The 141,207-nt window shown below is 52.8% G+C and overlaps 2 protein-coding genes, 1 long non-coding RNA gene and 1 other non-coding gene across 6 annotated transcripts in view; 3 read left to right on the plus strand and 1 right to left on the minus strand.

Moving 5' to 3' along the window:
* The window catches only part of Glrx5 (glutaredoxin 5), a 10,300-nt gene extending 9,307 nt beyond the window's left edge, over positions 1-993 (minus strand). The window contains exon 1 of the mRNA XM_026411769.2: positions 661-993. Within this exon, the coding sequence (XP_026267554.2) occupies positions 661-949 (289 nt within the window). The 5' untranslated portion in view covers positions 950-993. The remainder of the gene's footprint in view (positions 1-660) is intronic.
* A 124-nt stretch (positions 994-1,117) lies between these two features.
* On the plus strand, positions 1,118-3,197 carry LOC113198910 (uncharacterized). The gene is made up of 3 exons (XR_003302906.2): positions 1,118-1,487; positions 1,659-1,890; positions 2,833-3,197. It is a non-coding gene; the product is annotated as an uncharacterized LOC113198910 (long non-coding RNA).
* LOC113198921 (small Cajal body-specific RNA 13) lies at positions 2,204-2,476 on the plus strand. The gene has a single exon (XR_003302907.2).
* A 14,420-nt stretch (positions 3,198-17,617) lies between the features above and the next one.
* Positions 17,618-103,223, plus strand: Syne3 (spectrin repeat containing nuclear envelope family member 3). 3 transcript variants are annotated; one of them, XM_026411775.2, is made up of 18 exons: positions 17,618-17,693; positions 53,666-53,823; positions 59,129-59,301; positions 60,557-60,866; positions 67,080-67,241; positions 68,150-68,500; positions 70,590-70,723; positions 72,285-72,459; positions 76,199-76,381; positions 77,513-77,656; positions 78,509-78,643; positions 81,042-81,203; positions 81,328-81,500; positions 81,959-82,088; positions 83,446-83,607; positions 86,554-86,703; positions 87,304-87,342; positions 99,040-103,223. In XM_026411775.2, exons 2-18 carry the CDS (start codon positions 53,680-53,682, stop codon positions 99,241-99,243), a joined length of 2,931 nt encoding a protein of 976 aa, XP_026267560.2. In that variant the 5' UTR covers positions 17,618-17,693; positions 53,666-53,679; the 3' UTR covers positions 99,244-103,223. The 3 variants fall into 3 exon arrangements, with proteins under 3 accessions (XP_026267560.2, XP_026267558.2, XP_077655798.1); XM_026411773.2 differs by lacking the exon at positions 87,304-87,342; XM_077799672.1 differs by lacking the exons at positions 67,080-67,241; positions 68,150-68,500.
* The last annotated feature ends 37,984 nt before the right edge of the window (positions 103,224-141,207 follow it).

Here is a 141,207-nt window from a genome sequence, read left to right on the forward strand (position 1 = left end):
AGTTAGTTTGGAGTGCAGAAGCCCAGACTGTAATGCTAGCCCTCTCCTTGTAGCAACCACAGAGGATGGTCGCTGACACCCTGAGCCTTGAACCATGAAAGGCCAGCCTCTGACCCCACTAACCTCAGACAAGGGCAATGTGGCCCTCTTCCCCCGTGAACAGTACCAGTCCCTATCCGCAAGGCAGACCAAAGGCTTCCAAGCCCCTCAAAGTGTTCCTTAAAGCGCCTACCTCCTAGAGGACACTCGTTATGAGCTCCCCTCTTTGCCCCACTTCCCCAGTCCTATAGGGCGGGGAGTCTGCCAGAGACTGCTCGCCTGGAAGTGCCCAATCCCCTCAAAGTGAGCATGGGCTCCTAGGACTTACACCACTGTCCAAACTGGCAACAGCCCCAGAGCCCCAGACCCTCAAGATCTGCGCGAGTCAATTACACCCTTACCTAACTCTCTATCCAGGACAGTACTCCGCGCCCTAACGCCGGTAGAAACTGCAGAGACCCAGCCCAGCGGTGGCGCGATCGAGACCCCGCCCCGCACGATGGCACCTCGCCCTCGCCCCGCTGCCCTCGGGCTCTCAGGCGCCGAGGCCCAGCATGACCCTCCGACCCGCGCGCTCCGAAGCCTCCGCGGGTCACCCGACCCCGCGGCCGCGGGCCTGACCTTGTCGGAGCTCGGGGTCGTCCAGCACGTTATAGGCCGCGTAGTCGCGGACGCCGTGCAGCCGCAGGATCTGCACCACGGCGTTGCTGAAGCCGCACTGGGGCTGCTCCGGCGTCCCCTTGAGGAAGACCACCACCTTGTCTTTCTTCACCATCGTGTCCAGCTGCTCCGCCCGGCCGCCGCCGCCCGAGCCTGCCTCCCGCACGCCGGTTACCCGGAGGCCGCCGCCGCCCGCGGCCCGCCCCCAGCGGAGTAGAGCCGCCGCCACCCGGCCCAGGGACGCGCTCATCCCCTCCCGCCCTCCGGAGCCCTCTACGGCGCCCGAACCTCAGCGGCCACTGAGTCTTCTCTAGGCCCGCGGCGGCCCGGCCCGCCCCCCAGAGGCCCTCATTGGACGGGATCCTAACTGCTCTTCACGATTGGACAATACCAGCCCGCGCAGGTGGGTGGTGGGCCTTACGTCGGCACCTCGCCGCATTCCTATTGGCTATCGGCAATAGCTTTTCCAGTTGATTGGACAGAGTGGATGCCCATCAGAGTCACGCTGAGGGACCACGGGAAACAAAACTGGGGGAAAGCGACTTTCTTCCGGAAAGTCGCCAAGGGGGCCAGCAGGGATGCCCAGGGATGGCGGGGAAAGGTGCTGGGCGGGGTTTCGTCTGTTCTGCGGAACGCCGGGAAGGGGTCACTTCTAGACGAAGGTTTCCGGTTCCGAAGTCGGCGGCCCGGGGTTGCCATGGCGACGCGGCGGGCAGTCGATCCGGCTCTGGCCGAATCCCGAGAGTCGGAAGCACTAGGGCAGGGGGGCCCTCGCTTCTCCAGCCCCGGTGAGCCTCGCGGGCCCCCGAGGAGCCGACACGACGGGGAGCTGGGCGGGGCCCGGGCCTCAGGCCTGCGGGTTCCCTCCCTGGCCCCGCCGCGCACGTGGGCAGCGGCCCAGGCCCCGCCCGGCGCGCGATTTTTTCTCTGGAACAACTTTTGCTTTAAAAATGTGTCAGGTGCTGTCGCCTGCGCGGTCGCTGGACTTCTGGCCTCGCCGGTCCTCCAGCCCAGCTGAGTCAGCGCTCATGCCTGGGCTGGGCAAGGGTTGCTGAATGGAGAACTCAAACAAGGAGGAGCTGCCAGGCGCCCGCGGCCCGGCGCTCGGAAGCTCCCGCCGGCGATCACGTGCACCTGCGAGTTCAAGACCAGGCTGGGCGGCCTAGCGTGACCCGGTCCGGAAAAGAAAAAGTAAGTAGGAGTAATAAATGAATGGGTTCCTCCCACAGCCATCTCCCCAGCAGCTTCCTCGTGCTTGACGCGGTGCCAACATCGACTGTCCCAGGACGCCCGGTGTCCGAAGCTTGTAGTTAGCACGAGAAATGAGAAGCGGAAATAAAGCCATGTCGGGGTACCCAGGAGAGAAAAGTCTTCCTCAGGCCACTGTGCATACGTGTCATTGCTTGGCCTGTGTTTACTAACCAGAACAAGGGCTGGAACGTGGTAGGTGCCCTTACTGGTAAAAGCATGAATCCAAAGAGCAGGACTGGGTGGAATGCTGTATGGTCTGCAGTCTTGGGACCGCGCTGGGTTGGTGGTACCCCAGAGCACACCAGACTTGCAGAAAAATCATACTCCGGAGGAAGCTGAGGCATGCCTGCTCCAGAGCCAGCGGTTCCATGTGCAATTTTCCTCTGACAGTTCCTGAATACTGTTGCCACGGTGATAATGACCTCCATGTCATTATCTATCCACCAACAGTAAGAGAAGCTTTGCAGTCGAGATATTGTTTGGCAGACAGAGTGGTTTCTGTTGGACACTAAGTACTGCTACAAATTATTTTTTTTTAACCTTTGAGTTATTTTTCAAATAATGCTGGAGGTAGTTTGTTTATTTTGGGGGAATGCTCAAGTCTAAAACCGGAAAATCAGCACATGTCAGCTTGTGAGTCTTCGAGATAATCATTCAGCATGAAACTTACTAATAAACTTAGGACACTACCGGGAAGTGCTCTTTATTGTCATCTTATAACCCCCTCGATATTATTGATGCTTGCTAATTTTCTAATGTGGGATCCAAAATTAGAATCTTTGTTTTGGGCTGAGTTGTAGTTCATGCTTGACCCTGGGTTCAATCCCCAGCACTGAAAAAAAGAAAAGAAAAGAAAAGAAATAATTTTTCTTTGTTTTACAGATCCATTAATTCCGGATAAGTCAGAGGAAGGAGCATCATGGGAAGAAATATATAGAAAATGCTGTTAACGCTGAGTTGACTGTTGTTTCAAAGTCAGAAGGTGTCCTTAACAATACAGAATGTATTAATTTCCTTCCAAAATCAACTTTTATTCATGTATATATTGGAGTAAGTTTCTTACTTAAAAAAATTTGACAATTTGTTCCTGAAAACCTACATTGTTTTTTATTTAAACTGTCTTAATTCTGTTTTTGTATTGACTAAGAGAGGGAGAAGAATTCACAAACTGTGTTCTGAGGATCTGAGACAGAGTAGTAATGGGAACATATATGTAGACCACACACACTCTGTGTTTTCATATATTTATATATTTTTATATAAACATTATTCTATCCCTAAACTAGTGTGTAATGTTGTCTTCTGAAGAACATTTGTCCTTTTTAGTTGTCAGATGTTACTAAGTTGAGAATGCAGCTATCATTAAAAATTAAAAGTAATCCTTGAGCAGGAAGAGTATAAAGTCTATGTTTTTCAAAATTATAGTGGAGCTGTAGTGTCTTGTAGATAGAAACACATGCCAAAGATCTATGGGTGTTCTTTCAAGGAGCTGAGACGGGTGCCTTTGATAGAGTGACCAAGGGCAAGAAAGCAATTTAAATCTCTAAACAACAACAACAAAAAAATTGAAACAGTATATCTAAATTTAAGTCCTTAAGGGTTTCAGGATATGGCTCAGTGGAAGAACACTTTCTTAGCATGTGCAAGTTTTATGGTTAGCTTCACAAAAGGCAATAATAAAGATACATTGAAACTTTTAGTAAAACACAACCTAAAATACAGTGAAGTATGGCATCTGTTAGCTGGTTCTGTTTGTGACTTAATTCCCTTGGAGTATTAGCACCAAAAACCAAAAAGAACATTTAAACTTTTATACATGATTCACTATTTTGATTTTGAGATTTTTCTTTAGAAATTTTATAACAAAAACTTGTTAGAAATTTGCTGTTGTGTTGTTGAGCGTTTTGAACAAGTAAGTCACCTGTGTCTGCCAGTTTGTGTTCTCTCCCTGTGGGTTTAGTTTGTTTTGTGAAACCAGGGCCTCATCCATGCTCGGCAAGCTGTCACCCAGATCCTAAGGTTCTCATGAATTTCCAAATTTCCCCACACCCAATGGGCATTAATGAGCAGTGAGGAGAATCCTAGGATTAAACCCCAAGTTCCCCACACCTTGTAAACATGCTGACTCTGACACTCCAAAAATGTTTCTCCCTATCCTTTCAAACAGATATGGCTGCATATATGTGGTGAATATCCTCATTTGCATCCGCCTTTCCAAAAGCAGCTTCACCACTGAAACAATAGTGGAAACCTGTAGCCCCTTTTTCTTTCCCAGCCCTTGATGAAGAGCTAGAGTTGGGGTTGCTGAGCTTGCAAGGTGACTGGGTGACAGGTGACATGTTGTCGGAACATTTAGCAGGTAGCTCTTCCCCTTCCCTTGCTCTGGGAGCCAGTGCTGTGTTCTTGATTCCTCAACAATGACCAGCTTTTAGAGGAGAAGGAGGTGAGTTTCATAAGAAAATGGGACACAGAAGTGCTCTCCTAGCTGGCCAGACCTTTCTGCCAGAATCCTTCTAAGAGAAAAGTGGCTGCTTGGGTTACACAAGGGGTGGAGCCACCGCACATTCCTGAGCTAAAATAGCATTTACGACCCAGAGTTTGTGGTTCTGAGCTGGAACCTGAAACCTTTCTGTGGAGCTATTATCCAGTAATTTTAGAACCTCACGTGCTGCATCCCTGGAATTCACTTGATTCCCTGAACCAAACATATATATGTGAGACTCGCAAAGCCAGACTGCCCAGAGAATTTTTCTAATTCCCACTGCAGATCTAGAGATGCCTTTTGGTTTTGACTACATCCATCTGACAAGGCAGCTGGTTCATAAATACTCTCTGGCCATGGGAATGGACTCCAATTTACTAATCCCTGTTGCCCACACTCTGGGGACCCAGCCTACAGCCAGGAAGGCAGGCTTCATTAGGGCCAGCTTCCACGGTGGCTCACAGGTCCTACTCACCCCACTTCTTATGCCCTCTAAGGAGAGAAGATGTGCCGCAGATGGGCTTAGATCAGTGCTGAAGAAATGGGGCGCATTTAGAAAATCCTGAGTGCCATAGTAGGACCTAATCCTGCCCTGGGATTTGGAGTGTGGGATGTGGCGCTGGGTTCCAATCCTGAACATCATTAAATACTAAGAAGTTCTGATTTTCCTCGGATTTTTCAACACCTCCCATTTCACCTTCCTGGATTTTTGAAAAAATGTACTTATGACATCTGTTGAAGATTATACATATTCCAAGATTTCTTTATCTAAGGCAGCAGAGTTTTAAGGCCTCTATTGCACTGTGTTCCTAAATGCTTCCCTCAACTTGATATTATTTTGTGTATGTGTTCTAATTTTTAAAACAGCTTTTGTGTACATTAATCCACTTGAACCTTACATCAAACCTAGGATAATGATTCTTAGGCGTTTTAGTCTCTAGATTCTATTCTTTTTTTAATATGTATTTATAACGTCTTGTTGATAGATTCTGCCACTGTGCTCCTCTGTACATTTTGTTTTCACATGCAATCTCCCCACCCCCATACTGTGGATTGAACTCAAGCCTGCACTACCACTGAGCTGCACTGTCGGCCTTTTTTATTTGAGACACCCTTGCCAAGTTGCTGAGGCTGACCTTGAACTTGCTATCCCCCCGCCTCAGCCTCCTGGGTAGCTGTGATTCCAGATGTATGCCACCAACCTGGCTACATGGAATTTGCATTTTTGTGCTGAATCAGAATCACCAGCAAGTCCTACAGAAAACTGACTATGTGATTGATATATATATATATATATATATATATATATATATATATATATATGCATATATATGTACTGGATGATTTGTGCTTTGTAAAATTACAGTGATGATAATTTCAGTGCAGTTAATAAAGCTAACCCTTAATTCTCCACCTCTGAAAGTAGTGTTCCCTTTTTCTTACCAAGGACCAAACTACTTGCTCTTGCCCTTTGCCAACACGCATCTGTTGGTGGTGGTTCTACTGAGAACCTTGTTTTATTCCAAGGGAAAGAGCTCAAATCAGACCTTCTGTAAGGTTGTATTAAGAATTAAATGGGAAGCATAACACTCCTTAGGCCTTTTAATTAAATGTGATGAAAGAACCGGCTTTTCCTCCCTTCCTGTGGAAGGAGCAGTGCTAATGCTTTGCATTATGTGCTTCTTTTTTTTTTTTTTTCCTTTTTTTTTTTTTTTTTTTTTTTTTTTTTTACCAGCAGATAGTTCTGTGACTCATATTCCAAAGATTTCTGACAAGGTGCCTAGACCACAGTAGGAGAAGCCGTTGTGCTGGGAAGATGAGTCTGTCAGCAGAAGCCTTCAAGGCCTCCGTAACCACCGAGCCTTGAGCCCCGGGAGTGCTCATGAAGTTTGTTTTCTTTTGATCATTGCAGTGTATTGCCCAGGTCTTAAACACTCTTCATAATGAGTTGGAATTTCATTTTGTACTTCCACCTTTGAGCCTTAATAGTTTCATGACTTTAAAATTAAGTCTTCTGATAATCTGTGATGTGTGTCTTCTTCAACAATTCATACCCTTTCTTTGGAGGTATTGGTGATGGAACCCAGGCTCTACCGTGGAACTACATCACCAGTCCTTTGTGTTTGTGTGTGTGTGTGTGTGTGTGTGTGTGTGTTGAGTCAGGATCTCACTAGTTGGTGAAGTTGGGCTCAAACTTGGGATTCTCATGACTCAGCCTCCTGAGTAGCAGGAATTACAGGTGTGCACCACTGTACCCAGCAAATATTATAATATATATATATATATATACATATATATATATATATGTATATATATATATATTAGTAAGATATCAAGTTATAGTCAGCCAGAACTTGAAGAGTTTTAATTAAAGATAATTATAAACCAATCACTTTCTATTTTTTAAAAAAACTGGGCAAAGGGAGCTGTTTTTTGCATAGGCTTCATGCAAACCTGGGCAGCCAAGGTGATTTTACATTAAAAGCCTCGAGCAGCAGGTGCCCCGTTGGCCCACCTCTGTGGAAGTCCTGGAATCTGGCATCTATGTAGCAGCTTTACAGAGGCAGCTCTAAGTGTGTGCAAGTCCAACTGTGGTGTCCCCATCAGTTCACCTCTACATACCACGCAACTGCAGCCCTATGATAAGTCCCACGAAGTCTGGGCACGGGGCAATAATATCTTCTCACTTGAAGAAATTTTTGTTTGTATTAAAAATTACCCATGTCGTCAAGTTTTTTAAGAAACTTGTATTTTTTAACTAGTCTCTGCTTTACCCTGCAAGGCAGGTAGGGGGCACTACTCCCTCATCCTTAGGAAGCAGGAGCAGCCACTGGCCACTAGGGTTGTCCCTGTCATTGAATACAAGTTGAAATTCACCCATTTGCTGATTCTAGGAAGAGTCACTCTCACCCCAGGCTTGTTCTCACATCATAAATGGATAGATAATTTTCTGAGTTTCTCATACTGTAGCTATAGCAGATTACAAGCAGAAATTTTTAAAAGGCTGTCACTAAAAGCAGAAGGAAGCAAAGACTACCAGGCCAACAGGAGATTTTCAAAATAACTAGCAGACATCCTAGGACTTTTAAAAGCAGCATTCTAGGGCTGGGCTATAGCCTGGTGATAAAGCACTTCCCTAGCACGCATGAGGCTCTGGGTTTGACCCCCCCATACTGGAAGGGGAAAAACAAGCATTCTATGTCTGAAGGGTCAAACAACCTTCTCATCCACTGTTCCTTTTGCATTAGAGCCCAGTATGCTTTCAAGTTTACATATAAAAGGAAATTATGTTCCACATGTTCTGGATAAGAGGCCCAGGAAATGTGCAATATATGTAGGATTGCCAACAGAAATCACACGTGGGCTGGGTGAGGTGGAGCACACTTGTAATCCAGTGACAGGAGGCTGAGGCAGAAGATTGCAAGTTCGAGGCCAGCCTCAGGAACTTAGCAAGAATCTATGTCAAATAAAAATACAAAAATAAAAGAAGAGGCGATATGGCTCAGTAGAAGAGCACCCTGGGCTCAATCCCTAGTACCAAATACATATATATACACACACATACATATATACATACATATGTGTATATAAATGTATGTGTGTGTATATATATATGTGTGTGTGTGTGTGTGTGTGTGTGTATGAATAATATATGCACTGTATCATTTAGGTGGTAAGAGACTGAATGATATTGGCATGAAGTTGAGTTTTTCTGATTATGAACCAAACATCTGGTTCCATGAGAGCTCAGCTCACACTGGGCCTGGGGAAGATGGTACCCATAAAGTTGCACTTTGAGTGTTACACTGTTCACGCCAGGAAGCACAGAGACACGAAAGAATATGACCACTTCACTGGGCCTACTGCTTGGTCCTACTTCACTGATGTTGGGTACCAAGATTCCTTAAGGGAGTATATGTGTCATAGTTTTATTTATTTATTATGCCCTGCCCACTAGACTACTAGAAGTCTAGAAGTCCACTTCTAGACTTGCAGGATTCATTTTTGCAACCCCTGCTTCAGCATTTTCTCTGGCACCCTCAATCCACAATTCTTGAATGAAGAACATGGGACAAGGACAGCAATACAGGACAGTGTCTCAGCAAGTCCCAAGTTGCATGAAACTCATACATCTTTGGGAGATATCTTCTAAGATCTTCTATTGCTGGAAATTAAAGATAATACTGAACCCTACATATGCTATTCTTTCCTATATATACAGACATATGATAAAGTTTAATTTATAAGTTAGCCATAATAAGAGATTAATAAAAATAATGAAATAGAACGATTATAATAATATACTGTAATAAAAGTTATGTGAATGCAGACTCTCAAAATATCTTACTGTACTCTTACCTTTTCACTTAAAGGAAACACTTTACCACTTCTCTTCAATGTATCTGAACTGCCAGTGTCACTCTTGTGCTTTGAGGCCATTATGAAGTCAGATGAAGGTGAACTGAACATAAGCATTGAGATACCACAGCAGAAGCTCTGATAACTGAGAAGGCTATTAAGTGACTAATGGACAAGTAGCATATACAGCGTGGACACACTGGAAATGAGGATTCACTTTCCAGGCAGGTCAGAGTGCAGTGGCATGAGATCTCAACACATGGCTAAGATTGGAGTTCAACTTAAAATTTATGAATTTATTTCTGGAAATTCCCATGTAATCATTTTGGAACTTGGTTGACTATAGGTGACTAAAACTATGGAAAACAAAAATGCTGATCTAGTGTGTTGACCCCAGATGACATGGAATGAGAAGAAATGCATGGGTTGGTAGCTCAGTAATAGAGTATATGCTTAGCATGTACAAGATCCTGGGTTCAAACCCCTGCACCAAAAAATAAATATATAAATAAAGAAGCAGCTCCATGAGTGCTACCATGCTAGCCAGAGTGGAATGAGAAAACTCCAAATCCCCAGGACCTCACAGACTTGTGGGGGCAGATCCAAGATCACTGGGATGGAAAGGAGGTACAGGGGCAGGCTCTGAGTACAGCCAGTCAGTGCCTCAGGAGCTGGACACAACTCAGGAGAGTGGGTGGCACTTGGACTGAGTCTTGGAAGTGGGTAGAGCTTCCCTGTAGAGGGGAGCGTGTTCCAGGAAGAGGAAGCAATCAGGAAAAGGAGGCAGAGGCCGCAGTGTACTCCACGGGAGCACTAAGTGGTTCCTTTAGAAAGAGGTGAGCTCAGATGGTGAGGGCCTCGGGATCTCTTCTTTTGGGTGAGAGAAGCCCAGAAAGCCTGGGGGCTGCGGAGCTGGGAGACCAGCTGGCAGGAGTGTTAAGGTGACTGGAGGTGGCTGAACCCATAGAGGAAGGCCAGCCGGGAGGCTTGTAAAACTGAACCATCCAGGTCTTGGTGGTAGAGAAGGCGCCAGTGCTAACAGAGCTGACCTCCGAAGGCAGGATTGACAGTGTTTGGCTGATTGTGGGGAGAGGGACAGGTATCTGCTCAGTCCCTGGTGACTCTCCTTGCAGAGGAGGGAAAGCTGAGCATGGTGAAAGTAAGATCTCAGGTTGCTTCTGGACACGCCCACTCATGGTCCCAGGGACATCTAAGCCCTCTGGTTATCTCTGAAAAATGGAGATGATTCTGAAGATTGCCTCTACTGGTGGGATCTATTGATAAGAGAGATTTGGGTGGGAAAGAAGAGATACAAGGAGACAGAAGAAGCCCAGGGGCATATGCAGATGGGGAAGGACAGGTCACCAACTCTGACAAGGAGCCAGGCAGAGGAACAGGAGGAGGAAGTGCTTTGTGGAAAGAGGGAGTGACATCAGAGCCACAGATGGGCCAGGTGGGGACACCCAGGCAGCCTGGATCTGGCCATGAGGCACACAGGGCTGTGGGCTATAGCAGTTGGATGTGTCCTGACCTCAGGCCCCTTCACTGAGGGACTCTGGGATTTAAAGGGGTTGGCCAGAGAATTTGCCAAGTGTCTTCTGACCGAGTTGTGTCTGGCTGTGGGCCCTCGTGTTCACCATTGTTTAGTTTGCAAACTGAGCTGAGTTAGCCCAGTCATTTTACCCAAGACTGCTCAGTGACAAACAAGCCAACATTCCCAGTCGACTGATGACATTGCCTTGAGTGCCATAGCTCTGGACCTGGACTCAAGGACATGGTGCTGGCAGAGACCTTGGCAGTGCCCCGGGACACCAGAAGGAGATTGCCCAGCTCTCTTCTGACTAGTTGTGGGGGTGCTTCTGTCTGCTGAATATAGGTAGTTGGGGATCCAGGACGTGCCTTTAGTAACACTTGCTCTTTTGCTCTGTACACCAACTCTACAACCACAAAGAGGAAATTTCAGATTAATGTTCTTTAAAATCTTGGGCCAGGGCTGTGGCTATTGCATTTGGGGGATTTTCGGTGACCCATTTGGAAAGCATTTCTCTACATGTTAATTGTCAGCCATCTTTAGCAAAATTCGAAGGCTTTATGGAATCAGGCTGCAGCAGTGACACTCTGCCTTCTCTCTTAGGAAAGTGTCCTGGCCCACCAACAATTGTCGTCAAGAGCAACAGGTTTCATACAGACACCTGGCCCAGTGTGGCATTTACAAGCCCCTGCGGCTTGGCTTAATGGGCAAGCTGGGCCGCAGTGTAGGAGCAGAACACCGCGTGCTTGTCTGGGGACGGTGGGGGTGGCACAACGCCTGCATGGCTCCTACCACCCCTTCATGCCTGCCAGGTCTGGCTCAGAAGCCTCCCCCAGCTTCCTGGGCGCCTGCCTATCACAGCTTCTAGGATTATCACATGCTCAGAACAGCCACGCCCATCAGAAGCCAGGAGAGACAGCGTCAGCAACTTTCAAAAACAAGTCTCCAGGGAACAAGGTAATGCAAGAGTCCCCTTTCTCTGCAGGGGACGTCCTCTCACTGAGCCTCACCCTGAGCTGGTCTCTTCGTGGAGTTTTGGCAGCACACGTGGGCACAGATCTCCAAGGCTGTTGGTATCCTATGTGACTCTCGGGGCGGCTCCCACAGGGGAGGCAGAGAACTGGCTCCCCTCTATGGACTGGGGCAAGGTGGCTCAGAGCCACTCTGCTGCCTGGGGATCAAGCCAAGAGACTTTGAGGAAAGGTGCTTTTGGCTCTGCCAACCACTCCAGGATGCAAACACCGACATTTTGATTTCAGAACAAAAACTGACCAGCAAACCAGCTTCAGGGCCGGCCGTTGTTTAAACCAGAGGGTGAGGTGCCAAGGGCCAGCAGCCCCCAATACTAACTGTAGAGAAGTCGCAGTCCTGTGTGTTTAGCAACCAAGAAAGAGCTGAGCGTGGAGGCGACTCCCCGGGATGCTGTGATTCTGAGAATTCAAAACCACACTCTTCTCTGAAACGGGCTTAGAGCCCAGTGGGTTCTGTGCCAACAGCTGCCAACGCTGTTTCCTGGCTGCATGTGCAGATAATCAGCATGATAGAGGCTGCAGTCCCTGGCGAGCACGCGCACACACACCCAGACTGGTGCTCTCCCTCTGGCAACTGATACCTCACACAGAGACTACCCTCCAATCGCCAAAACTGGTGCTGCTTCTGAGCAAAGTTACTTTAACTTCTCATCCATGACCTTGACCTGAAACAAACTGATTAACATTTTGGGTACAACAGAGTTTTATGTGAACATAGAGCCTAAGAAACAGACTGGAATTTAGTCACAACCAGAATATAATCCTCCCCTATTGCTATCAGATGGACAGAATTGGAGTGTACTTCAAATGAGTCATGTGATCACTGTGTGAGCTTGGGCAAGTGATCACTTTCTCTATTCTTTGGTTGATAATAGTAGCTACCAGGAAGGGCAGTAATGAAGACTAAATGTGTAAAGTCTTAAAACAGTGCCGGTATGGCAAGCCTTTTATGTTATAGCTTATTATTCTCCATCATTCAAAAGTAGCTCACAACCCATTGTCTCCAGATGGCCTTCCCCAAATACTCAAGTCTTCGATGTTCTACTGTCTCTGGATCCTTCTATAAGATGACTCTGTACTATGCAGTCTAGCAATGCAATACAATGCTGTTATGTCAATGTTCTCTGTGTCTGAATGTAGCGTCCCCAAGGACCCTAAATCCCCGATGGCAGGAACCATGCAATTTACTTTGGTTGGATTTGCACAACAAACAGCCTAGTCCCGGGCAGTTACTGACACTCAAACATCCTTAGAGTGTGTCCTCCTAAGAATATGTAGAGAAAGTCAGGTGGTGTGGGATTGCGCATGGGGATAACTAATAACCTAATGTGAGAAGACTGTGTACAAAATGCTCACAGCAGCTTTAAACAGAATATCCCCAAACTGGAAACCAGGACGTCCTTCAATGAGGCAATGGTTGCAGAAGTTGTGCAAAACCCTCACCTGGGAACTGGACTCAGCAAGCAAGAGGGGTGACCTCTCGGCACAGCCAGCACCTGGATGGACTCAGAGAACCAGACCAAGTGAAAAGAGCAAATCCCCAAAGGTCACGTTCCATATGATTCCATATACGTAACAGTCTTTAAATGACCAAATTATGGAAATGAAAACACACTAGTGTTGGCCCAGGATTAAGGAGGGGCTAGGCACAGGGGCTCCCGTGGTGGTGGACGAAGCTTGTGCCTTCATGGTTCGAGGGTCAGTTTCCTAATATGACATTGGAACACGACTCTGCCATGAGGGAAACTGTGTCACTTCTTGTAACCAAATGTGAATTTATAATTATCTCAAAATAAAACCTTTAATTTAAAACACACACCCTTAAAATAGTCCCCACAGACGCAGCAGGAGTGGAGAGGGTTGCCCACTGATGGGAGAGGCATAGTCAGCCTCTTCTAGAAGGATTTCATTTTTTTCAGAAAAAAAGTTTATCAATTGTACTATAACACTCTTGTTTCTATTGGTACTTATCCCTTGGAGCATGCTGATAGAATGTTTAGTTCTGTTAAATGACATTTAACATCTAATACAGTCAAGTTTCTTTTCTGGTATAGTGACACATGCCTGTAATCCCAGCAACTTGGGAGGCTGAGGCAGGAGAATCACAAGTTTGAGGCCAGACTGGACAACTTAGAGAGACTGTGTCTCAGAATAAAAACTAAAAAGGGCTGGGGACTGGCTTGGTGGTAGAGTGCCCCTGGGTTCAATATCACTACCACAAAAGAGAAAAAAGAAAAGAAACGAAAAGATAAAGAAAGGGAATTCTCATATTTTTTAAATTGGATGAACAACTTAGAGATGGTCTTTTCCATATCTCTCATTTCACAGATTCGGAAACTCAGAAGTGACCTGAGATGACACAGCTCATTAACTGCACTAATAAGGGCTAGAAGCCAGACATCCTACAATCCAGCCCAGGCTTCCTATGTCATGTTTTTATTTTATAATAGCAGCACAGCTCCGTGTAGCTGCAGGAACATCCCCAGCTGCTCCAGCCCCCATGCTTGGCGGTGCTGAGATCACTCCTCACTCCCCGCAGGGGTGCCCCCCTCCATCGCCCATGGGAAAGACAACCAGGGGGTGGATCTTCCCCTGAGAAGCAGCAGGCAGGAGCCCAGTGGGAAGGGACAGACTGACATTAGAGAGCTGGCAAACTGGAAAGAAAGAAAAGAAGGATCTGAGACCAGAGCTGAGAGAGGACCCTTTCCACACCCAGGAGGACTTCTCTGATGGGTGCCCCAGAAATGAGCATCCCAATATGGGCTCTCCACCGGTGTTTAGCTAAGAGCCAGTATTTAATCTACCTAGAACAGGAAGTTGGAAGAGAGATGGGATCACCAATGTCCTGAATACCAGTTGCCATCTGGGACCCTGACGCACTGTGCCCCTCCTGCCTGCCCTCTGGCCTTGGTTGACCCATCCATGCCATGAGGGGGTTTATAAAAGTAGCACAATCCCCGTAGCTAGAGGTACATCCATAGTTGCTCCAGCTCCAAAGCTTGGTGCTGAGACCACTCCTCACCCCTGGGTTTTCTCACTAATTTAGAAAACCCAGTCCAGCTCTTCTCCCAATCTTTCTGCGGAGACTGAACACATACACAACTAAAAACCACACTTACAAAAAGAGAACTGTACTGAGTGCTGGTGAATCCGGGTAATCAACTGCCAGGGTGACACAGGCCAGATACTCCCCCAGCTTATTAAACGGGTCCAGCTGCCCTGCAAGTGGTGGAGATGTGAGCTGCGCAGCCGCGAAAACCTCACTTTTTGTACATTGCACAAACAGCCCCCTCTGCCAAGTGAGTCAGAATTTCCGAAAGGCATAATTTTAACGTGCTTCTTGTGGTTCCCTCTCCAGGCTGCCTCTGAAAGGGAGGCCTAGGGCGGGCGGGGTTTCCTGTGCTCAATTCCAGAGATGACAGAGGGGCTCTCCCCCAGGGCCTTTGCCAGAATTTTCTTTCCAAATAGGTTTCTATTTTCACTCCTTCCTGCAGCGGCAGTAAATGCTGAAGATGAAGAATGCATCGCAGCCTCCTAGCCGCCACATCCCTCTGCTCTTGTGTTGCTTACTCAATTTTTGTTCCTTCTATATGATTCACTTTAAAATGGAAAAAAAAATCCACCACTGAATAAAAAATAAGATCATGGGCTGGGGGTGAAGCTCAATGGTAGAAACACGTGCTTAGCATGCTTAGGTCCAGGGTTCCATCCTCAGCACCACAAAAATGATAATAATTGAGCCACAGCAGGTACGATGGCACATTAATTCCAGTGATATGGGAGGCTGAGGTAGGAGGATTGCAAGTTTGGGGCTAATCTTGGCAATTTAAAGAGATCCTGTCTCGAAATAAAAAGTTAAAAAAGGTCTGGAGGTGTGGCTCAGAGGTAGAGCACCCCTGGATTCAATCTCCAGGAGTTGGGGGGGGGGGAGGGAAGAAAGCAAGCCCAGTTTTCAATGTTTATATCAGGCTTATGAAAAGCAACAGGAGAGGGTCCTGAAAAACATCCAGCCCTGCAAAGATTACATCAACTCCAACAACAATCACACCACTGACATCTGCAGAGTATTTTGTAGTTTGTAAAATATTTTATCACATATATATATTTTTTCACCTCTGAAATAGTACTGCTATCCCCTCTAACAGATAATAAACCCAGTGATCCAAGAGGTTACACGGCTCATCAAGATTCACTCAATTAAGCAACAGCAAAAGCTGGGCCTGAAATCTGAGTCTCCCCACTGCTCTGAATCGGGTGCTCCGTGTCACCTTAGCTGTGAAAGGGACTGTTGGCACTGTGTACCCTGCCACTCTGTCTGGGACACTGCACTTTTGCACGTTGACTTCCCTGGGAATAGTAATCTATGTCTCATTCCTCTCTGAATCCCCAGAGACTGGCACAGAGTCAACCCCAGGAAACACCTGAAGATAGACTAAATGGCTGTATGCAGAGACTGTAGTGATCAGACCTGCCCAGAACCATGATGCCACAGCGCCCACGAGGCAGGTGCTCACATACCAGACACAAAACCATACCAGATAGGTTCTTGTTTTAGATCCTTTTTACAGAAGAGGAAACCAAGGATGAGTAATCAGCCAACATTGCAAATTGGAGCAATTTGGTACAGACTCTGAGCTCTTAACTCCCTCCTGCACCAAACCATCTGGCACTGCAGGACAATAACTTCCCTAGTGGATTCTCCACCCTCCAGAGGAATTGGCAGGGCCAGCTCTGTCCTTGTGCAAGTCACCTGACCTCTACGTGCCTTAAGATAAAACCAATTAAACTTTGCCTAACTACCTGGAGGATCTTTGCAGGGGTTTAACAAGGAGATGCATTCAAAGCCCTCTCTATTTTTATTAGTACATTATAATGATAGGTAATAGTAGAATCTGTTGTTACATATCTGAACATACACACTACATTAAAAGCTTTCCAACTAGCAAAGAGCATTATCCAAATGCAAGGATTGCAAGACTCGCTCATTACTGCCCACGCCTTCAGTAGGTTGTGGTAACCGCAGGGCCTGGGCCATCACCTCTGATGGAGTCAGAGTAATAATGGAACCAGTCGGACACAGAACAGGAGAGGCCCTTTGTTCGTATCTTCACCTGATGCTTAAAATAATTATGGCTTAATAAGTGGGATCTGGCTCCAGGTACACCTGACGCCCTGCGTTCCAGTTCAGGCTGGGTCCACCGAGGTGTTAAAACCGGGTTTTGGCTAATTCCTCTTACCTCTCCATTAATCCAGAAAAGACACATGCTTCATCACTATCCGGGCCTGTCTGACAATTTAATCTCGTAGAATGCTAACTTTTACATTGATTTATTCTGCCAGCGCTGCTTAAAGCAAAACAAACACCTCCTGGAAGCATTGGACTTGGGCCAGTCAACTCCTCCGGCCTCCTCCTCATCTCTGGAGTGGGCCAGCCGCAGACTGACACTCTCATCCCGTCCAGAGGAGGCGGGACCCATTTGCAAATCTGTGATTTCTTGGCAGAAGATGAGGGCTGGAGTCCCCCGTCTGTTCAAAAAGCGGTTGGCTGGGCGGGAGCGTCGGGGACAGCCGCGGAGGCGGGGCGGTGCGGGGGGCCAAGCCCGGGGCCAAACTCCTGTGGAGCGGATCGGATGCCCAGTTGAGGGACCCAGTCGCTAGAGCCGGGAAAAGGCTGGAGGCCGCGTCTGCCCGCCGAGCTGGGGCGGGCGGAGGAGGGGACGAGGGAGAAGGCAGGCTCCTTCTTGACCTCGGATCTGGGGGAGGTTCGCACTGTGGGTGGGATTCACCTTCCTGCGGCTCGGGACTGCGGGGTGGGATGAGGGGCGTTGCCCCCTCCCGCGTCAGACTGGAGGACGGTGTCACTTCCTCCTTGAATTTCGCGCCTCTGGGCAGGATGCCCCTGACCGTCCCCCGGGCTGGGCTCAGTGACAGCCAAACCTGCCGCCCCCCGAATTCCTCCCCAGGCCTGGCCGCGCCGGGAACCCCCTCCCCAGGACCCACTTTCCCCGGGAAGGCGGCCCCGCCCCACACCCTAGAACGAGCCCCGGCCGGGGGCAGGGGGGACCCGGGACCTGGGCGCCACTCCAGGTCCACGTGGGCAGTGTTCCCCGCCCTGGGTCTGCGACCGGGAGCGGCGGGCTGGCCGGCTGGGCTGGGCGCAGAGTGCGCGCCGCGCTGGGAGTGTCCCCTGGGCTCGCGGGTGGCGGGTCCCGGCGGGCGGGGCGGTCGCGGTGTCCGGGCCCCGCCCCGCCCCGCCCCGCCCCGGAGCCGCCCGGGACGCAGGCTGCAGGGAGGAGGTGGCCCAGCTGCCCGTCGCGCCGCTCCTGCTCGCTCCAGCCCGGTAAGTGGCGCGGGGCCGGGAGGCCGGGCGGGGAGGGTCGGGCTCAGCCCCCAGCCCGTCCCTGGCGCGGCTCCAGGGATCGCGTCGCCCAAGTCCGGGACCCGGGGAGGCGCGCCGGCGCGGGGGCGGAGGCCCGGGTGACAGCTGCGGGCGGGCGGGGTTTCGAGTTTAAACCGTGCGGTCCCCGGCCGGCGCCGAAATCCCCTCTCTCCCTCTCCACTCCTGGGTTCGGCCCCCAGAAGCCCTGACGCCCCGGGCCGCGCGTCCCCAGGGCCCGGCGCCTCCTCGTGTCTCCCCTCTGCCACTCCTAGGGCCAGCGGACCTGTCACCGCGGCTCGGGCGGCGCGTCCCTGGCATTGGCAGTAAACACGAGCTGGGATACCCGCTTCTGGCGACCTCGAGCTCGCGGGGTAGAGCTGAAAGCCAAGGGGGCGGTGCGGAGGGGAAGTCCCACCCGCGGGCTGGTTTTCCTTCACACACCTCTGTGCTGTGAAGCCTGAGGCAAGTGGCTCAGCCTTCCTGAGCCTCCTTCCCATCTCTCTAAAGGAAGGGTAGCAAGGCCAAAGATGGCTTGCAGGACTTGAGTGAGCTTCAGGTGGCTGTTGATTTCCCTTGGGGCCCTCAGATCTGGACCCCTGACGAATGGATATGGCCTGGTCGTCAACCCAGAGCAGCGTTCTTGGTGGTCCACCGGAAGCCAGGGGCATCCAGTTTGGGGTGGGTGATAATGACTATTGTCCTGAAGCTGTGACCTAAGGCAGGCCTGGGACCCTTTCCCAGATCCTTGGTGTCTTCTTTCAACTCTGTAAAGTTAAGGTCCTTTTAGAAATGGGGAGTCTCCTTTAGCTGAGGGCTGCTATATGTTGAGGGGGCATGTCCCATCCCACCTGAGTGAGGTGGCGGGGATAGTGACTTGAGCTTGGCTGACAGCCTCCTTCATCCACCAAGAGGAAACAGGCCCAGAGAAGGAGAGTGATTTACTGGAAGCCACACAGCCTGGGATAGGACCTGGCTGTCTTGAAAGGCTGGGCCTTGCCTCCTGCACAGCTGGGGCAGCCAAGAGCTCACAGGGGTGAGGAGCGAGCAGGGAGTCAGGAGGGGTGCATCTGTGCCATCAGGCTGTTTTGCTCGTTTCCTGTTAACTGTGGCCTAGCGGGACACTCCAGCACATGTGGGCTTGCGCATTCCTCAGGCAGGACACTGGGCCTGCCGACAGTCACAGCTGTGCCAGGCCTGCTGGCCTCAGCCCTTGTTTTCTACCAGAGAGGCCCCTCTGGGGGTGGCGGATCAGGCAGTGGGCCGGGAGCCTTATTTCTGGAACTCATGCCTTGCTGGGCATCCAGAGGGTTGGCTGGTGGCACTGAAGGGGGCCGTGAGAATCCAGGCTCGGGGTCTGCCTCTGGGACCGGCTGGCACCTGGCGCTGCAGGGAGCCCCAGGGTGTGTTGGCGTTTCCTCTGTCTCCATGAGAACTAGCCTCCAGCCTGACCGCTCTCCCTGTCTCAGGCAGCTGTGGACCTGGACATGCCTGGGGCCACCTTTGCTTTATGATGCAGAAACCTGGGGCTGGGGTAGCAGGGGGATCCTGGCTGCTCTGCGAGGCCCAGCATGACATCTGAAGGACCCCAGGAGCCTGGGAGCCCAGAGGGCAGTCAGGGCTGTGTTTCCAGCTGCTGGGAATGAGACAGCCCAGTCAGATTATCAGGGCCAGTCCTGCCTTGACCATTTCCCAGCTAGGTGACCTTGGAACACTGTTCCAACTTTCAGAGCTCAGTGTCCTCCCCCATACAGCACAGCCTAGAGCCTACGTCGGGGTGGCCAGGCAGACCCAGCACAGGCAACGGCTGTCCCAGGGAGGGTGATGGGCTCTGGTCAGGGTATCTGGGCTCCCCTCTGCTCTGATGCATTTCTCCTTGTCTGTTAAATGGGGGTGGTCCTGGGTCCCCTCCCTCAGGGTCCTCCAACACTGAAAGCTGGTCTCCAAAGGAAGAGAGACTGGAGAGGGGACTCCAGAGGGATTTGGATGTGTCTGTGGGTCTCAGGAAGCATTTCTCATCCCCCATGTCCTGTGATCCTGGAAGTAGACCAGGCTGCCACCCCTGGTCCATTGTTAGAGAATCTTCAGTGGCACCGTGCGGCGGGGCCAGGATTTGAACTCAGGGCCTTTGACTTGATACTCTTCATCCTATCACGAGCCTCTCTTAGATAATGTGAAGACATTGTTGAATGTGAATCACTGGGACAGTAGGTACTAACTAGGCAGGACCCCAAGTCATTGCTGGAAAAAAGGGGAAATGAATTCTGAACATTTCCCCCCACCTGAAACATCTGTAAGCTTTTGGGGAACCAAGACAGGATGTCAGGAGGAAAAGATAGACGTCAGGAAAGTACGGTGGCCCACACCTCTGATGGCACACTCAGGAGGCTGAGGCAGGAGGATGGCAAGTTTGAGGGCAGCCTGGGCAACGTAGAGAGACCCCGTCAAAATAAATAAATAAATAAAAATAAAGAGGACTGGGGACATAACTCATTAGTAGGGACAATCACCAGAACACAACTACAGCAAAAGTCTGGGGGGTGTCTCCCAGCCTCCCACTTTCCCACCCCAAGGAACCTCAGCCTCTGGACTCAGTGATGACGCCTGCGACTGAGCAGCCTGGTAGCAGATGGAGACAAGTCCTTGCTGTTGTCCTCTCTAAAGTAGTGACAACACACTCTGAGGATTGCTAAGAGGATGATAAGACAACAGGCAGCAGAGTGCCTTGCATGGTGGGGCAGACCCAGAATAGAAGCTATGGCTTCTGGTACAACCAACCCTCCCACGGTAATGGTAACAGCCTGGATCACACCATGCCTGATTTCCTGGCTGTGGCTTCGGCATAGAGAACCCTTTAAGGCTTTGAAAGTCCCAGCAGAGATTGAAAACCTGGCCATACCCATGGCACTGAGTTGTCTGGATGACTATCAAGCACGCTCTGCAAGAGCAGCTCTCTCAAGAAGACATGTAAGTAAAGAAGTCTGTAAGCTCTGCTTGTAGATTCCTTTGGTGAGTTTTTTTTTTCATTACCAGGTTGAACTCAAGGGTGCTTACCCACTGAGCCACATCCCCAGCCCTTTTTTTGAATTTTATTCAGAGACAGGGTCTCACTGAGTTGCTTAGGGCTCACTAAGTTGCTGGGACTGGCTTTGAACTCTCGATCCTCCTGCCTCAGCGTCCTCACGAGCTGCTGGAATTACAGGTGTGAGCCACCACACCCGGCTCTTTGGTGGTATTTCTGTTCATGTGCGTTCCACAAGCGTGTAGTCACATCACACACATGCCCTCTGTACCTCTCCTGTGACTCATCATAATGAGAAGTAAGGGATGACAAAAAGCAAAAGCGAGATTACCTTAAATAAAAGTCAAATATCACTAGGGGGTGAGGGAAGGAATGAGAGGATTGGGAAGGTGGTGGCTGTGACCAGGGAAGTCACTTTTGTATCATTTGTTAAGTGCATATATCATTCCTACAGAGATTCTGTTTTACAAATGTAAGCAGTTTATAAATGCAAAAGGTGAGGGAATGTTAATGTAAAATCAGCGTGTCTGTCCTGGTGAAGGATAGGGATACCTGTGGCGAGCTCAGTGAGATCTGTTCTTGTCTAGTGCAGGATTCATCGGGGTTATTGTTAAGTAGTTCTGGGCTTCGTCAATCACAATCAGGAGATGCACATACACATTCCATTATGCATCTCAAATGTCACATAAAACATGTAAAATTGAAAGATAATATGGGGCATTTTCAAAAATTCTCATAGAAAATCAAGCTCGTTCATTATACTCAAATGTTAATCTGGCTGGATTTTGAAAATACACACCTATGTGTTGGGTGACACGTGTTCCCTTCATCGGGAGCATCATCTCCCCATTAAGAAGCCATTCAAGAGGATGACACCCACAGCCCATGACCTCCGATCATCAACAGGATGTTTTTTAAAGTCCTGGCCTAATGATTTATTCTTCTGAATCATAAAACACTGTAATGTTTGAGCTGGGAGGAGCCCCAGGTCACATGGACCAGGCTGCTGGTTTAACAACCAAGAGTAGTGTTCTAGCCAAGGTCAACAGGGGCATATCAGTAGGGAGGACAGTTCCCTCTGGTTGGCCACACCTGTGGATGACTCTCATGTAGACACCACCTACCACACCAGTGTGATTCCTGGGTCACAAGCCTCCTCCCAAGGGCAGGCAGAGAGAGATGTGTGGCATACCTGAGGTTAAACTGATTGCATCTTTTTTTTTTTGGTACTGGCATTGAACCCCGAGCGGCATCCCCAGCTTTTTAATTTAATTTAATTTTTTATTTTGAGACCCAGTCTCATAAGTTGTTGAGGGCCTCCCTAAATTGCTGAGGCTGGCTTCAAACTTGCTATCCTTCTGTCTGAGACTTCGAAGCTGCTGGGATTATAGGTGTGCACCACCAGGCTTGGTTAATTTCATCATTTTAATTTTAAAAAATCAGAGAAGAGTTACAGGGTGCGTGCAATGTTTTTTTTTTATTTTGAGACAGGGTCTCACTAAGTTGCTTAGGACCTCCCTAAGTTGCAGAGGCTGGCTTTGAACTTGCCATCCTCTTTCCTAAGTCTCCTGAGTCACTGGGATTACAGGCGCGTTCCACCTGTAATCAAAGGTAAGGGTGAGGTAGCTTTTGGAGACTTGGAAACAAATCTTTAATTTATGAGCCCAGAGTGATGGTGTGTGGGTGTTCAAGGACAGGTTGAGTATCCCATATCCAAAATGCTTGGGACCAGAAGTGTTTTGGATTTGGGTTTTTTTTCAGATTGGGGAGTAAGATGCATGCAGTAGTGAGGTAGTTGAGGACGGGACCTGAGCCTAAACAGGAAAGTCACTGTGTTTCCTAGACACCTAGTACACGGAGGCTGCAGGTAATTCTATGCAAACGCTTTCTGTGTGTCCGTCCTGGCTGCAACCATCACAGAGGGTCAGGTGTGGAATTTTTCATTTGTAGCATAGCATCAGTGCTCATAAAATTTTGGATTTTGGAAGATTACAGATTTTCAGATTAGGCATGCTCAGCCTGCATCTAAAGGTGGACACTGCAGTGGAGAGTGACAATGGCCTTTAGAGAGACCTTGTCTGAGCCTACACCACTACAGTCTCTGCAGCAGACCTGACCCATGGGGTGTCTTGCCAGTGCCTCAGGGTGCAGACAAGACCCTGTGACCCCCAGGCCAGTGCTCTTCCCCTTATACCTTCCCCTGGTCCCTTTTGTAAGTGTTGATGTGACATCCTGGCTGGTGCTGAAAGTGGAGGCTGGTTTTGGCTCAGGCCACTTGGTCATCGCCAAGCCCAGGGTGGCCGGACTCTAATGAAGCTGAGAGTTTTAGTTGAGATGTGGAAAGGGCTGAGCCCCTCCCAAGTGACACTTGCTGCAGTAACGCAGCAGCCTGACTCACTGGGTGGACTCTTTCCTGATGGGAGGAGAGGCACCTGACCTTCACCTGGGCCGGTCTCAAGTTCCTGCTCTAGAGATTGGAAGGCTGAAGTTAGGTCTCCAAGGCTCCTTCAGATCCAGCTATTTTCTCACTTTATAGCCCGGAAGTAGGTGCTGGTTACCTGAGTCTGGCCCCTGCCATCTGTCCACCCACCCCAGGAGGGGCCAGATTATGTGGGCAATTCTGAATATCTTCCTTGCTCTGAAGATGCGTTCTCAAGTCCCCGGGCTACCTCTGGGTCCCCTGAAGCCCCAACCTCATCCCAACCTTTCTCACCTCAGCCTGTGCACAAGTGCGTGTCTCCACCAATGTCCTTCCCTCGCTGCTCCCCACCAACACTGGGCCGGACGGCGCCTCCCCCTAGAAGCTGCCACAGGATTGGCAGTTTTCTGTTTTTGGTTCCTGTTTTGCACTTTGCCGTGGTCATTAACCAACGGTTTTCAAGTCTGATTCCCCGCTAGCCTGTGTCCGCCCATTTGTCCTCACAGCCCAGTCGAAAGCGGTTAGGACGACTATTAACATTGAATCATCAGACTTTCCCCTTTAACTGGGACCTGAAAAACTCTGGGGAGCAGATGCTCTCAGCTCCATAGGAGGAGGCCGACCCCAGACAGGCTCAGGACACAGAGGAAGAAAGCGAGCCCTGGAGTCAAGACCCGTCATCTCCCTGTGTGGTCCTTGTCAGGGACCAGTCCTCCTGGGGAGCTTGCTGGCTTCCTGGGCTCTGGGGGCTGGCCCTGTCCCCTGAACCTGTCCTGCACTCACTCATCTTCCCGGAGCTCGGCCCCCGCAGCCGTCCTCTCTGCCTGCGGAGGGCCTCCCTTGGGCCCTGTGGCTGCTCCCCTCTCCCTTGAGATCTGAGCGCACTGTCCTGCCGGAGAGGGACCTTTCTGCCCACACAGTGGCACGTGTCCCACCCTTGTGGATGCTGTCACGTCTCCCCGGGTTTCTGGTGTTTCATTTGTTGGTTGTTGTTTTGTGCCCCTAGCACTTGCCACTATTGGAAATTATGCAAGTTACTGATTTGCAGTTGAGCTTGTCATTTATCTCCTCTACTACAACACCATGCCTTAGGGCAGGGACTTGGTCTGTCCCAACCCCAGCCAGTGCAGCTACTCAACCATTCAGTCGTCCCTCCAGGGATTGGTTCTAGGAACACACCCCCCCCCCCCCAGCCACACACACCCTCATGGATACGCAATCCATGCTTCTCAAATCCCTAATGTCAAATATGATGTCATGTGACCTACACACATCTGCCTGTATACTTTAAATCACTGTCTGACTATTTATAATACCCAATACAATAAAGTGCTATGTAAATAGTGTTAGAACATATTGTTTAAAGAATAATGATTTTTTTTAGAAGTCTGTACGTACTCAGGACAGATGCAGTATTTCCCCCCTGAATGTTTTCTGTGTGCATCTGATTGAACCCGTGGAGGCAGAACCTGGGGGTGTGTGAGGGGGAAGGGCGCCCACTGTGTTTACAAATTGAATGAGGGAGGGGATGGGCTGGTGCATCCAAGATTCCTCCCCAGTCCCACAACAGCTCCAGGGGTGATTCTCTGGCATTGATCCTGGAGCCCAGTGCCCTCAGGGAGCCGTGCAGCTGGGCGTTGAGTTGGGCAGGTGGCCCCCAGGCCCCTTGGCTGCCTGTGCCAGGGCAGAGCTGGCGAGCAGACCTAGGACTCAGCCTCCCTCATGGCTCTACATTGCCAGGCCCTGCCTCCAAGGAAACCCTCTCTGTATGGCCCTGTCGCTGGGGCCTGGGAATGCCAGAGCCAGGGCCCCTGGGCACCCCGCCCTGTCTCCTCTGCCACACCCTCTTCTCCCAGGGGACTCCATCTAACTGCACAGCAACGGTGACCACAGGCTGGCGGTTATAGGTGGCACGCGGACCAGCGGGGCTTGCCAGGGTAAACCACCCCTCCTCCAGCCCTGGGCGGCCAGCGGGCCTGGCTCACAGAATTCACCTATTTATCTGTTTGTGAGTTTTGAATTCAGTTTTGCTCAGAAGTAATTTTAGAAAATGGCGTTTTTGAAAGATCCGTCTTGTGGTTTCTCCCGTCCCTGCTTTCCTGTTGGTTAATCGCCGAGAGACGGGGGTCCAGGCCAGGCACTCGGGCACGGCTCTGCTCCTCTGAGGAGGTGAGGGGATGGCCCGTGAGTTCCGGTGTTTGTCCCCTACAGGAAGCAGAGGGTTAGTCATGCTGCCCATCGCTGGAGCCAGATTTGGTTTGGGAGCCAGAAAGGCACGTGTTTGGGCTGGGATCTGGCCCTTCCGCCCTGTAACCCACATGTCCTGGCCAGTGGCATTCCTTCAGTGGGCTGATGCTGGCCAAGATGGACGCAGGTGAGGAAGACGCTAGGAACAGGTCCCTGCCCTGTGGGAGGAGTCTGGGGTGAGGGGTGCTTTAAACAGTCCCCTCAGAGTTGCCAATGGCCTGGACAGCACTCAGAGGGTTGGCAGGGCATCAGGAAAGATCCTTTAACATTTTTCATTTTTGAGATGTGCTCGGACTATATTACCCATAGGCTCAAGTGATCCTCCTGCCTCGCTCTCTCGAATAGCTGTGTCTATAGGTGCATGCCACGGTCCCCAGCCTGGAAAGACCTTTAACTCTGCGCAAGGACACAGTTCTGCAGGCCCCAACTCCCCTCTCTGTGGAGTGGGGGAGGGTTGGGTTCCACCTGTCACTGTGGGGTCTGTTGGGCGTGCTGTGGACTGTACCACCCTGGAGGCTCGGCTTGGCCAGGCTGTCAGGGGACCCAGCAGAGCAAGGCATCGCTTGCCCCACCCCCTTCCCAGGCGAAGGCCAGCTAGACTTTGTACTTTGTCTATTTCCTTCTGCTTCCGGGCCTCAGGTGCAGTCAGACAGACCTGGGCAGGGAACCTGGTTCCACAGTGTGATCCTGGCTGTCACATATCCTCCCTGGACCTGGCTAACTACCTGTCAGCAGGCTGGCCACACCAAATGAGATAACAGGTCTGAAATCCCCAGTGGCGCCTCTCAGGACACTCCCCTGGGTGCTCCTGAGCTCTGGAGGTGACTGTGGGTAATCTGGGTCACTTGGAGGGTACCCAGCACTTCTTCCTGCTCCTGCCCCAGCGCCTGCAGCCAGTTGGATCTGGAGCAGCTGCTGCTGAATCAGCCCTGGATTCGGGTGCTCTTGGCCTCCAGGCTGGTGCCCTGGCAGGTCAGGGGGGCACGATGGGCAGGAGTTGACCCAGCCAAGCGCTTACCCATGTGGACAGACAGCACCCCCTGAGGGGTACACGTGTGGACCACATACCACTCTCTCTTGTTGCTTCCCAGGGCACCAGCCACCCCCAAAAGACCAAAGCAACTTTTTCTTTTATAAATTAACTTTGGTGGCCGTGGTGGTCGGGGGACAATGTCAGCATACTCGGAACTGCTGTCGAATTCCCAGCCCTGAGCTTCACGGTCCTCCTCCATACTGTGTAGGGCTTAGGTCTGGCCAGGATTCTGACAGTGTGGGACCGGGGCCAATAATGACTGATAAGATGAATTTGGTGGCATGAACTCAGGGCACAGAATGACAAAATGACTGTCACCCTCTTTATATCTCCCTGCTCCTTTTACCTTTTTCTTTTGATCCCTCTGATTGTAGGATGTTCTCATAATCACCTGGGCTCGCCCAGGGACCAATTGAGTTGGAAATCTTGGGCAGTGCGGCCACTTACCTCTATCTATTAAAAGCTCCCCAGGGGATTCAGGTGCACAGGGATAGTTGAGAACCACGGGATCCGGCCTAGGAGGATGTCTCAGTGAGGCGCCAACCTGTTTTTAACAATCAGAACTTTTGCCCATCTCTGGCTCTGTACAAAAGAGCAGGCCTTGGGTACAAACCTGTAATGGTATCCAGATACAGTCAAATAAGCATTGCTTATATTCTTATGGATTTCTTATGATGCTCTATATACAGCAATTGATCCTGGCCCTGGTTTTCTATTAAAGGTAGAGTATTTTTTTTAATCTCCTTTAAAAATAAATTTAGATGGGTCTAATTTTAAAAACTAATCAGAAAAAAATTGTGGCCAAAATCATGACCATGATAGACAAGTGGCCCAAACTTGACGGAGCTAGATGACATCTAAAGGCTTTCAGGTGCAACACCCTGACCGATCAGAGGGACACTGCCCTTGGGCTTCCTGCCTCTTAGGATCACCAAATGCCCCAGGAGTGTCAGCCCCGGCAGAGAGCCCTGGGGAGCAGGGGGTGTGGCTGGGGCACAACAAAGGTCCCCCTCTGGGTCTACTCTGCTGGGGCTGGCCGCAGGAACAGCACAGCTGGATGCTCCCGGACTTGGGCTGCATCTGCCCCCTGCTCCGCTTTGCATGGACCACAGGCAGCCCGAAGGCTCCTGTCCATCTCTCAGGTTCCTTCCTGGAGACCACTTGCTGTGTAAGCCTGTGGACATCAGTGTCCATGGGTATCCAGCTCCATCATCAGAACAGGGGTGAAGGGTCATGAAGGGCAGTGAGAAGCTCCAAGTCTTAGGGAAGGCCCAGCCCTGCTGGCCCCCAACCTGGACTTCTCAGATGGGGAAGCACCTAACCTCTCCACAAGGGAACCACACAGCTCAGTGGGGACAGCCCTTGCCTGGCCCCCTTCTCACTTTTCCTGCCATGTCTGGTGGTATCCACCACTGGAGGGTCAGGGTCACTGGCCTCTCTGTTGTGAATGACTGTGGGCTCCTGCTGCCTCTTGACCCATGTGGGGATTTACACTGCAGCCCAGGAGGGTGGAAGCTGATCCTTGGGTCCAGGATGGAGGGCACAGGAGGGTGCACCCAGCAGAAGAGCCCTGACAGTGTGGGGACCTTGATGATAAATGCCCCCAGCGGCTGTAAGAAGGGGACATTCCCTGGTGAGGACGCGACTCTCAGCGTTGGGAAACGTGGCCTCTCCATCTGCTCTGAAGCAATCAGGCATTGCGCCAGGGTTTGCTGAGGAAAGCAGTGTAGAATCTTCTAGGATCCAGGCCTCGAGGAGGGTCGTGCTGGTGGGGGGCTGAGGGAGAGGAGGCTCCCCAAGCTGATAAGGAGCTCGGGCCTCTGGAGTTTCTAGGGCAGGGGATGGCAAGCTGCTTCTGGGAAGGGCCAGAGAGGAAAGATTTTTGCGTTTCTCCTGCAAGGACGCAGCCACGTGGTGTGTGAATGGGAGTGCCCCTGCTGTGTTCCAGGAAAACTTCCTTTATGGGCACCGGGAGCTGAATTTCATATGACTTTTAGGTGTCTCCTTCTGATTTTGTTCAGCATTTAAAAAAAAAATGTAAAAATGAATCTTGGCTCAAGACAGTGGGCAGCGGTCTGCAGCTCCCAGTTCCAAGCGCCCTCTCTGCAGTGGAGAAGGGCCTCGCAGGTCTGAACTGAACACTGTACTAATAATTTCAGTTATTAAAAATGTAGTGCGGTAGCAGATCTCCACTTTGTGTCTGCTGATGAAAGCCGAACCTACTCTTAATTCACCAGTTGTTCATGGTTAAGAGCAGGGGAGTCTTGTCATGTACCGGCTGCGGAACCCTGGGCAGATGGCTTAGCCTCTCTGAGCATCAGTTCTTTAAAGAGGCCATAGTAAGACCTGCGGTGGCAGTGACGTGCTCCCTGTAGGACTCAGCGCAGCCCAGACACATGGCCTGCTCCCGGGGAGGGCTCGCTCTTGCTCCCTCACCTCTGCACAGAGTTCAAGAGCAGTGTGCAAAAGTGGACGCCCCAAACTGTGTGCAGTAGAGGAGACACTTTAAAAAGAAGGCCCAGGAGGGCCGAGGAGCCTAAGGTCACAGCTGGTGATATGTGGCAGCGCCAGGTACCTGGTTTGCAAGACCCAGCTCTCTCCACACCACGCCCTTGCAGGGACCTGCCCGAGGAGACATCTGCTTTCCCTGGAAGCTTGCTGACGGGATGGCTTTAATCTTTAGCAACTCTTCTCCTGGCAGTCCTTGAGGGCCGCTGCACACTCTTGGGAAGAGCAGCGTGGTTTAGGGGCCTCACAGACCTCCAGCAGCTGGGGTTGGCGCCAGGTTGGGGGTTTCTGTGGACCTCTTTGAGGGAAGCGTCTGCCCTAAGTTGAGCTCTAGTTTAGAGCCCAGTCTGGAAACATGGGTCTGGGGGGGGGGGTCAGTTTTTGTGAATCTCTGCAAGGCCAGTAGGGAAGGTTCCAGAAGGTTCTGGAAGGCAGGATTCTGGGCTAGTGCTTTGAAGGAGGAATCCTCAGGGTCTTATGATACAAATACAGGAGGAAAGCTGCTGAGCAGGGTCAGACCTTGATTTTCCTTTCTGTGAAATGGAGGTGGGAATGTCCTCGTTAGTTGCTTTTTTGGCACCTACAGTGGGCCTCAGTCTGAATGCACAAAGGAAAGCTGGGAAGAAGCTGTCCTTGGATTGTGGAAGCCTCCGGAGATAAGGCTCAGAGGACAGAGACAAAGCGTGGCTGGTCAGAGGCCGAGGCACCTGCCCCTGGGAGCTGGGGGGCAGATGGCCTGAGCGTTTCCTCCGCTTGGCCTCCTCTGAAGACTGCTGCTTAGAGCAGGGGGCACTCGGTCCCGTTCAACCTGGGCAGGTCTCCGTGGTTCCCCAGGAAGAGGCGGCCTGACGCTGGGGAGCTCCGAGCTAGAACCATGAGTGGCTGAGAGCCTGGGGTGGGAGGAGCATCGGGCATCTTGGGAGGGGACGTGAAGGTGTCCCTGGGTTGCCCAGGGTAGAGGGACTTCCTGGGGCTCAGGACTTTGGGGACGAAGACCTGAATAGTATTGAACAGGCCAGGACCAGTGGGTGACCCCAAGGTCAGTGAGGGTGGGGTGAGGTCAGGGGGCATGGCGAGAGGGCCTGGGCTGAGCCTCAGTGCTCCCTCAGACTGGCCCGCCCGCCCCTTGCTCCCAGGACCCCTCTGTGTCACCAAGGCAGAAGCCACCCTTGTCCTGGGTCAACCCCTGCCTGCCCTGGCCACAGAGTGTTCAGTGAGTACTGTTAGTGAGTGAGGCGGAGGATCGCCCCTTCTCTTCCTCCTCACTGGGGGCAAGTGACTCTGGTGCCAATACATCTGCCCTCTGCAAGCCTGTCCCTCCCATGGGCACGCCCTCCTCTCCTGGGCCACCTCCTCCACTTCCGGGCTGGAGGCCCCACCCGCCCCCTCTTGGCCACCCCTCCCCACACACAGCCCCTCCCTCGTCCCTCTGCACCGGCCTCCCTGGCCCCTGCCTGGGCTCCTCCAGCCTTGCTCGCCCGGGCACCTGACCCCTGCGGGAAGGGCCTCGGCTTTTCATATTTGCTCTGTGGGGCACCTGGAGGCCTTTCTGTAAAGGGGTCTTGAAGGAACAAAGGGAGTCGGACGCCTAGAGCAGAGATTCCCTCTCTCCTCCTGTCATCTGTCCCTCCCTGAAGGCTCCTGTGTGACACACGGTTCTAGGCAGTGGGCGGGAGTGATGGATAAGACGGCAACAGTTGTGGCTCTGAGGGACAAGAATCGTCCCTAACAAGCAAGTAAACAGGCCGTGTCAGAAGGTCCTGGGTGCCCTGAAGACACAGGGGAGGAGGCCAGCAGTCAGGCCCCTGCCAACCCCTGGCGGGCGGGTGGGGGCCGAGCCTCTGGCTCCTTGGAGGGGAGGTGACTCAGGCTCGGCACATGCGGTGCCCTTTTCTGGAGGCTGAAAGAATGCACCCTCCCCTGGGTGGTGGCAGTCCTACTGCTTAGCGTGGTCCACTTGGGGACGTTGGCATTTGCCTTGTGTGCAAAGCCTCTGGGCCTTGGGTCCCTTCAAGGAAACCATCAAAGCCAGCATTGTCTGTGAGGAGGGCGGTTTTAGGAAGCCAGATGGGCTTGGTGCCTGGTGTGGGAAGCCACATGTGTGCGTGTGTGATACCGTGTGCACGCCTGTGTGTGTCACGCACCAGGAGTGCTGACTGTCCCTCTACTGCAGCTGGGTGGGAAGCACCCAAAGCCTGTGACAGGGGCTTCGGGGAGCACCCAGGGGACAGGCCTCAGGCTCCCTGGGGGCTGGTGTGCAGTGGTTGGCAGACAGAGGACTGGGGATAACTGGGCTTGGTCAGCTCCCAGGCGCTGGCCCCAGCAGTGGGCGCTGTCCTCAGGGCTGACGGGGAGCTCAGCCCCAGACGCAGGCCCCTCCAGGAGCGAGGGGGCAGCCCCCCACAGAGCCAGCAGGGCCACTGCAGTCTGCACCCCGAAGCAAGCTGCTCCTGAGGGACCCGTCTGCCCCGCACCTGCTGCCTGGCATGGTGCTGAGGCCTGGGGTTCAGAGGGCACCCCCAAGCCTCCAGGGGAGCCACCCCCTGTGGATCACCCCTTCAAACAGACAAATGAAAGTCAGCCCCCAGGCGGGCGCCCCCAGCTTCACACAGACACATCGTAAACCTGGCGTCTGGAAGCCCTGGCAGGAGCAGGCATGTGCTAATTATAATCTGCCCAGCCTGTTAACGATCGTCCTTGAACTCTCCCAGGTGAAAGCTTCCAGGAGAAGGTCTCTGGGTGCTTAGGAGGGTCTCAGCTATCGGGTCGGCAATAGTGATCCACATACAGGCTCTCCTAGGTGATCCACATACAGGCTCTCCTAGGTGATCCACATACAGGCTCTCCTAGGTGATCCACATACAGGCTCTCCTAGGTGACCCGCAGTGAGCCACATACAGGCTCTCCTAGGTGGCTCAGGGGATATCACCTTGCAGCCCCAGCAAAACTGGAACAATTTCAAACCTCTTGGGCTCTGCTGAGGAGCTACTGGGGAGACTAAGGCAGCAGGGGTACTTGCTGTGTGACCTTGGCCAGGTTACACTGTGAACCTAAGTTCTATTTAACAGTGGATGGGAGAACAGGAGGATGTGTGGCAGCACCTACACGGTGCCCAGGGCCTGCTAGGTATTTAGCAATGACAGTTCCCAGGTCTCTGCCCCCCACCCTAGAAGTCCTGGAAGGCTTCCCGGGGGCACAGATCCAGAGCCGCTGGGCGGATGTAGCAGGCAGGCAAAGGCAGAGAGACGGCCCAAGAAACGAGGGGAGAAAGGAGAAACGGAGCCAGGTGACCCTGCTGCCAGCAGAGGGGCGGGGAGTGGGGACTCAGGAGGAGGGGGGAGTGGGGACACAGGAGGGGGGGGAGTGGGGACTCAGGAGGAGGGGGGAGTGGGGACACAGGAGGGGGGGGAGTGGGGACTCAGGAGGGGGGGAGTGGGGACACAGGAGTGGGGGGGAGTGGGGACACAGGAGTGGGGGGGAGTGGGGACTCAGGAGGAGGGGGGAGTGGGGACACAGGAGGGGGGGAGTGGGGACACAGGTGGAGGGGGAGTGGGGACACAGGAGTGGGGGGGAGTGGGGACACAGGAGTGGGGGGGAGTGGGGACTCAGGAGGGGGGGAGTGGGGACACAGGAGTGGGGGGGAGTGGGGACACAGGAGTGGGGGGAGTGGGGACACAGGAGTGGGGGGGAGTGGGGACTCAGGAGGGGGGGAGTGGGGACACAGGTGGAGGGGGAGTGGGGACACAGGAGTGGGGGGGAGTGGGGACTCAGGAGGCGGGGAGTGGGGACAGAGGTGGAGGGGGAGTGGGGACACAGGAGTGGGGGGGAGTGGGGACACAGGAGTGGGGGGAGTGGGGACACAGGTGGAGGGGCAGTGGGGACACAGGAGTGGGGGGAGTGGGGACACAGGTGGAGGCGGGGACTTGTCTGCTGAGCATCTTGGGCTTTCTGGGGCAGGGCTGTGAGCCCTGGAGGGCCCTTGACCCCGAGTCCACAGACTCCTCTCTCCTGAGAGAACACGCTGTCCCTCTGCCTCCTGTCAAACGGGGAGCTTTCCTGAGAAAGGAATCCAAGGCCATCATGCTTCCAGGGGATGTGCCTCCCAGGCTGGGATGGCCCTTCTTACATAAGTCCAGGTGTCTCTGGTTCACTATGTAAACTGCTCCTGAAGATTGCAGAGGAAATGAAGAGTGTGGGCTTTCTAGTCCACTGTGCTGCTGCTGCTCCCTTTGACGCTTGAGGAAACTGAGGAACAGAGAAGCCCCAACCAGTTTCAGACTGCCCCTACTTCAATATCTGCATATTTTCTGTGTAGCAGTATGTGAATGTTAGACTCATTACTCCTTGTAATTTATTCTGAGTCTAATAGAAGTAGGAAATCTTTTATTACTAGAATGTTACTTTAAAGGTCTTTCATTAAAAAAAAAAAACAAAACTTTTACTCCCACCTTAAGGAAACTGAACATTTAAAACTGCACTGATAATGAAGCAGCAGACAGCCCATTCACCTCCATTTTTTTTTTTTTTTGACATTTTTACATTATTTTCACCACAAAGCTTGGCAACACTGGCCCGTCAGCCACATGCTGCCTGTTTCTGTAAATCCAGTTCTGTTGGCACAGGGCCACGCTCATTTGTGTCTCATCCATGGCTGTTTTCACACCGCGGTGACAAGTTTGAAGAGCTGTGACGGAGACCATGCGGCTGTATTGACTGCCTCTTTCCAGGAAGAGCTCGCTGTCGCTGCCGCCTGGGCTTGTACCCCAGGTTTCCTCTGCAGCCCCAGCTTCGTTCCAGGGGCGGATCCAGGTCTCCCTGCACATGGCCCAGAACATTCCATGGAACGGATGTCACAGACCTTCCTGAGCCGTCTTTGCTTACCCTCAGTGGGACGATCATAGTGGGAGACTCAGTTACGTCCTCAGCACTCACTCGGCTGGGCTGGGACTATGGGGAGAGCACTTGCATAGCATGTGTGAGGCTTTGGGTTCCATCCCCAGCACTGCAACAAACAAAATCAAGACTTATCACCCATCCAGTGTTCAGAGCAATGAGAAATTTGTACTACTTTTTTTTTTTTTTTTTTTGTACTGGGAATTGAGCCCAGGGATGCTCTCCCATGGAGCCACATCCCCAGCCCTTTTTGTTTTTATCTTGAGACAGGGCCTCACTAAGTTGCCCAGGCTAGCCTCTAACTTGCCATCCTTCTGCCTCAGCCTCCAGAGTTGCTGGAATCACAGGTGGGCACCACCGTGGCCAGCAGAAGTTTGTACTGTGATTATCCCTGTTTTGCAGATGAGGAGGTCAAGTTGGAGGAGGCAAATGTGCGAAGGCTGTGGAGCTTCTCAGCCACAGGTCAGGTCTGAATGGAGTCAGCCTGTCTCCTGAGCGCCCGCTCAGTACAGCTCTTAGGAGGAGTCCCAGGAAACCCAGGCTTTGTGCAGCCTGATTGGGGTCGGGCTCCGGCAGTGACTCACCAGGAGCGAGCCCCACCCTCCCTCCCACCCAGCCAGCATCTCCCAGATTGGGCCTCCTCTGGTCTTCCACAGCCAGGCCCCTCCTGCCAGGGGATCACACATTTTGTTTCTTTGTTTAAAATGTCCCTGAAAAGAAGGCCAACCATTCATGCAAAAGAGCAAGCGCAGAGACCAAAGAACCAATGGCTCCTGATCAGAAAAATGCCACCGGGTGTCAGAACCCAGTAGAAATGGGGCGAGTTCAGCTGGGGCTCTGCTGTGTGTGTGTGTGTGTGGGGGGGGGGGTGGTCCAGGGCTAAACAACTGAGAAATTTGAAAAAAAAAAAAAAAAAAAAAAAACAGCAAAGATGCACTAGTTGTCCAGCAGGAAGGGAAGGTTAAAGTCGGTGCCATCTGCTCCAGGGGCATTCAGGACGTTTGCAGTGACTATTGGCCCATTGTCCCAGCAGGCAGGTAAAAATCCAGGTCCACAGAGACTTTTGGAAAAGGTATTTGTGAACTGGCAGATCCCCGCTGGGGTAGTCCAGGGATAGGGAGGAGCAGATGTGGGGCACACTCAAGAAGGTCCTCTTTCCAGAAGGCAAGGACGGAGCTGTCGGTCCCCGAGAGCGCAGGCGTGGTCAGGGCAGGCGCGGTCAGGTGAAGGTGCCGTCAGGTGCCGGTTCTCTTTGCTCATCTGTGATCTTTGGCGCTGACCACAGCCTAGAGTAGGTGTTGGGAGGTGCTTTGTCATCAGGTGATTCCGTGTGTCCCAAGCTCTGCAGGCCCATCTGGGACAGTGAGAGCCAGCAGCTCCTGAACCCCAGGCCCAGGCCCTGTGGCTGGGCTGGGCGTCCTTGCCTGGACAGCTCTGCCTGATTCACTTTAGGTCATACCCCGGCGACGTCTATGGGGAGTGGGCGCCCAGCAGGCTGGTCAGCGGCAGCCCTGGCCGCGCATGGCTCCTGGGGTGGACGCCTCAGGGGCCCAGCAGTGGGGTTCAGCCTCCACCCTGCTTGGCTCTGTCGTCAGCTGGGCGTGTGATGGGAAGTCCGTCCTGACTCAAAAAGGAACCCCCTGATGGCCTCCTGACTCACTTCCTCTGTTGGTGAGCTTCTCCTTCTGGCGGGGGCACCAGAGCCAGGCAGGCCTGGGCTGTTCCCAGCTCCGGGTCTTGGTAGCTGTCTGACCTGAGCAGGAGAAACGGCCACTCCGAGCCTCAGTTTCTCCATCTAGAAGGTGGCACGGCCCCCCTGCCCTGGAAGTTGATGGGGCCTTCAATACAGAAACAAACCCAGGGCCATCACTGGGTGGGCCTCGCCCAGGGGACTCCTGGCTGTCCTAACTGGCATTTGGTGACATTTTATCCAACCCTCAGGAGCCTCTTTGGCATCCGAGATGACTTTGACACTCATCCGGGACCTTCACAGGGGCACAGATGAGCTTGGAGGAGGGGCGTTGGCTGCTCAGGGGCGTGGCCCAGGTTTACTAGAGAGGGGTTCCGAGGACCGACGTCAGGTGCAGGGTGCAGGTGCGGTGGGCGGAGGGACGGCTCCCTGCAGCTCCCCAGCCGTGGGCAAGTCCAGTCCCTTCTGGAGAAGATGCTTCTGCTGGAACTCTTGGCCTTTTATTGAAGAGCAGTTTTAAGTAAAAAGCCTGCCTTAGGGTCTACCGACCCCCAAGGCGTTTTCTAGCAGGCGACCTCAGGTGCCACGTGGCAAGGACCCTGCGGGACCGACACTGTCTCCAGATAGAAGGTCTTGTGTGGCCTCAACTGCTCTGAGACCTGCCACCCTGGATGCCACTCCCTTGCTCAGAGCCACCCATCCTGGCTCCTTACTGCACTAAGTAAAACCCACACACTCCTTGGAATCCTTGTCACCTGGGCGCCAGACCCCTCCCCGGCATGGCTCTCTGATGCCTCTCTTTGCTAACGATTCCACCCCCTCCTCAGCCTGCACTTTCCCACCTCCAGCTCTGCTCCTACCCCTCTACCTGCTCGGTACACCTGTCCCCACTTCTCTTCCCTCTGGCTAAGCCAGGTGTTCCCTCCTGGGTGAGCCCCTCCCTGGGTGCTTGGTCCTCCAGAGCTCCTGGTGCATCTCTCCATGTAACACCATTTGGAACCTGTGGTCATGGAGACCATGGGCTGTGCACCTGTGGGCCTGCGTGACCCCGCACCCCATGCATCTGGGTGTGGGAGCCAAGTGATCTTGGATTTGACCCCACATCTCCCAACTACTAGCTCCGAGACTTTGCGTAGGCCCTGGATCTTCTCTCAGCCTCGGTGACCCCATCTGTAAAATAGGGATGAATGTTAAGACCTGTCACTCAAGCACAAAAACACATTTTTACTATGAACTCATCAGATGCTGCTGGACTGAGTGGCTTCTCATAATAGATGGTTTTGTGGCTTTCGGGAATTCCAAGCACAGTGACGTCCCCTTGGGCTGAGAGCCCTGGCACTGGAGGCTGTGAATAAGGGCCTTACCTGCTTCCTTTCTCCTGAGCCTGCCAGGGGCCAGCAGGCTTCGGGTGACCAGGCTGCCCCAGAGGTGTCCTGCTCAGGCCAGTGCTCTGCCTGCCCTCCTGCTGCATCTCCTGAGGGAGGCACTTCTGCTTTCCATGGGTTCCATTGTTGGAGTTTAAAGTTTCAGGTTGGGGATGAGGGTGCGGCTCAGAGCAGGTGTTTATCATGCAGGAGGCCTGGGTTGCATCCCTGGCACCATAAAGAAAAACAATCCTGTCATTTCTGTAATTCCCATAAGAACAGTTTAGACCCAGGGAATGGCATCGGGCTCCTGAGGCGACCTGGGTCAGCAGCAAGCAGCCTCAGAATCTGACAGTCCCAGGTCCAAATCCCAGCTCTGCCTCTCGGGCAATTACAGTGAGCAAAGGTTTTCTCTACCTTTCAGAGCCCTAGGTTCTTTATCTCTGAAACAGAGGTTAGCAACTTTCAGAGTTGCAGAGAGCCCGAGGGGGAGGGCCATCTTGGAGGACACCTATCACACAAAGCTGTGACTTCTCTCCCTGTTTACCAACACTGTTGTTACCGTCTTTGTGATCACAGCCAGGCTAGTAGATAGGCAGCAGCCTCTCATTCCCTTTCCCTCATGGCTCATGGTTTGGACTCCTCTTCTGGGACTTCTGTTTTCCCGTGTACTTATTCGCCACTTGTAGAATCATCTTATTTCAAGAAATGTCTGCTCAGATCCTTTGCCTATTTTATAAATGGATCATCCATCTTTTTATTATTGAATTGTGAGTGTTCTTTGAATATTTAGATACAAGTCCTCTGTCCGTTACATAGCTTACAAAAGTTTTCTCCCACCATCTTCCCTTATTTAATGGTGGCCTTTGAAGCACAAAAGATTTTAATTCTGATGGTGTCCAATTTCTCTATTTTTTCTTTTTGCTGGTGATTTTGGCGTCACGTCTAAGAAATAACTGTTGACTCCAAGGCCACGAGTCTATGCCTCTGTTCTCTTCTAGAGTTTTATAGTTTGGGCTCTAACATCTGGACCTTTGACCTACCAAGTTAACTCTGCACTTGGCGGGAGGTAGGGGTCCAACTTCAAGCTTTCCTCGTGGATATCTGGTTGTCCCAGCATTGTCTGTCAAAAAGAATATCCTTTCCTCATTTAATTGGTTTGATGCCCTTGTTGAGAATTGCCTATAAATATGAGGGTTGACCCTTTCTTTATCTGTGGGTTTTTTGAAGAAATGGAATACTCCCCTTCAGAAGCGCAGGATGTCTTTATACAAAGATAAGTCCTGGCCATTAGCTCTGTGGCTGAGCTGCTGGAAGATCCTGGGTGAGTCTGTTTCCTTCACTAAATCTCAGTCTCTCTGTCTAAAACACAGCACAGCTAGGTAAGAGGGTTTCTGAGCATTGGCTCAGTTGTGACATGAGGGCACTTGGGAAGGTTTGCACGGATCCTTTCTTTCCTCTGCTCCTTGGAGTGTCTCGCCATCCCATGAGGCCCACCCCTGCAGCCTGTCCTAAATCAGGGGGCAGTTCCAGCAATATTATTGCTGTGCACATTCATTTAGTAAGCCACGCTGCTCTCCCGCTCGGTGCCAACTTGGATCCAGGCCTGAGTGTCCAGTGGAAGACAGACTTATCAGCAAGTAATCCTGAGTGGAGTGGACATGCTGGCTGGCCCTTGGTACTGTAGGCAGCAGGTATGGGCAATGGATGGCAACACATGACTTTGCTGATAGAGCCCAGGCCTGGTCCACAGGGTGAACATTTGCTTTAGATCATATCTGAAGGGTGGAGCTGTGGACCATGTGCCACCATGCTCTGCACCTGCCCCCCAGCAGCAGCCACTATTACCCTACTCACACTTTGGGCTCTAACCAGTACAACACACCAAGTAGGTACTGAGCACGGGTCTACATGTACAGTATCCTGGTTAGGGAGTAAACTCTGGAGCTAGAATTCTTGAGTTCCAATCCTGGCTCTGCATGCTCCTGAGAAGGTTATTTAACATCTTTGTGTTTTGTTCTCTTATTTATACCATGGGTATGTATTTATGCTTGTTGGAATATTTGTTTCTAAAGCTTGATAAAGTGCTTTATTAAATGGCATGGCACAGCTCTTACAGGTTGAAATTGTAGCTTGAAAAAAAATGCATTCACTCCAACATGTTGTGTCCAATCCACAATTGGTTCTTATAGCCCACGGCCAAGACACGTTGTAACATGGTAACATGGTACAATTAGCCTCTTGATTGTTCGAGCAGAAGATAATTAAAGCCCTTTACACTTGGAGTGATCAGGGCTGCTCAGAAGCCTGGATTTCCCTTATTTACAATGATTCTGTTCAAATAAGTCTGGAAGTGAAACCGTTGTGGCCCTTCCTTTCACCACACCCTCTGCACTAAAGCTCACCCAATCTCAGAGGCATGGAAGTCAGGTGGCGACAACTGCTCCTGTTTTAGCAATAAGGAGACTGTAGTCATGGAGTTGGTGGGTGGCAGAGCCCTCACTGGAACCCATGTCTCCTAAACCCACTTCTCGGCCGGCTCCACCTCATGCTGATGTCCACTCTTGCCCTTAGAGCTTGCCTTTCTCAGGTTTCACTGAACCAGCAACATGAGTATATTTCAAGAACTGATGCTGGCAGAGGGAGGCACATCCTGGTTCCATGCTTTTTTCTTTCTTTCACTTTTCTTTTTCCTCTTATGTGGGGTGGGGTGGAGGGTGGTTACTGGGGATTGAACCCAGAGGTGCTTTTCCACTGAGCCACATCCCCAGTCCTTTTTAATATTTTATTTTGAGACAGGGTCTCAGTGGGTTGCTTAGGATCTTGCTAAGGTGTTAAGGCTGGCTTTGAACTCCTGTCTCAGCCTCCCAAAACAACTGGGATTATAGGAGTGTGCCACCATACTGAGCAGCTCTCTTCTTTAATTAAAAAAAAGAGAGGGGAAAAAACCCTGAACATCTTTTGAATACATAATAAGTACCAACAGGGATAGGTGCTCTTATTTGCATTTTCCAGATTTATCTCTCCATTAACAGTATTTGTATGCACCAGCTGTATGTCAGTATCTGTCCCCAGTATTGGAATTAAAATAGGCAAGGGCTCAGGTGCTGTTTATTCTGAAGCGAGAGCAAGCTGAGTTCAGAGCAGCTGGACTGTGGTCGATTCCTATAAATCAAAGGTGGTTGATCTTCAACGCTGATGCTAGGAGGTTCCAGGGCTGATGCACATGCTGTGCAGGAATCCAGGTCCAGTTTGGGACCTTCAGGAGGATACAAAGGGGCCCCAGGGTGGTGGAATAGAGGCCCCACGGAAGTGCTCTGTGGGAGGTGAGAGAGCCTGTGCACATTTGGTGAGTCTATTTTTCTGCTTTTACATCCCCCTGGCTGTTGGTTCTAGGTGCCTGGTTTTGTCCCAGGAGTCACCCGTTCAAGGAGCTGGCTGGCAGCACCCTTGGAATTGGAGCAGGTTGCTCTTGGCTGAGTGTCTCCGGGTCACTCAGCTCCTCACGCCCTCAGCCTCTGCCAGCTGGCCCGGTGCTGAGCACACTAGGGAGCTCTACAGGGAGAGAGTCCTGGGCGGTGCTTGGTACAGAGTCACCGCCTAGCAAGGGCATCCTGGACTACAAGTGCAGAATCAACAAGACGTTTTGCCATCTGTGCTGTGAGTGAAAGCCACCACGTGCTATCACTACACACCAGTTAGAAGAGCGGAGATTAAAAAGATTAACCATGTGAAGTGCAGGCCGGGGTGTGCGGGAACCGGAGCTCTCACAGACGCTGGTGGGAATACCAAGCCTCGCAGCTCCTGGGAGCACAGTTTGGCAGTTTCATAAAACAGTGACCAGGTGCCATTCTGTGATCCGGCACTCATTGGCATTTATATACCACGGAAACAAAGTCTTCTATCCACGCCTGGGTGCTATCGCAGCCTCCTGTGACAGCCAATGCTGGCCACCAGTGGGCCAAGGAATGACCAACCCGTGGAAGGGCCTGCTCTAGAATATAGCTTAGCAATAAAAAGGAAGGAATCATCGATATAGGCAGCAGGAGGTGGGGGGGGGATGGATCTCCTAGTGGTCATGGTGAAAGGGAGAAGCCAGACCTCTCAAAAAAAAAAAAATATATATATATTTATATAAAAGGGTTCCTGCTGTATCTCGCCATTCCATTTGTGCACTAAACTCTAGAAAAATGGAGCTAATCAATAGTGACAGTGAAGAGTTCCGTGCCTGCCTGGGACGGGCTGTCGGTAGGACCAAGGAATTATAAAGAGGATTGAGAACTCAAGGATGGGTTCATTGTCTGGATGGGCTGGTAGCTTCGTAAGTGACTTGTCTGTTTCAAAACTTACCAAATTGTTCATTTTAACTATGAGAAGTTTCTTGCTTGTCAGTGATGCCTCCCACAAAGGTGTTAAAAGAAAAATCTCCAGCCAGCCATCTGTAAGATGAATCCCACCTGCTCCTTCAGGGGCCTCCCCTCTGTGCCGCAGACAGGAGCAGCAAGATACAAACAACACCAGGAGGGTGGGTTCCTGTCCCTGCTCTCCCTCTGCCACCTGAGCCTCAGTCCTCTCACTGAGCAGTGGGACCACTCCCAGGGCTGCTGGAGGTCAAAGGACACGGGGCCCCTGGAGACCCAAGCAGGGGAGAGGTCCTACCTGCCAGGGGCGAGGAAGCTGCCCCTGAGTGGCCCTGGGCTGGATGTCTAAAGCAGAACAGGGACGGCCTGGGAGCAGGAGGTGCGGAGGGGCCGGCCTGGCCGCAGCAAGGACTTCCCAGGCAGAAGTAGCTGGGAGGGGCAATGCCCAGACCCAAAGGTTCTAGAAACATGGCCTGCAGGGACCAGGAGCACCCTGGCAAGTTAGAGTGAGGTGGGAGCCCCTTCTGTGAGGGTCTGCTCTAGAGATATGAGTTCTAGGGGAAGTCTTAAAAATTTTGTATAAGAAAAACAAAATATCGTGCACCCTGCATCGAGCCCCTGCTTTCTGCTGTGTCTGTTGTCGAGTTGGTGACAACTGTGCTGTGCTGCCCATTTTCCTCTAAAGGGCCTGTCCGTGTGTGACCTGGGTTTGAGGCAGCGGGAGGCACGCAATGAGGCGTCAGTGGTCACTGTGGTGACAGTCCAGCGAGCAGGCACTGGTTTCTGTGGGAGATGCTTGGGGAGGCGGGGCCAGCCGGCCAGGCAGGTCTGGTGGGGGCAGGAATGTTCCCTCTGCAGGGGAGACTGTGTCTGAGGACAGGAGGAGCTGGGGGACAGGGTCAGACCTGGTTGGCACACACCTCTGACTCCCAAGGCCAACAAGATCAGGGAGGGGGCTGGAGAGGGTAGCATGGGGGATGTGGGTCAGTGCCACGCCCCAGAGATGCTGGCAGGGTGAAGACAAATATAGGGACTTGGAGTGAGTTCCTGCTGGCTCCACCCCACTGGGACAGATCTCAGAGAGGGCTGTGGCATGGGTTGGGCCTCGCCCCAGGCCAGTGGAGAGCTGTCCTCAGCCCAGGGCTTTGGAGAGTCCATCTCCAGGGGCTTGGGACTGCAGGTGATGGGTTCCTGCTGAGGCAGGGGCTGGGCAGGGCTCCTCCTGGGCTCTCTTGCCCTGTTCCCCACACTGAGAGGATGCCCATTCCTGCCCCCTCCCCCGGCCCCTGGTCCCATATGAACATGGCTGGTGCTGGGTGGGGTGGGAAAAGTCCCAGTCCTTCCTGTGGACTCAGAGAAGGCCCTGAGCTCCATGGGGAGGCAGGGCCCAGAGAGGAGGGGGCCAAGGGAGGAAGGGGAGACAGCCTGGTGGGAGCAGAGGAAACAAATACCTGTGTTCTGTCTGGCATTCCCGGAGGCCCAGGGACAGGGGGGCCACCCTCAGGTCTATTCATCAAACACCAGCACAGGCAGCTGCTCTGGAAATGAAGCCCCTGGTGGGTGGGGACAAGCAAGGGAGGCCCCTGCCTTTTCGATTTCTAATTTTGGCCCGTGTTGACCCAAGCCTGATCATGGGGCCAAATCCCCCCACCAACAAATTTACACAGACAGATCCCCTTCATAGCTGGAGTAAGTTCCATCCTCAGTGACCTTAGACATCCTCTAAACTGGTGGCTCAGAAACATTATCTAGAAACTAGTTAGAAACGAAAACTCCCGGGTCCCACCCTCCACGACTTAGAAACTGGGGTGGGGCCAGCAATCTGCTTTAAGAAGCCCTCCAGGTGAGGGGTGGGTGTGTGCAGAAGTGCTGGCCCCCATCAGTCCTCAAAGGGGTGTTGTGTGTGTGTGTGTTACGACACTTAGTAAGAAATCCATTACAACACTTGATGACACACATCCATTCTACATGTCGCACTTTGGATCAAGATCCCCGAATTAATTTCACAACCCACGGAGAGGTCATGACCCCAGTGTGAAAAAACTGCAGCTTCGCAATAATGCCCGGGGCCAGACTGGCGGCACTGATGGGCCTGCCCACATCAGCCTGGGACGGGGCACTCAGCATCCCAGCCAGCCTCAGACAGTCCCTGACACCCTGCCCGCGCTGTGGGCCTCAGCTGAAGACCAGTCCCCTACCTCCGGCCCTCTGACCCGCTCTGCTCACCCACTCCACCAGCAGCTCCTGGGACCCAGCAGGTCCTGAGAGGGGGCTGTGATCTCCCGCAGCCTCTGATTGGCTGCCCTCCTGGAGCCTGAGCCAATCACAACTGGCCCGGAAAAGCTAAGGCTCCACCCTTTGGAGCCACTGCCCCGCCCCTGGGAAGCCCCTAGGGAGGACTGTGTGGACCCACCGCCTGCTCTTGGGTCCTCCCTAGGTTGCTGTCCTGCCACTGTGCACTGGGCCACTTAAGTTTTGACTGCAGGCTGCCAAGGCCAGTGTTTCCCAGGGAGAAATCCTGGCACCCTCCAGCAGCGCCTGTTGATGGAGAGCTTGGGAGTTAATTTAGGAGCTGTGTGAGGTGCTGTTTTATTGCTGGCCTATCTGGGTTAGGAGGTGGGCCAGCGAGCCGCTGGTTTCCGTGCCAAACACCATTTATCTAGGATGGCGGGCTGATTTAAAGTCACTCTCAGCGCTCTTGCCTTGGAAGCAGTTGCTGGCTTGTGCTCTTGTGACTGGGACTGTAAAGTGGACCTCACAACCCCCCACAAAGTGGAGTTTGTTGTATGACCTTTGCAGTCGTGCCTCAGTATCCACCAGGGCTTGGTTCCAGAACCCCCCACAAATACCCAAATCTGCAAACGCTCAAGTCTGTTACATAAAACGGCACAGTATTTGCATAGGACCTACAGACACCCTCCTATACACTGTCATCTCTGGATTACTTATGACAATATAATGTAAATAGTTGTTAAACTGTATTTCTTAGGAAATAATGACAAGAAAAAGAAGTCTGTACAAGTTTAATAAAAATGCAAGTTTAAAAAAAACAATATATATATATATATATATATATATATATATATATATATATATATATATACACACACACACACACACCAGAAATTGAACCCAGGGTGCTTAACCACTAAGCTCATCCCCAGCTCTTTTTATTTTTTGAGACAGGGTCTCATTAAGTTGCCTAGGGCCTCGTGAAGTTGCTGAGGCTGGCTTTGAACTTGGGTCCTTCTACCTCAGCCTCCCAAGCTGCTGGGATTACAGGTGTGCGTACGCCAATACAGCCTGCCCCAAAATGTTTTTGATCTGTGGTTTGGCCGGCCGTGTAGCCAATGGTCAGAAGGAGGTTGAAGCCCCTGGAGCCTGTGTGGCTTCCATGCAGTCCCTGTCCAAGCCTCTGTGTGGCTACCTCTGCGGTGGGATAAAACCCGGAATGGTTCCCAAATCTAGATTCAGCTGCCTTGGAGAGCCGGAAGAATATATAGAAGATAGCATACAGTGTCTGGTCTGAGGCTGGTTTGTCCTCCATGGGAGCCCCCTGACCCTCCTTTGTACACACTTTGCTCTCAGTACCACCTTCTGTCCAGCCAGTGCAGGAGTGGCTCACGGAGGCCCATCTGTTGGTGTCCTGGGCTGTGGCCTCCCCGCAGCATCCTCTGCGATCTCTGGGCGGATTGCTTTCCTGGAGTCCGTTGGAATACGCTTGGCAATTGAACCCAGCTTCGTCTCAGTTCCTGAAATTCCATCTGAGTATAGGAGGGCAGTGGGAAGGAGGGTGGAAGGGTGGGAACTCCATGTGACAGGGCAGGACTGAGTCACAGCGCTGGTGAGTCACAGCCCATTGGGACTCTGGGTGGGTTTTTGGTTGGCGGCCCCTGGCTGGGTTCACCCGGCGGGAACCCCAGGCTGAACACTCACAGGGCCGCTGCAGAGCCTAGTTGTCTAGAGCCACATCCCAGTACTTCCTAGGTTCCAGAACAAAATGTCAGAAGGTTGCTGGGTTGGCACAGGGCAGGCATGGCCAGGCGGTAAGACGGATGCTGCCTGGCAGCGGGGGCTCAACTATTTGTCTTCCACTCTAGCTCCTCCGATCCCCGAGGGTCCCTTTCTGAACTTGGATCTTGCTGAAGGCCTGCAGAGGCTGTCTGCCTGGGGCTCCCTGCACTGTGTGGCAGCTCTCAGTGGGTTCTGGGGTACAGACAGGGCGGGTAGGCTGTGTACACCGTGGGGTTGAAGAACAAAAGCTTTGGACTTTAGCTGTCCTGGGTTCAAGCCCCGCTCTGCATCACTGTTACTCAGGGCAGTGTCCTCAGTATCGCTGAATCTCAGTTTTCTTAGCCACAAAGTAGGGAGAATAGTAAACGTCTCACTATCCTTTGTGGGTTAAATAAGTTAATAGCTATACATTTTTTTATCAGGCAAACATGGACCATTATGATTATCTATCACCCTGGATCATCCCCTTTGGGACAGGCTATTGATTTCTGTGAGTCTTAGTTTCTTTCTTTGTAAAATGGGATTAGTAATGCTAACCGTGGGACTGTCACTGGGAACCTGGCTTTGCCCCTTTCTTGTAAGGCAGCGGGTATGGTGTCATGGTTTAAGGGTGCCCCCTGTTGGGATTTGGCTGGGTCCTGAGCAGGGTGCTTGGAACCCTGGATCATCAAATAGAAGTGGTGTCACGGTGTTAGCCAACTCCTGGAGACTTTTCAGGAGTCTGAGGGACGGAGGCAGGGGCTGTCCTGACTTGGTCCTTATGTGTGTCAGTACCTCATAGTGGCACTGCAGAGCCATAGAGGGGCTTCCCCCTGCACCTCCGCCTCCTAGGGCCTGGGAAGAAAGGGAAGGCGAGGAGAAGCTCTAACCACTGACCTGGTTCCAGTGGCCATCCATGATGCTGAGCTGGCGGGAGGCCAGTGCCAGGCCTTTCTATCAGTGCCAAATGCCCGGTCTTTCCTGCTAGGTTGGTCCTCTGCAGGCCACATTGCAACTTGACCATTTGTTCTTGGGCCTGGGACAAGGGCAAAGGGTCTAGTGTCCTTCTGTGGTCTCTGATGGGCAGGCTCTAGCCTGGGAGCTCATATCCATTCCTCCCTGTCCCCTGCTCTACCCACAGTCAGAAGTGCACCCTGCAGGCTGTGTAGCACAGCTCCTGGTGCTGGCTTCAGGCTGAGCCCGAGCTAACGCCACAGGGCCCAGGCAAGGACAAGGCTGGGGCTTCCTCCCACAGCCTCGCCATCCTGGGTGGGGCCTCCTGTTCTGCGCTCGGTGGCCCCCGACCCAGGATCCCTTTACCTCTGGTAGCTCCTTGGTTCCTTCCCCTGCGTGCCATTCCCCTGGTTTGTAGCAGGACTCAGTGGGTCACTCCGCCTCTCTGGACCCCAGCTGATCCAGGGCTGCTGTCCTCCTGGGCGATTGTGCCTGGTGCCCCGCTGGCGGGTGGAGCTGGGCCTCACCTTGGAGGCAGGATGATCCGTGATTCAAACTGGGGCTTTGGAACCAGCAGAAGGAGGCTCCAGTCTTAGTGCTGCCTTGAATGGCTCTGCCTGCAGGCCTCTCGTCCCTGTACTGTCCCGAGCTGCTGTCTACAGCAGGAGCTCTCCTGGCCTGCCCAGCTGCCCCCTCCGTCTGAGAGGAAGATGATCTGCTACCCTGTGTGGGGCGGAGGAAGCTCTATCAAGGCCCCTGCTACGAGGCCAAGTTGGAGGATGGAGGGACCAACCTCACCAACGGGGTGTGGGGGACCCTGGGGGCTTTACAAGCTCCTGAAGTAATGCAGCCACTTGGTTATTCCACCAACAGAGGCCCCCTCCCCCTGGCCGTAGTTCATGGTTGGTTGCTGTCTGGAGTCTGCGTCTGGTTGCACGCCCCCTCTGTCAACCTCACACTTCTCTGTGACAGCTCAGCCTCCTCAGTCAGCCTTCCCTGTGGCTCTCATTAAGGTTCCCTTTTTGAGGACTTTGGCTCAGGCCTGGCGCTCAGGTTCTAGAAGCTTCCTGACCTCTCCCACAATGCACCCTCGCAGCCTTCTGGACAGGCTGTCTCCAGCTGTGCCCAGGGCCTTGGCCACCTTCCTACGGGCTGCTCCGCCTTCCCAGCCAACGGCTCTGGCCCAGGTTTTGAGTCCTTGCTCTGTTTCTAGTCTGCCCTGTCACCTGCCCCCACCTGGGACTTCTACCTCAAGAAAAAAAGAGAAAAAAAAAATACTCCTCTTCTGGATGCCATTTGTGATGGCCACATGGCCACTGAGACCCAAGGCTGTTCCCTCTCTAGCTGTCTCCTCCACGGGCTGCACTTACCTGGACCACAGTGGTCAGTGTCCTCCTGGAGGCCCCCTTGCTGCCCGACAGACAGCTGAGAGACACACCCAGAGCCCACCCCTTGCTGCCCCTTTCTGGAGACCTTCCCCCTCCAGGGGCCTAGAAATAGAAGCAGCTTATTTATTCATTTTTACCCCAAGCACTTTTTCTTGCTGAAATACTGCTTAGAAATGCTTACAAAATGCATAGTTCTTTTTTTTTTTTAACTATTTGGGTTTCTTATTAAGTGCAACAAAATTAATCCTAGATGGATTATAATACTCAACATTAAAAAATAATTCCACAAAATGATCAACATAATGTGGGAACAAATATATCCACACACGAATGTGATCGAGTGTGACCTGTTAAACATTTCTTTATGCAATAAAACAAGGTAAGGAAATATTTGTCCGATATGTCAAGAACTGAAACCTATGCGAAAATCTTGAATGGCCTGTTACAAGACTGTTTAAAGGGCATCTACAGATGCACAAAAAAAAGAGTAGTCAGAAACTAGAGGGAAAAGATTCTACATGATTTTGAAAAAATTCTACAAATGTAACTTGTTTAAAACAGATTTGGAATCAACCAGATTCTTCCAAGGCATTACTGATCAGTTGGACGTCTTCTTTTTAACTAGCTCGCAGTAGCTGCCTGTCGGGGGGCACAGCCGCTGCTTCAGTACAGGGAGCCTTGGATCCGAGGTCGCGGTCCCCTGGGGTAACCAGCACCTCCCTGTCCCTGTCCTTTCCTTCGGTTCGAGCTCCCCTCCCTGAGTTCTTCATGGCTGCTGTGAACCGGGTCCCTTTGAAAATGCCATCTCCTTAACCAACTTAGAGATGGGAGTCCCCCTCCCCACAGAGAGACAGGGTCGTGCTCCGTGGCCTCCCCTTGTCCTGGCCCTGCACTGTTCCCAGGCTCAGCCAGCCCCGTGTGTCCATCCCCGTGAACCCTGGCCATCGCCTGAAGCTGTTGTCCCCATACCAAGACTCTTGCTGGTTCCCATTGCCCTGAGGGTCAAGTCCAGCTCCTGGACGCAGCTGCTGAGAGGCTCTGACCTGGCCCTCACACCCCCATCCCGGCTTTCGCCATCGCCCCCCACCCCAGGGAGGTGCAAGCCCCTCTCCTTTGCCTCACAGGCAGCACCCCGCCCCTCAGCTGCTTCCTGAGCCCCCAGGAGCCCCCTCTTTGTGGTCCCCAGGCCTGTCTCCCAAGGCCCACATCAGCCTGTGCTCTAACCACCTGACCACACGTCCCTGTCCCTTAGTGAACAGGTGGTCCTGGGAGGCCACACACCTGTGTCTGCACTCGCAGCCCCTGGCACGCTGTGTGGCTGCAGTCCACTAGTCTAGCGGTCCGCGGGCCCCTTGCTGTCCTAGAGCCCCCTGGTTGAGGGCTGCTGTCTGAGGAGGGAGACCCTCTACCCAACAACTCGTGGTGTTCAGGGAGGAAGGAGCAGCGTCGGCCTGTGGAGGGTGCGCTGGGAGCCGCCCACGGGGTGGTTTCATGGATCACAGTAGGTGTTACTCATTCTCCAGGTGGGGAGATGGATACCCAGAGGGGTCGAGTGGCTAGATGTCCTGCAGCCAGTGAACCATGAGGCCTGGGCCGCGGACCATCCGGTCCTTCCACCTGTGAGGCCTGCCCTCCCCCAGGACCCCATGCCGCCAGCTTGGGGGAGCAGTGGTGTCCTGCAGTCGTGGGTTGGCACCTTGGGCCATCTGCACAGGAGTTGGCAGCTACAGCCCACGGTCCCAGCCCAGCTGGCGGCCGGCTCTTGTCCACTCAGCAGGCCAAGGATGGCTCTCACGTTTTTTCACGGAGCCAGGGAACCAATATGCAGCAGAGCATGCGTGAGGCCCACACAGCCATCCACAGCCACAGATGCCATGGAAGTGTGTCCCCTGCCTGGAAAATGTCCCCTGGCCATTTCTACCTTGGATGTGATTCAAGGAGTGCCCAGGGGCTGCGAGTAGTGGGAGCTGTGGGAGGCAGGCTTTCCTCAGCCACTTTGAGGGGTGCAGTGAGGCAGAAGCAGTTCTCTGGACTGGCTGAGGAGGGTCTCGTGAGCAGACAAAGGGAGCAAAGGACCAAACCAACTGACAGTCTGAGGGTAGTGGTTGGTCTCCAGGCCTGGTGCGTGGCTGGGCTTGTCCTAGCTCACAGGGGCCTCGGTCACAACCTCAGAGATCCCTCAGGGACTCCTGGTCCATTTCTTTGTTGCTATAACAGAGTACCTGAGACCAGCAGATTTATGAAGAATAGAGGTTTATTTGGGCTGACAGTTGTGGAGGCTGAAAGTCCAAGAACATGGCAGCAGTGAGGACCTCGTGCTGCTTTGATTCATGGTGGGAAACAAAAGGGCAAGCAGGTGTGTGCAGAAGAGAAACGCAAGAGGCAGCTTCGCCGTGTACCACCCACTCCCATGGTAACTAGCCTCGCCCCAGAGATCGAGAACTCACTCCCAAGAGAAGCAGAGTGCCGCAGCAGGGGGTTAGTCCCTCGTAACAACCTGATCACCCCACCACCACCCTTAGAGTGGGAATCAATGCCAACATGAATTTCCCTGGGGACAAGTCACATCCACACCTTAGCACAGTTCGACACTCACCGCCTACAGATGGGGACCCTGAGACCCAGAGGGACAGGTGCTTGCTCAGGGAACTCTCCAGACTCCAAATCCAAAGCCCCCTGCTTGCCCCATCTCAGCCCTTCCTGGGCATCGAGCAGGACCCTGCTCCCCCCACCCCAGCCATATCATTGAGGACAGAGGGTCATCGAGGGCAGGGGTCTCCGTGGGGTCAGGGAGGAGGACATGAGATGGAGCAGGGCCAGTGCCAGGCTGGCTGTGGGCTGGTGGGGGCAGTGGAAGACCAGGTGGCTCAGATGCCGGTAGCCCAGCCGCAGCGGGCTGTGTTGGACGCTCCTAGGGCTGTCCCCGGGGAGGGCAGGAGGAGGCCAGGAGTGCGCTTGGGTTCACTGAGGTCTGCCCTCCGCCCTCCGTCAGAGGATGTGCTGGTGGCCCCCACCAGGCACGGGGCTCTTCAGGGCCTCCCCCCTTGGTTTCCTCACAGGCCTCCACCCAGAGGCCTCTATCGCTGACCTTGGCTTCCACAAATGACCAGTGCAGGGGGCTCCCTGGTGAGCCTCCAGGGGTCCTAGTGTGGGGAGCGTCTATCCAGATGGGCTTTCGTGGAGCTGTTTGTCCATACATCCTAGCACAGTTGCTCCTCTCCATTGGTGATGGGGAGCTGAGAGCGGGACTCCTGGGTGGGGTGGGGTGGGGTGGAGCTTGCCTGGCACGCAGGAGGCCTTGGGTTCCAACCCCAGCAACAACAACAACCAACAAAAGACCCTCCCCTGGCTAGAATCTAGGGACCCGTGTACCTGGACAGGAGCCAACAACCTCCTGCCACACCCAACTGACGATGTTCCTCCGGCTGCAGGAGGCAGAGCCAAGCCGCGCCCCTGGGAGTCACAGTGCCTGGAACTGGGCACATGTATTTTTAGGTTGCATTGTGGTTGCTGCAGGGATCTCCAAGTGTCATTTGTGCTCAATGCTACTGCACAGTTATAGAGGCCCTTGGTTAGATCTTGTGCTTAGTGCATCCAGAAAGGGGTGCCGCTGTGCGTGCATCTCACGGATTTGATTTTTAATATTTCGTGACTAGGTTTTGATACAATTGGTTCTCTAATTCTTTGTCTTTTATTTTTGGCATTTAAAACCGTTTTTTTTTTCTGAGGAGGAAAGGTCAGGAGCGTCCTTACCCGCCTTGTGGCTCTTCCACCTACAGCCACCTGAGACTCCCTTGCAGCTGGGATGGGTCATGCCTATTTGTGGCCGTGGTCCCGGCCTCTGGTGCGGCTGGGAGCTGTCACATTTCCAGTGTTGAACTGAGCTGAAACAAAATGGCTTGGCGGACGCGCCCAAGAGGCCCGGGTCTCCCAGCACCGCCTGCAGCTCCCCAGCCCAGTGCTGGTTCTGTCCGAGGCTCAACAGAGGCCAGCATCAGGCCCCTGTGCCCCATTTGATGCACCCGCTGTGTCCACACTACCGAGCACACGGGCCCTGGGCACTTCCAGCGGGGAGTCACCCAACCCCTTGAGATGATTAGAGGCGCTCCCCCACCCTGGGAGCCCAGAGATGCCTTTCTGTCCCTGGCTTTATAAAAACCAAAAGCGAACCTTTGGAAGCCAGGCAAGACGCACCTAGACCACGCACGGTTTGGGACCATGAGTGGTCCGCACTGTCTGAAGTGCTTTTCAAAAGAAGCAAAGCCTGGGCGTGGCGCTGGGCGCGCTAAATTGTTTGAAAAAAAAAAATCAAATCCAGAGGCTCTGGAAGAAAAACAAAAACAACACACGGGGGCGGCCGGGCCCTGAGTCACCGCCCAGCTCCCAGGGCGCAGCCCCCTGCAGCCCGCCCCGCCCCGCCCCCGCACCCCTCCCGGCTGCCTCTGTCCTCCAAGGTCCTCCTTGAAGCTCTCCGCCCTCGCAGCCGGGGCTGGCGCCCAGCAAGGGCTGGTTGAGCAACCCACCCCCTCAGAGGAGAAGGCCACGGCACTCCGCGTGACCACGGCCCTTCTGGAAAATCCACCCAGGGCCTGAGAGGGAGAGTGAGGGAAAGTACTTCCAGCAGAGAAGTGGCCCAACCACGCGGCCTCTGAGGCCACAGTGCCGTTCCCATGCCAGGGGAGAAACGCCTGAGACGGCAAGGGCCAGGCCTGGGGTGGTGGGGCCACCTCTGCCCCTGTTCCGGCTCCCATTCAGTCACAGGGACCCTCTGACACTGAGAGGTCCCCATGTTTTCCTTTGGGAAGAAGTGGTTGCTGATCCTCGCCCCCCAAAGCACACACACACTTTCTTTCTTTCTCTCTTAATCCTGGGGACTGAGCCCAGGGGCGCTTTACCACTGACCTACATCCCCTGCCCTTTTTCTTTTTGGTTTTGAGACAGGGTCTCCCTAAGTTGCTGAGGCTGGCCTCAACCTTGCAATCCTCCTGCCTCAACCTCCCAAGTCACTGGAATTATAGGTGTGTGCCGTTGCACCCAGTTAATGTTTCATTTTGCCTTAGAAGGTGTAGAGTTGTAACTACCAACTATTTAACCTTGCCTCATGTTCTGGTATGGTGACACCCTGTACATTCTCCTCTGCAAGTTCACTGTGAGCATAGGTTTGGGTGGTTACATAATATTGTCAAGTACAGATAAACCACCATGTAATGAACTCATCCTCAATCACTGGGCACGGGCTGTTCCTAGCTCTGTCCTGCCTTGCCATGGTAGATAATGGCGCGGTGAGGGTTTTGCTGTGTTATACTCGATGCCCATTCTGTGTTTCTCTGTCTAACAACCTTGGGCTCACTCTGTGCAAGGCATCATGGGAGGCTGGAGGGTAAGCCGGGCATAATCCCTACAATGCAGATATAAATAGCTTTTATCCAAAGCAGGTTAGAGGAACCGTCAACAGATAACCAAGACCGCCATGTCGGAGAAGAGTTTGGGGCTTCCCAGGGTTTTAGGAAATCCCTGTGAGAAAACCCGAGACTTTGCCTCTGCAGCTCAGGCAAGGCCAGGAGAGTCAGTCCCACAAGGGGGTAGTTTGGATGGGTGGCCTGGGCCAGCGGGCAGGTGCCACCTAAGGCAGAGGAGCTCGCTGCCAGGTGTGCCAACAGAGGGCGGGGTGGAAATCAGTGACGGCGGGGGACCCTGGTGGGTGAGAAGTAGGGACAACACACAGCCCACGGACTGTCCCCAGCCTGGGCTGTTCATGGAGGGGGGGAGCCTTGTGGCTCCGAGGCCGAGGGCTCTTTGACTTAATCAAGATCTGGGCTCAGGCGTCTAGATGGCGAGCTTCAGGACCCCCTCTTGGAGGGTCCCCGCCCTGGAGCCATAGGAGAGAGCCGCTGGAGCCAGAGCTGGCCGAGAGGGCAGTGGGGGCCGAGGGCCAGTGGGGCTTTGCCAGCCCGGACCCTGCGGCCCCAGCACCTGCTTCACGGGCTGGCCCCGTGGGGGCTCTGGGGTGCCGGTGGCAGGACGCGGCCCCTGTACCTTCCTGACCTCCTCTGTCCTTCCTCAGCCCCCGAAGGTGCCATGACTCAGCAGCCCCGGGAGGGCTTTGACCGCAGCGCGGAGGACGCGGAGGCCTGGATGGCGGCCGTGCAGGAGCAGCTGCAGGTCAACGACGACACCCGTGGGCCCCGCGCCGCCCTGGAGGCCAGGCTGCAGGAGACCGAGGTACGTGGAGTGCTGCCCAGGGGCTCTGCGGCCTTGGCGTGTCCCTCCCCGTGGACCAGGCTTCCCGCCTGTTAGGTGGCAGGGGAGGCCAGCCTGTGCTGTCACGCTCTGGCCCGCGTTGTCACGCTCTGGCCTGTGCTGTCACGCTCTGGCCCGTGCTGTCACGCTCTGGCCTGTGCTGTCACGCTCTGGTCTGTGCTGTCACGCTCTGGCCTGTGCTGTCACACTCTGGCCCGTGCTGTCACGCTCTGGCCCGTGCTGTCACGCTCTGGCCTGCGTGACATTGGGACACAATGCAGACTCTGGCCGGGGTCTGGCGCAGGGCTGAGGGTCTATTTCTGACGAGTCCCATGGTAGACGTTGCTGCTGCTCTTTGGGCACATGTTGGTAGTAAGGGACTGGAGCCTGTCCTCTTTTCCTGTGGTCCTAGCTGTGCAGCTAGGTGGACCCCACTCCGCTGGCCCTTGCCTCTTCCCAGCCTCTGTGAGGAGGGTCTGGGTTGGCCAGGTCTGCCTTCAGCAGGATGGGGGAGGGGGGGCTCTGTCCAGTGACAGAGACGATGACCTGATCTCTCCAGAGCTGGGCTCTGTCCACCACCACTGGGGCACAGCAGGGCCTTGGTCCACAGAGAACTAAGCAGAAGTGTTGGTGCCAGTGCCTGACCTGGCATCCTGGTGCCCTGGTCTGAGGATGGGCTACCCAAGGGACAAGAGCAAAGAACATGAAACCAAGATTCAGTGACTGGAATTGTAATTTCTATGATGATGTTAGACTGCTGTGTGGCGTCTGCAAAGTCCCTATCCCTCTCTGGGCCTCAGTTTTCCTTTCTGTAAGTGAAGTAGTTGACTTAAACACCTCTGGGGTCATGTCATTTGGAAATATCATAATTCTAATTTACCACCGAGCCACACCCTCAGCCCTATTTTGTATTCTAGTTAGAATCAGGGTCTCACTGAGTTGCTTAGCACCTCGCTTTTGCTGAGCCTGGCTTTGAACTTGTGATCCTCCTGCCTCAGTCTCCCAAGTAGCTGGGATTATAGGCATGAGCCAATGCACTTGGCCTAACATTTTTTTGTTTGTTTTTGTTTTTCTTTTGCTGTTGGTACTGGAGAGGAAAACCAGAGGCCCACTACCACTAAGCTACACCCTCAGCCCTATTTAAACTTTTTCTATTTTGAGACAGGTTCTCACTAATTTGCCCAGGCTGGCCTCTAACTTGCAATCCTCCTGCCTGGGCCTTCTGAGGCACTGGGATTCCAAGTAGCTGCTGCTGCGCCCGGACAGTTGTTCTGATTAAGGGGAGGGCCTGCCTTTTCCTGTGGCAAAACCCTGCACCTCCCACTTAGCTTTGGCAATCCCCACCCCCATCCTGTGGGTTTCCTTCTGGGCTCCCTCTTATTCTGTGCATTTGTTGCAAATACCTCATTTGCAACATTTGTCGCCCTTTTTGGATGAGGACAGTAAAGGTGAAGAATTTGCATCACCTTTCAGAGTCCAGGTCTGGCTTAGGCGGCAGAGGGAGGAGCCACCTTCTGCATCCTGCAACTGGGGGCCCAGTCTCCAAGCGCCTCTGGAGAGCCCTTCCACTTGGTCTCGCGCTCTCTGTTCTCATCATCATTCAGGGGAGAGCCCCGCCCCTTTCTGCCCTCCCTGGCTTGGGGCGTGGAGGTGGCTGAGACACACCCTATTGTCCAGAGTTCGCTGCCTAAGGGGAATGGTACCAAACATCAGGGCACAGCCCGTGTGGGGATCCTCCCGAAGTCGGGTCCCATGATGTACTCTCCTCCTCTGCAACCTCCCGTGGCTCCCCATTGCCCAGCAAAGACCAAACAATCTTCCCCTGGGATCCAAAGCCTCCCCTGCCACACGACCCTGCTCACCCACCTCAGCTGCCTCCCGTAGCTCCTGGGGGTCCTTTGCTGGCGGTGCCCTTTGGCTTGGTCTGAGTGGGCAGTGAAGTGAGTGCTCCTGTCCCTGAGTCTTTCCTGGCCAATCTCCCTCTCCTGCCTCCCGACCTCTGTGAGCACCAGGGCCCTGCACGTGGGTCCCCATCCTCTGGCCCTTGGTAGCTGTGTGGCCAGGAGGAGTCCTGGGGAAAGAGCAGGGGAGAGCTGGCCTTGTGCTGCCAGAGGCTGCAGGGTATGAAGACTCCTCGCAGGGCGTGCGGGACCTGGCTGGGGGGGCCGAGGCTGCCCAGCAGGAGCAAGGCCTGGCCCCAGCCCTGCGCTGCAGGAGGAAACGCCCTCTGTCCCTGGTGCCTGGGGGCTGAGGCCTGGGTTCTGGGCCTGCACCTTGGGCTCCAGCTCCTACCCTGGCTGGCACCCGGGAAGTGTCCGAGCTCTAGGAGCTTTGTCCTGCTCCTGGGGAAAGTGACAGTCCCTGCCTTACAGGAGGGAAGGAGCGTGAAGGCCAAGGACAAAGGCCTCTCTGGATGCCCAGTGGAGGCAGCTGGCTCCAGGCCTTGCCCTCATGCTGTTCACTTCCCGCCCAGCCTTGCCAAGCTGGTCCTGGGGCTCCCAACTCCCCTCCCAGTGTCCCCCAGTCTTGTCCTCTTCCTTCCTGGCTCCCAGCCCTCCAGATCCTGCTGGACACAGGACTCCTGGCCTTGACTCCCTCTCTGGCTTCTAGGCCCCTTTCTGGTCAGGAATATTCCAGCATTTCCTAGGACTCAGCTTTCAAAAGCCAAATGCACCCATCCCTAAATATATCTTGCTCAGACCCCCTCTAGTCATCTACCTGTCTTTAAGACTTGGCAGCCGTGCTGCCTCCTCCAGGAAGCCCTCGGGGATTTCCCAGGCCTCTCCTTGAGCTTCCTCATGGTTCTTTTTCACAGTCACTTGAGCTCTTGTTTGCACCTGGAAGTGCCGGCTTCATCTTGTTCACGCGGGACCCCACTGTCCAGCACAGCGCCCCACTGCTCAGCTGGTCTTTGCTGGGTTGAAACCCTGGTTAACCCCCCTCCAATCCCCACGTCACCCCCCTTGCCCACACTGGCTGCTTCATATCAGAGCGACTTACGGCTGCGGCTCCAGGGCTCCTTCCCAGGTGGCTGCGCACCCCTGGCCAGGCGCTCCTGGCCACGCCCCTGCTGGTGATGGACCAGGGGAGGAGCATACCCTGGGGCAGCGGAGGAGGGCAGGGTGGACTGTGGGAAATCTGGTCCCCAGCTCAGCCACTGGGGCTTCTCCCAGCCCCAGGCCCTCAGGAACACCCCACGTGTTGGCTTTTCGGGGCGGGTGTCTCTGCTTCAAGCCAGGGGGGCTTGGTGTTCTGCACGGGGACCGCCAGCTCCTTTCCTGTTGCAGGGAAGCCACAGAGGACTCGCCTGCAGAGGGAAGAGCATCCTGGGTCTCTCGGGTCTGGAATTCCTGGCCTCCGCCATCCCTGGCCTCCACCTCCCGGTGGCTGGGATGACAGTCATGCACCCCTGCGCCCGCCTGGGCGCCCTCGTTTGTAAGACTGGGATTGCCAACATGCCCGTCTTGCAAGCCTGGGGATGTGGTGTCCCTCTGAAAATTCTGAGAGTTGGAGTCACCATGTCCTTAAGGAGGTTGATTAATAACCAGTCAAATCTCTAGATGGCAGGACACTTGTCCTTGGCCTTGTTGTGGAATCCTGTTCCTGAGTGATGTGCAATGGCCTACCTGGGAGTGGGTTAAGAGCTGGAGGCCTGGGGTTTCCATCTGCACTGGCCACTCCGGCCTCTTCGTCCCCACATGGCTGCCTGCTACTGAGCAGTTGCAAGGGACCCTACTGGTTGCTTGCGGCAGCCCTGCCCTGTGGGACCTGCCTCATCCCACCACTGTCCAAATAAGACCTCTTTCCTCTGGGGACACCTGCTCAGCTTCTCTCTACCTGTGCCCCACCCCACTCCCCTGTGCACACAAAGGCCACCTGCAGGAGCAGCTCGGTTAGTGTCGTGGGTGGGGACGTCCTTTACAGGGTCACCATCCTGAGGAGGATCAAGAGGGGTGGGGCCAGTGCCCTTTGCTCAACAGTTTGCTTTCTTTGCTGTGACTTTTAAATCACTCCATGAGGTGGGCAAAGCAGGGGTCCTTAGTGCTGCCCTGGGACAGGAAGGGAGGCCCAAGGTGCCGGATGGCCTGCCTTGGCCACAGCCCTCAGCGGGGCAGCACTGACACTCCAGCCACAGAACAGGGTCCGAGAAGCAGGCCCCAGGACCTCAGCCAGGGAAACCGTCAGCTGGCCCCAGGGAGACCGCTGGGCACTGAGCCTGAGCATTAGGCAAATGAGCAACTCCAGGAAGCACAAAGCCACGGAGCAGCAGGTGGTGACAGCAGGTGACAGAGGTCCTCTAGCTCCTGACACACTGCAGCCCTGGTGGCCTATCCGTGACCTCCCGCTCTGGGTCTAGAGGAAGTAAATCCTGTGACAGGTCACACAGTAGCAGGGGGTGGAGTGGGAACGCAGCCATGTCTGACCCAGGGACCAACACTCCAGCCCTGGAGCATCAGAATAATAATGTTGATAATCAGAGGCTCACTCCTTGCACGTTCCTTTGGGTCCTCCTGCCACCAAGAAGTTGATGTAAGATAAGGTTAGCCAGGCAGGGGACACACCCAGGAGAGGTGACAGGCAGGGAGGAGCCTGGAGGCTGGGAGGCAGGACAGGTCCCAAGGCCGGGGAGCAAGAGGGGCTGGTGGGAGCAGCTCAGGCTCTGGGGATCTCGGGGCACTTGTCAAGGCCCCAGGTGTCTCTGAGCTAAAGTGGCCCATCAGAGGGCCCCTGTGTCTCCTAGATATAGACCTGCCATGAGTCCCTGCCATGACTGGTCACCTGTGGGAGCGGCTGTGGGACCACGGCCCTGGTGCTAACGGGGAAACAGGGTTGCTGATCCCACAGGCTGCACTGGGCCCCTGGGCCCCGCTGGTCCCCACAGTAGTCCCGAGACGACCGTCTGTGACATGCACTGCATGTGTTTTCTCTTGTCATCCTGAAAAAACAATCGGAGAGGCAGACGGGGGTCATTCCACCTCAGAGTGAGAAAGCTCCATTTCACAAATGAGATCACGGAGCTCAGGGCAGACGGAGAGGTGTCGGACAGGCCAGGCCCAGTGGGCCCACATACTCCCAGGGACAGGCCAGCAGTGCTGGGCTCCCCTCTTCTCCTCCCTGGGAGCCAGGAGCGGGTCTCCCGTGGTCACGGAGGAGGGGTGCAGGCGGGGGTCTGAGCCCGGTTCCTCCAGCCCCAGGGTCCGGGCTGTCAGCTCCGAGCCACTGTCTTCTCAAGCCTGGGCCTGTCTGTGTGTGCCCAACCCTGGGAAACTGGCTTCTGTGCCCACAGAAAATCTGTCAGCGGGAGCCCGAGGGGCGCGTGAAGGTGGATGTGGTGTTGCGGGCGGCCGAGGCGCTCCTGGCGTGCTGCCCTGAGGACCAGAAGCCGGAGATCCTGGCCCGGCTGAAGGACATCAAGGCCCAGTGGGAGGAGACTGTCACCTATATGACCCACTGTCACAGGTAGGGCAGCCAGGACCGGGGACCCACCAGGGCTGCCGACCCTCCTTGGCCAGCACCACACTGGCCTGGAACCTGTGTCCAGGGGGCATTTCTCAGTCTGGGGATTCCTGGAACAGGATGTTCTCTGGGGGTTCGGGCCCGGCCTGCCTGCTCTTCCTCATTAGTATCCAGCTTAATGATGACAATAGATACTGGGAGCCCCAGGTTTGCTAAGGAATCCTGGTAGCCTGCTCACGCGTACGCCCTCCAGGGTAGTCCCCGAGAAGAAGGCCTGGCCTGCCAGCTTTGGCCCCATGCCCTGCCTGCACCAGGGAGCCCGGCTTGGGGGCAGGGGTTGGAGAGGAGAGACACAGAGACTCACACAGACCTGGCCTCCACTGGAGCCCGTTACTTGCTGTGTGGTCTCGGGAAAGTTACCTGACCACCTTTTGTTTTGGTGCTGGGATTGAACCCAGGGCCTCATAAATGCCAGGCATACAATTGACCACTGAGCCACATCCCCAGCCTCTGAGCCACAGGCACTTCCTCCAGTCACGGGGGCCGCCAAGTGCTCCTGAAGGTTAGGGGGATGGTAGAGATGACCAACGGCAAGGGCAAGGCCCGGTGCTGTCTTCCAAACCCTCGTGCTCAAAATTCCCAACAAAGTGGCTTGAGGTTTGCTGCCTGGAGCGAGAGGGCCAGGTCCGCCTTACAGATGGGAGGGTTCTGCGGTGGCTCAGGGGCCCCTGAGGCCGGTGGAGAGGCGTGCTCACGCTGAGAGTTCACGGCGCCCCTGGAACCCACATGCAGGCTGCAGTCCCCCACTGGATAGTAACTAGCAAGCCACAGACACCACTGCATCTCCACGTTGATGGCACAGTCCCGGGTGACCTTGTCCTTTCTGACTGTGGTCAGCACGTGGCATGTGTTCAGAGTCCCGGTGGCAGGGAGATTTTGGAGGGATTGGTGTGTTGATCGTGGAACTGGGGTGCTGGTGGCTTACTACTGCCTGAGCCGCATCACTGGCTGGTGGTTCTCAGGACACACCTGATGCTGAGCCACGGCCTCACTGGGAGCTTATCAGCAGGACAAGAGGGTCTCTTCCCGGAGGACCGAGCGAGGTCTAGAATCTGGAGTGTCGGCCAGCTGTCCAGTGACCCTGGGGAACACACAGGGCCTTCTCCATGGCCCCTGGTGCTGGGGCGGGGACAGTGGCATGGCCCCTGCCCAGGAGCCAGGCAGCACCTCCCCATGGCCTCGTGCTCTGTGCCCACAGCCGCATCGAGTGGGTGTGGCTGCACTGGAGCGAGTACCTGCTGGCCCGGGACGAGTTCTACCGCTGGTTCCAGAAGATGACGGTCACTCTGGAGCCCCAGGTGGAGCTGCAGCTGGGCCTGAAGGAGAAGCAGTGGCAGCTGGGCCACGCCCAGGTGCTGCTGCACAACGTGGACAACCAGGCCGTGCTCCTGGACCGGCTGCTGGAGGAGGCGGGCTCCCTGTTCAACAGGATCGGGGACCCCAGCGTGGACGAAGAGGCCCAGAAGAGGATGAAGGCCGAGTACGACGCAGTGAGGGCCAAAGCCCAGGTGAGGCCAGCCGTGCCCTATCCAGCCACCTCCCCGCCATCCATCCACCGTTCACTGTCCAGCCGCCCAGCACCCACGCCCCCGCCCTCCCTTCAGCACCCTCCTGGCCACCTTCTCCCTCCTCACCACCTGCCTCCCACTGTCACCAAACCTGTCTGGCCCCCACCCTGCCCACTGACCCAGCCAGCCCTCTACCCACCCATCCCCCCAGCCTAACCTGTTCATGTGCTCAACCTGGTGACCACCCACCCATCGTGCACCTGCCCCTCGGCCCACCCACCTCGTCACCCACATTCACCCATCTCTCTCCCCGTCCACCCCTCACCCACCTGCCCTTATCTACTGTCTCCATCCTCTGATCCACCACCCACCAGGCACCTGTCCGTCACCTTCTACCTACCCGTCCATCTGCTGCCGCCACACGCCCCGAGTCGCTCAGGGCTTGATGTGCCTGAGTCCACAGGTGGTGACCAGTGGCTGGTCACTGTTCTTCTCCACCCGAGCAGCACCCTTCTCTCTCATCCCTCCCCCTCCCCCTCCTGTCCCTCGCCTACCCCCGTCCTCCGCCCGTCCCTTGCCCACCTTGCCTTGACTCATTGGGTTACGGAGTTCACGTGATGAAGTTCTGTTTGGTTCTTTATTATGTCCACTTATTCTTTCTTTATCAAATGTCCTTTTTTCCTGAAGTCTCCTGTTCCTCCTGGATGCGGATCGTCTTCTGAGCATGTGTACTTCTCGGTCCCCACGGGGCTGTTCAGGCAGCTAAAGCCCCAGGGTCTGGTGCTGCTGCTCATGTGTCTCCTGTTGGGGGGACTGTTTCCTGGGGGGCTCTGGGAGCGGGAGCTGTAAGTCACCCCAAGCAGGCTTGCTCTGTGTGTCCTCGGGGGTGGAACATGCCCCGCCTGCAAAACTCCCCTGGGAATTTACCTTCATAGTCCCCCTGGGGATTCCCGAATTAAGTGGGTTCTCTAAACTGAACCCCAAACCCAAACTGTGGAACAGGCCCCTGGCTCTGTATTCCGAAGGTGACTGGTTCTGTCTGTTAGGCCTAGTCTAAACCACGATTTCTGTCTCACGCTGACTTTATAGACATATGTGTTTCTAGTTGCCCTTGGCTGGTGGGGGCAGGAAGCCCCCTTAGGGCTCCCTTGTAGGGGGTCTCTGCTTCCTCTGTGGCCAAAGTTCATGCAGAGTCCAGCCTGAGCGCTCAGCCCCAGCTTCTAGAAACCAAGCCCAGTGTGCATCATGGGGAGTTCTCCGCAGCTTCCCTCCTGGGCTGGGGACTGTTCCTTCCCACTGTGCCAGGGGTGTGCTGGGGGACAGGGCTCGCTCCCTCTTCCCCACGATCCTGCTGGCCTGGCCAGAGGACAGCGCAGGGCTGGAAGTCTCCTGGGCTCCTCCCGCTCAGCTCAGGGGAAACAAGCCCCATAGTAAGCAGAGACAGGGAATCGGTGGGGAGCAAGGTGGTCCCCGAGTGAAGAGACTGAGTTCAGGGTCAGGCTGCTGCTTCCCAGCTGTGTGGCCTGGGGGCCGTTCCCCAGCTCTGCCAGGTTGCCAGGGCTGCTGGAGACACCTGTGTGCTCTTTAAAATCAGCAGTGTTTTCCCAGCATGGAGGACAGCCTCTGCACCAGGTGGGTGAGAATAAATAGCAACAGCACCCATGTTGGGCGTGCAGCAGGTGCTCAGGGCTGTTGGCTGGATGCACAAGTCCCCACCCCTGCAGCAGGAAGGCGAGCAACCAGCGGGGCCCCAGTGGGCCGTGGCAGAGGTCCTAGGACAGCTGCTCAGGGGTCAGGAACTGGAAGGGCCAGGCGGGTATCAGGTTCGTTCTTGCAGGTGTAGCAGCTGATCTCGTCCAGCAAGCCAGATCCCAAGTGGCCAGGGCAGGCTCAACAGCAGTTCTCTCTCCAGGTCCCTTGGGCCCTTAAAGGGCACAGTGCTGGCCCTTCGTCCTGACGGTACAGAAAACAGGTGCCTGTGCCCATCAGCAGAGCCCCTAGTGCAGGGTGCAGAGGAGAGGGCACGGAAGCTGCTGGTGTCCACGGGGTGGGCGGACGCCAGGGTGCTGGCTGAGCACTAATTCTGGCCCCAAGGCAGGAATGGTCACCTCGGAGAGTCTCACTGTCATTCCAGGGGACTTCCCCCTCACATGGGCCAAAAACCCGTAGAAATGGCAACTCTTATCGGGAAGCCCGACTTTTTACAAGCCTCTTCCTGACTCTGGCCTCACTCGATTCCTGCAGCCTTCTTATGAAGTAGACAAAGAAGATGTTATTGGGCTCAGTAATCCCAGGGTCTGACAACCCTGGCCACTGGAAGAGACAGAAGTTCTGGGTGGCTCCCTAGGAGCTCCACCTGCAGCTGGGCCTCAGGTCCTGGGCGCATCAACACACCTGGGCGCATCTTCCCAGCGCTGGGCCCTCAGTGCTTCTGCGGGTCAGGCTGGGAAGTGACAAGCAGCAGAGGTGGGGGCGCTCGGGACCCCTGAAGGAGGGTGCGCGTCCTGTCAGGTTTCCACGAGGCTGGGGGGGCCTGGGGGGCCGGGGTGTGGGTCCTCCACTGAGACGATAGCAATGTGGGGGCAGCTGCCCTGGTGGAAGGCCCCCAGAGTTGCCAGAAGAGCTGGTCAGTGTGACTCCGATGTGGCAGTGGGTGCTGGTGTGTGGGGGTGACTGGATCCTGATTCCAGAAGTGAATCCATTTGGCGTTTTCAGCTGTTGGCTCAAGTCCCTGGACCCTGGATTTTCTCTTCCTGGCCCCAGAGGTTCAGCAACACTCCCTACTCCGAGGGAACCCATTCTGCTTTGGATGGGGAGGGATGTGGCACTCGGTGAGGTCTTCCCCAGAGCTGACTGAGGGTGGACCGAGGTGGACAGAGGGCAGGGCCAGGCGGGCCCTCTGGGTCCTCTGCAGGTCCACTCAATGGATCTTTCCAGGTTGAGGAGCCAGAGTTCCCACCAGGTTCCCAGAGGGTGCCACCACCTTGGAACACTGACAGGCTACTAAGAGGGCTGTGGCCCAAGGTCCTCCTCAGCACAGTGGGATCTGGCCCCAGGGAACCAACTCCGGGGCTCACCCTGGCCTGCCAACCCTGGACATAAGGAAAATGCTCGGGCTTCGTCCCAAGCAGGAAATGCAGATCCAGTGGCCCCAAAGAGCCTTGGTGGTCCAGAGTCCCCTGGTCACCTGCTCTGCGTGTTTGATGGCCGACCTCACTTTGCATGAAAGGCTCCCTCAGGGCACCTTTGACTGCACAAGGGCCTGTGAGGGTCAGTCCTGGGAACTTCCTCTGGGTCCAGGCCTGACCTTGGGGTGGGGAGGGTCCAATGTTGGTGGGGAGGGGACCGGCGTGGCCTCTGGACGGTGAGATTCTGGGTTGGGCCACAGGCTGAGCCGAGCTGAGCAGAGACACAGGCTGGCCCAGAGCAGGCGGAGGGAAATCAGGCTGGTGGCCGGTTGCCCAGAGTGTCCTGCTTGTTTGTGTTTAATCCACGACTTCCGTTTGCCAAAGCACAAGATGAAGAGCAGCGTCCTCTTTCTTCCGGCCTCCCCCTCCCCCGTGGGCCTCAGGGAAGCAGTGTTTGTCTGGTACCTCGGCCACTGCTCAGAGACACAGATCCACGCTGCCCTTGCTCACTGGCTGGGCTGTGACATCCCTGATGGCTCCGCTGGGCCACAGATGGCTTGATTGTTGGGTCTAACGAGAAGGCGGAGCACTCTCCCATGTGTCACCCCTGACATCTTCGCACGGCCACGCTGCACCCTGCTGTGAGGGCTGCGCCTGGCACGGATCTCGTCTGGATCCCGGCCCTGCCCGCCACTCCTCGCGAGCGCCTGCTTCCCATCACCGAGACTTTTATTTACTCTGGACGTGGCGGGTGCCAGTGCCTCATCACTCACACACTGGGCACCTCCCGTGGGCCCTTCCTGGGGACGTGGGGAGAGGAATGCACTTCCCTCCCACATCCGTCACCATCAGCATCCACGGGCCAACAGCCTCCGCTGGCTGCTCCTGACCTACGACCCACGGTGTTTACAGATGAACCTTCCCTGGGAATGGGGGAGCTGGGCGGGGGTTCTGATGGATGCCAACAGTCCCTCGGGGCTTGGGGAGCCGGCCAGGGAACCGGCCAGGTTCCAGCACCCTCCCCACGGCTGCAGGGGACGGTTCCTGTCCAGGGTCCACTTTGGGATGTAGGCACTTGTTTTGAGAGAACTGTTCAGTTCTTCCCTGAGGAGCTTGGTCTGAAGCCTGGGAGTCTTCGTCTCTAAAATGGGGGGTTTTCTCCGGTCGTGATGGTTGTTACGGAGGGTTAAATGGATCAGTGTTTCTAGATTTGGTGAGAAGCTTCTCAAAGGAGAGGGAGCTTGCACAAGCCACTGGGGACGTTTTTCTGGTCCACTTGCCTGTGTCTCTTCCCAGTTGAGAGCTTCTGACTTAGCCTCATGGCAAGCAGGGGCCCCCCTGGGCGTGGCCTCTCTCCAGGATGAAAAGCCCAGGTCAGCAAACTGCAGTCCTTGTGCCAAATCCAGCCCCGCCCCTGCTTGTGTCTGCCCTGGGAGCTGGCGGCGGTTTCCACATTTTTAAATGGTTGGGAGAAGTTAAAAGCTGAATGTTTCGTGATGGCAAAATGGCATGGAATCCCAACTTTACTATCCAAAATGAAAGCTGTGTTGGAACATGTCATCCTTGACATGCTGGCTAAGGATGCTCCTGTCCTGCCACAGAAGTGGCCGTTACGTGGCTGGCGGGTTGCAACAGAAATCAGGCGGAGGGCAAAGCCAGACCCCATGCCGTGCAGCCCTTGATAGAAAGTCTGCCAGGCCTCACTCGAGCGGTGATTTGGGGTCTGACACTTGAGGCTTGAACCTTGATTCTGTCAAGAGTTCTGTGACCTCCTGACTCTAGTTTGGACAGTGGCAGGAGAGAGGTTTTGTGGCATCGTGTTAAAGAAGATAATGCGTAAGTTCCAGTCACACTATGGAATGAGCTGCCATCTTTTCCCTTCTCTTGACTGTCCCTGGAAAGTCCCTTTGTTGGCTGACACCCAGGGTCTGCTCTTCCTGTCACTCAGGAGGCACACCTTGAGCCGGCCCTGAGCTAGATGACATAGTCGGGCAGCGTGGTCTGTAGTATCTCCTGGTCCCCCTGAAGGTGGAACCTGATGGAGGGGTGCTGGGCTAGAGTTGCATCCTCGTGTTTTGGAAATACCCTGGGCCTCCAGGGTAGTGGGCAGAGCTCCAGAGAAAGAAGGCAGGGCCCTGGGGTCAGCTCTGCCAGGTGGTGCTGTGTACTGTGCCAGAAGCCCTGGGAAGCAGGGGATAGTAAACTATGATTCATGGTTACCAAGTGCTTCCTCGCTGCAGGGCACTGTCCTTAGAGTGGCACAAGCCCTGGCTCATTTCATCTCCCTGCACCCCAATAAGGTTGTTAGGAAGGAAGAGACTCCGGCAGAGAGGAGTCCATGACATGCCAAGGTTCCAGCCACAGGCAGTGGGTTCCCTGGCCCCAGGCCTTGACCACTGGACCACAGAGCCTCATGCCAAGGACCTGTCTTGGGATGCCAGAATTTATAACTTGCATTTCAGCCTGGGACAGTAGGGAGCCATCAAGGGGCTTAAGAGACAGCACTGTGAACAGGGAATTCTAAAGAACAGTCTCTAGGAGCACAGTAGGTCTCACAGCAGGGATACTGTCATTTCCCCAAGTATCAACTACCCTGCCTCTGGGGCGTTAGACCTTCAGTGGGACTGGCGGAAGGTCAGATTCCAGCCCATGCAGTAAGCATCACCATGTCCGTGGGGAAGGGGGCAGCCTGTGTACCCTGTAGGCATGGTGCTAGAACTGCCTGTTGGCCCTGTGTTTCCACCCAGGTTTGCCTTCCCACTGTCTGAGCCTGGCCACCTTGGGCAAGTCCTTTCACCTTTCTGAGGCTCAGTGTCCTCCTCTGCCAAACCTGAATAATCACGGGAGCACTGCATGGGCCGCCAGGAGAGCTCAAGGAGCTTGAGTCTGTAAAGCTCTTAGCAGGTCGCCATGGTGCTAAGCACTGGAAGGGACAGTGTTCCGGGGGAGTGTTGTCCTTGTTGTCACCAAGCCCCAGGTGTTGAGTGCCCTTCCTAGGACACAGCAGCAAAGAACACCAGCAGTAGAGTTAAAGGCAGGGACAGCCAGACGGGGGACCCTCACAGCAGGTTCTCCCCTCCTGCAGGACCGGGTGGACGTGCTGGAGCGGGTGGCCCAGGAGCACGAGCAGTACCAGGCGAGCGTGGAGGAGTTCCAGCTGTGGCTGAGGGCCGTGGTGGAGAAGGTGCACGGCTGCATGGGGCGGGGCTGCACGCTGCCGGCCACGCTCCGCCTCTCCGCGCTGCAGGTACGTCCCAGCCCGAGGCCCCGGACGCCGTGGAGGGAGCGCCCCCCTGCGGCGGGTTCTGAGTTACAGTTAACAGGGCAGCGCCTGGGCACAGACCCTGCCCTGAGCAGGAGCCAGGCATCCAGCGCAAAACGCTGGGGGTCTGGCTGCTTCACGAAAGTCCGGGAGCCAGGGGCCATTTTTGGACACGCAGGACCACAGCAGCGTGGTCTAGACCCGCGGGTTTCAAGGCAGGCAGGTGGCAATGTCCAGACACATTTTTATTTGTCACAACTGGGGGTGGGTGAGCTGAGATCAGGGATGCTGCTAAACACCCTCCAATGACCAGGACAGCTCTGCAGCAGGGGATGACCCAGCCACTCATGTCAGTAGTGCCCGGGAGAAGAGCCCTGGGTGGACCTCGGGCCCTCAGTCCAGAGACGCTGGCCTTTGTGACTGCATGACCCTGGAGAGACCACGGCTCCCTTTGCTAAATGAGTGGGCAGGTCATCCTCAATAATTCAAGAGCTATGTGGCACCTGATGGGTGTGTTTCGTATTTGTATTTAATGGACTTACTTTTTAAAATGTTGATGAAAGTTATTCAGAAAACAAAACACATTGTCATAAATGGAAACCCAGCACCATTCATCATATAAATACAGTGAAACTGTCCCCACAGTGCTGTCAATGGCTCTGTGCCTTAAAAAGATGGACCAGTGCCCAAAAGTGCTAAGTCAGAGAAGCACCCAGCCCACTTTCTCCTTGACCTAGTCAAAGGCTTGAGAAGGGCTTGGGAGGGACTCAGGTGCTCACCCTGCCGCCCATCCTAGGGCAGAGAGTCCACCTGGGCAGCCCTAACCCAGGAATCCAGGGATGAGTGCCCGCGTGGCCTCCCAGGTCTGCTTCCCCCTGCCCTTCCCGCTTCAGGACATCGCCAAGGACTTCCCCCGGGGCCAGGAGTCTTTGAGGAGGCTGCAGGAGCAGTCGGAGGGCGTCATTCAGAACACCTCTCCTCTGGGCGCGGAGAAGATCCTGGGAGAACTGGAGGAGATGCGGAAGGTCCTGGAGAAGCTGCGCGGCCTCTGGGAGGAGGAGGAGGAGCGGCTGCAGGGACTGCTCTCATCCAGGGGGGCCTGTGAGCGGCAGATTGGGCTGCTGGAGGCCGAGCTTGGAGAGTTCCAGAAGGGACTTCAGAGGCTGGCCCAGGAGGGCCTGGAGCCTGCAGGGAAGGAGGCAGGGACCGAGGACGAGCTGGTGGCCCGCTGGAGGCTGTACTCGGTGAGTGAGGTTTGGCCAAGCCCTGGAGCGGTCCAGGTGTGTGAGCCTGGGGGTCGCCACTCGGAGCTCCTCTGTGGGACGGAACAGCCACCAAGCCTTACGCACACCCCCTTTGGCCTCCTGGGTCTCTGGTACCTTCCTGGAGGGGTAGAGGACAAATGGGTGTTCACCCCCATTTTCCAGATGAGGAAACTGAAGCCCAGAGAGAATCCCCCCCACCATTCCCAAGGTCATAGGGTGAGCTAGAGAGTAAACACCAGAGGTAGACAGGGCCTCAGAGGCACTCCCTTGGTGGCTTGGGGTGGACATCTCAGTAGAGAACAGGCTGTTACCACAGAAAGAAAAGCTTGTAATGGAGACATGACGAGTGACAGACACAGCAGTGGGGGAGTCTGGGGAGGCCAAATGGAGGATGGTGGGGTGGACTCCAGACCCAATCAGAGGACACCCTGCTCCTATACACTCAGGAGATGTATTAGTCACCATCCTGTCATATCACAGAATACCTGAGGCAATTCACTTATAAAGAGAAAAGGTTTGCTTTGGTTCATGGTTCTGAAGGCTCCAGTCCATGATCTAGGGGCCCCATTTCTGTGGACCCCTGGCTCATACCAAGAGCTCATCTCATGAGTCAGGAAGAGGAAGAGACTGGGGCCCCAGAGTCCTCCCCAAGGGTACGCCGCTTCCCCCAAGGACCTAGGGATTTCCCGGTCTCATCTCCTCAAGATCCACAGCATCTTCCAAATGCATCGGCCTCCCCTCCTTCTAATCTTTGCCCATAGACAAAAATGTTTTTGGAGGTAGTAGCAGGCAGTGACCAAGGGCATGCACTCTTTCGGCTTTCTTGAGATTCAGTCCTGTGGCAGACCAGGTCACACTGCAGCGATCATCTTCCTGCAAGGGAACCGTTTCCCCTCTGCATGAGCAGAAGGTGCTGTGGTCCAGGGTTAGGGCCAGGAGACTCTGGGGCCAGACCTCCTGGGATCAGCGCTGCTTCCTCCCCTTGCTTTTGGGATGGCTTCGGGAGGATTGCTTTAGCCTCGGTTGCCTGTGAATTGGGGGAAATGACAGAGCATTTGGAATTGCATCTGCCACAAAGGCAGGCTCCCACCAGCCCCGCTGCCCACCAGTGGCCCACATCACCCGAGCGTCTCCTAGAATCCCTCCCAGGGCTTCCTTCCTTTGATCCTGTTCCCGGGGATTCCCTGTGACTAAGCCTGATTGGGGCTGCCCATGGGTTCATCCCTGTGCAAGGAGGTTCTGAGGTCAGTTCAGGAGGGCAGAAGCCCAGGGCTGCCTCTGGGATACTGGGTGGCAGCCGCCCTGGGCCCCTGATTTGCCCGCGTGCCTGGTCAGTGCCACCTGTCCCCTGTGGCTGGTGGGAGCATGCCCCTTGTATCATATGGGACAGTTTTCAGGCCTGCCCTGTGTTGCACCCCCCCATCCCCAAAGTGCTCTCTAGCATCCCACCCTGCCTCCTCCTGAGCAGGAGTCCAGAGGGGCTTGAGTTCTGCAGGTCAAGGTCAAATTCCAATGTCCCCAGCCAGCAGGACAAGGGAGCCTCTGGAGGGGCTGATCTCAGTGAGGTGAAGCGATTTGAGCACTTCCTGGTGGTCCGTCTGTAGAAGTAGAGATTCACAGAACACCCTGTGGTGCACGCTCCGTTTTGTGCTGATGAGGTGGCCCAGCCATGAGGCACACAGTTTGCAGGTTTCACGACCATCCAAACCGCTAAGGCCGAGTGTCCTTGTGTAGAACATGGGCCAGCCTCTCTCCAGGCTGGTGGTGAGGCTCGGGTGGATGGGGCACCTGGGGCGCTCTGCAGGGGACAGCGTGCCCTCTGCCCTGGGTGTTTGTGCATGAGGAGCTGGCAGCTGCCACCAGCATATTCAGAGGCAGGTGACAGTAAGAACTGCAGCTCAGAGAGGAAAGGCCAGCCTAGGAATGAGCTGACGGGCCCCAGCCCCTGCCCTCGGCGACAGGCTCCTCCGACCTGGCACCACTCACTGGCCTGTGCTCAGCCCCCTGAGATCTGTGGCCATCCCCTTGAGGAGCCTCATCCACCCTGGGGTGTCATCCTGTCCTGCAGGCAACACGGGCAGCGCTGGCCTCCGAGGAGCCCCGGGTGGCCTGGCTACAGGCCCAGCTGAAGGACCTTGTGGCCTTTCCCGACCTGCAGCCGCTCTCCGACAGCGTGGTGGCCGCCATCCAGGAGTACCAGAGGTACCCGGGGAGCCCAGGGTGGGCAGGACTGTGGTGCACCCGCCTCCCGCTGAGTGACCGGCTGCTGCGGGTCCTCCCTCGGCTCAGGCGCTGGGCCCTCTAGATCTGTTCTGGGTTTTGCTCCTAAAAGAGGCCTGGACTGTCTCTGTCCTTGGTGGGCAGCGCAGCGCCCATTCCATCAAGTCTCTTCACGCCAATTAACATCAGGAAGCGTTCACCACGCAATGGCCCAAGGGGAGGGCTACTCAATAGGTCAACAGCAGTGCCCTGCCTCTGGCCACTCTGGGACCTCAAGCGCATCTTCAGACCAGCCTCTGCCTGTCCCCTCAGCTGGTGGGCATAGCCTGGCAGTGGAGATGGCTTCCCTCTGAGGCCTGAAGCAGCGTGGACACGTGGGGCGTGGCCCTCTTTCCCCCGAGACGTGCTAACACAGCACAGCGGCCACTGCTGGGTGCGGGCTCCCTCAGGCAGAGCAGGGGTCCAGCTTGCAGTGTCTCTCCCCCACAGCCGTGCCCAGGTCCCCCTCTCCAGAATCAAGGTCATGGCCTGGGTCCTCTGTGAGGTGCTCCAGGGTGTGTGTGTGGGGGTTTATGCCGAGGGTCAGAGTGGCCGAGGGGCTTCCTCTACCTCTGCTTTCTGTCCTGGAGCTTTCCAGGGCTGCACATCTCTGTCTGGGAGCTGGACCTTGGATTTGAAAACGTGCTCCTAGAAATGAGCAGGGCCTGGGGTGCTGTCTGTTAACAGAGGGTTCTGATGGCCTCCGCTGGGGCAGTGCCCGTCTCAGGTCTTCACGGTTTACCCTGCGGCTTGCAGTCCCCTGGCCAGGAGTCCCCTGGCTCACCTGCGTGGCCTCTTGTCCTGACAGCGTGGACCTGGAGGCCCAGCTCTGGGATGGGTGAGGTTTTCAGAACCTGCCGCCCTTGGTGGACCTTACCCCCCACTCCTTGGGGAGTGTCAAAAGCCCAGCTCGATTTTGCAGCCATTACATTACAGATGGGCAAAGCCCTCGGGGTCAAAGGAGCCCTGGACACTAAACTCTCATTCCTGTGTTTTGCTCATTTTTAAAATTAGACCAAGCTTTTGCAGTTATTGGTTCATCCTCAGCGGGAGGGCCAGGCCTCTCTTCCCAGGAGACGTCTCTGTACTATCTCAGTTAGCACTCACAAGTGTTTTGGGGGCACCATGTTCCCCATTTGTCAGGTGAAGAAACTGAGGCTCCAGGATGAGCCACCTAGATCATAGACTCGTCTGCCAGACTTGAGACTCCCGGGCGTCCACACCTCCCCTGGACTCGGAGGACGCTCACACGTCTTATTTATGTACAAGCGCAGAGGCCCCGGGAGCCCTGGGGTCTGAGCCCAGGAAGACCTGAGCACGTGCTGAGGCCTTTCCACGTCACCCGGAGTCCCTTCCCCCGTACCTCGTGGCCATTGCTGCAGACCCTCCCAGCAGCCCGCGGGACAGAGAGGGCCCACCCTGAGGCAGTGCTCCTGGGCTCCCTGGGGGTCCGGCGGGGCCTCACCCGGAGGTGACCCCGCTTTCTCTTTCTTGGTCCTCGCAGCATGAAGGGGAAGAGCACCAGGCTCCGCAATGCCACGGGGGTGGAGCTGTGGCAGGGCTTCCAGCGTCCCCTGCAGGGCCTGCAGCTGTGGAGGGCGCTGGCCCAGCGGCTCCTGGGGGTCACCGCCAGCCTGCCAGACCTGCCCTCCATCCACACCTTCCTGCCCCAGATCGAGGTAACTGCGCCAGGAGGGCTGGCTTCTGTGGCCGGGAGGCTGCTGGCTGAGCGTGGGGCGCGTCGGCCACCCTCCTGGGGACGGGTGTGTCCCTGGCCCCACAGACACGGGCTCCAGCTCACTGCTTGGGCAAGACCTAGTGCACAGGGAATGTCACGTTGTCATCTGTGATTCAGGTCATCCTCAAACTTGGGTAGGAGGCGAAGCCTGGGAGGACCCCAGGACGCCCCACTGACCCTCTCCCACCCAGGGGTAGCTCCCCTTTTCCTTCTGGACCCCACCATAGGCCGTCCTCTGTGGAACATTAGCCGTTCTGTGAGAAAGCGGCGTTGTCAGGCCAGTGCCTTCACTGTGGCTACAAGTGACAAAAGCTGCCCAGTGACAGGTTAAAACACAGGCTGACTTTAGGACTGACTGTCATCAAAGACCCAGGCTCTACCTAGCTCCAGGTGGTGTTTCTCCTTCTGGCTCCAAAATGGCTGCCACCACCCCACACACGCATCCCCCACAAGCAACACCTGTTGCAGGAGGGAACTGTGGGGGCCGAAGGGCTCCTTCCATCACCACTTCACTATCATCAGGGAGGCCCATCCCAGAAGCTCCAGCAGCTTTTCTTACATCTCACTGGTCCCTCAAAGTCACTTGACCATCCCTGGACCAACCACTGGCTGAGGATGACGGGATCCCTGGGACTGGCCTGTGGCCATGGTCTCAATAACCCGGGCATCCAGGTGGGCACTTGGTCACCCAGCCAACATGCTGGCTACTGGGTGAGGGAGGAGGAAAGGCCGTGGGGTGAGCAGCTGGCAGCAGCTGCCATGGTCAGTGCTGTCCACAGAGACTGAGGGTCACCTGTCAACACTGCTCTCTGCCGTCACTGAGCTCTGAAGTCCACCGAATGCTTCTGTCCCCAGTCGTAGACGGGTAGAGTGGAAAGGGACACAAAAATGTGCCGGGTGTCGGCCTCCTTTTTACACTAGTGTTCCTTCTGACTGTAGATGGCCCACCTGCCAGAGAACAGGAGTCCCCCAGGCCGCAGCGCCACCGTTGCCCTGTGGGGACACTATCTCTAGCACTTTTCCCTTCCCTGTAGGTATCCGCCCTGGAGGGCATTTCTTGACCCTAGACCACGGCCCTCGTCTTGGAGCTCCAGAGGATTTTCCATTTGGGGCTCGTGTTGCCACACAACTCTGTTTTCTGTCTCCCTAGTTTTTGAGTACAGAGCACGGCCCTTCCTTCCAAGGGCTCCGTGGTCATCTTTTTGAGATGCTCGTCAGTGAATTTCTTGTGCACCACAAACCTTGGTGCTGGGTAAATCTGGTGGGATCCACCTAGATTTTTCCATGGGACATGATCCCTGACAGGCAGAAAGTTTAACTAATTAATCACTATTTTTGTGTAGTTGGGCCTGTGTCTCTGGTATTCTCACTGTACACATTTGGTTTTTTTTCTCAGCAACATTTAAAACAGTTCAAATCAAAGTGATCTTCGGCAGCAGCCGTGAGACTTTGCACTTTGGAAATTTAACACATCCACCATTAGAGAGTGAGGCTGCTCCCAAAGCCTTGTTGTCATCATTAGTGTGTGTTGGATATTTACGTATAAAATGTGTTTCTATTTTTACCATTGTGCATCTCATTTTGCAGAGGAGAGATTGGCTGGAGCCAGGGAGAGGTCAGAGAGCCTGTTCCCGTCAGGCTGCTCTGTGGAGGCCGAGGTCAGGCCTCTCCAGGGAGGCCGGGCTGGGCGGGAGCAGCGGGCACAGGGCTCCTGTCTGATGTCCTTGTCTGTTTTCACCCAGGTTCTAGAAACAGCTCTGTGAGGTGGAAGAACTGATTTTATTGTTGTTGCTGGGCTGTTAGGGGAGCCAGGTCCCAGAGAGGGCAGTCCCTTGCTCAAGGTCTCAGACACTTAAGGGACAGGGCCAGGCCCCGCCTCAGGCTACCGACTCCACCCAGAGCTCTCCTGCTCTGCCAGGATCCCGTCTCCACCTCCTCCTTCCACCGGGTAGAAAGCAACCAGGGCCTCTGCCAGGCACGGGGCACAAGTGGAGTCTCTCCAGGTGACCCAGGACTCCCAGCCCAGGTCCGCTGGCGGGAGCAGGGGGGGCAGGAGCTCAGGTGTTCTGTTTGGTGCCTTCCATGTGGCCCTCCCGTGCCACCCCCTGGAGGGAGGGTTCCTTTAGCAGGTGTGGCTTGAGTGGCCAGCTTCAGCTGACCTGGCTGGGCTCCTGGCTTTAGCCTGAGAGTGTCCTGCGCATCTTCGGGTTTCTGGCTGGTGAAGTGGCTTCTGAGGACTGTCAGGAAGCTCCAGACCCAGGACCAAGGGTAGGCAGGGCCGTGCTCCCCCTGAAGCCTCTGAGGAGGCTCCTTCCCTGCCTGAGACCCCGGGCGACCTTTGGCTGGTAGAGACAGTCTCCCGATCTCCGGCCGCTGACACACGGCCACCCCCTCCCCACCTTCCTTCTGCGAATGTCCACCTTCAAAGCTGCCCTTGGTGCGAGACCCTGGCCGCCCTGGGTGACAGCCCACCCTAATGACCTTAACTCTGTACAGACCCCATTTTAAGCTGAGATCACATTCCGAGGGACTGAGGGGAACGACACCACGGGGCGCATCCCAGCTGGTCAGGGACGGAGCCGGGGAGAGCTGTGCTTCTGTGTGCTCTTCGTGTGGAGCACCCAGAGGCTCCTTCCAGCCCCGTCCCAGCCCCAGGAGGGGCGCGTCCCTGCAGGGTCTACAAAAGAGGAAAGGGAGGCTCAGAACCGCCCACGGCCTCCCAGTTAGCACGGAATCCAAACTCAGGTGCCCTTAAGCCTGCCGCGCAGCCTCTGGAGCCAGTGAACACAGGGCGTGGCTGTGTGGCTGGGCAGCCTTGTGAGGCTTGCCACAGGCCGGGTGCCCTCATCTGCAGGTCGTGCCAGCGTGGCTGAGTCCCTCTTCTCTTGCCAGCCTGCTGCCCTTCGGGGCTGACATCAGCACCTGCTCCTCCAAGGAGCCCTCTCGGATGTCCCCAGCCAGCACTGACCACCCAGCACTTCCCACCTTGGAACTGCACCTGCCAATCTGCCTGAGGGCTTGGTCCAGCCCCAGCCCCGAGCCTCGCTCAGGGTCTCAGGTCTGGGAGGGGGTGTCAGTAACATCACCAGGTATCACACGGGGACCTCTGGCTTCCAGAACTCCCGGGCGCATGGTCAGGGCGGGCCTCCTGGAGCAGGCAGGGCCTGGCCGTGCAGGGTGCAGGTGTCCTGGAGGCCAGCTGCCATCCTCTGAGGTGGCTTCCGAGTCCCCTCAGGTCCCCTCTCTGCCTGGTAAGCCCCTGCACATCAGAAGTCCACCGAGGGGTGATCCCTCCGGGCAGCCTCCTGCCTTCCCATGTCATGGCCCCTCACAACACTGCTGGGGGAGGCCCTCTGTCTAGAGGTCAGGCTGGTTCGGGGAAGTCCCGGTGCCCACTGGGAGGCCACAGGCAGGTAGGAGCCACATGGTCCAGCGTGTGTGGCCCTCGGTGGCAGATTTCTGAGATGGGGAGAAGGAGGAACTATCACTCGGCTTTGGTGACAGGTGGGTGGTGTGGGGTGGTTGGGAGAAGACTCGGACTTGACCCTGAAGTTCTGGCTTCTGTCTGGGTCTCTGCCTCCGGGACACCTGCACAGAGGTGCCCCTTCCTGCTGGGCAGCGCCAGGACCGGGTGCTCCTGGCCCGCTGCTGAGCCTCCCGGGGGGTCCTGTCACCCACAGGCGGCCCTGGCAGAAAGCTCCCGCCTCAAAGAGCAGCTGGCGATGCTGCAGCTGAAGACGGACCTGCTGAGCAGCATCTTCGGCCCAGAGCAAGCCAGCGCCCTCCTGGAGCAGGTGGCGAGTTCCGTGAGGGACAGGGACCTGCTGCATAACAGCCTCCTGCAGAGGAAGAGCAAGCTGCAGGTGAGGGGCGGCACTGGGCCTAGCCAGGCGGGAGTGGCCCGTATGGTGGTGTTCCAAGCTCACGACTGCCGCTCGCCGCTGTGGCCTGGACGAATCCTTCTGTCCCTCACTCTCTCAGGCTCCTCCTGCATAAACTGGGTAGGATTCTCCCAGGATCCCTCTAACTGGTTCCCTAGCCACCTGTCTGTCCCCTCCCTGCACTGCAATCAAAGTGAACTATCTTATACCACAGAGAGCTGGTAGAGGGACCAGCGCAGGTGAGAGCACTTGGAAATGTTAAGCCACCATGATGCTGGAGGCTGGTGTCAATAGTGACACGCTGACTGTCCCCAATCCAAGATGCAGCTGGGATGCAGGGAACAGCCTCCTCTTCTACAGGATGAAAGCTTGCTGAGCCGGCGGGGGATGATAGCAGCTCCGAGGCGTGGGGCAGTGTCTGTGGCCGGGCACCTGCTCAGAGTGTCACCCCCTGATCTTATCTAACCCACGGTACCCACGAGGACCTGCTATTCTTCCCCCTGTTTTACCGATGAGGAAACTCAGTGGTGGCTCTTGGCCAGGGTGGCAGGGCCAGGACATACCCCACGCGGCCTGACCCCAAGCCTGCTGTCTCACCTCCTGTGTCCTCACCTCCATTAGTAGGGCCAGGCAGGGTTTTAGGAGCTGGGGAGACAAAGAAAGGAAGCCGAGAGTTCACCCCCAAACATTTACAACCTGGTGACAGAAACCAACAAATGGACAATCCCCAGGAGATGTCCAAAGGCTGTCTGTGAGCCAGTGGTGACCTGGTCAGCATATGCAGGGTGGGCTTCCCGGGGCCTCCGTGGTAAATAAAGGGATGCGGCTGTGTCCAGCAGCACTTTGCAGACGTAAACAGCCTCTGGTGGGATTTGGGGAGGGATTTCCCAGCCCCTGTTCTAGAGGGATGTGGCCAAAGTGTTATGCAAGGACATCACGGGGACCCTAAGAAGAGGCACCCAACCCCAGCAAGGCTCCAAGAAGGTTTTCTGGAGCAAGAATGTGCTGAGGAGGAGCAGCCAGGCCTTCTATGGGTGCCAGGTCCATAACAAGGTGCCCCTGAGGAAAGCTCTTAATTCTCTAAATTCGCAGCTGCTCATTCTGTCTCCGCAGAGTTTGCTTGATCAGCACAAGGACTTTGGGGCTGCTTTTGAACCCCTACAGAGGAAGCTCTTAGACCTCCAAGTTAGAATCCAAGCTGAGAAAGGGCTTCAGCGGGACCTTCCTGGAAAACAGGCCCAGCTCTTGAGGTTGCAGGTAAGGGGTCTGTGGGACGAGTCGACCCTCACAGGGTTGACTTTTTTGTGCATAAAAGCAGTTCCTCCTCTTCTAGTAACCAGCAAAGCCAGAGCCAGCTTGAGCCAGAGATTTACACCTTACTTGAGATCTGACTTTTTGTATTAATGGAATTTCTGCTTATTTATCTGATGGTTCCTGGCCTCAGCAGGGCCTTTAGCACCTTCAAACTGCAGATTCTGAAGCCTAACAAAATCATAATTATTTACCTCTGAGTTCCAAAGCCTAAAATTGGTATTGGTTTTTAAAATTGCATTGCTAACTATCCCTAATGGGTCCAGAGGCCTTCAGTTAACTAACACAATCCTGAGATTGAGAGTATGCATTTTAACCCACACGCTGATCATTGATAGCGGTTGGCTGGATAAGGAGCTTGCTGGTTTTGAAAATACATGTGATCCAAAGATCATCTTTAGAACCCAAGGACAGCTCACATATAGAGTGAGAGTTCTCTGCAAGATATTACGCCGGTGCGTTTGAGTCTTGAAACCTGAAATTGGGGTGTGGTTCTTCATAAGGAGAGGTAGCCATCAAGTGAAAGTCTAAGTGATTTTGTCCTCCGTGATGTCCTCTGGTCTTTTACTGAGTTTATTTTCATGTTCCATAATATTTTGGTCTGATTTTAAATTTTTCATCAGCTGTGAGCTGGGCCGATAAGACCAGACACGTGGTGCATCTGCTGGTGTGGGGAGCCCTGTATCCTGGAAAGCCCCCACCCCAGGCCCTCGCTCTGAGCTGACCCCCACCTCCACCCTGATCAGCCTCCACAGTGAGGGGCAGGGAGGACGCTCAGCCCTTCCTTCTGCACGGCAGGGGCTGCAGGAAGAGGGGCTGGAGCTGGGCCTGCAGATCGAAGCCATGCAGCCTCTTGTCCAGGGGAACCCCAACCACCAGCACAAGATGGACCAGCTTACTTCTGACCACCAGGCCCTGCAGAGGCCCCTGGAGGTAAGGCCGTCAGAGGAGCCTGAGTGGCAACCAAGAATCCTGGGCTCTTGGGGCCTTTCTCCCTCTTTCCTTCTGTCCTCCCTTCCCGCCCAGCTTCTTGGGACAGGTGATTACTGAGGCCTAAGCACGGGGGCGCTGCACTAGGCCTGCGAACGGAGCCGCCTGAAGGAGAGGGCCAAGGCGTTGTCTCCCTTGGGGATGGTCGTTCTAGTTGGGTAGATGCAGATGAATCAGTAAGAAGCAAGTAAAGGCTCCACTCGGTATTGAGCTAAGGGCCGCGAGGGGGAAGAGCTGCTGCCACCCCAGCAGCCTGCGTGCAGAGGCCTTTGCAAAGGGAGCCCTGAGCCCCGGGGCCGCAGAACCTTGTCTGCAGTGCCCTCTAGTGGCCGCCTGGACACTTGCGTGTGTGGCGCAGGCGAGACTCCTTCCAAACTGGCCCCAATGGACAAGAGGAAATGCAGACTGCAGCCCCACTTGGGCGCTGATTCGTTCAGGTGCAGGCCTGGGTCTGCCTTTGTGTCGAGTCCCGAGGCCGCGAGCTGGTGTCCGACAGCCACACTTCAAGAAAACAGTGCGAAGCAGGTTCTCCTATGCACCCCACCCTGCTCAATGCCCTCTTTACAATCTCCAGCCCATAGATAATGTGAGTTCCCCTCACAGACAATTTAGAACTTTCTAGAATATAAGAGAGATTTTTAAAAATAGTTATAATCAAATAGTGTCCTTTGATGCTTAAATGCTCCCAGGTGACTACATCAAGACACGGGGAGATGGTCAGTGAACGCTCCCTCCAGGTCACGGCCACAGGTGCCCCATCCGTGGTGGTGCCTGCTCGGCCTCCTGGGATGCGGTTTTCTGGAATGTGATAAAAAGTGATCAAACCAAAGTGCAGTGTCCCATCCTTTTACACCAGGGACATGTCCCTGGAGAGGCTGGCATCTGCATTGAGCCAGACACTCCAGGGGTCTCCAGGGAGCACAGCACCACCTATAGAGACCCACGGTGCAGGTGACACATGGAGTCTGCCTAACCCAGGAGCAGCTTGTGGTCTCAAGGTCAAGGGAGGGGGCATCCAGAGACAGGAAACCATCCCGCAGCGGAAGTCAGCTCCAGTACCCACATCCAGTCGGTGAGCAAGGTTGATCAGAAGTCAGGAGCAAGGGACTGCAGACTGCGACAGTCCCATTCCACCGAGTTTCTTTATTTACAGTTTGCATACTCATTTAAGGGGAAACGGCCCCTCCTGTTATTTGGATGTTCAGTGCTTGTTAATCCAGTGAGTTTTAACGTGCCCCCCCCCCCAGACAGTGATCTTCCCGTCTCCCAGGGGTAGGTCCTAGCTCTAGGCAGTAGGGAGCCACTGAAGGCATTGGGTGGTGAGAACTAGGAGGAGTGGGGTTTTAGGTAACATTTCGCCCTTGCTGACAGCCCTCGGGGACAGATGCTCCACCCCCCCTGGAGGCCCACGGAATGCCCAGCCCCTCTCTGGGTCCCCATCCCTGGCATGGTCCTGGAACCCTGCAGGGCCAGCCCGCGTTTGTGGAACGCAGGAAGGCAGGGCCTTTGGTGGCCCCACAGAACGAGACCCTAAGCTGGGAGACACAGCAGGAAAGGGGACGCTAGGCCCCGGGTCTGACTGGCTCCTAGTGAGATGAAGAAGGTGCTCAAAGGGTCCCGGGCAGGGTGACCAGGAGCATGGAAAATGGCCTTCTTCTGTGTTCGGTGCCATCTTTCCTGGAGACAGATAAGAACAAGGTTCCAGCCTCCGAGGCCTCAGTTTCCCAGGAAACAGGCCTCAGGGAATAGAAAAAGCAAGACTGTTTGAAAACCTGTAGGTGAAGTCCAGTCCTAGCCAGAAGAGTGAATGTCTTACTGGGCACCTCGGCGGAATCTTAAATTAAACGGATCGAATTCAGCAGCACCCAGAAAGAACCCAGAGCAACGCCAGCCTCCCTCAAGCCCGCCAGTCACCGCCGGCTCCTGACCTCAGACTGGACCCAGCGTCAGTTAGGCCTGCTCACGGAGCCACACAGATGCTCATACTGTGTGTGTGCTGGACCCCCACACGTGGTTGTAGGTTCATCCGTAGGGTTGCCCTGGTGCGGCGTGCCCATTCTTGCTGCTCTAGAACATTCCATTGAGCAAAAGTGCTTGTGCCCTTTCACACCAGCCCCACCTGCCCTTGGCTGTTTCTATAGGAGACAGGCCGGGAGGCGTTTTGAACCAGACTTGATTTTTGGGGATCCTTGTGCTGTGCCCAGGGAGGACCAGCCTGTGGTGTCTGTCTGGCTGTGGGAGGAGCCAGGGCCCAGGCGGTCTGGGGTCCTGCAGGGTTGGGGGGAGCCTGGCTCTCTGCCTGCTCCAGTGCTCAGTGCCCTGGCCCCCGGCTGTGCTGCAGGACCTCGTGGACAGGTGTCGGCAGAGCGTGCGGGAGCACTGCACCTTCAGCCACCAGCTGCAGGAGCTGCGGCAGTGGGTCACTGTGGTCACACAGCTGCTGGAGTCACACCAGCGGGACGTGGGCCCGTGGGATGCTGTGTCCCTGGAGGCCGAGGTGGAGGTAAGGGGGTGACTCCCTCACCTGCGTCCCCAAAGGCAGCCTCTCTGGCTGAAGCTCCCACAGTGGGAAGCAGGGACCTCCCCAAGAAGGACCCTCACTGTGTGTGTCCCCCTGCGTCCTCCAGAGGCTGCTGGCTGACCTCCCTGAGAAGGAGGCCCAGCTGCCCCTGGTCGAGGCGCACGGCCAGCTGGTGATGGAGAAGTCTTCTCCTGAGGGGGCGGCCTTGGTCCAGGCGGAGCTGCAGGAGCTGGCGGAGGCTTGGCGGGCCCTGAGGCTGCTGGAGGAGCATCTACTGAGGTGAGAGGCCCTCTCTGGCTCTGAGTCTTGTCTGGGGCAGTGCCCCCTCACCACCAGGAAGAGCTCCGAGCAGATGCCTGGGCTCTGAGCCAGGCGTCGTGCCAGGGACCTGCCCACCTCCCCACACCTGAGCCCCCTGGTGATTCTGGCAGGGGCAGGGGAGCTGAGATGTCCCTGGCGGGGGGTCGGCCTCCAGCCCGCTCTGGTGTGAGCCTCAGTTTCCTATCTGTGTCCTGAGCACGTGCACCTGTGTGACCGGGAAGGGGGGGTTGCAACTCAGAGACGGGACACGTGGGAGACTCAGGAGCGTCTGCCACACCTGAAGGATGGCTGCTGGTTCATTGTTGATGGGAAACCCAGAAGTGTCCTGCCGCCCTTGAGGCCCAGGGCTGTTACTTCTCCAGTGCCCCATGGGTCCCCATCACGTCACCACCTTGAGGGGTTGTTTGTCTTCCCAGCCTCATCAGAAGCCAGCAGCTGCAGAGTACAGAGGTGGACACCGGGAAGAAGCTGGTCTTCACCAACAACATCCCAAAGTCTGGGTATCTCATCAACCCCATGGACCCCGTGCCCAGGCATCGTCGTGGGGTGAGTGTGTCTAGCAGGGAGAAGGGCCAAGTGCCGGGTGGGGTGGGGTCTGCAGCACGGCACCCTCCCTGCCTGGGACCCCGGGCTCAGCTCCCAGGCCTTGGCCACATTCCATCTCACTTGTCCCTGCTGTGGCCCCAAGAGCAAGGGTGCCCGCTGCAGAGAGGGCCTCAGGTAGGTGGCGGGCAACCCTGGGCCAGACTGGTCCTTCCCTCTCTGAATCCCTAGATGGTTCCCCAGCAGGGAGGACAGGGACAAGGTCACAGACTTCCTGCTGGCCTTGGATTTAGGCCTGAGATCACAGGAGAAGGGGGTATCTTTGTGCCTTGGCTGTATATTTTTGAAAAGAACTAACATGGTATCATCAGCACTTTCTCTTTCTGCCTTTAAACCACTGAGCCATGTGGAAAAGAACATTATTCCTTGTTTTTCAAGAACAATCCATCAAAGCCCAGTGCAGTGATCACACCTGCTCCAGCTGGGTGGAGGCGGAAGCAGGGGGTTCCCTGAGCCCAGGAGTGCAAGACCGACATAGTGAGACCCCATCCCAAAAAGAAAAAGAAAATCCAATTCTTCATTCTCCCACTCCTTCCTTCATCCACCCAAACACATTTATTGAGTGCCACGGTGCTCCGAGGATTGGCTTAGAAAGCGGCTCAGAGCTTTTGCGACTGGGACGTGCACCTGATTACAATCCAGCAGCCTGGTTGGGGCCCAGGGTCTGCATCGCCAGCAGGCTCCATGCTGCTTTCTAGTGCAGTTTGAGGAGCAAGACGGGTCCGTGGGCAGTTAAATGAGCTTACAAAACTGTGCAGACGTGGGCAGAGGGGCCGATGCCATGAGTTTGTGGTGGAGTGGACCTGACCCACCTCCTGGGAGCATGGGCCCTGGAGGCTGAGTGGGAGTGAGAAAGGAGGGAGAGAGGCACCGTGCATGCCCAGACCCAGAGGCAGGCAGCCCAGGTCCAGGGGCTAAGACACGCCTGCAGGCTCCGGCTCAGAGAGGAGCGGCAGCTTGACCTTCGGAGGCCACAATAGCCAGAGCCCGAGGCTCTCAGGCCACATCAGGGAGGCACGAGGTGACACCACATATGGAAGGTGTCTTGTGCTCTAGACTGATCACTCTGGTCACAGCCACAGGGTACACGAGTGGTAGAAGGGTGACTGCTGGATAGCGGTCCTGGTAAGAGGTGACACTGAGGCATGCTCCTGACCTAGATGTGGCCATGTTGAGTAGAGATCCTCCCCTCAGGCCTCTCCCTGTCCTCATCCCCCACCGCTGCCTCAGTCGCGTCCAGGCCCACGTGTCCAGTGGTCCTCTTTCACCCCCACAGCTCTGGCCCTGTGTGTTCCTGCAGGCCCACCTGCTGGAGGAAGAAGGAGGCAGCCATGAAGATTTCCCCCAGCTCCTGAGGAACTTTGAGCAGTGGCTCCAGGTAGAAAACTCCAAGCTGGTTCGAACCATTGCCATGAGAACCAGCACCGCCAAGGACTTGAGGACCAGAGAGACGAAGCTGCAGGTTTGTGCCCAAGAAGCCACCCCTTGCCCGTGGGCTTTGCACCCATAGGTGTGTTTGCTCTAACAGGGAGCCCTGACAGTCATTTGTGAGCTGTTCTCACTTGTGTAGAATTAATGCTCCTTAAACTTTTTGGATTCAAATATCTTAGAGCTTTTCCTTGCTTTCCTTCACTCAGCCTCCTTTTCTTATTCCTTACCTGGGAATAAGAATATCAGCCCTTGTCTCTAGGCGCCTGTATCAGTTGGTAATTGCTGTGTAACACACAACCCCAACAGCTTGCAGCTGAAAACAGCAGCTGTGTATTTAACTCATATTCGGACCCTGAGCTCAGCCTGGCTCCTGCCCATTCAGAAGGCCAAGGGCTGGGCTCCCTCGCCTGTCTGCTGTCAGATGAAGGTCAACCAAGTGCCTCTAATTCTGGAGGTCAGCAGGCTGGTGGGGAAGAGAGTGACATGGACCACACATCTTATCCTCCTGTGGGGCAGCCTGGGCTTCCCATGGCAGAGGCAGGTCGGAGGGGACAGTGGGAGCAGACCATGCCCTCGGAGGCCTAGGCCAGGAAGGGGGGTGATGTTAACTCCCCCTCATGGCCAGTCACCTCTCAGTTCTCTTGCTACTGTTACAATGGCAGTAAAGTTCCAACATGAATTTGGGGAGGGGCAAGAATTCAGACCCTAGTAGTCACCAAATCCTCCTCGGTTCCGCCTCCTTGAAGGCTGTTTTCACTGCGAGGGCCTCGGTTTAGGCACTGTTTTTCACCTTGATTGTAGAACTAACTTCCCAGATGGTCTCCCTTCTCCCTGTTGGGACCCTTCCCAGGTCATGGTTCATTCTGCAGCCAGAATGACCCTCCACAACCACGGGGACAAGAGTGACCTTGTCCACTTAATGGAAACATTTCAGAACAAGTTCAGACCCCAAGGTCATCATGCTAGGCCTTTCTCACCAGACTCCAGCTTGCCTCTTCTCTTCCTTGTTTTTATGAAATCTCACTATGACATGCTGGAGTCTGACGTTTGTTATCTTTTAACCCTTTACGGGATTCATTTGAACACCTGACTCTATGATTAAGGATCTTTCTGGAATATTCTCTGACACTATCTTGTTAAAACATTGTCTCTGCTTTAGTGCATTTTTTTCTCTCCTTCTCTTATGTCATTTATATGTAAATTATTTCTTCTCACTCTGTGCTTCATGTCTCTTGGCTTCTTTCTCTTGTGTATTTTCCATCTTTTTATCTCTTCATGTTGCATTCTGAATATTTTTTCTGACCTGTCTTCCAGTTTACTGATTCTCTCTTTAGCTATTACACATGTCGATTGAGTGTAACTTTTGTAATTTTAATGATCAACTCTAGAACTTCTGTTTGGTTCTTTCAACAATTTGCTGGGTCATATTTCCTAGCTAGCTTCCAGATCCTTGCTCAAATGTTTACACTAGTCTTTTAATTCTTTGAGCACAGTAAACATAGCTGTTTTACAATATGTCTAATAGCATCAATATCCCAAGGCATCTTAGGAATGGTTCTGATGTGTGTTATTTCTACTGCTTCTTCTCCTTAGTGCCTTGTATTTGTGTGAGGCTGTGATTATTCTGTGCTGAATGTTGTGGTGGACAAAATATGTGTTAGAGTAATTTGAGATCTAGGATACCCTCTTCCTCCAGAGAGGGCTTTTCTGTGGTTGTTCCTGCTGAGAAGGAGGCTGAGTCATTCTGGGACACTGAACCCAAGTCCAAGGCTTGCAGGTCCCTGGATTACAAGATGACCTGGAGCTGGGCGGCCAGTCTCCACCAGGCCCAGATTTACTGCTGGCTCACCTTTGCTCTGAGGGTGAAGCCTGTAGGCGTCTCAGCTAGAGGGGGAGTTGTTCTGTCCACCTCCAGGCAGCCCAGAGTCTGACCTCCGCCTCCCTACCCCGTGAGGAGGTTGCCAAACCACAGACCTGCCTCACAGTCGTTTCTTCCAGATGGGAGGATATCCTAAGGGTGAACGCAGGCCTGACACAGGCTTGCTTCTCTGAGGTTCCTTTCGTGTTGTTTTGGGTTTCTGGTTTCTTGCGGTGCTAGGGATTGATCCCAGGGCCTCGCATGTGCTGGGTCAGGGCTCTGCCCCTGAGCTGCACCCCCAGTTCTCCTTGCCTGAGTTTTGACCTGATGTGCCTCACTCTTTTGCTAAGCCTTTGATGGTTTAAAAAATGTCTTTAATATCATGTCCTCAGTGCAGGTTTGTTCCCAATTATCCAGTTGACCATCACCAGGAAGCCCTTCCTTCCTACCTCAGATTTGGCCACTCCTCACTTCCCACCCCTGCCCCCAACTCCAACCATATCAGAAACGGCTCTTAGTTCCACCCTCGAGACCCTTTTGCTCTTGTTCAGCTCACATTCTAGCAGGCTCTGAGCAACGATGCAAATGGTCGCATACTGCACAGCTAACAAGATGGGGCACGATCAGGGTCCAGAACCAGGATTTAAACCCAGGCTCCTGCCCCAGTCCCTCCCCGACATCACACGGCCTCCCAGGAGTCCTGAGAGTGAAGAGGTTTGTCCTTGGCACTCAATTTTGATAGAAAAACTGGCTCCCTCCAGCACCAACTGCCAAACAAAATCATGCTGATGGAAAGGCACGTTCCATGGGGTGACCTTTGTAACCATGGCGACTCCTCTGACAAGCCCTTTTAGGACCTGGTCCTAGGATGGCTGGCCAAGTGACCACAGTGGCTGGCAGTCCAGCTGCCCTTCCACACAGGAGGTCTTTCTGTAACATTCCACAGAGCATTGCTGGGCCTTGGCTTGCACTTGCACATGAGGGTCCCACGTTACTGGTTCTGTGCTCCCCTCCCCGGGGGCCTCTCTGTCGAGGGCAATTCAATCAGCCTGCCCTTACCAGGGGGGTGGGCGGTCTGGGCCATTAGAAGCCTCACCATGATGCTGCCCTCTCCCCTAGGAGCTAGAGGCTCGAGTGCCCACAGGTCAGCATCTATTCGAGAACCTCCTTCGTCTTGGGCCAGCCAGGGGCACTTCGGACGAGCTGGAGGATCTGCGTTACCGCTGGATGCTGTACAAGTCCAAGCTCAAGGACTCCAGCCACCTGCTGGTAGGTGCTGAGGATGCTCAGGTGTCGGGACCCAGGGAGGGACCACAGCTGGGCCCAGCCTCACTGGGCCAATAGCCTGCATGTGTTCTGTCCTGCACATCCACGTCCCAGCTGGGGGCAGGGAGGGACACTTGACTTAGGTCAACTCATTGGGCCATCCTCCCTTGCCATGAGGCTGGCCTCCCGGTAACCATGGTAACGGCCTCACGGTTCCTACCATGCTGAGAGCTCTGTCTGCGTCACCCCATTCAGCAACAGCCACGGCTGCTGGAGTGACCCTGTCCGAGTCCAGAGGGGAGCGGAGGCCTCTAGAAGCCGAAACCTTGCTCTGCAGGTTTTTCTGCCACTAGGTGTCAGCCCAGCCCCAGCCAGGTGCCAGTGTCCCAGCCAGCGGGGCAGGGCCTCCCCAGACCCTGCCCGCAGGCCAGGCCCCAGTGTGTTAAAAAGCTCATTAAACAGAATCCCCCGTGGCAGGGCCTTGCAGGTGACCAGCGCCTTAGGGAAGACCCCCCCCAAGATAGCCCAGCGCAGGCCCGGTTGGGACTTGCCTTCCGCTCACCTCACCTGTTTCCCCTTCTCCTCTCCTTCCTAAAACAACAGTTGCTGAGTTCTCCCGGGGACCCCACTGGATTCCAAAAGGTACATGTCTGCCATCTGCTCTGGGGCTGCAGAGCAGGCATCTGGGGGGCTGGGGGGGCTGGGGGGCCTGGGGGGCTGGGGCAGGACCCCTGGGCCTTCTGGAAGGCTCTGTGGGGTCTCTGCTTTCCAGAAGCTCCAGGCTCGGGGAGTGGCTGCAAGGGTGTGAAGGGCACTTTGCCGTGACAGACACCTGGTGGAGAAGGGACCCTGGAGCTTGCCAACAAGGACCAGGGCACTCTGGGGAGTGACAAGGTGCTCCTAATGATGACTGTGATCGCAGGTGTAAACCAGGGTAGTCCCAGGAACCTGGCCCGGGTGCCCACCTTGGTGGTAGAGGGGCAGGTGGGGCTCAGGAGGACTCAGGAGGAAGGGCCAGTGGGGCCTTCCAGTTCCACCAGGCAGTTTCTCCTCTGGGGCCCACTGAGACGTGCTCAGAGTCACTCCCATGGTGTTTCCAGGTCCAGGCGATGGCAGGAACGGGGTACTAACGGGTGGAAGCACCAGTCTTACTGCCCGACATGGTGCCCACTGGCAATCCACTGTGGGGCCTGGACCTGTGTCCACTGTAGCCAGGGCATCTCATTTCACCCTCTGTTAACCCCCAAGTGGTTTCTTTATTTTTTTAATATTTATTTCTTAGTTTTTGGCGGACACAACATCTTTGTTTGTATGTGGTGCTGAGGATCGAACCCGGGCCGCACGCATGCCAGGCGAGCGCGCTACCGCTTGAGCCACATCCCCAGCCCCCCAAGTGGTTTCTTGCCTCTGCTTTAAGCCTGGGGAATCAGAAAGGGTGAATGAGCTGCAGTGCTTGGAGGCACCACACTCCTGACTGGTCTCTGGTTCTAACACCCGGGTTCAACCTTCTGTGTGGTGCCTGGGGGGACGTCTTGCTGGGCTCTGGAGGGTCTCTCCACTCCTGGAAAAGCCAAGTGTGACTGTTGTCCCCAGGGCTGCCGTTTCCAGAGCACACCCTTGTTTTCTGGCCAAGCAAGGGTCTGGGATGACACAGGCCCCAGCAGGCCGGGCTCACAGAGCCCCAAGGCGCTTGGGACCTCTCCCTCCCTGGAGCACACCAGGACTCCTTCCTGGGCTCCAGCTGGGCTCCAGCATCTGCAGGGTGCGGGTGACCCTGGGCTGGGCAGGGCTGTTATGAGACCAAGGTGTGCTCTGGGCCCAACACCAAGCAACTCTGGGGCCTTCAGCAAGTCACTTTGCTTTGGGGCACACCTGGCCCATCTGTATAATATTAATGCCAACTTTATTTACTTCATGAATCAGTGCCGACGGTCGTGTGAGCTGTGATGTGTGGAAGATAGGCTTCTTAGAGCCTAAGCCCTGGTTTCCCCAAGTTCAGAACCACACCAGCCTCCTCACGAAACAGGAAAGAACATCCGGAAAGGGCAGGTGACCCACACAGCCCCACCTAGTGGCTTCTGGTGGGATACAGGGACACGGGACCAGGTGTCCTGGCTGCCTCTAACTCCTGCACTTTAAGCCCCATCTATGCAGCTCCCAGGGCAGGTCCCTGCAGGAGTCATGTGTGGGTCCCCTGGGGCCTGGCCATGGTGCCCAGCACATAGGAATTGCTTGCTGAAGGCTTTGGGGTAGGTGCCACTTGGCTGGCTGACCCCAGCCCTCCAGTGCAGGCTCAGTTCCCTGTGGCCTGTGCTTCATGTGTCAGTGTGGGTCCCCCCCACCGTGGTGGCTCTGCCGATCCTCCTTCCTTCATTCCTTCCTTTCTCTCGTGTTCCCTGAGGGCCAACTGGGCTGAGCTCTGTTGAGCACTGGGACCACATCAGGGAAGGAAAGAGCCGCTGCCCTCCTACACCTGGCGGGCAGAAGGAGCGGGCGGAGGGTGCCTCGCATCCGGCTGGGGTTGCTGGGCATCTCTGGGGCAGAGAGCTCTGCACGGCAACAGCCACAGGGGTCTTTGCATCCCGAAGTTTATCTCATCTCCTCCTAGCAGATGCTGGGTGCCGTTTTGTATAAAACTCGGGGTAGGCAAGCAGGAAGCCGGAGCGGCCACGAGATCGACTTCCTGGGGCTGTGTTTAAGATAAGGGGAGGTATACATGTTTTACTTTGGTGCTGGTCAGCTTTTGAGACCTCAGTCTCCCGGGAGGAAGTAAGCAACCTACGGGCTGATATACAGCAGCCATGTCACAGATTGCTGTGCCCAGTCCTTGGGTTTCTGAGCCATTAGGACTGGAGTGGCCCAGGAATCTGCATTTCTAACAGGGCAGTGCTGATCCTGTGGGCCTGGAGAAGCACTTGGAGAACCACTGCTTTATGTTCTGGATTCGAATCCTGGCCCCACCATTAGCACGTGTGACCTTTTGCTAGTCCCTCACCCGTGGTCTTCCTGTGAATAGAAAGAGTCCACTGAGCTAGTGGAAGGCAAAGTCCTCAGCAACAACTAGCGCGTAGTGGCCTCTGGGTTGCTGTGGAAACGAGGACCTGAGACCTCTGCAGACAGGGCCCTGCTTCTGTGCCTGAGGACAGAGCGAGCAGGAGTGGTGGCTTTCAAAAGGGGAAATCCTCCGTGGGGTTTGATCTTTTTTTTTCCTTCTGGTCTTCCTGTGTTAGCTTATATATATATAATTCATAACAAAATACTCAAGATCATTAATTTATAAAAAGAGAGGCTTACTTTGGCTCAGTTTTGGAGTTTCTAGTCAATGGTTTGCTGCTTTGTTGTTTTGGACCTGTGACAAGGTGGCACAGCCCAGCAGAGAGCATGAGGCACCCCAGAACCACCATCTGCCTGGCCAGGAAGGGAGCAGGGCTCCCCAGTCTCCTAGGACACGCCCCCAACAACAGGACCTCTCCCAGGCCCCGCCTCTTAAAGGTACCACCATCTCCCAACAGCGCCGGCCTGAGGACCAAGCCTTCAAAACATGGGCTCTTGGGGACACTCCCCATCCCAACCGTAGCATCCTTATGGTTTGTGTGTGACTCTGCACACACTCGCACACACAGGCCTGACAGGTAGAAAATAAGCACCATCTGCAGAGGTTGTAATCTTGCCAGTGTAAAAACATCCCATATGTTATTTTTGGTCCAAAGGGAAGAAAAACCAAAAGTCTGCTCCCAAGCTAATTATCGAGCGGTTGGTTCTCTACACTTTTTTCTCTCTCTGGGCCTTAAGTCATTGAAAGCTCCAGCTACGGTAGGGCCTTCATCCTGCTTGTTTGTATAAACAGAATAATTAAGATGTATTAATCTGCAGCCGCCTCTGCCCTGGCCAGCTCAGTGCCACTGGATGTCTGCCCACAGCCCTCAGAGCCACAAAGCGTAATGGTGTTTAGGGTTGCAGTGGGCTGCGAGTTAACCGAAGTCCTGCCTTGGCCTGGGGAGGTGCTGTCGCCCTCCCAGATACTCTCTTACCTGAGGAACAGACTGGCGCACGTGCCATTCTCCAGGGCAAACCAGGGTGGCAGGAGCAGAGAGCTGCCACCTCCCACCTGGAGCCCAGCATGGGCTCTCGCCATAAACCCAGTGACTCAGGCCCCCGAGAGCCGCAGTTCATTTACTCGACCATGTTTCATAGATTTTTGAGACTTCATTTTTCTCAGCTCTGGGGTCTGGGTGCCGTGTTGGAATCTAGTTCTTCCCGGGAGGTGTGGGTTTGCCTCCCTCCTCCACCCAGGCCAACCTCCCTCCTGCCATGGCCGTGACACCTGTCTGTGGGCCGTGTGTGTGTTCTCTTCGGGTCACACTGGTTGTGCAAGCGGAGAGCGCAAGCCTGCTGTCTGGACTCTGAGAAATGAGTTTTTGTCCCCCTCCTTTAATCTCTGCCAAGATGAGACACTGCATGTCCTTGTCTTGGTTTATTCTCTCTCCCCGGACAGAGGAGGTGCAGCCCCTAGTGCCCCTGCTGGACACAGGCGTTTCGGTCAAACGCTCCGTCTTGGTGGAGGTTTTTATTTTCTTACCTTGTGACACCTTTCCCTTGGTGTCTTAGAGGGATGAAATTCTAATTCTGTGACATCAAATCTCACGAAGCATTAGTGGTAGATAAGCTTTTTCTCACAACTGTGATTTTTAAAGTCCCTACTATGTGCTGGGCACTGTGATGGACACTCACATACCCGGTCCATAACGATCATGACCGCCTTCTTCAGGGGGAGGAAGTGGCCTCTTGGCCTCTTCTCACGTGTGGCTCACACAGGGCCAGGTCGGGGCTGGGCAGTAGCAACACAGTCTGACTTTGGGCCTCGGAGATTCACCTTGTAACTCTGTAGACAGCTCAAATCTGGCTTTTCCCTGGTCACAGCCAAAGTGCTGGGCTGTACTAGGCCATGCTATTTCTGTCCTCCAAAAGAGGAGAGCCAGGGACAGGCCTAAAACCACACCCTGTGTTATCCCAGGGCCATCTCTCCATCTACCTTCAGAGCCCAGAAGCAACAGGGCTTCTCTGATTTGGGAATGAATTGGTGCAGAAACTTGTCTTTGACCACTGAGACCCAGGGTATCATCTTCAGTTGCTCTTTCTGTTCCTTCCTCCTTCCATTGCCCCATCTACCTTCTGCCCCTCCCCTCCTCTGAATTTCACCCCAGCAAGGTGACAGGAGCTACCTCATCACTCAACCCAGGGGATGTATCTCTGTCCCCAACTCCCCTGGCCTCTGGGCAGCACTGGGTGACAGCACATCCCTCCACCCGCTCCTCTTGGCTCCACCCTGGCCCCTCTCTCTGTTTTAACTTTTTTAATTCACCCAAACGTGTTGATGAACTCAATGTTGATGAACTGTGACTGTTCATTGCCCATTTTAAAAATTCTTAAGCTGCCTCAATAGTCTTTTTTGAATTATTAGACTGTCTTGGCAGTTTCAGGTTCATAGGAAATCCAGTAGAAGGCACGGGCTTCCCGTTTGCTTCCTCTCATCCCAGCCTCCCCCTCCCCCGCCACATTTAATAATGTCACGATGAGCGTGAACCATTGTTGTAATTGAAGCAGTCTTAGTGCCCTTTATTATGTAACGCCCACGGTTTGCACATTGGCTTGCTGCCTCCTCATCTGAACCCACCTCTTGGTCTTTCATGGCTGCTCTACTCAGTCCGGGATCCAGTCCAGAACCGCCCACTGCCTTCGATTGTCCGTCTCATCGGTCTCCTCTGGTCTGGAGAGTTCTCTGGTTTTCTTAATTTTCATTGACCTTGACCTTGACCTTTTCAGGCAGGGGCCAGATAGGCTGGAACGTCCTCTGTTTGGCTTTCCCTTGTTCCCCGTGACTGCTTTGGTTATGCATTCTTGGCAGGAGTGTCTCAGGAGCAATGCTGAGGTCGTCCTCAGGTGTCTTATCAGGGGACATGAAATGTCCACATGGCCAGCCTTGGCCGTGCAGCTGGATCACTGGCTCAGGTGGTGGACTCCCATGGAGTTACCACTTCTTTTGTAATGATCACTTGTCAGGTGCTGGAGGCACTTTCTTCTCTGGGGGCATCCTCGGTCCCCTGGGGCTCTCTACCCGCCCCCCCCCCCCCGGGGGGACCTCTCTCCCTGGCAGCTCCTTCAGCAGCTCCTTCTCCAGCCCAGGTCCCTCCTCAGGCTTCAGACCCAAGCCCAGGTGCCTGCTGGACCCTCGGACTCAGCACAGCTGAAGCAAAGCTCATCGTGTTCCTGTACCCAACCAAACCCATCCCCACATCAGTGAAAAGTGTCATGACCATCCCATTTCCAAGCTGGGGGGCCCTGGGCCACCCCAGACCCTCCCTGATCTTGGTTCCAGTCCTGGACTCAGAGCCTGGGTCGGGGACGGATCTCAGATGAGAAGAGATGAGAGAAGGAAGGGGCGAGGCAGAGGAAGGAGGGCTGTGTGCCCGCACATCTCCCAGGGCACTGTCCCTGCCTGGTGTGGCCGGGCACCCCTCGTTGGATCAACCATGGGCACCACCCCCCAGTGAGGTGAACCGCCTTGGAAAGGCCAGCTCAGATAGGCTCATTCCCCGACCCCCAGACCAACACAGGGACGGGAAAAACACAGTCTGCGGCCCGACTGCCCTGTGCAGAGCCCCCGAGGAGAGGGTGTGAATCCCCCCGCATCCACATGTGGGCAGGGGCACAGCCTCCGGGCCTTCTGAAGTGACTGTGGCTGCAGTTCAGTGCGTCCAGTACCAGAACGTGATGAAGAGTGTCCAAGTCGGAAGGGGCAGGGCCCAGCCTGGGCGGCCATGGGCACCCTAAGACTTGCTCACGTAGCCTGGGAAAAGAGCAGGCCTGGCGCGTCCCCTGCCTGGGCCTGCTGAGGAAAGCCCAGGAGAGGAAGCAGGTGGCACATAGCTCAGCAGCCTTCAGGGGACCTTCAGGGACAAACCAGCACTGAGAGGTTAGAGAGGGGTGGGGGCGGGGCCATCATGGATTGGCGGGGAACTGCTGGCCCTGCTAGGCCTGCCCTTCACCCCAGGCTCCTGCTGCTGGCCTGGAAGCATCTCAGTGGTGGACAGTGAGGCCCAACCAGGTGCTGGGAAGGACCCCGAGCCTTGGTGGGGACATGGCTCTACCCACATACTCCAGGCTCTGGGTCAGCGTGGAACCCACCTCCCGATGCAGGTTGAACAGCTGAGCCCAGGTGACTTGTGCTAAGGCTTTAGTGGCTGTGTCTCATGAGAGACGCCCCATGGGATGGTGGAGAGACCCTGGGCTTTGCAGTGGTGCCAGGTGGTCGAGCCTGTCCCTGTGACCTCGGCTGGCTACTCTCCTGCAGCCTCAATGTCCTCCCTGTAAAGTGGGCACAGGAAGGCCAGCCTCACAGAGCAGTTGAAGGAAGCCATGACTAACACTTTGGAGGGTGTTGGTGGAGTCTGGATTTCTGGGTGAATCATTGCTACAGTGAGGACGGTTCTCAGACAGTGGTCAGCGAGTGTCTGTGGCTCCCAGGGCACCGAGGGAGGAGCAGATGGCCGGAGCACAGGAGGGAGGGCCTCATGTTCACTGTCCCACTCACTCACCAAATACTCGTCGAGAGCTACTGAGGCACTGCTGGGCGCAAACCAGAGTGGACTCTGCCTTCTGGGAGTCCAGGCAGCACGGGCCTTCAGCAGTGGTCCAAAGGAAAGCCAGCGTGCCACGAGGCTGCTTGATGGACCAGAGGCCAGAGGAGGGCTCCTTGAGCAGGTGACTCAGCTGAGATGAGAGTGATCAGTGGATCAGAGAAGGAAATTAGCATCTGCACCAGACGGAAGGGTCGGGCCAGAAAAGGCACCCGGCCAGAGGACACGAGGGCCTCCAAGGAGCCGAGAGGTGGCATTTAAGGAGGATACTGATTTCCCCTCTGATGGACTGGGGAGGTCCACGGTGCCCGATCCTGCACCCCTGTTGTGGCAGAAGCCTGTGGGCTCATAGAGTGCCCATGTGACCAGCCCCCGAGTCAGAAACTTTGCTGAGCCCGGCTGTGCGTGCTGAGCTCTGCAGGCCTTGCCTCCCACATCCATGTGTGTTCGATGGACAGGTGTCATTCTTCCTTTTCTCAACAAATGAGGAAACTGAGGCCGAGTAGCCAAGTGGCCTGGTGGGGGTCAGACGGCTGAGAAGAGCCAGGACTCGGCCTTTTCTTCCCTCCCCCGGCCTGCGTCATGGGTGGCAGATGAGGTCACGTGCACTGTGAGTCTCATCCTGCCTGAGCTCCTCAGTGATGTAGAGTCCAGGCCCATGGGAGGCCGGGAGGGACTCGTGGTCAGAGCTGCTCTGACGCCTCTGGTTCCCTGCGCCTCGCCCCACCACGCTGCGTCCATGCCCTGAAAGGTGGGAGCTCCTCACTTCTCCCCTCCTCTCTTCAGGGAGTTCCAAGGAGAGGACAGGTAGGGCTCTCTGTGGGGAAACTGAGGCACAGAGAAGCTCTTCGAGCTGGGAAGAGCTGAGACTGTCCATTTCCTTGTTGGCTTCTTGGAAGGTAGTTGGGAGCACGTGTGTGTGTGTGTGTGTGTGTGTATGTGTGTTCCTTCCGAGAATCATTAAAATGTGTCTTTCATTTTAAGATCACTTAAAATTTTATCTTAAAGAGCATTTTGGAATCTGGGGCTGTTGAAGGGAAGAGGTGAGCTCGAGGTGAACAGGGCTGGCAGGCAGCAGGCAGCCTTGGAGCAGACCACCCCAGCCAGCACCTATAAATACAGACCCACTCTGGACCTCAAAGGCATCCCCCGAGAGCACAGCTGAGCACCCCTGGCCACCTGAATAGGCAAAGGGTCAGTCTGCATGAGGAGCAAACAGGAAAGGAAAACTAAACAGACCCTCCCTTTGGGAACCACTGACGGCAGGTTTCAGGGGGTGCTGTCCACCAGGCGGGCAGCCCCAAAATGTGGTCTCCCCCCAGATGGGTCAGAGTTTTGAATCAGGCAAAGTCGTCATGAAATGTGCAGGAGTCCAGTCAGGGCCTCCCCAGGCTGAGGCAGCCCAGCCAGACCCGAGGAGGAAGCAGGGCGTGTGCCTGCCGGGTCCCACCCAGCCCCGCTGTGGAGGGGAGGCCTCCTCTGGGAACTCCTGCTGGCTCAGCTGCTGCACAGCGTGACGCCTCCCCCACTGCCACCCCCGAAGTCACTGCTGAATCAACACAGCCACGAGGGCTTACTCATCATGTGGGCTACGAGCAGTCTGTTTGCACAGAATCAGTGTCTGTGGGCTTTGGTGAGTGAAAACATTTGAGGCTGGAGGAAAAGGGTGGGGTGCTATCATTTGGAAGAGACAGCTGGAGCAGGACAGTGGGAGAGACGGCTCAGATGTGAGAGGTAAAGAGATAGAAGTGTCCAGGTCAGAAGCTCCCAGAAATATCTGCATTTAGCAAAGTGTCTTCATCACTATTATCACCATCACCACCATCACCACCATCATCATCATCACCATCACCATCATCACCATCACCATCACCACCATCACCATCACCATCACCCCTGACATTGCTATCATCATCACCATCACCATCACCATCACCATCACCACCATCACCATCACCATCACCATCACAACTGACATTGCTATCATCATCACCTTCACCATCACCACGATCACCATCATCGCCATCACCACCTTTGCCACCATCACCAACACTACTGACATTGCTATCATTACCATTACCATCTTTATCATCACCACCATCACCATTACCATCATAACATCACTGTTATCATCACAATCACCATCACCACCACCACCACTACCATTACTATCACCATCACCACCATTGCCAACAACATCACAATCATCACCATCACCACTAACATTGTTGTCATCATCACAATCATAATCTTTATCACCACCACTGTCACCATCATCATCACCATCATCATCATCACCTCCACCACCACCATCATCACCATTACCATCACCACCACCACCACCATCACCATCATCGTCATTATCACTACCACTACCATCTTCACCTCCATCACTCTTAGTCTCACTACCATCAACCCCACCAACACTGGCTCCATCACTGCCATCATCATCATCATCATCATCACCAGTAAGCATCATCCCCAGCACCACCACGCCCTGGTTGCTGGGAGCAGCAGTGACTTGGTGGTCTATAGGACAGGCCCTTAATTCTTCAGGAACCCAGCAGATACATTCTACAAAATAGGACTAGGGCTGCTATTACTAATATATTAATAGTAACTAGAAGCACAAGTCCTAGTACTAATAGTACTAGGACTCAGTACTAACAGTGCTAATAGTACTGTTTTTTTTTCTTTTAGTAGTTCTTTTTAGTTATATATAACATTAGGATTCATTTGACATAATTATTAAAGCATGGGATATAATTTGCTCTAACCCAATCCCCATGACTTCCCCTTCCCCTCCCCTCCTCCCTTCCCTGTTCCCTTCCTTCTGCTCCTCTGGTCTTTCTGCTATTTACTTAACAGGTTTGTGGTTTTTGTTAGTGTCTTGGGATGTGCATGAGGCTGAGATCCACTGTGGTGCATTCATATATTCCCTGGCGCACAGGGAACTTGGGTCAGCTCCATCCCACTGTTCTTCCCTTATCCCGTCCCTCCTTCCCCTCCATTCTGCCCCATATTTCACACTAGCTTCCTCCTATCAGGGAACACATACGACCTTTGACTCTCTGAGTTTGGCTAATTTCACTGAGCGTGATATTCTCCAGTTCTATCCATTTACCAGCAAATTCCACACTTTCATTCTTCGTGACTGAGCAATCCTCACTGTGCACATACACCACGTTTTCTTTGTCCTGTTGATGGGCACCTGGGTTGGTTCTATAGCCGGCTCTTGTGAGCTGGCTCAGTTCTTCATGGTGGTAGCCGTGTGCTTGGCTTTGAGTCTGCACCGCAACCCAGCAGATGGGGGAGGCATTTTATCCCTGATTTGCAGAGAAGGACACAGAGACCCAGAGAGGTTACTGACCCGCCCACATCACATATCTAGGGTGTGGTGGAGCCTACACTGGGACCCACCCTGCCAGGCCCCTCAGAGCTGGACCCTGTGCCATACTACACCTTGACCACGAGGGCCTTCATGGTCTTGAGTGACCAACTCTCGTCCCCACCCTCCTAGGCCGTGAAAACATCCACAGATCTACAGCCAGGCCCTGTAGATTTAGGAAATGTCCTGTGGGTCCTTTCATGGACATCTAACAGAGAAGTCCCTCCGGCACTGGAACTTGTGAGACTGACCTTCAGGTGACACTGAGGGTGAAATGATGGTGAAGAGGAAGAAAGAGAGAAGGAGAAGAAAGGGGAAGGGGAGCCTGTGGCTGAGGGGAGGCTGCCCATGGTGGTCACGGTGGTCACAGTGGTCACAGTGGTGATGGCAGTATTTAGATGCCAATGGTAGGAGCCACGTATACAAGGACAGCGGTGGCTTTGGAGGACCTCCACATGCCAGGCTCTGTGTCATTCAATCATGGAAGCAACTGTATTGACCCTGAGGAGGGTCAGCCGTCTGAGCTGCAGCTAGCCGGCTGTGCTGCCCAGGAGTGTGGGGCTGTGTGCTCCAGCCTGGGAACAGAGCCGGATTCAGAAACCGAGATGTGGCATATATTGCTTTCATACCATTGCAAAGTTGAAAAATCGTTGAAAAGTCAACCTGTGGTCTGGTGGGGACCTGTGCACCAAGCCAGGGCTTGTGCCACCACAGTGAAGCCTGCAGTTACACTGGATTTCTTCCTTTCCCTCCGCAAATGGTTTGAGAAAACCGCAGAGATGTTTGTCCCTGGTGAAATGCACCAATTGTAGAGGAGGAAAGGTTTGTTCAAGGGCTGACGGTTTCAGAGGTCTTAGTCCATAGAAGGGCAACTCCCTTCCTCGGGGCTGAGGTGAGGCTGAGCATCACGGTGGGAGAGGGTAGTGGAGGGAGGCAGTGCGCATCATCTTGATCAGGAAAAAGAGAGAGTCTCCAGCTCCAGATACAAAACAGGAACCCCATAGCCACGGCCCAATTAACCACATCCTCCAGCCACGCCCCACGTCCTCTAGTACCACTCAGTCGATCCCACAGGGATTCATTCACTGACTGGGTAAAGACTCTCACAGTCCAGTCATTTCCCCTCTGAACCTTGCATTGTCTCACGTGTGAGCTTTTGGGGGACACCTCACGTCCACACCATAACAGTCCCTTATCACAGGTGAGCAACTGAGATGCCAGGGGTCACAGGTTCAGCCGGTGCGTTCACCCCCCAACGCCCCCTCCCCGTCCCCAAAAACTCACGTCCCTCGTGCTTCTGTCTGGTGTCTGCAGACGCAGCGGAGGCGGCGGTGGCGGTGTGGGCTCCTTCGGAAGGCCTGCTGCGTGGCGCTCCCGCTGCAGATGCTGTTCCTGCTCTTCCTGCTCCTGCTCCTCCTGCTCCCGGTGGGGGAAGAGGACCGCAGCTGCACCCAGGCCAACAACTTCGCCCGCTCTTTCGCGTTCATGCTGCGCTATAGTGGCCCTCCGCCCACCTAGCCCACTGGGGCACACAGGTGACGTCCTTTCCCAACCGCCAGCAGTCCCAGGGCCCCTCCTGAGGTTGCCTGCTGGGGAACCTGGAACCGGGCAGGCCAGAGACCACAGAGCTGCCTGGACATAAACCCCGCGCCAGGGTTTCCAGAACAAACTCGCTTTTTATACAGCGTTGTCATCGTCTGTGTATACCTAAATGTGTCTGCGTATGACTCGGGACAACGTCTAGGACTTCTATATACACCTGTGTAAATGCTCAGTATGTCCAGCTTCCTACCTGATGTCTCTCTAGTCAGCAAGGTTCCTATCAGTATCCTTCTCCAGGGGGACTTTGTGGCCTTTGTGCCTTGGCCTGCCATCGGCCCTGACAAGCAGGAGTAGTACACAACACGTTATGACAAACTCTCACCCAGAAGCCAGTCCCCAACCCAGGTGTCAGAGCTGTGAGCACAGGAGAGCAGAGCAGACCCTCGCTCGCTGGGAGCTCAGGACTCTAGCTTTACGCAGGATGAGAGCAAACATGCTGACTTGGTCTTAAAGCCTGGAGGAGAAGGTGGAGAGAGTGAGGGTGGGAGAGGGCACCGTGGGGGCAGTGGGGGGTGGAAGAGGTGTGACATTCAGGGAGGCAGGGACGAACCCTGAAGGGCAGACACAGAACTAGGAGAGCACAGCGTAAGGGGGCACTGAGCAAGGGTGGCACCAAGTGCCGGCGTTCTGAGAGCACAGACCCACAGCGGGTGTCCCTGGAGTGTTCTGGACGGGCTTAGATTTGGTCTGTGTCTAGTTCAGGAAGAAGGGAAGGACATAGGCTTTACTTTTTATTTATACTGGAGGGTGAAATGCTCCAGGTAGCAGCCCCGGCAGCTGCAGGGAGAGTTGTGTGACCTCTGCAGCCGTGGGACTGAGTGTTGCCACCTAGAAGCTGAGCTGAAGGTGAGCTTTGGCCACACTGGGGGTAGGGACAGAGGGTCCAACACAGACAAGACTCAACCTCGGAGTGCAGCCTGTCCAAAGGGTGCTCCTTCCCACAGGGGCACTGGAGGCAGCCAGGTCCCTGGACCATGAATCTCTCACCTGCACCCCGCTGGGGTCCCAGGGCCCAGGTCACCAGCGTGGCCTTTGGACCAGGTCTAGGCACGTGGGCTCCATGCACTACCTGGGTTGTGGCCAAGGTGACTCCATGTTGGGTCCCAGAGCCAGAAATACCTCTTCCTCCCAGGGGATTCTGGGATGGATCCTAAGTGCCTTCAAAGTGGATCACGTTTCCATAAATGGACACTAAATTTTATTTTTTAAAGAAAATATTTAGTGTTCATTCTTTACAAACAGATTTTATCTATTTATAAATATTTTATCTATTTGCTCAACTGCTAGCAGGAGGCCAGCGGAGTGGTATCAGACTTGGAATCATGAAGTATTGTAGACACGGGGGAACTTTAAGCAGAGGGGAAACCGAGGCCCAAGAGAGCCCTGAGCCCCAGACCACTGCTGTCGCACACAGGCTGGCCCCCACCCCCCAGCATGGGCCTGGCCGTGGTGCAGCAGTCCTCATGGGGCCCTGGCTAGGAGGAGCTGGGCATCTGCAGGGCAGGCAAACTGTGCTGGGGACACTCCAGGCACTGACTCCCCTCCAGATGTTTGGGAACCAGTCACAAAGGCTGCTCTCAGTAGGCGGCCACTTTACTGGAAAGTCAGGGGCTGGGTGAACTCGGGGCTCAGGCCAGGCAGCCAAGCACACATGCTCCCTAGTCATCTGCTCCAGCCCTAGATGCTCACTGGTTAATTGGTCCAGCCCTAGGCCACAGCGGAGGACCCTGACTGCTCCCATCTGAACTCTCCCACTTCACAGGCAAGAAATCTGAGGCCTGGAAAGGGAAAGTAACTCACCCAAGGCCACACAGCAAGAGGCTGGGCCAAAGCTGAACCAGTCACCATGGTCCTCAGGCAGTGCCCTGCTCAGTTTAACACAATCCCCCCACATTGGTACCTTCAAAAAGAAAGAGCCAGGCTGAGTTGCAGCTCAGGGGTAGAGCATTTGCCTGGCACATGTGAGCCTGTTTCAATTCCCAGCACTACCAGAAAAAAAAATGTTTATCATGAATATAATTTTGTCTCAGGTGCCCCATGTTGGGGGTGGGGACAGGGAGTGCAATATGAGGCTTGGCTGGCGGGAATGTCTCCCTATATTTTTAAACATTGATAACGATGCCATAAAAATTTACTTGTTTGCACAACTCTTATTTTTAAAGAGAGAATCGATATTTTCCTTACTTTCATATAAACACAGGCATGATATAACGGCCCATGAACAGGCGCTTCAACATGTCGTCTCTTGTGCTTAGAGTGGGTGTGGACAGCGGTTATGTTCCTGCTACTTTCTAGCCTCTTTAACAACAGCTACCAGGAGTCTCAGGTGCCATTTGAGAAGAATGTTGCGTGGAACCTGTGTGTGTCTTGTCCCTCTGTCCCAAAGAGAGAGCTCCTAGAGTGGATGGTAACATGTGACTATCACGGCCCAGCCCGGAGGCGAGTGTGTGTATGCGTGTGTGTGTGTGTGTGTGTGTGTGCGCGCGTGTAACAAGTGGGCAAGGCCGATGCCCTTAGCTCCTCCCCTCACCTGTCCCCAACCCTGCTCTTTTCTTCATCCAGCAAGTTCAGGATCCAGATGTTTCTAAAGCAAGGCTGTGAGTGGGTGGGCAGGCAGGTAAGGACAGCCAGGGAGGCCGGAGGTAACCTGGAGGTGACCTTTGGTTTGGCACCTGGCCCCTTGGTAGGCACCTGTCAACTGTGCTCTGTCACCCTCCAGAGGTTCCACAGTACTCTACCTCTAGGTTTGAGATGAGAAAGCAGAGTGTGAAGATAAACTTTTGCGCACACCGCAGAGGGATTTGAACTAGGCTGTCTGATCCTGAAGTCCGTGCTGGGGGGAGAGGGTCCCTGGCGGGTCCTGCCAGGTGCAGCGCTGCAGCCTCGGGAGTGGCCCTCTGCTGTCAGCTCAGCTGGGATGGGCCAGAGCGAGCTTCTGTGCCAGTTTTCTGAAGACTGGCCCTTTGCTCCAAGAGGTCACCTGCGATCATCTTCACATCCCTTTGAGAGGTGGGACTTTCCACCCAGCTGGTCACTGAGCCCCTCTTCAGCCTACCAGGAGGCCCAGTCCCGAGTGACCCAACCCTGCAGCCCCAGTGACAGGGGAAGAAACTAGAGCTCGTGTTTGCTGAGCTACATTAAAATCCAGAGGCCGGTGTGTCTCCTGGGTGCAGAGGAAGTGGGTGCTGGATGGAGTGACCCAGCTCCGTCTCTCAGCCCCTATTTGCCTGAGACTCCCCAGGAGGACGGGGGGGGGGGGTGTTAGGAGACAGTTGTCCCTGGACAGCTCCAGGAGAAGGAAGCTGGGGTCCTCTGGGGAGCCGATGACAGGGCCCTGATGTAGGGCCGCTAGCAGAAGGTGCTGAGAGGTGGCACAGATGGTCCTCTGCTCATTTGATTGGAGCTGGGGCCAGATGGGGAGGCTTGGCAGGGGCTTCAGGGGGCTGCAGTTGACTGGTCTGGCTGGAGAAGACCGACCGAGAAGTGGGAGAGAGGGAGTCAGCAGTGGAATGATGTTGGGCTTGGTGCTGCTGACTGTGCCCCAAAGTGGTTAAGATGCTGAGGAGAGAGAGAGAGAGAGAGAGAGAGAGAGAGAAAAGAAAAGGAAAGTAGAGAAAATGTCAGGCTGAACCTTCCTAATTCCCAGTTTTCACCCAAGGACAAGGACCAGTGGCAAAGCTTTCACTAACCAAAAGCAAAATGAAAAAATTAAGGACAGATGCTTTGAACTTTTTAAATAGGATTTGATTTCATCTCAGGGACACTCCTCCATCCTGAGATTGTGTCCTGCCTACAGCACGTCGTGTTTGGTGGCCTTTAGGAGATGAGGGATGAGCGGAGGTCGCTGTGTCTTATTTTGTGGTTTATCTCTGTCTTCTGAGTGGACACAGTAGAAAGTGTCCCACCCCGTGCTGGTCTCCCCAGTGCCACGTTCTTTCTGGAAGAATACACAGTGCCCGAGTGTGGGGAAGCCCGCTAGAGATGGCGGGAGGGGAGCAAGGCCTCAAGCAGGACAGACAGAGGGGAGAGAAGCGGGAGGACAAGGTGGGGGTCAGAGTCGGGGCACTGGGCAGGGAGAGCAGGGAGCCCTCCACCTGTGGCTTCAGGGGAAGAAGCAGACACCCGCTGGCTCACATTCCGCTGGCCAGTTTTGCGCTCGCCTGTGTCTGTGGCTCTGCCCCCTCTGGTGGGCAGAAGTCCTTGCCTCTTCATTCTTACCCAACGCGACAGGCATCCAGGTGCCTCTGTCTCTGTGCCAGGCTTTGTGTGGGAAGATTCGGGGTGAGCCAAGCCTAGGCCTGTCCTCAAGGAGCTCACAGACCAAGGACAGGGTCTGTCTAGACCAGGGCCCGGCCGCTGCCCCTGACTGTGCTCCTCGCCCGTCCTGGAGGTGGCCAGTCCTCCCTCGCAGCAGCTGGAAGACCTGGGGAGGAGCCTGGGAAAGCCAGGGGTGGCATGAGGGTGTCTTGCTACCTCTGGGCAAAGGACAGTGGATAACACTAAAATCTCGGTTGAAGAGCATCCTGGGGTTCCTCGTTCTGTCAGGGGGAGATCTTCATAGACTGTTAGGACCCTGTGCCCATTTGACAGGGTGGAGCACAGAGACCCAGCAGCTTCTGCTCACCCGGGAGCTCAGGGCGTTAGTCCTGGAGGTGGAGGTGACCCATGCCCCTAGGGGGACCCTGCTCAGTGCCAGGCAGAGTCGAGTTGGGGCTCTGCTGTTAATAAGCTGTGTGGCCTCGGGTCAGTTCCTGCCACTTCCCCCACCTTTGGGGAAAAAAGGGAATTTGGCCCCAGAGCCTCCAGCGCTGCCACTAAAAACCTGAGGCAGTCGCTGGGCCGTCCTCTCCTCGGCTGGAGGGTGACAGCACTCAGGTTTGGTGACTCTCTCCCCATGCAGAGGCACCGCTGGGTGACCGGCTTCCAGCCTGGGGCTTCAGGACAATGGACAGCCCTGGAGCGTGGTCTGTGGGAACCCAGGGAGAGTGCGCTGGGCCAGGACAGTTCCCTGAGGTCCAGCACTTGGTGGCTCTTTGGGAAGCAACTGTGGTCCTCCCTGACATTGTCCACCCCAGGGCGAGGCGGCCGACCCTTAGGTCTCTTATCCAGAGGTTTCCTCAGACCGGCTTAGAATGAGGCTGCTGTCTTTTTCTCTTGTAAATGAGGGATTACCCCTCTCTCTCTCTCTTTCTCTCTCTCTCTCTCTCTCTCTCTCTCTCTCTCTCTCTCTCTCTTTCTTTCTCTCCTCTTTCTCTCTTTCTCTCTCTCTTTCTCTCCTCTTTCTTTCTCTCTCTCTCTCTTTCTCTCCTCTTTCTTTCTCTCTTTCTCTCTCTCTCTCTCTTTCTTTCTCTCCTCTTTCTCTTTCTCTCTCTTTCTCTCCTCTTTCTTTCTCTCTTTCTCTCTCTCTCTCTCTCTCTCTCTTTCTCTCCTCTTTCTCTCTCTCTCTCTTTCTCTCTCTCTTTCTCTCTCTCTTTCTCTCTTTCTCTCTCTTTCTCTCCTCTTTCTTTCTCTCTCTCTCTCTTTCTCTCCTCTTTCTTTCTCTCTTTCTCTTTCTCTCTCTCTCCTCTCTCTTCCTCCCCCACCCCTCTCTCTCTCTGTCTCACAAGGCTCCAATACCAGCTTTGGGGCAATGAGTACTTTTGGCCTCCATTCCAAGTCTAAAAGGCCAGCCCTCTCCCTCCAGAGCCTCCCACCTGATTTGTTAGTCTCATTGGTCTACCCAAGGAAGGGTGCAGAACTGGGTGTCCCTGGGCCTCTCAGAACCCAGCTCAAAGGCAGCAAAGAATCTCATGCTCGCTCTACCCTGAGCCGAGTCTACATAAGCAGGCTTGCCCTATTTTTTTGCTCCTGAGGACCTGGTCACACTAGCCTAAAACTGACTAGCTTGTGTGGCTGGAATGGTGTGGGTCATGCCGCGTGAACCAGGAGGAGATGTATGTGTGTCTGTGTGTGTAGATGCTGCCTGAGTCGTGTTGGTGTCAAAAGCACATGAATTTCATTGTTTAAATGTTTTATTATATAAACAGTGTGCACAGGGACCATATCCCCTTGTCATGTTATCTGTGATTATAAAACACGCATTTGCAATAAATTAAGCTCTCTGGGAACACCGGCAAGCAGTATTGGAGCCAAATGAATGTCTTGGAACGTGAGTGTTATCTCAGGTCACATCAAGTCCAAAGCCAACTGAGACCTTCCCTACCCTCCTGGCTTTGTGGGAGGGACACAGGAACTCTTCTTGCTCCTTCTTAGAGCTGCATTTTAAGGTCACCCTGAAGTTCCTGTCCTCTGCTTGAAAGTGCTGTGTTCTAAAAGACGGCTTGACGTTTCCATTGTTGCTTTATGTTTTTTAAAAAATATATCTGCTTTATGTTTGGAAATAAAAATCTCTATTTTGTTCTATGAAATATGGTGTGGTTTGGAAACTCTTTTTTTTTTTTGGGGGGGGGGGGTCCTGTAGTACACGGGTTTATCTCAAGGGCTATGAGGAGAAAGGGGGTGTGTGGCTTATCTTGACATGCTCACCTCCAGACAGGATTAGTGCCTCACTGCGCAGGGCTGAACTCAAGGTGACCGCGGCCCTCTAGCCAACATAAGCATCGCCAGTCCCTGGGAGTATCTTCAGAAACATTCCCAGGGTCTCCCAGACCTCCTCCATCAAGGTCCCCAGGGGTGGGCTCCGGGAACTTGGAAAATTCCAAAATGCACACTGAGTAGAGAGACCCTGAATAGACCCAGGCACCAGGGGTCAATGTCCACCATGACAATTTGTTTAACAAACAGTCTGACAATTTGTTCTTCCAGCCCACAGTGCAGTGTAACCTGCAAATAAGAGCAGGAAGGACATTGTCAGAGGACGGGAGGGCGGGAGGCACTGTCCTCAAGTTCATGGCCCTGCCACATGTTAATGGAGTCTCCTGATGATGGCCATGGCTGACAGCCCTGACCCAGCAAGGAAAGCAGGGCGTGCGCTCAGAATCTTCTGCTTACAAAAGCTCAGGGGTGAGGAATTAAAATAAATTTTTACCACTTGTATCAATTGTTCCCCAGCATGAGATTTCTTTTTTAATTTGCCGTTATTTTAATGGTGCCCATGATACCTTCCCCAAGGTTCTCCCTGTGGTATCTGTTATCTTCAAAACCCTTCTTGCCCCATGAGAAGAAAGAGAGAAGGGTCCCCTGGGCAAAGCATGGCATCTGTCACCTCTTCCACTTAGGTGGCTGGTAAAGGCATAGGCCAAGATTTCATCTCCACATTGAGCCACGTGGTCCTGAACTGCAGGCGATGAAGACTGAACCTTCTAGATCCAACAGGAGCTGCAGTGGTGCGTGCCCTGGAGTCAGACCCATGCATGTTCATCCTGAGCACTCAGCTCGGTGCAACCTTCCTGCAGAGGGACAGCAGAGGATGGGGAGGGGCCTGGTTTTCCCAGGCCAGCCATGGGCAAGGGCAGGTGACGTGGTGAAGTCATCTGTACTGCAGCTCATACGGCAGGTGAAAGAAGGGATTCCACCCAGTGTTTGCAGATTCCCCTGTCTGAAGTCTTAGAGGAGCACCAAATACCCTCCAGAAACCTCTGTGAGTCTTATGGCCCTGAAAGAGGAGGCCCCTCACCTTCTAATTACTTGTTCAAAACATTAAAACATTCTAGGAAGAAAGATGCAGCTTTGCCCACAGGGCCCCCTGCCCCTAGGCCTGTACAGAATGGGTCAGGGCATTGCCACGCTGATTTAAGCAGCGTCTGTTCATAGACGACATAACAGTGTGCGTGTTTGTTTTCCTACAGTGGAAAAATCAGAAGCTGGGGCAGGAACTTCAGTGTGAAAACACTGTTTCATCAGAAAACTGGATCCAGCCTCTCTCGTTTTCATTTGGCACCTCTCGGGCCCTCAGCTGGCTGAGAAAGTCACATTAAACACACACAAATGTCTTCTCAATCCTTGTGGAGCCTCTCCTATTCCCGGCGAACTGAGTCATTTTTATGACTATGAGATTTTTTTTTTTCCACAACCAGGAATCCCATGGAAACCATTATGCTGCCTCTGTTTTCACCTGGGCCTTCCAAACCCAGCGGTGGCAGGTTTAACTGGGGAGATTCATCATCTTCTAGTGGAAGCCCCTTGCTGAGAACTGTCCTGTCACCGTCTCACCAGCCCTGCCTCCCACAGCAGTGACCTTTGGCAGCCTGCTTCCCCCGATTAGGCTTTCAGGGGAGAGACCCCCACTTGCCTGGGGCACCCGGGGCTGGGTGTCATGTGGCAGTTGCTCTCTGGCCTGCCCTCCGCATGCTGCTCCAACTTGCTCTTCACTGTGGCCTTCTGCTGCCAGTGTCCTCCACGTGGACATGAGGGGAAATCGCTCTAAATCGTCCTGCAGCATAGGCTGCCTCATATTGCAAATGCACTTCCCGGCCTTGAGCATGTGCAAATCATCCCAGCCCTTTTCTGTTGGAATGAGGTGATGGGATTCAAAGAGAAAAGTTAAAAAAAAAATGTCATGTGGTATCTTGGGTTGCATTTTGGAACAGTAAAGGATATTAAAGTAAACTGCAGTGAAGTTTCTGACCCAGACCAAGCTGTGTCCCTGACCCAGGCCAAACTGTGTCCCTGACCCAGACCAAGCTGTGTCCCTGACCCAGGCCAAGCTGTGCCCCTGGGGTCCTCCTTCCAGACAGAACACACTACTGCATTGCAGGTCAGAGCTGGCCCCTGGGGATGTCCCTTCCCACTGCGTTTCACCTCCAGTCCTCAGAGGGGCTGTGATGATGTAGCACGTGCTTCCAGCTGGTTCCATGGGGTTCTGCAGGGCCATGTGCACTGGGCTCCTTTTCTTTACTCCTAAAGGCTGCCCGGGGGCCTCCAGGGAGGCTGTGGGGTGACCTAGAGTGAGGGAGTGTGCACCCACAGGGCTCCTGCCCCTGAGCGTTGCTCGCAGGGGTTTCTCTCCACCGACTCACCTTGGTGCCCCCGGGGAGGGGTCTCACACCCTCTCTGTGACTGAGCTTCACACAGCTGGGGCTCTGACTCCCAATCTCTGAGGGCCAGTTTGCGACCCGGGTTTTGCACCTTCTCACCAAGGCCCTCCAGGGCTCTGTGTTTGCTCCCGTTCAGCTCCCTCCTCTGCCGGCTCTGACCATCTTGTCTGTCTCTGTCTGGGGTTCCGTAAATCAGATTGGTTGGCCAACGGGTAGATGTCCAATGTCCTTAGCAATCGGGGAAATGTAAACCAAAACTACAGGAGTTTTCACCTCACCCCAATTAGGACGGTCACCCTCAAGAATGGAAACAGGGATAAATGCTGGTGAGGATGTGGCCATAATAAGTAATTTATTTATTATACATTGTTAGAGGGACTTCGAATCAGTACAACCGCTTTGGAGATCAGTGTGGAGAGTCCTCAAAAGATTAGGAATAGCCAAGTTTCGGAGCAGCCGAGGTGCCCATCACAGATGAATGGATAAAGAAAGTGGGTTCTATACACCACGGAGTTCTGCTCAGTCATAAAATATCACAATGAACTTCACTTTCATGTGTAACTATAATGCACTGAGAAAAACATTGCTTTTATTAGTTTGTTTTTGGTACTGAAGATGAACTCAGGGGCACCAACCACTGGGCAACATCTCCAGCCCTATTTTGTATTTTATTTAGAGACAGGGTCTCACGGAGTTGCTTAGTGCCTCACTGTTGGCTTTGAACTCGTGATTGTCCTGCCTCAGCCTCCTGAGCCGCTGGGATCACAGGTATGCGCCTCTGCGCCCGGCAGGAAAAACATTTTTAGAACTCTGATTGTTTGCTTCTTTGATGCCTCTAGGGCGAGGATTGGCCTGCAATCCAGCTTCCATCCGTTTTTGTACAGCCCAAGAGGATAAGAATGATTTTAAAATAACGTTTTCCTGGCTATGTAAGTATTTATAAAATATCTCCAGTTTTGCTTTTTGTCCTACAAAGGCCTAAATGTTTACTGTTTGGACCCCACATGTCCACCCATCTCTGCTCACATTGTTGCTCGCACCATCTCTACTTATCCAAGCTGTACACTCTCGAATGCCGGCAAGTCCTTTACCGCCAGACCCTCTTCAAACCAGTGTTCCACAGGACCCCAAGGAACATGTGGAGAGGAGGGGGCACCAGGTGTCCCCAGGAGCCTCAGGCCTGAGCCCGTGATTCACCTTCATTCTGCATGAATAACGAGCCATGCAGGCGCACGTGATGCTGACACAGACACATGTGCTGCGCACTAGCAACACAGGTGCACACTTGCACATACACCTGCCCAAATGCACACACATGCCACAGACACACAGAGATACAGACACACAGAGATAGACACACATACATCCCATACCCACCACACCACGCACAAAGACTTCCCCATCACACTCACGCATGCTCCATACACAGACTCACACATGCACGCTTGCACATATATTTCACACACACCATGTGCATGCACATCCCCCACACCAGACACGCAGAGATGTACACATGTCCCCCACAAAGATGTCATATGTGCTGCAGAGACATGCCAACACCACACAGATAGGCACTCAGCACACACAAACACCACACATGGAGAGAACACACGTGTGCACACCCACACCTCAGCACATAGAGGCCCGCAAAGGAATACACACATGGCTGTCTCCGCCAAGCATTGTGACTGCCGTGTCCCATGGGTCCTTAGGGTGGGAGCAGCACAGAGCTCTGGGGCACATCCCTGGGGGATCCTGCCTCGGTGCTTGGTCTGATGAAGCCAGCTCTTCAGAGACCAGAAAATTAACTTTGGGTCCGTTTCTCTGTTCCAGATATTGTGCATAATTTGAGGATTACTCGGGCCAGGGGCAGAGAGTGGACCCTGTTCTTTCTTAGCGACTGAAAAGGTTTGGAAAGGGGCCAACGAGCACTTTGCGAGGGTCAGGAAGGGCTGGGCTTGGAGCAGTCAAGGCAGGCATCCAAGCAGCCACAGGTCGGTGATGCGGAGGCTGGAGAGAGAGAGAGAGAGAGAGAGAGAGAGAGAGAGAGAGAGAGAGAGAGAATATCTTATTACCAAAACTTCTTACAAGTCGCATTCTGCTGAAAAGCATGTTCGACCCTGATCAAGGACCCAGAGGCCAAACTCGAAACAGCTCCCACGATCTGCGATTGCCCAGGTGTCCAGATCCAAGTTCACCCTGTCTGCAGTCGGGGCAGGCGCAGAAGGAGCCCTTCACTTCAGGGGTGAGGCCAACTGGGCCTAGTAAATAGAAACGTGATGAGTGCAGCCTGGGGGCCTGCACCCAATTACCCCCCAGCTCTAGCCACTCCAGAGGGCAGGGGGTAGTTGTCTGTTCCCCTGGAGAGGAAAACAGGGCTGGGACCTGTAGGTGCAATACCCCAAGGTCGCAGCCAGAAAGAGGCCCGGCAGCCCCCAGCCCCGCTCTCCTGCAACCCCCGTGAGACTGAGATCCTGCCACGCGCAACGAAGCCAACCCACTGTGGGCCCCTTCCATCTGCATCCCCCAAACTACTGGTTGCCAAGGGAACAGCAAGGTAGGGTGAGAGCAGAGCTGGGGAACCTGGGCAGAACCTCTTAGCCCCGAGGACCTGGGAGTTACCGAATGACCGCCAGGAGCACTGGGTAAGAGGGACGCTGAGGTTGTGACAGAGAACAGAGCTGTCCCCGAGGCCACGGTGGCACATGGTCCTCCCTTTAGTCTTCGTTTCCTTGTCTCTAAGCGGAAGGATTGTCCCAACCTGAGCCCATGAACTCATGTGCTTACAGAACCAGCAGGAGGCCCAAAGGAGCCCTCTGGACAGAGCATAAGAAACGTCACTCAGGAGGTAGGGCCTGCCGGGTCTCGGCCAGCTGGGTGGTGAGCTTTGGGTGACTGAGTGACAGTTCTTCAATCACTCAATATTTCAGATTTTAAAGTAAAGAAAAAAAGAATACCCATTTTTAAAGTAGCAACAAACTCAAATAGGTTTTTGTTTTTTTTTTTAAAGCACGCGTGTGAACTGTGTGTGTGTGTGCACTGGCTCAGAGGGTATTGCTTTACAAGCTTTGATTTAAGAATTCCTAAATTTGGTGGGGTTGCAGACCATAGGCCTCGTGTGTGTGAGACATTCCTCGGTGGACTCACGGTGCTGGACTCAGTCGCTGACCCGCACAGCATGAGTTAGTCTGAGCACCTGACGTGTGTATCAGACTTTTAGGTACATGATCCCTGTGATCTCGCTCAGCTTTACAGCAGATCTTCTAGCTGGCTCTGCTGGCTCCCCCCATGTTTTTCATCCATTTTTTTCTCTTTTTTTGGCAGTTGAAACTACAGGCTCAGAGACGATTGACTTGTGCAAGGTTGCACGGCACATACCCGAGTTGAAATTTGGTCCTGGGAGATTTTTCAAAGTGTTTTCAGTTTTGTGGGTAGAAATCCCATGAAATAATCAGCCTTCAGTAGAAAAAAAACAAAAATAATGCACAAGACTTTTGAGGACTTGACCCCAACATTATGTCAAGATCCCCCACAGCATCTCCAGTGTCCCCAAAGGTGCCAACTCAGTCCTCTTCAATGAATGACCCAGCAGGCTTTGGGGCTGGGCCTGAACCTGCAGCCCCTGGGTGAGCAGTCCCTTGGCAGCTGTCCAGCCCATAAATTGTCCTACAGGGCTGCCTGGTTTGGGCTGTTGGTAGGAGGTGGGAGAGAGGGGAGGCCCTGAAAGCCAGGATCTTTCCCATCTGTTCCACATTAGGGTGCTGTTAAATATTTCATGCTCTCCATTGTACCAACAAAGAAAAGCAGAACTGATCTCTTTGTTTAAGGTTCCCTGACTGACATCCCTGGTGATGAAGTGGCATACTTTTTTCTCATAACTGGAGCAGACTGGTGCTGGGGGGAGGTTGGGAAAGAGAAGAGACTCCCCCTCAGAGCCCAGTGGGAAGCATTTCATGCTGATGGAGGTAGAAAAAATGACAGCTCTAGAGCTGGAGTGGGAGAGAGGATGACTGCACTTGTCTCAGCCATGGAGATGAGAACCTAGAGAAGGCAGAAGACTATCTGAGTGTCTGTGCATCCATTTATCCCTTTATTATATCTACACATCCACCCATTCATGTATCCATCCATCCATCCATCCATCCATCCTTCCAACCATTCATCCATCCATCCATCCATCCATCCAACCATCCATCCATCCATCCATCCATCCATCCAACCATCCATCCATCCATCCATCCATTCATCCATTCATCCATTCACCCATCCATCCATCCATCCATCTATCCAACCATTCATCCATCCATCCAACCATCCATCCATCCATCCATCCAACTATCCATCCATCCAACCATCCATCCATCCATCCAACCATCCACCCATCCATCCATCCATCCATCCAACCATCCATCCATCCAACCATCCATCCAACCATCCATCCAACCATCCATCCATCCAACCATCCATCCATCCATCCATTCATCCATTCATCCATCCACCCATCCATCCATCCATCCATCTATCCAACCATTCATCCATCCATCCAACCATCCATCCATCCATCCAACTATCCATCCATCCAACCATCCATCCATCCATCCAACCATCCACCCATCCATCCATCCATCCATCCAACCATCCATCCATCCAACCATCCATCCAACCATCCATCCAACCATCCATCCATCCAACCATCCATCCATCCAACCATCCATCCATCCATCCAACCATCCATCCATCTATCCATCTACCTATACAACCAACCATCCAACCAACCAACCATCCAACCATCCATCCTTTCATCCATTTATCCATCCAACCATCCATCCATTCATCTATCCATCCATCCATTCTTCTTCATATTTGTCTGTCTGTTCATCCACCCAACCATCTATCCATCCACCCATCCAATCAACTAACCATTCATCCATCCATCCTTCTATCCATTCATCCATCCATCCTTCTATCCATCCATCCATCCATCCATCCATCCATCCATCCATCCAACAATCCATCCATCCATCCAACCATCCATCCATCCATCCAACCAACCATCCACCCATCCATCCACCCATCTATTCATCTAACCATTGATCCATCTGTCTATCCATCCATTCATTCATCCATTCATCTACAATCGGTAATCTGTCCATCCATCCATCCATCCATTATCCCTTTGCTGCAAGGGGGCCAGAAGCCAAGGGATCAAAGTGGCCTTTAGAGGCTAAAGAAGACAAGAGGGTGGGTTGTCTCCTAGAACCTCCACAAGGAACATGCCCAAGTGACAGCCTTGATGTTAGCCCCATCTTCAGATTTCTCCAGAACTGTAAGAATAAATTCATGTCATTTAACCCACAAAGCATGTGGTAACGTGCTCTAGCAGGAATAGGGAACTAACCCGTGTCCACATAAGTTCACAGTGACCATTAAATAAGCTACAATATGAAAAGCATTTTGCATGGTGCCTGGCACATGGTCAATGCTCATAACCCAGCAGTGGCCAGCAGAGGCTTGAAAACTCTTGTCCCTGGTTGCCCCATGACCTCATGCCCAGACTCACCAGCCTAAATCACTGAGAGAACGTCATAAGCTAAAATACACACTGTTTGTCTTAAGTCATCAAGTTTGCCATATACCATTTCATTGTGGTCGTTAGAATGATAATTATAACAACCACCAGTGACATGGACTAGTGACTTACGATGTGCTGGGCTTGGTACTAAACCCTTTAAACATCTTTGATTCTTTTTTAAAAAAGGTTGAAATTTATTTCACTTTAAAAATACATACATGGAGTATAACTTCCCATTTTTGTGGTTGTACATGATGTGGAGTTTCACGGGTCGTGTATTCACATATGAGCATGGGAAAGTCATGTCTGATTCATCTGCTGCCTTTCTTATTCCCATCCCTCTCCTTTCCCTACATCCCCCTTTGTCTAATCCAAGGGACTCCTATTCTTCCCTCCCCAACTCCTTATTGTATGTTAGCATCTGCACATCAGAGAGAACATTCAGCCTTTGTTTTTTTTAGGATTGGCTTATTTCACTTAGCATGATAGTTACATCCATTTACTGGTAAATGCCATAATTTCGTTCTTCTTTGTGGCTGAGTAATATTCTATTGTATATACGTACCACATTTTCTTTAGGCATTCACTTGTTGAAGAGCACTGAGGTTGGTTCCATAGCTTTGCTACTGTGAATTGAGCTGCTATAAACATTGAAAACACCTGAGTATCTTACTGATATGCATGGATGGGAATCACCTAGAAGCTTGTACGAATGTCCCAGAGCCTCCACTTAATCATACTGGATCAGGAAAATCAGAGGAGTGGCATTTTGGCAATCTCTCCCTTGTCCCTGGGCACCATGTGACTGGCAGCCAGGAGTGCTTGCTCATTTCAGCTGCACAACACGTCCACAAGGCAGGTCCTCGGGCCCATTTCACAGACAGGGAAGGTGAGGCTCAGAGGAATGAAGTTGACTAGCCTGAGGCAGAGGCAGAACTTAAGTGCGAGAGTCTCTCCCCCTGTCACCCGCCACACTGTGGTTAAGGGCTGGCTCCCACTGCCGTCACTCTGCCTCACGTTCTAGGGGCTGCCCCTGGTGACCAGGATGGGTGTTGTCCTGGGCTCACCCGAGGCTGGGGAGCTCCAGGCAGAGGGGGCGGGATGATGAGGTTTGCTTTCTCTACCAAAATGGAACTTGCTGTTCAATGAGAGCATGGATATTTAATTACCCAGGTGAGGAGACTGCTCTGCATAGCAACGTCAAGTCCAGCTCCAGTAGAAGCCGCCATGAGATAAACACCCCTGGGCTCAGGTGCCCTGCTTTCTTGGCTGCTCCTGTCCCTCCCTCTAGGACTGCTCGGCCGAGGTTCGGCTTCCAGGGGTGACAGCGGGTGCCAGTCCATAGCACCCCTGGTGCTCCAGCCTGTGGCGTCTCACCTCTCTGCCTCTCCGAGGCGTGATGGTGGCACCGTTTCTCTTGCCGTCGGCTGTGCCTCATTGCGCCATAAACAGCCAAGCTGCAGGGACCCTCAACCTCCTCTGCCCACTTCAAGCCTCTTTGCCTTGATTTCTCCCACTTCTGAGCTCAAAGCAGGTCAGGAACAGCCCCATGGTGTCACGCCCGTTTCTGCATGCCGTGTGGGGACTGCATGCTGCCCACCCTGTGATGCTGTCACTGACCTGGGGTCCAGCTTGACCCTCTTCTCTCTGAGCTGGTCCCTGGCCCATCAAATGGCCCGAGGCAGCCCGTTGCTCCTTGGACAAGCCCCGGGGCATTTAACACTTCATCACGTCCCTGAGAAATACTCCCGGGACCTGCCACTTGGAGGTGACAGCCTCGTTCTCTGTCCAAATATTCTAAAGACAACATCAACGGAACCTCAAAGCAAATGCCAGGAAGTTTCTCGAGCGGGTGGCGACGTGAACTGGCTCAGCCTTGAAGAGGCCACAGCTGTGGTAAGGATGGTTGTGGGGGTGACCCGGGGGACGGTGAGGAGGCACGGAGATGGAAAGGGACCGCCAGATCAGGACAGGGGAGTGGCAGAGCAGTGACCGTCACAGCTGCACAGGTCCCTCTGACATCCTGCTTGCTGCAGGTCGGGAAGAATGATCTCCTTCGGTGCCCACGATGCCCCGTGAGGCGGGCACTGTTGTCACTCCCATTACACAGACGGAAGAGCTGAGGCTGTCTCCGTTCCTGCCATTTCTAAGCTGGATCCTCCAGCCCCTTGTTAGAAAACTGTCCCCTTGTCCCTGCCACGTCCTTCCTGTCCTTCCTGAAGGTTCACCAGACCTGACCTCCGCTGGCCACCAAGGCCCACCCAAGCGAGGTGGGGTAAGTAAGGAGTGGCCACTCTTTTCACTGATTGACCATGATTTCCTCTCTGCCACTTGAGTCATCCCTCAATGCAATGCCTGTTAGTTTGGGATCTTTCTTCATCAGGGGGCAGTTTTGCTTCCCTGTCTTGGCACTATTTGGCCAAGTTCAGAGACATATTTAGTTGTCACGGCCAGGGGGCGGGTACTGCTGGGCTCTAGTGGGTGGAGATGCTGATAAATGTTCCTCAAGGCACAGGACGGCCACCCAGGACTAAGAGCTCTCCAGCCCTGAGTGCCAGGAGTGCCGTGGTCAAGGACTCCTCTCTGAGCCTGGGTCCAGCCTCGTCCTTGCTGGCCCCTGATTCTGAATCCCTGATCTGAACCCTCCGGGCTCACTTCTGCCTCTGTGTGATGGCAGCAGCTCGCGGCTCCTATTGATCCTGACAACTTGCCTGGGTGGTCACCAGCTTCCTGTCCCATCATCACATGCCACCAGCCAGGTGGACAACCTCCCACCTCCTGCAGCAGTGCCCGCCCGACACCGGCTGCGCTCATGGCGCTCTATCAAGATGCAAAAGAGACGAGGTCACCTCACTCCAGGACACGATGTCCTGCCCTGGCAGAGCACCACCCACCACTTCCTGCCGAAGCTGCGCATTTCCCAGGCATCCAGAGGCCCGATTCCCTGGAGCCCCAGTGCGGGGGTGGAACTGGCAGTAGGGAGAAAAGGCTCTGTGACCCAGGCCTAAAAATAAGAATATTATTCAATTGTCAGGGTCTGACAGACCGAGCGCCTGGCGCAGGAAGCGGGCCCATGACAACGGGGTAAACACTGGCAGCCTGTCAGGGTGGCTTAGAATGGATTTGGCCGCCTCCAGAGACCGAGGGCTTCCCAGCTGAGCTCGCTGGTTTCTGGGCTGGGGCCGGGGTTGGCTCTGGGTGTGTGGGAAGGAAAGGGGCCATGGCTAGCCTCGTTGTTTGGGACTCCATTGCTTCTGGGATGTCCTCTCTAAACAGAAGGCAGCTCTGGAGTGAGTGGGTTTCTGCTGGGCGGGCAAGTCAACGCCCACTCTTGGTTTGGGTTCCCAGTTAAAGCCAGCGTCTCCCTTTTTCATGCACATGAAATGAGGGCCAGCAACTATGACTAGCAGGACCCAGCAACTTCTTGGTTCCCCAAGTTCTTTCCTGGCTTTAGGTCTGGCTTCCACACCCTTCCTCCCATCTCCGCCCCCTGCATCTAACCCGTCCTTTTAGACCCAACCAAAATGTCTCTTCCTGCAGGCAGGATTCCCAGGCTTCCTCTCTCTTCCAACCCTGCGCCAGCCATCGCACGCAGCCGCCAGCTGTCTGCCCAGGGCTCCGAGGGCACTCCATCAGCCTTATATGGTGCCTTGCACTCAGCAAGGTGGGGTCACAGACGTGGGATGAGAAGTCAGATGAACCAGCTCAAATCCCAACGCTGCTTCTGGGTTACTCTGTGGCCTTGAGCATTTAGCGCCCCCCACCTCCGCCGCCTTAACTTTCTCACTTATGAAATGGCCTCAATGTCTATTTGTAGAGATGTGGTGATTTTAAAATGTCAGTGATGCAGGGAATTACCTGTACACCATGGCTCCCTGGAAATGACAGCTGTCCTCAGCCTTAGGCAGAAAGAAGGTGGCCTCTGGCGTTAGACCTGGATTGGAAGCCTGACTTCTCTGCTTAATGGATTTAGGGGTTGCACTTTGACCCCAACATATACACTGAAGGCCTGATCCCCGCTCCCTGGGATGTGGCCTCATTTGGATACAGGATCATTGCAGATGTGATTAGCCAAGATGAGACCTCCCTGGAATAATCTGGGCTCTGGATCCAATGTGCCTGATGGTCACATAAGCAGACACTATGAAGATTCATGAGAAGGTGACATGTGACTCTGCAGGCCACATGTGACACTCTGAGTCCTGCATCACAGGCCAAGGAAGACCAAGGATCGACAGCCACCACCTGAAGCTTGGAGAGGGACACAGAATGGATTCTCATGCCAGGCCCTGGATCAACACAGCTCCGATGACACCTCTGTTTGGACTTCCAGCCTCCAGGCCTGTGGGGAATCCTGCCTGATGCTGTAAGCCACTCAGTTTCACATGGATTAGTTACGGCAGCCTCAGCAAACTAAGACGATGGGCGCGTCCCTGTCCCCGCCTTGGGCTCTTCAACTGCAAGCTGGGGACTGTGGAGATAACAGATGTGGAAGCGGTTAATTCAGCCCCTAGAAGAATCAACTGTAATGGACCTGAAACTCCGCCACCTTCTGGAAAAGGAACGCAGAGGAGGGGATCCTGGAGGCCAGCGGTGGCTTTACGTGTCCAGCGTCCCTCCCCACATCATCTTTAAACCGGATCGCCCTGCCTTGCCTGGCCCTTCCTCCATGAGTGTGGGCTAGTGCAGCTGCCAGTCAGCCCTGGCCACACGAGTGGGCAAAGACCAGATCCAGGCAACCAGAGCTTCCCGTTGCCACGGTAGCAGGGATGTGTCAGAAACACAGGGGACCCAATTTGACCATGGGGCTCTACCCATGGAGGCTGGAGAAAGACCTCCTCAACTCCCAGGTGGCTGAGCTGGATGACATACACCTGGTCTCTGCTGTCCTGACCCTGTGTCCCTACAGCATGGAGGAACTCATCTGTGGTACAAAACACGAGGGCCACACATGCAGGGAAGCAGAAGGAGGGTGTGTGCACACGAACAAGTGAGAGGAGGGGACCTGATGGTGTCATTTGGGTCCCCTCCCCAGCTGCAGGAGTCAGTCATTCTTTAACTTTGGCCAGTTGCAGTTAAGATGTGCTCATCCACAGTGAGAAGGTCCTATTTAACCCAGGACAGTTGGCAGACGTGGGGGGGACCAGAGTGAAGGCTGGAGAGACAAGCCCCAGGGGACCAAGAGAGGGCAAAGAAGGACTCTGAGCCCCAGGGCAGCCCAGGGACTGTCCAGGCTGGAGGGGCTATGGTAGCTGCCAAGGTGGGGTCTCTTCAGAAAAGCCTGTCAGGGCACCAGCGAGGGGACCTTCAACCTCATTCTACACATCCTGCCCCAAACTGCCACCTGCCCCGTCCTGGGCTCGCTCTCATCGACTCACCACTTTAGTTAATATTTAGTGGAAATGTCGATTTGTCCTTTATGCCCAGCTTGGCCTGTGACTCAGCAGCTACGGAGGATTCCATCTAGAATCTTCTTCCCTAGGTCCCCAAAGGGACCATGTGACCCAACGTCTATTAGACCCCTTGGGAATCTTTCCCTCCCTTGAGAATCTCAACTAAGTGACAGAGAGACTGCAGACCCACAGAGCTGGTCAGAGCCAGCCCCGGACCAGGGGGAGCCCAGGAGGGGCAGAATCTGGGAGGGGACCCAGGCAGGTGGGTGGCAGAGCAGATGTCGCCACTGGGGAGGGGCAGAGGAGCCACATGTGGCCTCAGAGGACAAGTGTGTTGCTGCCTTTCCTTTCCCCCTGGGACCCAGCCACCTCCCTCACCTGTGTCCTTCAGTGACACTCTCACCTGAGCCAGGTGGGTGAGTTGGTGTTCCTTGCCACAGTGACACCAGGCAACACCTTCTTCCTCCTCTGCGGGGTGTGTGGGCTACTGGGTCTGCTGACTCGAGCCGCGTGGGGTGGCGGGGATGTGCTGGAAGGCCTGGGCAGCTGAGCTCTTTGGCTTGGGCTAGCAAGTCCTCGTCATTCCAGAGGGTGTGGGGAGCACCAACTGCTCATCAGCCCCTGGGGACACTGGAGAGAGGGACTCCAAGGAGGTTCCCATCCTTGAGTCACGGGTGCTGCTGGAGACTTGGGGAATGCAGGGGAGCAGGGCCAACTCGTCTACCCCAAGCTGCACATCAGCCTTTTGTTCCTGCATGCTAGTGAGCAGGAGGATGTGGCCCAGGGCTCTCGAGTGCTCTGTGGCTTTGTGAGCGGCTGCTGACTGCCTTCCCACTGGATTGCAAGCCCCCGGGAACACTGCAAGCTCTGCACTGGGAAGATTCCTAAGTTCTAGGGCCTCCGACAGCACCGAACACACAGCAGGCCTCCGGGGTTTGCTCCGGAGGAGGCTCAGGAGAGAAGCCGCGAGGCCTCGTTGGTCGCAGAGAAGCATTAGATTTATTCCTCACTCGGGGCCCAGGCCTTTGGAGGGACGGTGTGGAGCAACCAGGTTTGTGCTTGTACAGGGCCCCTCTGGAAGCTATGGGGTGTGGTTTGCAGGGGCAGGAAGGGGAGCCTACCAGGTAAGAGGTCAGAGGTCGAGGTAAGAAGTCTGTAGATGGACTCAGACCTCGACTGCGCAACAGCTGCCCTCAGGGTGAGCTAGAGGGGCCTGCAGCTCCTGTCAGCAGTCAGCGCTGGATCCAGGGGCAGGGGGAGAAGGCAGTGGGCAGACTCCTGTCCCCAGGGCATTGTGGGAGGAGGGCAGGTGAGCTGGCACCCAGGAAATGATGCAAGGCACAGGGTGGGGAAGGGAAGCCCTGGAAAGCCCACTGGGGGCCGGTGGCAGGTGGAGGGAGCGACCAGCATTCAGCAGGAGGGACGCCGGGTCCCCTTCCTGTGTACTTTGAAAGCACAGGTGCTCCCTCTGCCTTCTGTCAGGAGCAAGCGATGCTTGGTACCAAATGACAACTTCTTCCCTGTCCTCCCTGTTTTGTTGAATATCCTCAAATTTGAGTGGCGGGGTGTCAAGAGCGCAGAACTGGACAGCCTAGAATCAAATCAGGGCCCCGCACGCAGCCAGTGTGAGACGGAGGACAATTACTCACCTGTCTGGGCCTCGCTCAACCTCAGGACCTTCAAGTTCACGGTGGAAACCGGAGCAGGAGCTCCCAGTGCTCCTGCCCCCCTACAGCCACCCATGTTCGGGAGCCTCCAGTAAGAATGCGCATTTCAAATGTCCTTTTCTAATTTCTATGAGGATTTGGTGGTAGAAGGAGAAAGAGAGGTGAAACATGCTCATTTTCAGCCTTTAAGATTGAACTTCAAATCTTAGTGTAGTTTTGATTTTCACTTCTCTAAGTGCTAGTGATGATGAGCATATTTGCATAAATTTGTTGATTAATTTTATATCATCTTGGGAGAAGTGTCTGTTCAGGTCCGTGGCCCATTTATTGAATGGGTTATTTTATTTATTTATTTATTTATTTATTTGTGTGTGTGTGTGTGTGTGTGTGTATTTAGATTTGTGAGTTCTTTCTATACCCTAGATATTAGTGCTCTATCTGATGTGTGATGGGGCAAAACTTTTCTCCCAAGATGTAGGATCTCTATTCACCTCCCAGATTGTTTGTTTTGTGGAGAAGAAACTTTTTTTAGTTTGAATCTATCTCATTTATTGATACTTGATTTTAATTCTTGTGCTATAGGAGTCTTATTAAGGAATTTTGGGACTAATCCCATATGATTGGAATTAGGGCCTACTTTTTCTTCTGTTACATGCAAGGTCTCTGGTTTTATTCCTAGGTCCTTGATTCATTTGAGTGGAGTTTTGTGCATGGTGAGAGATAGGGGTTTAATTGAACCTCCCTCCAGTTAGAATGTCAGCGATTTTTGAAAATGGCAGCTATTATGAAGACAACAACAATAAGTGTTGGTGAGGATTTCAGGAAAAATGTACACTCCTACACTGTCGGTGGGACTGTAGATTGGTGCAGCCAATATGGAAAGCAGTTTGGCGATTCCTTGGAAATTTGGGAATAGAACCACCATTTGACCTAGCTATCCCTCTTTTTGGTCTATACCCAAAGGACTTAAAAACTGCATACTACAGGGACACAGCCGCATCAATGTTTATAGCAGCAAAATTCACATTAGCTAAATTGTGGAAACAACTTAGTAGATGAATGCATAAAAAAATGTGGCATTTATACACAATATCACTCAGATACTTACCCTCTCGCTCAGTCCAGGAGACGCTAGTGCCCTTCACTACCTCTGTCAGAGCCTGGTTCGGACAGCTGGTGCCTCGGAGAGGACAGGCTGATCCTGCCTGCCTCCCATGTACCCTTTGTCACAGGGAGCGACATTCATGTGAGACCAAATAAAATCCAGTCATAGACATTAATAGAATATCTCAAAAAAGTATTTAATAAAAAGGCTAGCAAATACAGGGTCTTTAATGAAACTTTAATAAAATTTATGAGACAAGGAAACTGAAAGCACAATATTTTCTTAGGAACTTTTCTGTTTGGTGTTATTCTTTACAACATAGCAGCTTTTCCTAAGAATGCAGGGAGTATGAAATTTCTAAGGCTATCTTGCTGTGTTCTCCATTAAACCCCTTGTCTTAAAAAAACCTTGGATCTAGATTAATCTTTGTAATTTTCTGAGTACCTGTATAACATATTTTTCTCAAGAATGCAGTGAGGTCGCTGTTTCCAAGAGCTCTTCAATTCTGAAATATAAGAAGTGTGTTTCCAGGCATTGAAACCCAAAGGCTCACCTAGACACAATGGAGTGAGCAGAATATATAAAAATCTCTCATGACAAATCTGAACTCTGCTTTTCCCAACCATGTGAAGTCTACTGGAATAAGATTCCAAGTAATTTGGCAAGTCGAAGCCAAATATATACTTTGATATTCTTCTCGGGAGTAAGCCGTGTGATGTTACAGGAAGGCAGATTTTAGTGCTGAATTTCTGATTGTATCCCCCCAAAAGTTGTTCCATGCATATCATGCAAGAATGTAACCTCCAAAAAATAAATAAATAAAAGAGAGGACATTTGATGTAAGAAGGCTGGATAATATTTGCATGTTCGTGTATTTTTACCACACATCATACCTTCTTATTTCTTCCTTGCTCTGATTTGAAGCATATGCTTTCATTTTTCATTTTGGCTTACTATGTTATCACTTAATAATAATTCAGTAAATTTACATAGAACAAGAAATTCACCTAATGACTCATGTCTTAGAGATGCTTTCAAATAAAAGTAATTGTGCATTTTGTACCATAGAGTATTCCCAGTGTTTCCTAGAATTGTTGCAACTGATGCTGGAGGCTTTGAAAATAGAGCAGGAGGCATAAGGGCCGTGGCTTGTGACCCTTCCCAAAGTATGTAAGATTGATAGACATTGAATGCAAATAAACAACTATGCATCATTGAATTTTTTCCTGTCACTAAAATGCTAGTAGAGCTCAAGGAATTGTGAGTCTCTTTGTCTACAGTACAGGAAAAATAAGAAATTTAAAGACTTGAGTTACATACAATTTCTGATAACATTCCTTAGGTTCTCTCTTAAAAACACAAAAAGAGAAATGTCATCATTTTCCATAGCATTGGGAAACTTTTCATAGGTGGGAAACTTTACTATCAGAGCTCATTGGTTCTCAGACATTTATATGTTTTGAATACTTGGCCAATGTGACTTTGGGATGCGTCCTCCAGTTGTTGTTTCAGTGATTTTGTTCATGCCTAACAATTGATGGCATCTTAATTTTGGTAAAATAATGTAAATGTTAAGGTGAAATTTAGAAATAAGAAAGGAAAAGCTGATATGTGTGTAGCTACTAGGTGTTTTTCTTCCTTTTTTTTTTATTTTTGTAAAGTAAAGCAAAAGATAAACCAAAAGGTTCTAGCTTAAGTTAGGTAAAATCAGAGAGGAGAAAAAAGAAGATAATATTGCTAATACTTCACTGCCACCTGTAATTTCCAAAACAACTAAGAGCATTTTTATTAAAATTAACTTTATTGACATTTATATTAAATTATATAGTCAATATTAAATAATTCAATCTATATTATGTTAAATTTACTTTGTTAAATTGTATTAATTTAAATAAAATTTAATGAATTTTTAAATATAAATCATACTATAATTTAACATAAGTTAATAAACAATATCAATTAATAAAATAAATTTAAATCAAACCATAGTATTAATAAAAGAAACTTAAATAATACTACTAATAAATTAATTTAAATTAGATTGATTTAAATTAGATTAATTTATATTAAATGATAGTATAATTTATATTTAAAAATATATTAAATTTTGTTTAAATTAATTTTAATAAAAACGTTCTGAATGGTTTTAGAAACTAAGGTGTCAGAGAAGTATGTGCTATGCAATCTGCTTTTTCGCTTCTCTGATTTCACCTACTTAAGCTAGAAACTTTTGATTCATCTTTTACCTTAATTTATCAAAAGGTTATAACTACTCCTGTTGTAAAGCTTTTCATCTTCCAAAAACTGTTGTCAGCTTATTTCTCTCCCCAACTTGTTTTGATCAAATGTTTTATAAAATGTGTTTATAAGAATGATTGTAGAGCCCCCAATAGTATGTAGATAAGCAGTCCAGATATTTAATGATACATTCTTACTAATTAACTTTTCCATTGGCAATGGATCATGTGATCCCACTTCGGGGTTGCCTCATAAAAATACTCTTCCTTCTGGACATATTTATCATCTGGAAAACTGAATTAATGTGAAGTGACTTTCGTAGAGAAATGGAAATCAGCAAAATGGATAGGGGTCATAGAATTTGGATTCAAAGCATCTTAGAATTTATCCACTAAGCTTCCTGTTTAGGTCCTCCCCATTGGAATTTTCGCTTGGTAGTTGTACAATGTTATCTTGGATAAACTAAATATTCTCAACGTTTTGCAACATTATATTTGGTTTTCATGTACTCTAAATCTGAGACATCCTTCTTATAGGTTGGATTTTTCTTGTTTCCTGTGATTGCATGTATCGTTTTTATCTTAATGCCATTAAGTGAGGTTGGAACTAGTGGTTCAAGAAGGCTGCTCTGTACAGTGGCTCACAAAAGTACATCAGAATTGATAACTAGTGATGATTATCTGCTACATTGGAACAAAATTCTATAAACAAAAAGTGCTACAAAAAACAAAACAAATTTTTTAAAAAGTACTATAGCAAAAAATCACAACAACAACAACAACTAAAGAAATAAAATAAAATACCTAGTAGCTATACACTTACATATACCAGCTGTTTTGCTTTCTCTTTTTGTCTACAAACACATGCGTACTTTTTCAAAAGGCCATGCTGTAAAACATCAAAAAGGGTTATGGCTTCTTTAGAATAATGCTAAATATTTAGAAGATCCTGGAGTACAGCTCTGGCCCTGTTGTCCAGGGACACTGGCGACGGTGTAAAGGTGGGCATGAAATCTGCAATGGGTGTAAAAAGAGGACGCCCAGGTCCACCAAGTCCAACTCCAGCGAGGTTACTAAGAGGCACAGCTGCGGAACGTGGAACCAAGAGTGGATTCCCGTTGGTGCTTCTGCCAGCTCTTAATTTGGCTCCATCTTTAACATTTCCTGGTAAAGGGGTTCTGAAAAAGAACTCTGAAGCACGGGTTGTTGATTTGGTTTCGGAGGTGTGCTGGGGACACTTGTTGAAGCCCCTCCAAGGCAACTCCTCATCCACTTTCTGACACCACCATAATCTTTATTCAACAAGTGCTCCATTTCGTCCTTTGGAACGTCCAGGATGCTCCCCATCAACTGCAGTACTTCACGACGACGTTTGCCTTTTGTTGTCTGGAAATGAGCGATAAAAAGGTTTCGCATGAGGACTTTGTCCACTTTTCCTTCTGCGCTGTTGACCAAAGTCGACAATTTCTGTTGTGCGTGGTCCAACATTTCTTTTCGGAGCTCGTTTTGTTTTTTCAGTTCTGCCATCTGTTCTTCCTTGAGATCTAAGTCTTCTCTCAGTCTGGAAGCAGAATCCCACAGAGCATTCGCTTGATCCAAACGTTCCTGCAGTGATGTCACTTCTCCTTCTAGCTTTTCGGCCTTGTTCTTCCATTCAGCTATTGACTGTTTTTCTTTGGCTAGTTCAGCAGAATGCAGAGCTTTCTCTTCTTCTTGGAAGTGTTGAACCTCGTTTTCTCTTAGGATTTTTACTTTGGTCTCTTGAAAAATATCAGAATTCAGTGTTTGAGCGTCTCCTCTCCCTCCAGGCAACTGGGCTTTTAGTTCTTCAATAGTTTTCTGCAAGTTCTTAATTTCCTCCTCTCTTTCTAAAATTAACTGGCTATGCGCAGCATTCATCTGCTCATACTTGTACTTAAATTCATCCATTTCCTCCTCCTGCTCCTGTAAAGACTGAAGTAGTTGCATTTTACGCTGGTTTTGATTTTCAACTATATTCAGATGGTCTTGAATTTCATCTTCCAGATGATTTTTGACTATGTTCAGTTGAGATACCTCCAATTCTAGTTCTGTGATAGCATCAAGAGCTTCAGGCTCAGCCACTGGTACAGCTTGATTGTGCTGTTCCCTAAGCATTTCCAATTCTACTCGCAGATAGTTGTTTTCTGCTTTCATGTAGGTAAGACTTTTGTCTTTTCTTTCAATGGATTGCCTTAAAGTTTCATTTTCTCTTAAGGCCTGAGAACACTTATCTAAATCCTTTTGTAGTTGTGAACTTTTTTCTTCGAGTTTTTCAATAAAAACTTCTTTCTCATTTATGACTTGTATCAATCGCTCCTGTTCTTCTATATAAGATGCCAAAATTTCCTCAGTTTCTTTTTCATCAGCAGTCATTTGCTCAATATTCTTTTTGAGTCCTGCTATTTCAAAGTCCTTCTCTTGATTGAGTTGAACTGCACATTCGTGTTTCAGCTTTAAGGCCGAGGTATTCAAATCATGTGCATTGGAGAGTTCCTGAATAGTCTGCCTGTGATTATTTGCTTCTTCCAACAGTCTTTTTTCTGCCTGGTGCAGTTTGGCTTCAGTCTCTTCTTTGTCTCTTTTGAGAGTCTCCGTGATAGTGTCTTTTTCTTGAGAGATTTGATTGTAAGCAGCAATAGATTCTTCCAACTTACGCCTTACATCGTCACGTGCTAAAATCAACATTTCATTTTCCGTCTTGAGTTCAACAGCAACTTTCGTTAAGTTTTCATTGAGCTGTTCCTCTTCAGAAAGATTTTGCCTTAGGTTGCTAGCTTCAGCTTCTCGTTCTTTAGGCATGTCATCCTTACAATGACTGTTAGAGTCTTCATTCAGAGAGGTTCCATACTTACTCTTAAACCCAGACAGCTCCTCTTCAAGTTGTCTAATGTGATCCTTAAGCCCAAGGTTTTCCTGCTGGATGTTTGAACTATTTTTTTGTGACTGATTTAGCTGATCTACTAAATCTTCTACTTTACCTTCAAGCTTCTGCTTGGTTAAATGCAAATCACTGAGGCTCCGTGCATTCTCAGTTAACTTCTCCTTCTGCACATGCAGCTCTTGGGATATGTTCATTTGCTCATCCTCAAGTTGATGAACTCTCTTTTTTTCATCATCTAGATCTTGTTCCAACTTCTTGATGACAAGGTCTCCTTCATTTTGTTGTTTTGATAGCTCATCTTGTATCAAAATCATGTGCTCTGTAGCTTCCCGATTCCGATGATCCAGTTCTTCTAACTCAGCTATCAGCATTTTCTTTTCATTGATAGTCTGATTCAGTTCTTCCTCCTTTGCTTTCAAGTGAAGTTTTAAGTCTAGTAATTGTACATTCAAATTCATGTCCGTTGAAGCTCTGTTTTTCATGACTTGATAGTCACAGCTCAATTTTGACAGTGACATCTGAAGTTCCTCTTTTTCTTGACTCAATGATGACTTCTCTTTTTCTAGAGCTTCAACATGCATTTTAAGTTTCAGATTGTCTTCAGCAAGACGATTATCCTGGTTTAAACCATTTAGTCTCACGATTTCCTTCTCCGCATCAGCCAGGGCTCGTTGAAGCCTGAACACTTCTTCCACTGCTAAATGCTGAGGAAGGGTTCTTCCCTTTTCTGCCACAGTAGAACTCTGCTCCCAAACTGAAATTTCATGCTGATGATCATATATGTCTGGACTTTGGTTTGGTTGAAGAGTCTTGATAGTATTTAGTACTTTGCAGATTTCACTTGAGTCAGAATGGTGCGTTCCCTGAGCCTCAGCAATCTGCCTCGAGTGGCCAACTTCAGATTCATGTTTTGCAACTTCAGTTGGTAATCTGTTTGTTTCTTGTTGTGATAAAATTATGTCACTAAAGTCCGTGTCATCATCACGAAAGGCTGAAAAATGACTACCGACCAGGGAACCGAACGGAGCCGGTGCAGTTGTTGTTGGTACACCACAAGCTCCCGAGCGTACTGATTGAGCAGCTGCCTATAGTTGGAACATTTGATCTTGCAGTACAATCTGTCCTGCTTTAGGATGGCTGATCTCTATCTCTTTCTGTGGCAGTTGATTTTGGGAACTTACAGACTGATGGTTTATTTGTAGCTCTGATGCTTCATGCTTTTCTTCCAGGTCAGTACAGCACTTTTTCGGTCCTTCATTCTCACATCTTAGTGTGGAATCAGTAGTTTCCATTTCCTTTCTCCAACAATGATGTAAAGCTGCTTCTGGGTCTCCTAAGTCATCCAGAAGCATTTCCCTGTTGAAGGTGGAGCTACGGCCGGTGAGGAAAGCCAAGCTGCTCCCCACCTGACCCAAGAAGTGGCCCAAGCCTGAGCCCAGGCCTCCAAACCAGGACCACATCGTGGCCACTTCAGTGATCCATTGGACCAGCTCTGAGAAGCGCGTCCATCACCATCCACTTCTCTGCCCCGAACGTCCTCCGGCGTTGCCGGGGTCGATTATGACCCAAGCGCTCAGAATTCCTCAGAGCGCGGGGTTCCTGGGGCTCCACCAACACTAATCATCCCTTCCTGCCTGTAAACTCAGAAGCCTGTCCTGCGCTTTGACCAGGGACTGGCATCCAGTAGCACACTCACCCCCTGCAGGGCCTCTGCTTCTTCCCTGCACTTGCCTGTCAGCTATTGGCTCACAGGATTGGGCAGGGTTGGCTGGGAGGAGCTAGAGATCCAGGAAAGTGTCCCAGTTTGAGTCCCAAGGCAGTGTGCTGTGGAGCCAGGGAGAATCAATGTTGTAGATGAAATCCAAAGGTAGTTCACTGGACAGTTCCCTCTTGTCTGGGAGAGGTGGGCTTTTTGTCCCATTCAGTTGCATTCAGTTGACGAGGTGAGGTCTCGCTCCACATTAGAGAATGGAATCTATTTAACTAAAAGTCCCCGATTCAAAAGTAAATCTCACCCCATAACACCAGCACAGACACACACCCAGAATAAAAGTTGGCCAAGTATCTGGGCATCGTAGCCCAGACGAGTTAACATATAAAATTAACCATCACAGAGTCTTAATCAGTCTCAGAATTCAAATTATAATACGGATTAAATTTCACTAAAGAACCATCTTTACCCTTTCCAAAAGTAAATTTTTGCTGTTAATCTATAAATTTTCGAGTTCATTTTAATATTATTTGGTCCTTGTTAATTCTGATTGAAGTTTATTTAAGTGCTCAAAAATTCCGCTTAAATTTCACTTAAGAAAAATTTGTTTTAGAGCCAGTAGGTTGATGTTCACTTCACCTATTGTTGTTTATCAGTGCCAAATATAATCCAGGTACAGAGTGAAATAAAAAGTTGAGAAATTTTCTACTATGGAGTAACAATCCTAAATGTAATTCCCATACCTCTAAGGATCAGAAGGAGTTAAGATAAGGCCCTGCTTTCCAAGGTGTTTAAATTCCAACAAGTTAATGAGGAGGCAGTTTTGTAGAGTTGGGGACAAAGCAAAGAGAGGAAGCGCGTGGGCTGTAACAGACAGACCAGTTGGGACCAAAGCAATTTTGGAGCTAAACTGACAGAATGCATTTATGAAACCTCTCTCACAAGCATGAGTTGAACAGTAAATGAGAACATAGTGTGTGTAGTTCTCACCTGATGGCTGGTGCAGAGAAAGTGGCCAACAAATGGAGCCTGCTGCCACTTTGTTCATATTTGCTTTTTGTTTCGTTTAGGATCATTTTCCTTATTACCCTTTAGAAGGGGTTTGGGTTTGCTCCCATTACTCTCTTCCCAGAGCCCATATTCAGGAGACTCTTTTCCTTGAGCTGTTCTTTCTATATGTCTGTTCAGGAAACAAAACCCCAAGGTGGCAGAAATAAAATTTTTAAAAAGGAAGAATTTTTGGAAAATTAATGGTTAAATAGATTCTAAGGATTATATGAATCACCTCATAATGTCTCTTGCCTTCAAGATAGAGCAAGTAGACATAATTACTCAGATTGCTATCAGAAACTAGTGACTGCATTTGTGTCCTGTGCTAGAAAAGGAAATCTTCTTGGTCCTTCTTATTCATCTCCAAATCTGAGAGAGAAGTCAGGCCTGTGTTAGTCAATGTCTCCTCATAAAAGACTAATATAAAAATTTAAGCCCCTTTTAGCATCTGCTGAAGTGAGAATCCACGCTGTACCCCAGCTGTGTCTACTGTTGAAGAAGGCATCAACAATACCAAGTCTCCTTTTCTCCCTTTAGACCATTCCTCCTGTGTGTGTGTGTGTGTGTGTGTGTGTGTGTGTGTGAAGACTTTTTCATCACTTTGACAACATACCTGAGAAAATTAAATGAGTAAATATTTATTTTGGTTCAATTTCAGGCTCCATTGCTGTGGCCTGAAGTGAGGCAGATTACCATGGCAGAGAGCCTGGCTTCAAAACAGAGCTTCTCAACTCATGGAGATCAGGGAAATGGTGAGGGGAAGAGAGGACTGAGGAATATGATGTACCCTTCCAGGGAATCAACTCCAGTGGCCTACCCTCCAACTAGGCCCTACCGCCCACAGTTTTGACCAACTCCCGATAGTCCTGTCCAATCATGAACCCATCAGTGGATTGATCCACAGACGAGGTTAGAGCTCAGGATTCAATTCACCTTTCTGTAGAGTCCGTTCTGAATGCTGGTGGATTGGGGTCCAAGCTTTCAACACATGACCTTTGGGCAACATTCCAGATCCAAATTATAGCAGGGTGCCTCCTTCTCTTCAGGTGTTCTGTGTTTGTTTATTGTTTTAAATCACAAATAATGATCCTTTTTCAGTGTAAGACCTATCCCATTTGGCCTGAATCTGGTTCCAGTGGTTGTTGCTCCTCCTGCTGAAAGGCATTTCTGATCACTCAGATTCGGTCTTCTAGCATGGTTCACTCTGACCACAGCTGTTTGTCATTTTGTATTTCTGTCTGAGAGAGATACCTACCTAGTGTATTCGAAACTGACCATCCAAATAAAAGCATTTCTCTTCTTCTAAATATGTTTGGAATATTCCTGGAAACTATGGGGGATATGGAGGGAAAACCCTGGCTCATTCACGAGCACATGTGACAAAAAGCATCCAATGATCATAAGTGTATCCTTATACATATATTCAGTGCCCAAAAAGTACAAGGTATTGTGGTAGATATTGTGAACAACATAAAGCTGTGTTATATACATTTCCTGCTATGAAGTGCAATTGAATACAGTCAGTCAATGGAGAAGATGTTACATAGAGTGATCCTTGAATTATAATGCAAGGTCAGCCATTGACGACTGTGGTGGTGAGGATCTCATATGGGGGAAAAGACTAAGTAAGAAAGAATAAAGCCAGAAGTAGAGAGCCCTTAATAATGTGGCTTTGTTAAAACACAATTGAAGGTTAAAGTAAGGAAAGCTTTTTGAGTCTATAAACATAGGGTGATAAATTCTATGCAAGATATTAAGTTTGTACTTCTTTTAATACCTCATAATTCATTCAAACATTTTCTTATAGATTTCAGTAGAATTTTTAAATCTCTTTAATATGGGCCTTGTCTTTTTTTAAATTTTTATTGGTTGCTTAAAAAAAATTACAATGATCTTGACATATCATATTTCATACATTTGATTCAAGTGGGGTATGAATTCTTATTTTTACCACGTGTACAGTTTGCAGGATCACTTTGGCTATACGTCCAGGTTTATACATACTGCCATACTAGTGTCTGTTATATTCTGCTGCCTTTCCTATTCCCTCCCTATCCCCCCTTCTGTCCCCTCCCCTCCCATAATCTCTCTCTACCCCAGCTACTGTAATTCATTTCTCTCCTTTTTTCCCCCTTTCCCCTCACATCCTCTTCTATGTAATTGTGTGTAACAATGAGGGTCTCCTTCCATTTCCATGAAATTCCCCTTCTCTCTCCCATTCCCTCCCACCTCTTGTCCCTTCTAATTGGTAGTCTTCTTTTCATGCTCTTCCAGCCTGCTCTGTTTTGAGTCCCCCTCCTTATATGAAAGAAGACATTCAGCATTTCTTTTCTAGGGATTGCTAGCTTCACTTAGCATAATCTCCTCTAATGCCATCCATTTCCCTGCAAATGCCATGGTTTTGTTATTTTTTAGTGCTGAGTAATATTCCATTGTGTACAAATGCCACATTTTTTTTATCCATTCATCTATTGACTGGCATCCAGGTTGGTTCCACATTCTAGCTATTGTGAATTGTGCTGCTGTGAACCTTGATGTAGCTGTATCCCTATAGTATGCTCTTTTTAGGTCTTTGGGAATAGTCCGAGAAGGGGAATAGCTGGGTCGAATGGTGGTTCTATTCCCAGCTTTCCCAGGAATCTCCATACTGCTTTCCAAATTGGCTGCACCAATTTGCAGTCGCACCAGCAATGTACAAGTGTACCTTTTCCCCCACATCCTTGCCAGCACTTGTTGTTGTTTGACTTCCTAATGGCTGCCATTCTTACTGGACCCGTGTTCGGGAGCCTCCCCAGGCCGGCATCTCTACAAAGTAGCCCCCCATGGGCCCTCCCTCCACAGACCGCACGTGATCCATGGCGCCTCCAGGACTTGACCGTTGCCCTTGTAACCCATGGCGATTACAGTGCACTTTGCCTTCCCAAAGCTCTTAAGATCCTTATTTTTTGCTTTCTATTTCCCTCCTGGCTCCAGGGGGCTGGGACCAAGAGTTGGATGCTAGGACTGTGACAGGGGTCCCAGGGCTGAGCCAGCCCCGTGCTGGCCACATCCCAGTCTAGAGAGTGGGAGGTCAGAACAGGCTTCTTAGAGGAGGTGGCCCCAGAGCTGAACCTGCTGGATATGCATCATCTTGACCCAAGAGACTTCGTCTGTATTTGTTAATTTCTTATGTATTTCACATGTCACTGTGCCTGATGGCTTATGGAACAGACAGTAGAATGGGGACATGTCGTCTTTGCTGGTGGCCCCAGTGCTTCTAGCCAACTCCAGAGACCCACAGGTGGTTGAGTCACTCGGTGGTAAATACTGGAACGTACACAGCAATATCAAGAAACATATGTGTGCCTCTGTACATGTATGTGTATCTGTGACACAGGCAAGTGCACAGGCATGCATTTTAATCATGTGAAAAACAGTGGCCTGTTCAGACTCCCCCAGGACAGAGACGAAGGACCTCTCTGAGATCTCCGTGTCTGGAGCGCTTTTGTGGACAGCTGAGGCTTGAGACAGGCTTCTGCGCCGCCTGCCGGGACCTCTCCTGGGCGGAAGCCATGGCCAGCCCTGAGTCCTGGCTCCTTCTCCTTGGACCTCGCCAGCTCTGCTGCACTTTGGGCCCCTCACATGTGATCCCCTGGGGTTGCGGGAAGACTACATGACACCTGGATGTGAAGGGCCCCCCCACCTACTCCTACTGCTTTTATCAGCTGATGGTTCCCGGCTCCATAGATGCCTGGCACCCAGATGGAGCCCACGGAGGCTTGGTGCACAAACCACCCAGAGAGCAGAGGCTGATAAACTAATCCCATTTTGGAGACTTCTGCTTCCCTAATTGCAGAGAAATCATGACTCTGAACTTTGATGAACCGCAGGGGTTATAAATCCTGCCAACAAGTTATCAGGTAATAAATGCTTCTCTTGTGAAGTTTTAGCAGCTCTCTCCAACAATAAAGGTGACCCTTTGGCCCCCTTATCGCATTTCATGATAAAGTCGGGTCTCAGTGACGGCCAGTCTGGAGATCACAGAAACATCTGCCTGAAGGCAGAAGATAATGCCCATTCCAGAGAGGGCTTCAAAGGGGACAGTCCATGGCACAGAATCCCACCTCCATCTCCACCAGCGATAAACCGCCTTAGAAACTCAAATCTGATTTGGGCCCCAAAGGAGAAAATTAAAACCAGAAATGGAGACTCGAATACCAGATTTTGTTTGGTTTTCTTTTTTTAAAAGAATTTTTTTTTTAAATGTGGGAGCATTTTAAAAGCAAGAGGTGTGAATGCTGTCTGTGAGGATTCTGCCTTTAACAAGGTGAAACTTCTCACCCAGCCATTGTTCCCAGTGGCGATGTGGCCACCTCACAGAGTCGGGAATATTTTACCGATGGGCATCAAGTTTCTGGTTTTTATGAACAGAAGAAGAGGACCGGCATTTCTAGAAGCAGAGACTATCTGTCTTGTTCACCACCACTGTGTTCCTGTCCCTAGCACCAAGCCTGGCCCCCCCAAAGATGCTCACCCAATATGTGTCTAAGAAACAGATGAATCCATGACCCCGAACAGAATCACAGCCCCATAAGCAGACAAACACTTTGTTGGCAAACACTTCGGAGTCACAATGCACCCCACCTTGTTCTAGTCCGGTGGTGCTACTATGATGACAAAATACTGTAGACAGTGGCTTATAAAAAGCAGAAACCTACTTCTCTGGATTTGAAAGCTGGAAGTCCAAGTCGAAGGGGCAGCAGATTCAGGTCCCAGGGGCCTGCTTTCTCCTAGACAGCTGTCTGCTCACTCTCGCCTCCAGTGGCAGAAGAGAAGAATGCAGTCACCAGGTCAAGAGGACTCTCCCCATGGCCTGGTCACCTCCCACAGACTCCACCTCTGGGATGGTTTGGATCTGAAATGTCCCCCAAAAGGCCCGTGTGTTAAAGGCTTGATCCCCAGCTGGACGCTATTGGAAGGCAGTGGAAACTTTACGTGGGGCCTAGTAGGAGTCTTCCGGTCATTGGGAGTGTGCCCTTAAAGGGGGCATTAGGACCCCAGCTCCTCTTCTTTCTTTCTTGCACACCCAGCTGTGAGGCAAATAGGCCTCTTCCACCATGCACTCCCCCCACAGTGTGCAACTCTGGGCCCAAAGCCACAGGCCACTGTCATGTACTGGAACCTCCAAATCTGTGAGCCAAAGTAAAATTTTTCTCATTATAAGTTGACTTATCTCAGCTGTTTGTTACAATAACGGAAAACTTACTAACACAAGTTTCTAATACCATCCACTTAGGAGTGGGGAATCCAACCTATGGATTTGTGGGTGGGGGAGATAGACAGTCAGAATACATCATCTGCCTTGAAGGTTTCAGTCTGATAAATCCAGGTTTCAGAACAGGTAGGAAAATACTTGGACACCTCAATTTCCAATCAGATCCCAAACCAAACTCTGACCAGCCTCATAACTAAGCTGAATGCTTGTCCCACTGTGGGTCAGTGGTCTTCTTCTCATTTCTGATTTGAGGAGTGTCTTTGGTATATTCTGTGTCAGTCACACACAGGCCTCTCACCTACAGAAATGACTGTGGAATTCCTTGGAAGGATCCAAATCCATGTCCCTACACCTCCAGCTGCCTAGTGTGGTGTTTTAAAAAGATGGGCATCAAGTTTCTGTTTTTATGAACAGAAGAAGAGGACCGGCATTATACTGGGAAAAAACTTCTGGGATGCAGTAATAGGAACAAGAGAGGAAAGAGAAAGGCCAGGTGAAAGTGGGGAGGGGACCAGAGCCAGGAAGGGGGGACCGCTGGTCACCACACTGGTAACTTCACGTGACAACCACAGAGGAAGGAGCCCTGTGACGTTGGAGAAGTCATATGAATCAGGACTCCCTGGAAAAGTTCAAGACAACCAAGGATAAAAATGAGCTAAAGGGAAGTATCCAGGAAATCTTAAATCAAGTTATCGTAAGGAAAAAGAGATTAAGAACAGAACACAGCCTAACCGACAAGGTCAGCCACTAGAGAACCTTGTCATGGACAGATCCAACTGAGACCTGCTAGTGAACAAAAAGACCTGCAGTCAGGAGGGACCAGTACAAGGCACCCAGGAAAAAACGTAAGTTAGAATTCCAAGAGCCAAGAAAGGAAAAGAAGGCAGAACTCAAGAATTAGAAGAAGAAAATCACTATAGAAATAAAGGGAAAAAACTAGGAGAAACTCAATACGAAAACAGATGATGAGAAGCAGAGAGACTTTTAAAATAAAAGAATGAATCAAAGAGACGAAGACGTGAGAAGATTTCATAAGCATTGAAAACAGGCAAAGAAGATCCAACCTGTGGATAATGAAAACTAAAACAAAAGCAAGAGAACAGAAAATATAGACCAAAACAATCATTTGAGAACACTTTTCTGAAAGAAAAAAAAAATTTAAAACTGTCTGCTGAAAATTTTACCTGTATGTCTGAGATAACTGACCCAAACCAACCAACACCAAAATGTAGTCTGTGGAGACCAAGGACTTGAAGGAATGATTTTTGAGAACTTAGGGACAAAGAGCATGTGGTTTATAAGGTGAAGAAAATTGTATTGCTGTCAGATTTTTTTAATAGCAACAATTTATACCAGATACCAGAATGCCTTAGTTAAGATACACCAGAGGGAAAAATGCAAGCCAAGGAATTTATACCCAAGAAAACCAGTTTTTAGAGGGTACAGAGATAGCCCAACTGTCGTCCACAGGGAGGAATTGGAAAATATCCTTTCCAGGCTTCCCTCTATTTCATTAAGAACAACAACAACAACAACAACACCTCTCTGCTTTTCATGATCGATTTCCTTTAAGGCATCTCCAGTCCTGTCGTGGGCTGCAGTGTTTCTTCTAGGTTTGTCTATGTTTCTAAAATGACTTTCTTCCTCTACGTCTAATTCTTGAGTTCTGTCTTCTTTTTTCTTTCATAGCGTTTGAAATTCTAACTTACGTTTTTTTTTTCTTTGTGTTTTACATCGTCCTTACCGACTGTAGGATTTTTTTTCCCATTGTATGTTATTTATTTATTTATTTTATCTTTTTATTAATTGCTCAAGACAATACAATGATCTTGACATATCATACATTTGATTCAAATAGGGTATGAATTCTCATTTTTCCACGTGTACAGATTGCAGGATCACATTGATTATACATCCATGTGTATACATACAGCAATCCTAGTGTCAATTGTGTTCTGCTGCCCTCCCTATCCCCACCTCCCCTAGAATTTTTTAATAGTAGGTCACAGCTTGGTCTCTCTCCTGGCCACGGGGATGAACCACATCAAGAGATGGGCTGTGTTAACATGGACTGTGCACTTCTGTGTGGAACCGAGGACAGGGAGTGCTTGGGAAGCGGAGCTGAGCCGGCCCTCGGGGGCAGTGCAGCCCCACGGAAGAGCCTGCCTGGCAGGGGTCAGAGGGGTGGGTGGGCTGGTTTTGATGTTCCCATGACTGCTGTGTGTGCCAGGCGAGATGGGGCCAAAGGTGATTATGGAAGACTATTCCAACATTCCTGTGTCCTTGAGAATCAGGCCACTTGGTATAGAAGAGAGTAGACACAAATGTAAAAAAATAGATTAAGTTAAAAAAAAATGGAGAAACCTGCAGTCCAGATTTGAATTAGAAACATCGATATGCACTAGTGAGGAATTATTTTGCGTCTTATAGGTCTCTTAACTCTGTCCATGGAAAAGACCCAGACACCCATGCAAACATCAAGTGACCGGCTTCCATGGAAGAGCTAACACTAGGAAACTCCCAGAAGAAAACATAGGCAGAAAAAAAATTTTGCAACCTTGGGGATACAAAAATCTGTCTGAGGATACAGAAAATACCAGACATCAAAGGGAAAAAGTTCAATGGGAATTCATTAAATTAAAACAACTTTCTGTTTAAAAATAAAAGTGCCACTAATGTGCAGTTAGAACAAGTGGATTTTATGGAATGTAAATTATGCCTCAATAAAACTGCTAAAGTTCTAAAACAAGAACAGAGAGATACCAGAAAAAAAGGGGTTTTTTAAAAATTGTTTTTAAAAATTTAAAAATTAAAGAAAGGTAAGGAATTGAGAATCCAAGGCACAGACTGGCATTCTCAACCTAGGAATCTGGCAAAGCACTCTTACTCAAGACATGGAAAGAAGTTCTACCCCTCAATAATTTTAAAAAACAGAAATTTTTTAAAAAGAATGGGCCACCTCTAATATGCGGATGCTAGTTCACAATAATGCAGGGGGCACTAGAGAAGAAGAGTGTCACCTTAGATTAGGTGGAGGGAAGTGAAGGGAGGGGAGGACAGGGGAGGGGATGTGGGGACAGGAAGGACAGTAGAACAAAACAGACATTATGACTGTATGAATATATGTGACTGCATGACCAACGTGACTCCATAACACGTGCACCCAGAAAAATGAGAAATTATATCCCGTCTACGTATGATCTATAAAAGTGCGTAAATACATTCTACTGTCATGTATAACTAATTAAAATAAATTTTAAAAATGGGCCAAGGGACCGGAGAAAACACTTCACAAAAGAAGATACATGAAGGACCAGCAGAGATCAGCTACCACCGTACACCCACTCAAACAGCTACAATGAAGAATCCTGAAAATATGAAGTACAAACAAGGCTGTGGAGTGACAAGGCCTCTGGTGGAGATGTGTAACAGAACAGCCCCCTGTAGGAAACAGTCCAGAAATTTCTTATGAACATACACCTACCATGTGCCTCCACAGTTCCACTCCTAGGTGTTTACCTAAGAGAAAGGAAAAGATGGAGCCTCACACACATAATGGAAGATGAGAATAGTCAGCCTTCTATCACTGTAACAAAAAAACCTGAGGTAATCAACTTAAAAAGGAAAAAAAGGCAGCTGGGCATGTGGCATATGCTTACAATCCCAGCTACCGAGGAGGCTGAGGCAGGAAGACCCCAAGTTCAAGGCTGGCTTGGACAAGTTAAATAGAATTTGTCTCAAAAAATAAAAAAGGGGGCTGGGATTATGGCTCATCGGTAGAGCGCTCACCTAGCACGGGCGGGACCCGGGTTCGATCCTCAGCACTACATAAAAATCAAGGCATTGTGTTGTGTCCATCTATACCTAAAAAATAAATATTAATAAAATAAAATAAACAAAAAGGGTTGGGGGTGTATCTCAGTGGTAGATGGCTCTGGATTTAATGCCCAGTACCCCCCCCCCAAATAAAACAGAAACAAACAAGGGGGAGGCAGAGGTTATTAGAGTTCACGGTTCTGGAAGTTTCAGTCATGGTTGGTTAGCCTGTTGCTGTTGGGCTATGGCAGGACAGCACGTCACGGCGGGAAGCATGTGGTGGAGCTGCCTCACCATCGCCTGGTGGCTGGGAAGCAAGAAAAAAGAAAGAGAGGAAGAGGTCAGTGACTCACCATCCCCTTGGAGGGCCCACCCCCAACCACCTAAGATGCCCCCCACCCCCTCCAACCACCTAGGATGCTCCCAGCCCTCTGATCCCCCATCCCCATCCCTCCCATCCCCCCATCCCCATCCCCCATCCCTCCCACCCCATCCACCCCTCCCCCTCCCCCACCCCATCTCTTAACGTCTCCAGCCCCCCTAGTGATCCCACCCTGGAGCAGAAGTCTTCAACACCAGGCCTGTGAGGAACTCTTAAGATCTAAACTACAGCTCTCCACCCTGGCCCCAAAGGCTGCTGTCCATCTCACAAGGTAGAACTCACCCAGTCCATCTCCAGCAGTTCCCCAGGTCCATGCTCCAGCATTGCTCGCGCTCCAAGTCAAGTCTTTCCTGAGACGCGAGGCAAAGTCCCAGCTGTGACCCCTGTAAGAAATCAAAGCCTCAAGCCTCAGCCTCTAAGAGCCCGGGGCAGGCAGGTGCAGAGGGAACGTTTTGGAACTTGTTTTCTATGTGGGTCAAGGTGGTTGTCACTCAGGTGTATCATCTGTTAACATTCGTCAAACTGTGCATCACTATAATAAAATATACTGAATGAAATTGATTCAAAAGAGCCAAGTACTCAGATAGTCCTGCCTACATTCGTATAAACACTGGAGTTTGAGGGAATCCTAATTAGTCACACCTCTCCTGTGTTTAGAAACAGTAGAGAAGTAGATCCAGCCGTCAAGCAGATGGAGATTTTATTTAATGTTTTACCTGATATTTCTGGATTAAAGAACATGTGATGATCTCGGCTGGGATTCCTAATTCTTCCCTCCAACCCCGACAAAGCAGAGGCAGTCAGATGGTGCCACACACCTGTCCCACCCCAGCACCCCGCAGGAATCAGGCTCTTAATTTGGATCCTCCCACAGCAGAGCCTGAGGCAAGGGTTTGGGTGCAGGGAGTTGCTTGGAGAGGCAGGAGGGAGAGGGAGGGAGGAGGGAGGAGGGGAGCACTGCCTAGGTTTCTGCTCTGGACACACGCTCAGGTCCTGGGACATCCGTAAGCCTTCGCTGTGACTAAAGGAAGAAACCCAGAATGCTGCTCCCCGGGCTCCTAGAGGCTGGGGCTTGTGGCTCTGATCTCTTACAGGGGTCACAGCCGGGACTCTGCCTCGATGGTGACTAGTGGCACTGGGAGGACCGCATGGTTTAGATTCAGAGGGCACAGAGGATTGGCTGAGATGTGTGTGTTTGCAGAGGAAATGGTCCACACTGGCTCTCTCCTCAAGGGTGACACTCCACATTACTCATGCAGCTTGGCACGAGGAGCAGGTGGCCAGGAAGGAGGGAGGGAGGAGGAAGGAGGGAGGGAGGAGGAAGGAGGGAGGGAGGAGGAAGGAGGGAGGGAGGAGGAAGGAGGGAGGGAGGGGAAGGAGGGAGGGAGGAGGAAGGAGGGAGGGAGGGGAAGGAGGGAGGGAGGGGAAGGAGGGAGGGAGGAGGAAGGAGGGAGGGGGGAAGGAGGGAGGGAGGGGAAGGAGGGAGGGAGGGGAAGGAGGGAGGGAGGAGGAAGGAGGGAGGGAGGGGAAGGAGGGAGGGAGGGGAAGGAGGGAGGGAGGAGGAAGGAGGGAGGGGGGAAGGAGGGAGGGAGGGGAAGGAGGGAGGGAGGGGAAGGAGGGAGGGAGGAGGAAGGAGGGAGGGAGGGGAAGGAGGGAGGGAGGGGAAGGAGGGAGGGAGGGGAAGGAGGGAGGGAGGAGGAAGGAGGGAGGGGGGAAGGAGGGAGGGAGGGGAAGGAGGGAGGGAGGAGGAAGGAAGGAGGGAGGAGGGTGGGAAGAAGGAGGGAAGAGAGTGGGGAGGCAAGCTTTACCCCTGTGA

Source organism: Urocitellus parryii, chromosome 6, assembly GCF_045843805.1.
Source record: "Urocitellus parryii isolate mUroPar1 chromosome 6, mUroPar1.hap1, whole genome shotgun sequence".
Taxonomy (NCBI): Eukaryota; Metazoa; Chordata; class Mammalia; order Rodentia; family Sciuridae; genus Urocitellus; species Urocitellus parryii.

Coding starts and splice junctions, on each gene's coding strand:
- Syne3 (XM_026411775.2), top strand. CDS start 53,680: ATGACTCAGCAGCCCCGGGAGGGCTTTGACCGCAGCGCGGAGGACGCG. Junction 76,382..77,512: donor AGAGGAAGAGCAAGCTGCAG/GTGAGGGGCGGC, acceptor CTGTCTCCGCAG/AGTTTGCTTGATCAGCACAA. Junction 81,501..81,958: donor CTGGAGGAGCATCTACTGAG/GTGAGAGGCCCT, acceptor TTGTCTTCCCAG/CCTCATCAGAAGCCAGCAGC.